The sequence below is a fragment of the Mobula hypostoma genome, chromosome 5 (assembly GCF_963921235.1).
Source record: "Mobula hypostoma chromosome 5, sMobHyp1.1, whole genome shotgun sequence".
NCBI lineage: Eukaryota > Metazoa > Chordata > Chondrichthyes > Myliobatiformes > Myliobatidae > Mobula > Mobula hypostoma.
This window is the reverse complement of record NC_086101.1, coordinates 16,346,584-16,490,762: the sequence shown is the minus strand read 5'-3', so window position 1 is coordinate 16,490,762 and position 144,179 is coordinate 16,346,584. Positions and strand designations below refer to the sequence as shown.

General features: G+C 45.4%; 4 protein-coding genes across 4 annotated transcripts; 1 reads left to right on the top strand and 3 right to left on the bottom strand.

The window, feature by feature from the left end:
- The first annotated feature begins 61,034 nt into the window (after positions 1–61,034).
- Positions 61,035–61,445, top strand: LOC134346128 (histone H3-like). Its single transcript, XM_063047432.1, has one exon. It carries the CDS (start codon positions 61,035–61,037, stop codon positions 61,443–61,445), a length of 411 nt encoding a protein of 136 aa, XP_062903502.1.
- A 5,692-nt stretch (positions 61,446–67,137) lies between these two features.
- On the bottom strand, positions 67,138–67,552 carry LOC134346464 (late histone H2B.L4-like). Its single transcript, XM_063047833.1, has one exon. The coding sequence runs from the start codon at positions 67,550–67,552 to the stop codon at positions 67,175–67,177; it is 378 nt and encodes a 125-aa protein (XP_062903903.1). The 3' UTR covers positions 67,138–67,174.
- A 5,062-nt stretch (positions 67,553–72,614) lies between these two features.
- On the bottom strand, positions 72,615–73,386 carry LOC134346127 (histone H3-like). The gene has a single exon (XM_063047431.1). The coding sequence runs from the start codon at positions 73,383–73,385 to the stop codon at positions 72,975–72,977; it is 411 nt and encodes a 136-aa protein (XP_062903501.1). The 5' UTR covers position 73,386; the 3' UTR covers positions 72,615–72,974.
- Positions 73,387–77,312: 3,926 nt separating this feature from the next.
- Positions 77,313–143,912, bottom strand: LOC134346463 (C-type mannose receptor 2-like). Its single transcript, XM_063047831.1, has 15 exons — positions 143,792–143,912; positions 138,749–138,909; positions 135,414–135,776; positions 135,019–135,183; positions 133,633–133,701; positions 131,532–131,600; positions 125,338–125,409; positions 121,195–121,254; positions 114,055–114,423; positions 99,455–99,811; positions 95,193–95,312; positions 90,663–91,016; positions 87,688–87,801; positions 84,064–84,423; positions 77,313–77,362 (listed from the first exon to the last, which is right to left on the bottom strand). The coding sequence occupies exons 2-15, from the start codon at positions 138,786–138,788 to the stop codon at positions 77,313–77,315; spliced, it is 2,562 nt and encodes an 853-aa protein (XP_062903901.1). The 5' UTR covers positions 138,789–138,909; positions 143,792–143,912.
- Between the last annotated feature and the right edge of the window lie 267 nt (positions 143,913–144,179).

The following is a 144,179-nucleotide window of genomic DNA, read 5'->3' as shown; positions in this document are numbered from 1 at the left end:
TGGATCGGAAGATGGCGACTGTCACGCAACTGTTCAAAAACGGATGCAGACAAAAGGCAGGTCTGTATAAGCCAGCTAGTTTAACATCTGTAGTTGGGAAAACACTTGAAGCTATCATTAAAGAAATAGTGAGCTGTTTGGAAAGAAATGGATCCATCAGGCAGACATAGCAAGGATTCAGCAAAGGCAGGTCCTGTTTGACAAACTTACTGGAGCTCTTTGAGGATAAAACAAGCGCAGTGGATAGAGGGGAACAGATGGACATTACTTACTTGGATTTCAAGACGGCGTTCGAAAAGGTGCTGCATAAAAGACTTACCCATAAGATAAAGATGCATAGATTTGGGGATGATGTACTAGCATAGATAGAGGATTGGTTAACTAATAGACAGCAGAAAGTTGGGATACATGGGTGTTACTCTGGTTGGCAATCAGTGGTGAGAACTGTGCAGCAGGGGTCGGTGCTGGGCCCGCAACTGTTCGTGATATACATTAACGATCTGGAAGAGGGGACCGAGTGTAGTGTATCTAAGTTTGCTGATGATACTAAATTGAGTGGAAAAGCAAAATGTACAGAAGATGCAGAGAGTGCGCAGAGAGATATAGATAGGTTAAGTGAGTGGGCAAGGGTCTGTCAGATGGAGTACAATGTTGGTAAATGCGAGGTTATCCACCTTGGAAGGAAAAATGGAAGATCAGATTATTATTTAAATAGTAAGAGATTGAAGCATGCTGCTGTGCAGAAGGACTTGGAGTGCTTGTGCATGAATCATGAATAGTTGCTTTGCAGGTACAGCAGGTTATCAAAAAAGCAAAAGGAATGTTGGCTTTCATTACTAGAGTGATTGAATTTAAGAGCAGGGAGGTTATGTTGCAACTGTACAGGGTATTGGTGAGGCCGCACCTGGCGTACTGCACGTAGTTCTGGTCTCCTTACTTGAGGAAGGATATACTGGCTTTGGAAGCAGTGCAGAAAACGTTCACCAAGTTGATTCCAGAGATGAGGCGGATAGACTATGAGGAGAGGTTGAGTCGGATGGGATGGTACTCACTGGAATTCAGAAAAATGAGAGGAGGTCTTATAGCAACATATAAAATTATGGAAGGTAGAGGTAGGAATGTTGTTTTCACTGGTAGGAGACATAGCCTCAAGATTCGGGAGGATAGATTTAGGATGGAGATGAGGAGGAGCTGCTTTTCCCAGGGAGTGGTGAATCTGTGGAATTCTCTGCCCACTGAAGCAGTGAAGGCTACCTCAGTAAATATATTTAAGACAGGGTTGGATAGATATTTGCACAGTAGGGGATTAAGGGTTATGGAGAAAAGGCAGGTAGGTGGAGATGAGTCCATGGCCAGATCAGCCATGATCTTATTGAATGGCAGAGCAGACTCGACAGGCCAGATGGCCGACTCCTGATCTTATTTCTTTTGTTCTTGTGTTCTTATGTTCTTGTACACCCAGTCTTTCTCCCCCCGAGAAGGGTGCTAAAAACTAGAGAGCCGGGGTTTAGGGTGAGAGGTGAGAGATTTAGAAGGGACCAGAGGGACAATTTCATCTCATATAGGTTGGAGCACACATGAACATGCTGTCTGAGGAAGAGTTTGAGGCAGGAACAATAACAATTGATCAGGCTTGATGGGCCAGATGGCCTACTCCTGCTCCTATTTCTTATGTTCTTATGTGCTTTGGTTTCCTCCCATAGTCCAAAGACATACAGGCTAGTAGGTTATTTGGTCATTGTAAATTGTCCTGTGATTAGGCTAGTCTTAAATATAGTTGGATTGCTGGGCTTGCTGACCTGGAGAGATTTGTTTCACACTGCATCTCTAAATGAAACCTCAATAAAAATAATTAAAAGACTATTGAACAATCCCCCCGTGTGATGAGATGGGTTCATGGTCTTACACCTGACTGCCTGCCTGAATCCCACTTTCTCAGTAACCGTAACAACATACTGATCATTTTCTGCTCATCTTTCCCTTGTCCTACCTCTGTGTGATGAAATACTCAGTATGGATGACAGGCAAAACCACGAATTTGACTGTACCTCAATATATTTGACAACAGCAAAGTAATTTTCAATAAGTACCATCTAGGTAAGAATCAACAGCTTGCCCTGTTTCAAGATTTTGGAGAGGAAATAGAAACAGACTTTTGCAGGGACGGAAGACGATGAGCTCAGAGATGTTGTGGGAAGATTCCAGAGGAAATGGCATCAATGAACCCAGATCATTTTGCATAATTAAACCAAAACGAGTGTGTGATCACAATGCAGATTCACCTTGACTGACAGCTATGACTGATCGGCAATTCCAGGACTCACCACCAATGTATCTAGTCCAGCAGAAGAGTTTGGGGGCAATTGTGAAATCAGAAAAATAAGAATTTGTGTTCGCATTTACGATTCCAAAACTTCAAAGTGGAGCTTGTTGTCATCTGCACAAGTCCACGTTTGTACCGGTGCGATGAAAAACTTACGTGTAGTAGTATCACAGACACATCACATCAGGTAATTGGTATTCACAAGAAAAACACAGCTTAAACATAAATTATATGTGATTTTTACAAGAAAAAAGAGCATGGTGACCTACCTCAATGACTAACGCCCAGGTGCACTTACATCCACAGTGATGAACTGTTTTGAGTGGTTGGTGATGAAACATATCAACTCCTGCCTAAGAGGCCAATTAGATTTGCTCCAATTTGACTGCTGGAGCAACAAGTCCACAGCAGATGCCATCTTAATGGCTCTTTACTCAATCCTGGAATATCTGGACAGTAAAGATCCAAACATCAGGATGCTCTTTATCAACCACAGTTCAGCATTCCACACCATCATCCCCTCAAAGCTAATCAATAAGCTTCAAGACCTTGGCCTCAATACCTCCTTGAACAATTAGATCCTCAATTTCTTCACTTGCAGACCCCAGTCAATTTGGATTGACAACAACATCTCCACAGTCTCCATCAAAACAGATTCAGTACATGGTCATGTACCAATGCCATATTCAAGTTTGTTGATTTCACCACTTTTGTGGGCCAAATCAAAGATGGTGATGAATGCACATGAAAATCTGGCTGAGTGATGTCATAACAACAATCTCTCACTCTAGCAAGACCAACGAGGACTTGGCAACACAGCCTGGAGTGGAAACCCCAGTGCCTCTGAACAGAAAATCCTACAAAAAGTAGCATTGTACATCCATAGGTAAATCCCACCTAACCATTGAGCACATCTACATGAAACGTAGTTGCAGGAAAGCAGCACCGATCATCAAATACCCACACCACCTGGGTCATGCTCTCTTCTCGCCGCTGCCATCAGAAAGAAGGCATAAGGACCTCAAGGTTTGCAGCACCAGTTACTACCCTTCAACCATCAGGCTTTTGAATAAAAGTGGATAATTACACTCATTTGTCCCATCATTAATTGTGTGCAGTTTTGGTCCCCTAATCTGTGGAAAGACATTCTTGCCATAGAGGGAGTACAAAGAAGGTTCACCAGATTGATTCCTGGGATGGCAGGACTTTCATATGAAGAAAGACTGGATCGACTAGGCTTATACGCGCTGGAATTTAGAAGATTGAGGTGGGATCTTATTGAAACATATAAAATTCTAAAGGGATTGGACAGGCTAGATGCAGGAAGATTGTTCCCGATGTTTGCGGAAGTCCAGAACGAGGGGTTTGAGGATAAAGGGGAAGCCTTTTAGGACCGAGATGAGGAAAAACTTCTTCACACAGAGAGTGGTGAATCTGTGGAATTCTCTGCCACAAGAAACAGTTGAGGCCAGTTCATTGGTTATATTTAAAAGGGAGTTAGATATGGCCGTTGTGACTAAAGGGATCAGGGGGTATGGAGAGGAGGGAGGTACAGGGTTCTGAGTTGGATGATCAGCCATGATCATACTGACTGGCGGGGCAGGCTCGAAGGGCCGAATGACCTACTCCTGCACCTATTTTCTACGTTTCTATGTTTCTATTAAGATGTTCACACAACCAATGATCTCATTTTTAAGGACTCTTTATCTCACTATCTCATGTTGTTTTTACATATTGCCTACTTGAGGCAGCATCTCCTGTAAATACTACCGATGATGGGGAGGAATGTGCCTGTGATAAATAATTTATGCTTCATTTACGTTTTCATGTAAATACTGCTGACCTGACGCGCCATCCCCTGGGTGAAGACGTTCCCCTCAAGCCATTTTCTCTTCTCACTTCAAACCTGTACCCGCCAACTTTTATTTCCCTTCCTTGAGATAAGGACTACTCGCGTTCACTCTCATGATTTTATGGTTGTATGGCCAAAGGAGGTTAAAGAGCCATGGTGAGATTGGGGGTGATGGGGGGTGTAGGGAAGTGGTGATGAACCCAGAGGGAATTTTGAAGATAGAATGGAAGTTTTAAAATTGACAGACTATCAATGCAGGGAAATGTATAGGTATGTTCATGCACTTCAGTAGGAATACAGGCATAGGCTATATTCTATTTGGGGAGACAATTAAAACATCAGAGTTGTGAAGGGACTTGGGAGTCCTCATGCAGGATTCTTAAAGGGTAAGTTATAGATAGATAGATAGATAGATATGCTTTATTAATCCCGAGGGAAATTTGGTTTCGTTACAACCGCACCAACCAAGAATAGAGCATAAATATAGCAATACAAAAAACCGCCAACAATCAAACAACAAAATGCAAACTATGCTAGATGGAAAATAAGTCCAGGACCAGTCTATTTGGCTCAGGGTGTCTGACCCTCCACGGGAGGAGCTGCACGTTCGATGGCCACAGGCAGGAACGGCCTCCCGTGCTGCCAAGTGTTGTATCACGGTGGAATGTGGCCGAAGTCCAACAGTAAAAAGTTCAATATCCAGTCTGCAAACACGTTCCTCGATCGTAATATGCCCCGGCTTGCACCATACGTTGTTAGCCAGAACAGTAAGCACCCAACTCCTTTACGCTTACTGCTCTCAGTGCGCTTCCAGTCAGCTGGAACGGTATTACCCACCGAACTCCTCTTCTCCAAAAGTCTCTGTTGTCTCGACCCGGTCCTCTTTCCTCAGCTTTGTGATCCCCCTCTGCATCCTCTGTGTGGTTTCCTCCGGATTTCAGCAGGGGTGTCCGCCGCTCTGCTCGCTAAGTTGCAGGTTAAGTCAGTGGTGAAGGAGGCAAATTAAATGTTGGCATTCATTTCAAAAGGACTAGAACATAGGAGCAAGGGTGTAATGCTGAGGCTTTATCAGGCATTGGTCAGATCACACTGGGAATATTGTGAGCAGTTCTGTGCCCTTTATCTACAATCATTGGGCTCCTGGACCAGCATGGAATGCTTCATTCACCTCAGCACTGAACTAACTCTACAGCCTGTGGACTCACTTTCAGGGACCGTGCAGCTCCTGTTCTCAATACTATTTGTTTACTGTTTTTAAAATTATTTACATGATTTGTTATCTTTTGTACATTGGATGTATGTCAGTCTTTGCTTTGTATGTTTTTCATGTATTCTATTGTATTTCTTTATTGTCCTGTGGGTATCAGCAAGAAAATGAATCTCAACTTTGTAGATGGTGTACATATTTTGATAATAAATTTACTTTGAACATTGAACCCAGGGGGACCAATATCCTTGCAGGCAGCTTTGCTGGAGCTGTTCGGGAGGGGTTAAACTGATTTGGAAGGAGGAGAGGAACCGGAGTGATATGGCTGAAGATGGGACTGTTAGTATACAAGCAGACAGCTGTGAAGAAGAGGCAGATGACTGCGCAAAATTGTTGTCAAAGGAGTGAATTGCAATGTAAAATGTGAACAAAACTGAAAAGGGTGAATACAGGACTGAAAGTGTTATAATTGAATGGGTGCATTAAATGGAATAAGGTAGGCAAATTTCTAGCACAGTCAGTGATTGGCAGGTATGATGTAGTGGGCATCACTGAATCATGGCTGAAAGAAGATATAACTGGGAGCTTAACATCCATGGATACACATTGTATCAAAAGGGCAGGCAGGTAGGTAGAGGCAGTGGAGGTGGCTCTGTTGGCAAAAATTTATATCAAATCATTATAAAGAGGTGACATGGGATTGGAAAGTGTTGAATCATTGTGGATAGAGCAAAGGAGCTACAAGTGTAAAATGACTCTGACGGGAGTTATACACAGAACACCCAAACAGCAGCAAATGCGGTCTACAGATTAAAGCGGGAGATACAAAATGTATGCCAACTGTTATGATAGTCATGGGGGATTTCAATATGCAAGTAGATTGGGAAAATCACTTTGGTGCTGAATCCCAACAGGGGGAATTTGTAAAATGCTTATGAGATGGTTTTTTAGAACACCTCATGGTAGAGCCCACTGGAGATCAGCCACTCTGTATTGGGTGTTGTGCAATGAACCGGAATTGATTAGAGAGATTAAGGTAAAAGAACCTTTAGGGGCTTGTGTTCATAACATGATTGAGTTCACCCTGAATTTTGAGAAAGAGAGCTAAAGTCAGATGTATCAGCTTTGCAGTGGAGCTAAAGGAATTACAGAGGAGTTAGCCAAAACTGATTGGAAAAGAACACTGGCAGGGATGATGGCAGAGCAGCAATGGCTGGAATATCTGGAAAGTGCAGGATAGATGTATCCCAAAGAAGAACAAGTATTTAAAAGGCAAGATAACATAACCATGGCTGACCAGAGAAGTCAAAGCCAACATAAAAGCCAAAATAATATAATAGAGTAAAAATTAGTAGGAAATTACAGGATTGGGAAGCTTTTGAAAACCAATAGAAGACAACTTAACCAGTCATAAAGAAGGAGAAGATGAACTTTGAAGGTAAGCTTGCCAATAATATTAAACAGAATACCTAAAGTTTCTTCAGATATATAAAGTATAAAAGAGAAGCAAGAAAAGATATCAGACTGCCGGAAAATAGTGCTGGAGAGGTTGTAATGGCGGTCAACAAAATGTCAGATGAACTTGTGACGGAGTGCAGGATTACCCCTATGAACAGTGCTTTGGAAAAGAGAGAGAGATAGTTACTTAACATCGATATCTTGTTTTCAAGAGAGAGAGAGAGGAAGACTAACTGTTGGACTATCACTTTAAGGCACGAGAAAGAACTGGCTAACCTTTGGATTTCTGCCGAGTTGGAGACAGGACCAAGCAGCTCGTAAGTTGCTATGGTGACTGGGGACATTATCTGATGGACAATCAATGTTATGATTTTTCGACAGCGTGTTGATACTTCTCAAGGACATTTGCCTGCTTGCATTTCTTACACAGAGAGAGGAAGGAGGAGTTATTTGAATGACAGCTGGTATCCGGTACGGTGAGATAAATAGGAGGTCAGATGATATAGAACTCAGACACATGTTTTGGACACTAAATGAGCTTTGTTGTGCCCGCAGAAAAAGTGGGTTTTTGGAGGATCGATCCGGCAGATCGATCAGTGGCTCTTGCAGTGAAAACGAAAGGGGTTGACTGGTGGGGAGTTGTCCATGTGTCCACCCTTGCCCAGGTGATAGCTCCACCATAGGAAACTGGTCCCTTTTGTTATGGTCACAGTCAGTGACTTATAAAGGATTTCGGATGACAATGAGAAGATCGAGGGCATCAACTCACCTGAAGACTCAAATCTCTCCCTCTCGTAGCCATAGTCATAGTCATTCTTTGTTGATCCTGGAGGAAACTGGTTTTTGTTACAGTTGCACCACAAATAATTAAATAGTAATAAAACCATAAATCATTAAATAGAAATATGTAAATATGTAAATTATGCCAGGAAATAAGTCTATGACCAGCCTATTGGCTCAGGGTGTCTGACCCTCCAAGGGTGGAGTCGTAAAGTTTGATGGCCACAGGCAGGAATGACTTCCTATGATGCTCAGTGTTGCATCTCGGAGGAATGAGTCTCTGGCTGAATGTACTCCTGTGCCCAACCAGTCCATTATGTAGTGGATGGGAGACATTGTCCAAGATGGCATGCAACTTGGACAGCATCCTCTTTTCAGACACCACCGTCAGAGAGTCCAGTTCCATCCCCACAACATCACTGGCCTTACGAATGAGTTTGTTGATTCTGTTGGTGTCTGCTACCCTCAGCCTGCTGCCCCAGCACACAACAGCAAACATGATAGCACTGGCCACCACAGACTCGTGAACATCCTCAGCATCGTCCAACAGATGTTTAAGGACCTCAGTCTCCTCAGGAAATAGAGACGGCTCTGTCCCTTCTTGTAGACAGCCTCTCTCTCTCTCCATCACTACTCAACTCAATACCACGAACTGAACTGAACTTTACTCATCATCATAAGACTGTATTTTTTTACCCCTAGACTTAAAGCTTGGTTTTTCATATATATGTTCCACACTTACTTTTATATAATTATTGCTAACCTGTTTGATCTATCAACATTTTATATTACTGTATTGTGTAGTTACCAATAAATATTATTAGTTAATAGCAATACTGGACTCCAAAGTGTTTTCTATTTCTGCTGGTTCTTTATTCTTATCCCGGGTCCCTCACAAAATTGGGGCCTCCGTCCATGATATGAGCAAATTGGTTGGAAGGTTTGTTTGAATTGATTGGGGAAACTCCCTTTTGATTTGGTTGTGTGGAAAAACAGTAGAAATGGATGTTAGGGACTTTCTGAAATCACCAGACCCGGTGACTTTAAAGTTAACTAAAAAGGATGATGTGCGGGACATTGCTAAAGAATTGAGAATTGAGGTAAAGAAGGGTATGACTAAGGTAAAATTCAAAGGAAAATAGTTGAATATTTTATTTTGATGAAGCAATTTACTGAGGATGTGTTGAAAATGCTCGTGGAAAGTAAACCTATTGAGAATGAGCTTCAGCTTCTGTTGGAAAAATTAAAGAGGGAGCATGAATCGAAATTAAAACAGCTCAAGAGAGAGGCTAGAGTGGCAGCAAAACAGAGAGAAGATGCAGAAAGACAGAGACAGCTCGAGAGGGAGAAATGGCAACGTGAAGATCACGTGGCAGGAAGACAGAGGCAGTTGAAAAGGGAGAAGTTGCAGCAAAGAGGTTCAGTGTCAGACCCTGATGATTTTTACAGCTCAGAAAGGCTTGTTTTGTGTGATGAATTTAAAAGGTGTGTTCCTGATGATGTAAGGGCATACTCAGATGCGGAGGAGGCCGCCACCCTGCGGGGGTCTTCTAAGGAAGCAGACAAAGAGGTTTTGATCCACAAGCTTGAGTTTACTCCAGAGGAGAGTTTGCCAGAGAACAGCTGGGAGGTTTGCGGTGACCTTGAATTTGAAACTGGGACAAGTGATGACAGCCCAGAGGAGGGAGCTGTCCCAATTGCCAGTGTTCAGGTTGTTGAAGTACCTGTGAATTCACAGAGTTCTGAACCTTGTGCTGAGGCTCAGTTAAAGTCTGAGGAGTCTGACTTAGTTGAAAAAGAAAGCAGTTTTTTGTGTCAGATGATCTTGCTTCAGTGAATAAGGGGTTAACCTTGGTACCAATGGAATATGAGGATTCTCAGTCACTTGTATTAGACAGTGTGTTAAAAGTTAGTGATGAGATGAAAATTCGTGAGGTCAGTGTTGATGAAAGTAATTGGAAAAGTGCTGTTCCTGGACTTTTGGATAAAGTACTGGAAAAGGTTGGATCAGTTGCACGATCTTTGACTCTGCTTGCAGAACAAAGGCCTGCTGAGAAAGGATGTGCTACTCTGTGGAATTTTGTTTGGACATTTGAACACCTGCAACGTAAGGTTGATATAGCTGTTCAACTGATGAGCAAAGCTGCTGTTGAGACCTATGATAGCAAGACCAGAGATTTAAATTATGATGGTGTGTCACAGACTTTTCTACCTTCCAGATTTCAGCAGGACTTAGAGGGTAGTACAGTTGATGAGAATAAGGTGTATGAGAAAGCTTTGTCCTTATTGAGGAAGGAATTTATAGAGCAGTGGTCCCCAACCACCGGGCCACAAAGCATGCGCTACCGGGCCGCGAGGAAACGATATGATTTGGCGATATGAGTCAGCTGCACCTTTCCTCATTCCCTGTCACGCCCACTGTTAAGCTTGAATGCACGCGAGGTCATTACCTGCACATCATCCATGTCAGCGCGGGAAGGAGACTAACTCCTCGAGCTTGCAAATGATGGCAGGCTAAAAAGTATGTTTGACATAACATCTCTGCTGGCATTCCAGATCAAAGTCAAGACTGATTATCCTGAGATAACCATGAAAGCACTGAAAATGTTGCTTCCATTTCCAACATATCTCTGCAACGAATGCAACGAAAACTAAATTGCGGAATAGACTGGACACAAGGAACCCCCTTCGAGTATCGCAGTCTCCCATCACCCCTCGATGGGACCGTCTTGTTGCAGGAAAACAAGCCCAGGGCTCCCACTGATTCAGCGATATTGGTGTGTTGCAATAATTTTATATGTTCATACAGGGAAAATATGTGCTGTGTGTTTAATATCCAAACATTACTTAAAATGTTATGATGCTATTGACTTATATAACCATATAACAATTACAGCACGGAAACAGGCAATCTCGGCCCTTCTAGTCCATGCCGAACGTTACACTCACCTAGTCCCACCGACCTGCACTCAGCCCATAACCCTCCATTCCGTTCCTGTCCATATACCTATCCAATTTTTCATTAAATGATAATATCGAACCTGCTTCTACCACTTCTACTGGAAGTTCGTTCAACACTTACTTCGAGGTTGTATGATGTTGAAAGACCCGAAACACCCGATGATTCCAGGAACATCACTGAAGATGTGTCCAGAAGCATCAATTGATGTATGTAATTGATATTACACAGCAAGCTCCCCTGTCCTCCCCGATAACTGACTTATTGCTATATTCATGCAAGAAAAATATGCGCTGTGTGTTTAATATTAAATTCGATAGATAAACCCTTTGAGAAACGAAATTGAGTGTATTAGCCACTTATCACCTATATTGTGGTCGTGATTAACACCCCCCTCCCCGAACAGAATCGCCAAAAACAATTTGCAGAAAAGAAATCGGCACGAAGACGGATGCGCACTGGTGCCTGTGCAAGGCTTCATGGTCATTGTAGTCTTTCTAGGGGTAACCCCAACGTTTTGACTGCTACTCTTGTCTGTTGGCAACCCTACCCCCCCCCCCTCCAGTCAGTCAGTCCGCAAGAATATTGTCAATATGAAACCGGTCCACAGTGCAAAAAAGGTTGGGGTCCCCTGTTATAGAGGAACTGAAGCGAGATTCTGAAATGGTGGTTTTAAAGGAGATAGCTCTCACAGGAGAGGAGGTTCAGAGAGAGTCAGTAGGATACTACCTTAAAGATGGGGTGTTGATGAGGAGGTGAAGACCAGCCACAGTGCCTACAAGTCACGTGGTGGTTCTGAAAGTTTACAGGGCTGAAATTTTAAAAATGGCTTACGGTATGCCTTTAGGTGGACCTCCTGGAGTGAGGAAGACAGTGAACAGGATTATGAAGGAAATTTACTGGCCTAGTTTAAGAAAGGATGTTGTGAATTTTTACAGGACTGACCATACCTGTCAAGTTGAGGGGAAATCTAATCAGGTTATTCAAGTCGCACCACTTAAACCGATAACTGCTTTTAGTGAACCTTTTCCTAGGGTCTTAGTGGATGGTGTAGGCCAAAGACTGCAGATGGTTAACAATTGTGTGTGCTGTGACTAGGTCCCCTGAAGCAATGTCTTTTGAAGATATCGAGGCCGAGATTGTAGTGAAAGCATTCAGTAAGTTTTTCACACTGGTAGGTCTGCCTAAAGAAATTCATTTTGACCAGGGCACTAACTTTACTTCGAGAACATTCCAGTGGATAGTTAGAGAATTGGAAGCTGGGCACATGGTGTCATCTGCATATCACACAGAGTCCAAGGGAGCCTTGGAACGGTTCAACTCAACTCTTAAGACCATGATTAAAGCATATTGTGTGAGAAATGGGAAAAATTGGGATGAGGGGGTTCCCCTCCTCTTATTTATTGTTGGAGATTCAATTCAGAAGGCATTGGAGGGTAGCTTGTTAGAACCTGTGTTCAGTTACAGGCCAAAAGGACCTTTGACCCTACTCAGAGAACTACGGTCTGACTTAGAAACATGTGTCAGTGTGCTTAATTATGTTTTAGAACTCTGGAAGAGATTTAATAAGCTTTGTGACCTTGCCAAGGGAAGTTTACAAAATGTTTGAATTAAAATAAAACATTTGTTCGCTAGAATGGCAGCTGGTAGAATTGTTATGGAACAAAATGGGGTCATGGAATCTGATAATGGAATGGGAAAACATGTTTACCACTGAATCAGGTCTCACCAAGATGTCAGAATTCCATTGTTTTGAAAAATATTACTGATAAGGTTCATCAGTTGGACCCCAGACCGCAAAAACAAGTGAAAGGACTAATTGGCATTTTGAAATGGTGCACAGGTGCAGTGCATCATGTCATTATAAATTTAACCCAGCTCATGAAACAGAACCTTTACAGAGTGAACTTGGAGAAAAACAAAGCGGTTGAAAAAGAAATTAGAAACAAGAAAGAACAAGGAAAGAGGATGGATGACTGTATTGATAGAGCAGGGAAGGCCAAATAGCTTATAAAAATTGACTTGTTAAAAGGATGTTGGGGTGTTCCTTTAACAGAGAGGGCTAAAGAGAAATCAGCATTTGGGACATTTCAAAGAATGATCAATTCTGTGATTAGAGGTTTAGAAAACACATGGGCTTATATCAATAATTTAGTGGTCTGGAATGACACCTGGGAAGAGCATATTACAGCAGTAGGAAAACTGTGTGACAGACTTTCCAAGACCAATCTTATTGTGAACCTCGCTAAAAGTGAGTTTGGTCATGTTACTGTTATTTATCTTGGCTATGTAGTAGGCCAGGGCCAACTGGCTCCTGTACAGGCCAAGGTTCAAGCTATTGCTGAAGTTCCTGTTCCAACAGGCAAGAAAGCTTTGAGAAGGTTTTTAGGAATGGTTGGGTATTATCGTAAGTTTTGTAAGAACGTTGCTGACATTGCTCTCCCCCTAAAAAAACTCCTGGGGAAGAGTGAAAGATTTGTATGGAATGACTTTGTCAGGAGGCATTTGAACATCTGGAAAGCATCCTGTGTTATCATCCTGTGCTCAAAGCACCTGACTTGTCAAAGCCATTTTCTACAACAACAGATGCTAGTGACGAAGCTGCTGGGGCAGTACTGTTACAGAAGGGAGTGAATGACATTGAACATCCAGTAGCTTATTTCTCAAAGAACTTTAATGTACACCAGAAAAATTATTCAACTGTTGAAAAGGAATTATTAGCACTTATTCTGATCTTACAACATTTTGAGGTCTATGTGCAGAGGCCTCAAAATCTTTCTGTTGCCCAAAGACCACTTGTAGTTTACACAGATCATAATCCGTTGGTGTTTCTAACTAAGGTAAAGGATAAGAATAGAAGGTTGTTAAATTTGTCTGATATTGCAAGAATGTGATTTAAAAATCAAACATGTGAAAGGTACTGACAATATTATAGCTGATTAGTTATCCAGAAATTAAATTGGAAATTGTACACATTTTTTGCTCTGTCATCTGATGATTTTACCTGTATTGTTTCAAACTCTATAATTTACATTTAGACAAAAGAAATTCGCCTTCGTTGAATTTTTTTCCTCTGAAGAAAGGGAATGTGACAGGGTCCTAGATTACCCCTATGAACTGTGCTTTTGAAAAGAGAGAGAGAAAGTTATTTAACATCGGTATCTTGTTTTGAAGAGAGAGAGAGAGGAAGACTAACTGTTGGACTGTCACTTTAAGGCATGAGAAAGAACTGGATAACTTTTGGATTTCTGCCGAGTTGGAGACAGCACCGAGCAGCTCGTAAGCTGCTATGGTGACTGGGGGCATTATTTGATGGACGATCAATGTTATGATTTTTAGACAGCATGTTGATACTTCTGCAGGATATTTGCCTGCTTGCATTTCTTACACAGAGAGAGGAAGGAGGAGTTATTTGAATGACAGCTGGTATCCAGTACGGTGAGATAAATAGGAGGTCAGATGATACAGACCTCAGACACATGTTTTGGACAATGAATGAGTGTTGTTATGCCCGCAGAAAAAGTGGGTTCTTGGAGGATCGATCAGGCAGATCGATCAGTGGCTCTTGCAGTGAAAAGGAAAGGGGTTGACCGGTGGGGAGTTGTCCATGTGTCCACCCTTGCCCGGGTGATAGCTCCACCACAGAAACCTGGTCCCCTTTGTTATGGTCACAGTCGGTGACTTTCAAAGGATTTTGGAGGACAACGAGAAGATCAACAGCGTCAGCTCACCTGAAGACTCAAACCTCTCCCTCTCTCTCTCTCTCCATCACTACTCAACTCAATACCATGAACTGAACTGAACCTTACTCATCATCATAAGACTGTATCTTTTTACCCCTAGACTTAAAGCTTGGTTTTTCATATATATGTTCCACACTTACTTTTATATAATTATTGCTAACCTGTTTGATTTATCTACATTTTATATTACTGTATTGTGTAGTTACCAATAAATATTATTAGTTAATAGCAATACTGGACTCCAAAGTGTTTTCTATTTCTGCTGGTTCTTTATTCCCATCACGGGGTACGTGACAAACTGAATAACTATCTTGCTCTCCCAATCCTCTCCAGCAGATCTTGCATCCGGAGAAGGAGAAAGAAAAGCAAACTTACCATGTGAACTTCCTGAAAGCCGGGGAGGAAAGAAGCAGCCCTCCTTCCATCACCTCACTACTGGCACGCCGTCTGATTGAGGAAGATGCCTCTGAAGGTGTAGTGGAGGCCAGGAAACAGCCTGCCAAGGTGGATCTCTCTCACCTGGACGGTAAGAAGCCAGTTGAATTGCAAGTCATATTTGACACCTTCCCTCAGTTGTTCACACAGAAACCAGGCCATACAGATGTGTTGCAGCATGCTATATAAGTCAAACCAGGTCAGAGTCCAGTACGGCAGGCATGCTACCGAGTATCAGGACATCTGGTGAAGGCGTTGAAGGAGGAGGTCCGCTTGATGTTGGAGCTGGGAGTCATCGAACCATCTGAAAGTGAGTGGAGTAGCCCTATAGTCATTGTGCCGAAGAAGGATGGAACTCTTCGCATTTGCATTGACTTTAGGAAACTGAATGCCATCTCATTTTTTGATGCCTACCTGATGCCCCGGATTGAGGACCTGCTGGAGAGGATTGGGAGAGACAACTACATCAACACCTTGGACCTCTGCAAGGGGTATTGGCAGGTCCCCCTGGAGAGCCAGTCCCGGCTCCTCACTGCATTCAGGACCCCTCTAGGCCTCTTTCAGCTCACGGTGATGCCCTTTGGCTTACATGGCGCCCCAGCCACATTCCAGAGGCTTATGGACAGAGTGCTGCAAGGTTGTGAGGACTGGAGCACCGCCTATTTGGATGATGTGGTCATTTTTAGCCTGACCTGGGAGGAACATCTGGAGCACCTTCGTCGAGTCCTCGGTGCAATCAATGCGGTAGGAGTTACACTCAACCTGTAGAAGTGTGAGTGGGCCAGGCAGGAAACCCAATACCTGGGGTATCAGTTGGGGAGAGGAGAAGTCCGGCCTCAGGTAGATAAAGTTGAGGCCATTCTGAACAGCCCCAGGCCCCGTACCAAGACCCAGGTAAGGTCTTTTCTTGGCCTAGTGGGCTGGTACCGACGGCTCATCCCTCACTTTTCAACCCTGGCAGCCCCATTGACCAACCTCACCTACAAGTTGGCCCGTAATCCTGTGGAAAAGAGTGAGGACTATGAAAGTGCTTTCCAGGACCTGAAGGAGAAATTGTGCTCTTTCCCTGTGCTGCAGAGTCCTGACTTTGAACGCTGCTTCCTAGTACAGGTGGATGCCTCAGGTGTAAGCATCGGGGCAGTACTGGCTCAGGGAGAGCCAGGTGAGGAACGTCCTGTGTTATATCTCAGCAGGAATCTTCTGCCCCGTGAAACCCAGTACTCCACAATCGAGAAGGAGTGTCTGGCAATCAAGTGGGCGTTGGACAACCTCAGTTACTACCTTCTCGGGAGGGAGTTTGACCTCCAGATGGACCACAGAGCCCTGACCTGGATCCAGACAATGAAGGACCGGAATGCCAGGGTGACTAGGCGGTACCTGGAACTTCAACCTTTCAGGTTCTGTGTGCGGCACAAAGCAGGCAAGGAGAACATCACAGCGGACTTCCTGTCAAGATTGCCAAACATTGCCGCTGCAGGAGAGGAGGGTGGTAATGTGACGAAGGCCCATCACTGATTACGGACGGCACGTGGCGCACTCAGTAAAACACTCATCCCCAGCTGTAATAGTGACTGGGTCTGAACCAGAGCTGCAGCATAGAGCTGTCTCATATAGAGGTAGCAGCAACCTGCACAGGTGTGCTGATGGTGGAGGATACCATCTTTAATTGGATAATTGAGCTAATTAGCTTTTGGTTGGTCTAGGGGGAGGGGCTTAGCAGTTATAAGCCTTAGGTTACCAAGGCTTTGGAGTTAGTTTTCTTTTGTGTTTAGTCCGAGGGTGGCTATGTATATATATTGCATTTATTCCAGTTTTTGTCTTGTTTTGAGGTAAATAAAAGCAGCTCAATCTAGTTTTGCGACTCAAGCCATCTTGTTGTTTTTCTTAAACAATTGACCCACAGTTTTTTCTGACAATCAGTCTTCACCGTGAAAGCCACCAGCAGTATGGTGGAAGTTCCAGACTATCAGGGGTCAGAAGTATCAGAAGTTCCCGTTACCAGAGAGATGGGTCCAGGGAAACTGAAAGATCTGAAAGTAGATAAGTCACCTGGACCAGATGGTACACAGCCCAGATTCTGAAAGAGGTGGCTAGAGATTGTGGAGGCAGTAGTAATGATTTTCAAGAATCAATCGAACCAGATTTGATGGAGACAGACATGAGAAGCATGGAGGAACATCTGGAGAAACTTCTGAAATGCCCGCTTCGCTGCAGCTGCTACTGTGCAATCGAGAATCTCCGGAGGGGAAGGCCCCAAATCCTCGGCTTTGCCTGTTGCCTGTTGCTGGGGTAGAAGTGTTCGACAGAGATGCTGCTCGGTGTCGGAGAGCTGGTCGGAGGCTCAAAGTTTTCGGACGGACTCAAGAGTCGGCTGTGGTCGGGTGCTTCCAGAGTGCTGCATCAGCAAGTGTGCGGCACTAGAAGCTCATGGCAGGGAGAGTTTTCTTCATTCTACCATCTGCGTGAGGTGATGGGACTTTCGAGAGACTTTGAGACTTTTTTTTACCGTGCATGGTCTGTTCTTTATCAAATTACGGTATTGCTTTGCCCTGTTGTAACTTTATGTTATAATTATGTGGTTTTTGTCAGTTTTTCAGGCTTGGTTTGTCTTGTGTTTCCGTGATATCATACTGGAGGAACATTGTATCATTTCTTAATGCATGCATTACTAAATGACAATAAAAGAGGACTGCGCGTCCTCATAATCTAAAAAAAAATCTAAAACCTGACATGGTTCTGGAGGGCTGGAAAATTGCAAATATCATTCCACTCTTCAAGAAAGGAGAGAGGCAGATGAAAGGAACTTGTAGGCCAGTTAGTATGACTTCAGTAGTAGGGAAGATGTTGGAGCCAAATGTTAAGGCTGTGTATTCAGGGCACTTGGAGGCACATGATCAAATAGGCCTTAGTCAGTTTGGTTTCCTCAAGGGAAAATTTTGCATGACAAATCTGCTGGAATTCTATGAAGAAATAACAAGCAGGATAGACAAAGGAGAATTGGTGGATGCTGTGTATTTAGATTTCCAGAAAACCTTTGACAAAGTACCACACATGAGGGTACTTAACATGTTAAGACACTAGCATAGTTACAGCATTGGCTGATTGGCAGAAGGCAAAGAGTGGAAATAAAGGGAGCATTTTCTTGTGACTGCTAGTGACTAGTGGTGTTCCACAGGGGCTGTGTTGGGATCACTTTGTTTTACATTATATGTCAATGATTTGGATGACAGAATTGATGGCTTTGCGGCCAAGATTGTGAACGATACGAAGATAGGTGGAGGGGCAGGTAATGATGAGGAAGCAGAGAGGCTACAGAAGGGCCTAGACAGATTTGGAGCATGGGAAAAGAAATGGCAGGTGGGATAAAATGTCAGGAGGTGTATGGTCATGCACTTCGTTAGAAGAAATAAAAGCATGAAATATTTTCTAAATGGAGAGAAAATTCAAAAGTATGAGGTACAAAAGAACTTGGAAATCGTTGTGCAGAATGCCCTAAAGGTTGATTTGCATGTTGAGGAAGGCAAATGCAATGCTAACTTTCATTTTGAGAGGAATAGAATATAAAAGCAAGGATGTAATATTTATGGATGACTATCGCCCAGTAGCACTCACATCTACACTGATGAAATGCTTTGAGAGGTTGGTCATGGCTAGAATCAACTCCTGCCTCAGCAAAGACCTGGACCCATTGCAGTTTGCCTATCGCCAATGGCAGATGCAATCTCAATGACTCTTCACCCAGCCTTAGACCACCTGGGCAATACAAACACTTATGTCAGGATGCTGTTCATCAACTATAGCCCAGCATTCCCACAATCAGTCCCACAATCCTGATTGAGAAGTTGCAGAACCTGGGCCTCTGTACCTCCCTCTCCAATTGGATCCTCCACTTCCAAATTGGAAGACCACAATCTTTGCGGATTGGTGATAATATCTCCTCCTTGCTGATGATCAACACTGGCGCACCTCAGGGGTGTGTGCTTAGCTCACTACTCTACTCTCTCTATACCCATGACTGTGCGGCAAGGCATAGTTTAAACACCATTTATAAATTTGCTGATGATACAACCATTGTTGGCAGAATCTCAGGTGGAGGCGAGAGGGTGTACAGGAGCAAGATATGCCAACTAGTGCAGTGGTCGCCAACCACTGGGCCACAGACCAGTAGCGGGCCGCAAAACATGTGCTACTGGGCCGCGAGGAAACGATACGAGTCAGCTGCACCTTTCCTCATTCCCTGTCACGCACTGTTGAACTTGAACAAAGGGTTGCCAACTGTCCTGTATTTTCCGGGACATCCCGTATATTGGGCTAAATTGCTTTGTCCTGTATTTCTCCCGCTAAGGTAGAGCGTTCCTATGAAACCTTTTGTGCCGAAATGGCGACAAGCAAAGAAGCAATTACCACTAATTTATATGGGAAAAATTTTTGAGCGCTCCCAGCCCCAAAAAAGTAACCTAATAGATCATACCAAATAACACATAAAACCGAAAATAAATACAGTAACACTAACATATAGTAAACACAGGAGTGATATGATAAATACACAGCCTATATAAAATAGAAATAATGTATGTACAGTGTAGTCGGGAAGATGAAAGCAAAAGCGATTTGTGGGGGGAAATATCGGCACGTACGCACATGCGCACATCATATGCGCACATCATGTATGCGCACGCAGGTGCCCGCACAAGGCTTCATGGTCATGGTAGTCTTTCCTGGGGTAAAGTGTCCCAGGATTTGCCTGCTACTTTTGTCCCTTATTTGGGATTGAGAAGGTTGGCAACCCTAACGGTAAAAGACATGTTGAGGTGAGTTTAACCCTCCTTGAACACCCCCCCCCCGGTCGGCTGGTCCGCAGGAATATTGTCAATATTAAACCAGTCCGCGGTGCAAAAAAGGTGAACTAGTGGAGTGGTGTCACAGCAACAACCATTCAATCTCAGAGGACGAAAGAGCTGATTGTGGACTTCAGGAAGGGTAAGACAAAGTAACACACACTAGTCCTAACAGAGGGATCAGAAGTGGAGAGAGTGAGCATTTTCAAGTTCCTGAGTGTCAAGATCTCTGATCACCTAACCTGGTCTCAACATATCGATGCAGTTATAAAGAGGACAAGACAGCACCTATATCTCATTAAGAGTTTGAAGAGATTTGGTATGTCAACAAATACACTCAAAAACTTCTATAGATGTACCATGGAGAGCACTTTGACAGGCTGCATCACCGTCTGGTATGGAAGGGCTACCTGGGACAGTCCGACCATCTTTCACTGTTTCTGCTTCCCAAGTATAGCCCAGTCATTAAACGTGTGAAACCCACAATGAAGACTATGAAGATCTGGCTGGAGGGTGCTGACTCTGCTCTTCAGCACCAATTCCAACACACAGACGTTTGCTGCCCATGACACCACAGACTCTCAGATTAACATTAATTTATATACCAGCTCTGTCCTTGAGCACATCAACAAGTGTGTAGATAGAGTGACATCACAAAAACAAATAAAAGTTTTCCCCAATCAGAAACCATGGATGAACAGAGAGGTTCGCCTCCTGTTCAAAGCCAGAGATTCAGCCTTCAGGTCTGGAGACCGGGAGGCTTACAGCTCAGCCAGGGCCAACCTGAGGAGGGGAATCTCTCAGGCCAAATACATATATAAACAGAGAATCGAGGAGCATTTCAACTCCTCGGATCCCCAGCACTTGTGGTATGGCAGATAGGTCATTACAGACTTGAAACCATCTATTACTGTGCCCCCTTCCAGCTCTGCTTCCCTCCCTGATGAGCTCAATTACTTCTACGCTCGCTTTGACCGAGAGAACAAGGAGGTCAGCCTCAAAGTGGATCTCCCACCTGGTGAACTGCCTCTCTCACTTTCCACCTCCAATGTTTGTGCCACCCTGAGCAGGGTGAATGTACGGAAGGCAGCTGGTCCGATGGAATACCTGACTGTGTGCTCAGAGTCTGTACAGGGCAGTTGGCTGGGGTCTTCACGGACATTTTAAATCTGTCCATGGCTCAGGCAGTTTTCCCCACAAGCTTCAAGATCGCCACCATCGTGCCAGTGCCGAAGGATTCCACTGCCACGGGCCTGGATGACTTCCGTCCAGTTGCACTCACCCCCATCACTGCAAAGTGCTTTGAGAGACTGGTTCTATCACATCTGAAATCCTGTCTGCTCTCTACCCTGGACCCCCATCAATTTGCCTATCGCACCAACAGGTCAACAGAGGATGCCATCTCCACGGCACTTCACTCTGCCCTGACCCACCTGGACAACCCCAACTCGTACGTCAGAATGCTGTTCATTGACTTTAGTTCGGCATTCAATACTGTGATCTCCTCCAAGCTGATTATCAAACTTCGCCAGCTTGGTATCAGCATATCGCTTTGCAAATGGACCTTGGACTTTCTGACTAACAGACCCCAATCATTTAAGTTAGACAACCTCTCCTCCTCCACTCTCACCCTGAACACCGGCGTGCCTCAAGGCTGTGTGCTGAGCCCTCTTCTGTACTCTCTTTTCACCTTTGACTGCGTTCCTGTACATGGCTCTAACTCCATAATCATGTTCGCAGACAACACCATGGTGGTTGGTCTGATCAGAGGGGATGACGAGACGGCCTACAGGGATGAGGTCCAGCACTTGGCCACATGGTGTGATGACAACAACCTGGCCCTTAACACTTAGAAGACCAAGGATATCATTGTGGACTTCAGGCATGCCAGGAGTCACACTCACGTCCCCATCTACATCAACAGAGCTGTAGTGGAGTGTGTATCAAGCTTCAAATTCCTTGGTGTCCACATTTCCGGGATCTCACCTGGTCCCTGAACACCTCCATCCTGATCAAAAAGGCACAACAGCACCTTTACTTCCTGCGGAGCATCAAGAAAGCTCACCTCTTTCCCAGGATACTGATGGACTTTTACCGCTGTACCATTGAGAGCATACTCACCAACTGCACCTCAGTGTGGTATGGCAATTGTCCCATATCGGACTACAAAGCACTCCAGTGTGTGGTGAAAACTGCCCAGCAGATTATTGGCACCCAATTGCCCACCATTGAGAACATCTACCATAAACGCTGCCTGGGCAGGACGAAAGGCATTATCAAGGATGCATCTCACCCTAACCATGGACTTTTTACTCTCCTCCCATCTAGTAGGTGCTACAGGAGCCTCCGCTCCCGCACCAGCAGGCACAGGAAGAGCTTCTTCCCTCAGGCTGTGACACTACTGAACCTCACATCACAGCGCTAAGCAGTATTGCACCCTTATTGTACTGTCTCAGTACTTTTATATTTATGTGCTGTAGCACTTAGTTTTTATTCGAATTTATTTTGTAGGTAACACTATTCTTTGCATTTCTGTTTAGATGCTAACTGCATTTCATTGGCTTTGTATCTGTACTCGGCACAATGACAATAAAGTTGAATCTAATCTAAATCTAATCTAATAAATTGCCTCACATGAGGCTGCTTAACAAGGTAAAATCCTGTGGTGTGAAAGGAAACATACTAGTGTGGATAGAGGAAAGGCTGACAGGCAGGAGGCAGTAAGTGGGAATAAAGGGGGCTTTTTCTGGTTGTCTGCCAGTGGTGTTTCTCAGGGGTCAGTATTGGGATGGCTACTTTTGACATTGTTTGTCAATGATTTAGATAGTGGAATTGATGGCTTTGTGGCAACATTTGCAGATAATACTAAGATAGGTGGAGGAGTAGGTAGTGCTGAGGAAGCAATGAGATTGCAGCAGGACTTAGACAAATTGGAAAAATGGGCAAAAAAGTGGCAGATGGGATACAGTGCTGGGTAATGTATGAAAATGCACTTTGGTAAAAGGAATAATAGAGCAGACTATTATCTAAATGAAGAGAAAATTCAGACATTAGAGGTGCAGAGGGACTTTGCAGCCCTCATGCAAAATTCCCAGAAAGTTAATTCCATGGTAAAGAAGGCAAATTCAACAATGGCATTTATTTCAAGGGGAATGAAATATAAAAACAAGGAGATAATGTTGAAGCTCTATAAGACACTATTCAGGCTGCACTTGGAATATTGTGAACAGTTTTGGGCCACTTATCTCAGAAATGATGCATTGTCATTGGAGAGAGTCCATAGGAAGTTCACGAGGATGAATCCGGGAGTGATGAGGTTAATATATGAGGAGTGTTTGGCAGCTTTGGGCCTGTATTCACTGGAATTTAGAAGATTGTGTGGGGATCTCATTGAAATCTACCAAATAGAACTTGTTAAGGTGGATGTGGAGAGGATGTTTCCTCTGGTAGAGGTATCCAGAACTGGAAGGCACAGTCTCAGAATTGAGGGGAACAGAAGTAAGGAGGATTTTTTTTTAGCCAAAGAGTAGTAAATCTGAGGAATGCTCTGTCACAGACTGCAGTTGAGGCCAATTTCACGGGTATATTTAAAGCAGAAGTTGATAGATTCCTGATTGGTTGGGACATGAAGCCAGAGGGCAGGTGTATGGGGTTGAGTGGGATCCGGGATCAGCCATGATGAAATGGTAGAACAGACTCGATGGACTGAATGGCCTAATTCTATGGTCTTATGAAACAGCATTCCTCTGGGGCCAAGGTGCATGAGCAGGAGCACACAACAACTACATACAGCGTGTGGCACAAATGCACATATGACTATGATTTCAGAAAGAAAACCATACAGTCACAAAGAGAAAACTAATATTGCCTAAGTCCCTGAGTGGCATGAGTGTAGAGTGTGCTGTTCCAGCTTGTTGTTCCACTCAGCGAACACCAGAAGGCAGCACCGAGCAAGCATTGAAAAGCAGCACCGATGGGAAGGGCCAGCCCCCAACCCAGCACAATTCCAACAGAGCTCAGCAGAGCCCCCTGCTCTCTCCCCTGGGCAGTCTGCAACCCGTGGCCAAGGCCTGGTCACGAGGCCTACAACGGAGACATTGCAGCTTCCTCACCATCGGTCTCCCCAATGAACAGAGCTGCAGCATTCCATGCCACCAACATCCAACAAGGTCCTGCAATCCCAATAAAAATACCCAAGAAAACTGCTGGATTGTGCACCATCTCAGCACAGGTCCCGGCGACAACACAACAACGATACACCATAAGTCCAGCTCCATGGTTATCTAGCAACTTGCTGATGAGATAGTCCTGCAGTATTTCATGTTCTCAGTATCCAGCAGTGACCTGCAATCACAGAAAAGACTTACTAGACGAACAAATTCAAGTTTTGTTGGACCCCAAGTGGACACAGCCATCCTACCGGAACAATGCTGAACATATCTTCTCCTTGTCTGCCAGAGTAACCTCATGTCTTCTTTTATCCCTCCTGAATTCCTTCTTAAGCGTTCTCTTACATTTCTTACATTCCTCAACTACCTAATTTGTTTCCCTACCTGCCTATATCTGCTAAGTACTTCCTTTTTTTCCTTAGCCAAGACCTCAACATCCTCAAAAATGAAGGTTCCCTAAACCTGTTACCCTTGCCTTTTACTCTGAAAGGAACATATAAATTCTGTACTCTCAAATTTTCACTGTGGAAGGCCTCACACCTATCAAGCACATCTTTGCCAGAAAACAGCACACCAGCCTGGCCATTCTCCTTGGACATCTCTCATTAACAAGGTGTTTTCACCCACAGAACTGCTGTTCGCTGGATGTTTTTTGTTTGTTAGACACTACCTTACTTAGTAACTACAGACCTATTCCTAAACTTCCATTCCGGTCAAAGGTTCTCAAAAAAGTTATTCTCCCTACTTGACTTGTCATTATTTGTAAACTCTATAGAGACTGCTGTGCATGAAAATCCTGGGAGATCAGCAGTTTCTGAGATACTCAAACCACCCCGTCTGGCACCAATAAGCATGTCACAGTCAAGGTCACTTAGATCACATTTCTTCACCATTCTGATGCTTGGTCTGAACAACAACTGAACCTCTTGATCACCTGCACATGCTTTTATGCGTTGAATTGCTACCACATGATTGGCAAATTAGATATTTGCATTAACGAGTAGGTGTACCTAATAAAGTGGCCACTGAGTGTAATTTCAGGGAGTTGGAGAGAAAGCGTGAGGGTGACGCCATTGAAACGATTTGTGATGGTCCCTAGTAAGTTCGCAGGAATGAAATCCTGTCATAACCTGACGAGGACCTGGTAACCAGGTGCATATACCGAGATACAAGGACCATTCTGTACACTAGTACACAAGGTGGTACAAAGGGAGAAAACCAGAATGAAGAATAGGTCATGTTGAGATCTATAAAACCATGCTTACGTCACACTTGGAATATTGTGTTCAGTTCTGGTCATCTCATTATAGAAAGGAAATGGAGGTTCTACAGAGGGTACAGATATTTACCAGGATGCTGCCTGGATTAGAGAAAATGTCTTTCAGAAGATAGGTTGAGCGAGCTCGGGCTTTTCTATTTGCAGCAAAGGAGGATGAGAGGTGACTTTGCAAGATGCCAAGAGCCATAAATTGATTGGACAGACACAGAAACTTTTAACCAAGGCAGAAATGGATAATACAAGGGGTCATAATAATTTGAAGGTGATTGGAGGCAAGTATAGTGGGGGGGGGGTGATGGCAGAGGTAATTTCCTTACACGGAGAATGTTGGTGGAGGCAGACACATGAGAGGCTTTTAAGAAACTCTTATAAATTCACATGGGTGATAGAAAAATGAGGGCTTTGCAGGAAGGGTTAGATTGATCTTCAGGTAGGTTAAAAGTTTGGAACAGCATTGTAGACCAAAGTGTCTGTACTGTACTGCATTGCTCTATGTACTAATAAGACCATAAGACATAAGAGCAAAATTAGACTACCTGGCCCATTGCGTCTGCTCCACTATGCAATTATGGCTGATCCTTTCCTTTTCCCTCCTCAACCCCAGTTCCCAGCCTTCTCCCTATAACCTTTGATGCCATGTCCAATCAAGAACCTATCAATCTCTGTCTTAAATACACCCAACGACCTGGCCTCCTCAGCTGCATGTGGCAACAGATTCCACAAATTCACCACCCTCTGGCTAAAGAAATTTCTCCACATCTCTGTTTTGAAAGGGCACCCCTCTATCCTGAGGCTGTGCCCTCTTGTCCTAGACTCCCCCACCATGGGAAACATCCTTTTCACGTCTACTCTGTCTAGGCCTTTCAACATTCGAAAGGTTTCAATGACATCCCCCCCTCATCCTTCTGAATTCCAGTGAGTACAAATGTTCCTCATATGATAACCCTTTCATTCCTGGAATCATCCTTGTGAACCTCCTCTGGACCCTTTCCAATGCCAGCACATCTTTTCTAAGATGAAGGGCCCAAAACTAAACGTGTTACAGTGGCAGAGAAAGTAAAGTGCAGGCAGACCAATAAAGTGCAAAGAAATTGAGTAAGAAATCAAAAGATCTCCTTCTAACATATAAGAGGCCAGTTCAAGAGTCTGATGGCAGTGAGGTAGAAGCTATCTTTGAGGCTGCTGGCATATATTTTAAGCTTTTGTATTATGCTGCCTACGACATGGGTACATGCTACTCATCTGATGCTCCCTCCCTGTCGGTGATGCTGCTGCAAGTAAGTTTCTCATTTCACCTGTGCACACACGTACTTGTGCAGGAGAATATTCTTGTGAATTCATGTACATTTTGATCCTTATGGGATGTGGTCAAGCTTCCCTGGGGTGTTATACACTGAATATAATGTGAGAGGCTCGATAACTTACAAGTGAAATGAACAACTTTATTCCTCACTTCTCGGTCTCTCGTGTGTGTTATTCATGGCCACTCAGATTCCCAGTAACACACGCTTGACTTTGACTTCAGGACAACGATAGCGGGGAGAAGAGAGAATGACCAGCATGGGAGGGGTCCTTGATGGAGTTGGCATCTTGGCTGAGGCAGCAGGAAGTGCAGTGGAAGCTGGTCTGATTATGCACTTGACTGTGGTCTTAACTCTCTGTAATGTCTTGCAGCCTTGGGCAAAGCAGAATCAAACTCAGACTCGGAATCGGGTTAGTTACCATTGTGAAATTTGCTGCTTTGCAGCAGGACAGGCAAGACAGAAAAATGACTGAGAGTTGCAAAAGTAAATAAGTAAACCATGCCAGAGAGGAATAGCTTTCACAGACCATCTGAAATCAGATGGTGGAGGGGAAGAAACTGTTCCTAAAACATTAATTGCTGGCCCTCAGGCTCCTGTGCCTCCTCCCTGATGGAAATATTGAGGATAGTGTGTCTCGGGTAGTGAGGGCTCTTAATGATAAATGGTGCCTTCCTGAGGCACTACCCCTTGATGACCTTGATAGTGAGGAGGGTTGTGCCCATGATGGAACTGGCTGAGTCGACATGCCTTTGCAAGCTCTTGTGGTCCTTCATACCGGACAGTGATGCAGCCAGTCAGAATGCTCTCCACAGGTTTCGGTGACACGCCAACTCTTCTCGAACTCCTACTGAAGTATGGCAACTGGACTGCTTTCCTTGTGATTGCATCAACATTTTGGACCCAGGAGAGGTCCTCTGAGATGTTAACATCCAGGAACTGGAAGCTGCTCACCCTTTCCCCTGCTGACCCCTCAGCGAAGGTGTGTGTTCCCTCGACTTCCCCTTCCTGAAATCCATGATCAATGCCTTTAATCTTGCTGACACTGAGTGCAGGGTTATACTTGCAACAGCACGTCACCATATTAAACCGTAGTGCATCCAGACCAAACACTCTCTATGACGTATCTGCAAAAATTGGTGTGGGTCATCGGGGTCATGCTGATTTTCCTTCGCCTTCTGAGGGAGTGAAAGCCTTGCTGAACCCTCTTGGCCTCCATCGTCCTGGTGGCAAAACCAGATCCGATTGCTGGCAACACTCAGACCCAGGAACCAGAATCTCTCTGCCTGTGGTCAGTTCTGAACTGAGATTTCTGGAATATTAGTTGCGATCTTTGTGATACTAGCCTGGCTATTTACCTACAATGGCACGAGTTAAACCAGCGCTCACCAGTGCTATCACAACGGCCATCTTCTCATTATCACAATGCCATGGTCTTCATGTGCCTCCCTTGTTTCCTATTTTATAGGACTCGTGATATAAACACAAGTTTTAAAATCTCCCTAAATAGTAGCTTTATTACCAAGCATTTGACTGCCTGCCCTAATGCGTTGTGATGAGCTGTAATGAGTTGTAAGGGACAGGCCATTTGGCCCGGCAGGGCTGTACTAAACACTCATTTACTCCAAGCCCATTTGTATTTCTTCCGTATTCCTGTCAACTTCACCTACCCCCACCACCACCAAAGGTGCTACCTACCCCTCACCTATGCACCAGAGATAATTTAGTTCTCAACCAACTGAGCAGCCTGCAGATCTCTGAAGGCAATCAGAGCGCCTGGGGGCAAAGTTGTACATTCAGATAGAAAACAGGCAGATTCCACGCACAGAGAGCACCAGAGGTGGGAACAGCAGCACCCTCTCTATCTGCCTCCTTGTTCGTTTCCTCTGAGACAAAATTGGAAATGGGTGACTCACTGAGAGTGTTGCTTCAATGATGCAGTAGGCTCTGAGAAATTTTTCTCTATGACCTGGCTGACCGAAATGGAAAGAGCTCATTGGCATCACACTGGTAAGGTGGCCTCTAATGAAGCCACAAGATAAAGTCCTGAAGCAAATCAGCAGGCAGAGTGTGGGCCTCAGTGAGCCCAGACCAGAAGTATCACAGGATGCCAGTAAATCGATGGAAGGGAAGTGACTCAGTTCTGTGGTGAGCGAGAGTGACTGGTCAGCAATTGGAAGGGGCCTCAATGATATTACCACCTGCCGCTTGCTTGACTTTCAGGCCAGTTGGGGGAGAAGTCTCCAGAGAGAGGTCCTTGAGATTTAGTGGAAATGTGTTCACAGTAAGTCACAGGAGAGAGTCAAAGTATTGTGCAGCACGCTTACAAGCCCTTCAGCCTATTGAGTCTGTGCTAGCTGTCAACAACTCGTGTATATTAATCCTACTCGTTTTCATTTTATTTTTCCACTTTCATTGGGAGATCAAATTAGCACTTGCATTGATCCAGTGAAAAAAGGTGTCTCTCATTCTGGTCATGCAGATCAATACGTTACACAGTGCACTGAGGAAGGGCAACATAAAATAGCAACAATGCAAAATAAAGTGGAAAAGAGAAAGTGCAGTGCAGGTAAACAATAAGATGCAAGGTCATAACGAGGTAAGTTGGGAGGGCAAGTCCTTCTTATCATATTAGGGGACCACTTAATATGCTTATTACAGAGAGTTGGAAATATCGTGTACTGTTCAGCTAGGGCTTCTAATATACAGTAACAAACTACAACAAATTCAGAGTGGATTGAATTATAAATGCTTTTATTACTTGCAAGAAAAGGTTTACCTCCATACACCAAATTGTTGGAAGGTAGCTTCAATCTTCCAGCTCAGAACAAACCATTTTAATACTTTTACAGAGATCGGTAATTCATCAACTTAATGTCTTTGAGGTTGTTCCATCCCATAGTATTGTTTCTTTATCTGGATGTGTGGCATTTGTTCTTCCATTGGCTTTTGAGGCTTCCCCAACCCTCCCCTGACAGCTGTGTCTTGTTTTTCACTGTTATCAAAACACTCCTTATCATAAACACACCCCATGCTATAGAACATATGCAGACTTTTTGTTAGCCTCCATCCAAACCAGCAAAAGAGCAAAGCACTCTGGAATCACACAGGTTCCATTTTGTTACATTGCAGCTTACAAAAGTTCATAACTTCATGAAGATTTCAGGGTTAGAGATATATCTCCACCGAAGCTGTCCTTGAGCCTGGTGGTACCTGCCTTTGTATATTCTGCTCAATGGGAGAGGGGAGAAGAGAGAACATCTGGAGTGGGTGACGTCCTTAGTTATACTGGCTGCTTTACTGAGGCAGTGAGGAGTGTAGGCAAATTCCATAGAGAGGAGGCTGGTTTTCGTGATGTGCTGAGCTGTGTCCACAACTCTCTGCAGTTTCTTGTAAAGAGAACTGTGCACGGTAAATAGCAGGACCCTTAACATAATTGATGCTCTAAGGGATCAAACGGTTCTAGATCTTGCTCCTGGAAAGTGGAGGGAGGCAGGAAGATGTGGAGCAGCTTTGTAAGACTCTGGTTAGGCTCAGTCTGGAATATTACATTCATTCCTGGTCATGCCTTTGCAGAAAATTATGGAGGCTTTGGAGAGGGTGCAGAAGAGTTTCACCAGGATTAACGGGTATGAGCGATAAGGAGAGGCTAGACAAACTTGGGTTATTTTCTCTGAAGCATCACAGGCTGAGGAGAGACCTGACGGAGGTCGATAAGATTATGAGAGGCAAAGATCCTATAGACAGCCAATACCTTTTTCCCAGAAATGAAGTGTCTAACTTGGAGATGGCGTTCACTAGTGGTGAGAGGGGTAAGCTCAAAGATTCGAGGGTCAAGTTTTCTTTATACACAGAGAGGCCTGGAATGGGCTGCCATTGGTGGTGGTGGAGACAAATACAATAGAGGCATTTAAGAGGCTTTTAGATAAGCACACTGATGTGCAGAGAATGGAAGAAAGTGAACATTGTGTAAGCAGAAGACATTAATTTAGTTAGGCATTCAAGTAGTTTGACACAAAGTTGTGGGCTGAGGGGTCAGCTGCTGTGCTGTACTGGTGTGCGTTCTACGTCTTACTCTAATCACCTTCCCCCAGATTCTACCCTTTACTGACAAACTGATGATCAATACCCACAACACGCTGGAGGAACTCAGCAGGTCAGGCAGCATCCGTGGAAACGATCTGTCAACGTTTCGGGCCGGAAGGGTTGAAAGATTGACTGATCGTTTCCACGGATGCTGCCTGACCTGCTGAGTTCCTCCACCCTGCTGTGGGTGTTGCTTTGACCCCAGCATATTTTGTGAAACTGATGATCACCTTCCCCCAGGTTCCACTCTTTACTGACAAACTGATTATCGCCTACCTCTAGATTCTACTCATTACTGACAAACTGATGATCACTTTCCCCCAGGTTCTGCTCATTACTGTCAAAGGGTAATTTACAGTGAGTAATTAATCCACCATCACGCTCACACAAACACACAGTGCCGGAGGTCGGGATCGAACTCAGTTCTCAGGAGGTATGAGGCAGAGGCTCTAACAACCTCCCTAATTCAGGCTTGGCAACTGATCTGCTCACAGGGTATCTGTGTGGTCAGTGGGAGCCTCCAGGTCAGACAGTTCACTTGGTCGGAACGACAGCACCCCTAACAGTTCAGTGCTCCCTCAGTGACACGCTGGGAAGGTCAGCTGAGGTCGTAGTGGTCAGGTCTCGAGCTCAACCGCGGGGCACCAAGCTGAGCAGCTGCTGCGACAGAGAAGAGGCTGCCGATGCTCCAGGTTGGAACCCTGCAGCAGGATTTTTATCCAAAACATCAACAATTCCTTTTCCCCCACAAATGCTGCTGAACCCACTGAATTCCTCCAGCAGATTGTTTGTTGCTTCAGGTTTCACCATCTGCAGTGCCTTGTCCCTGTAATGGTGCACTGAGTTACTGTCAGAGGACAGCTATCAGCTCTCCTGTGCGCTAACATCTCAGATGGCGTGGCTGGAGCCCAGCACATTGAAGCAACCATGACCAAGTCACGCCAGTACTTCTCCTTTCTTAGGAACGTGAGGAAAGTTGCGATATCATCAAATTCTCTACAGATGGTATCCAAAATTATGAGGGGTACAAATGCAAGCAGGCTTTTTTCACTGAGGTTGGGTGGGACTGCAACCAGAGGTCATGGGTTAAGGGTGAAAGGTGGAAAGCTTAAGGGGAACATGAGGAGCAACGTCTTCACTCAGAGGGTCGTGAGAGTTTGGAGTGAGCTGCCAGTGCAAGTGGTGCGTGCGAGCTTGATTTCAACGTTTAAAGAGAAGTTTGGATGGCTCTGTGAAGGGCTATGGTCCTGGTGTAGGTTGATGGGAGTAGGTAGTTTAAAAGTTCCAGCATGGACTAGATGGGCTGTAGGGTCTATTTCTATGCTGTGTTTTTCTATGACTCTATGAGATGCACAGTTAGAAACATAGCGCAGTCAGTTTACAGTGCCAGTGATTACGGATCAGGGTTTGATCCCTGTTGCTATAAAGAGTTTGTACATCCTTCCCATAACTGCATGGGTTTCCTTCCACTTTCCACAGATGTCTGGTTAGGATTAGTGAGTTGTGAGCACCCTGTGCTGGTGCTGGAAGTGAGGCAACACTTTCGGGCCGACCCCTGCCCCCCCACCCAGCACAATCCTCCCTAAACTGAATGACGTATTTCACAGGAAGACCTTGCAACGAATGAAGCTAATCTTATCTTAATCTGAGTTTATGTTAGCTAAGAAACTAATCCCATTGATATCTGCAAATTAGGCTGTTGAAACTGCAAGATGCAGATTTGTAAACAGATTATTCTCTATTAGATAAGTGTACCAAAAGACCATAAGACAAAGGAGCAGAAGTCGGCCATTCGGCCCATCGAGTCTGCTCCACCATTTTATCATGAGCTGATCCATTCTCCTATTTAGTCCCACTCCTCTGCCTTCTCACCATAACCTTTGATGCCCTGGCTACTCAGATACCTATCAATCTCTGCCTTAAATACACCCAATGACTTGGCCTCCACTGCCGGTCGTGGCAACAAATTCCATAGATTCACCACCCTCTGACTAAAAAAATTCCTTCACATCTCTGTTCTGAATAGGCGCCCTTCAATCCTTAAGTCATGCCCTCTCGTACTAGACTCCCCCATCATGGGAAACAACTTTGCCACATCCACTCTGTCCATGCCTTTTAACATTCGAAATGTTTCTATGAGGTCTCCCCTCATTCTTCTAAACTCCAAGGAATACAGTCCAAGAGCGGACAAACGTTCCTCATATGTTAACCCTCTCATTCCTGGAATCATTCTAGTGAATCTTCTCTGTACCCTCTCCAACGTCAGCACATCCTTTCTTAAATAAGGAGCCCAAAACTGCCCACGGTACTCCAAGTGAGGTCTCACCAGCACCTTATAGAGCCTCAACATCACATCCCTGCTCCTATACTCTATTCCTCTAGAAATGAATGCCAACATTGCATTCACCTTCTTCACTACCGACCCAACCTGGAGGTTAACTTTAAGCGTATCCTGCACGAAGACTCCCAAGTTCTGTTGCATCTCAGAACTTTGAATTCTTTCCCCATTTAAATAATAGTCTGCCGGTTTATTTTTTCTGCCAAAGTGCATAACCAGACACTTTCCAACATTGTACTTCATTTGCCACTTCTCTGCCCATTCTTCCAATCTATCCAAGTCTCTCTGCAGACTCTCCGTTTCCTCAGCAGTACCGGCCCCTCCACCTATCTTTGTATCATCAGCAAACTTAGCCACAAAGCCATCTATTCCATAATCCAAATTGTTGATGTAAAAAGAAGCGGCCCCAACACGGACCCTCGTGAAACACCACTGGTAACCGGCAGCCAACCAGAATAGGATCCCTTTATTCCCACTCTCTGTTTCCTGCCAATCAGCCAACGCTCTATCCACGTATGTAACTTTCCCGTAATTCCATGGGCTCTTATCTTGTTAAGTAGCCTCATGTGTGGCAGCTTGTCAAAGGCCTTCTGAAAATCCAAATATACAACATCCACTGCATCTCCCATGTCTAGCCTACTTGTAATTTCCTCAAAAAACTGTAATAAGTTTGTACAGTGCAGAGCAACGTGACACAAACTTCTGCAGACTGATCACCATGTACGAACCGCTCTACAATAGATGCCATAGCATCTCTCATACACCTGGCCCCAACACATCTGGAAAATAAAGACACTTATGTCAAAATGTTGTTTCTGAATTTCATTTTGACATTCAACATTATTGTCCAACCGACCTCGGTGAACAAACTCCTACTCCTCGGTCTAAATACACCACTGTGCTACTGTGGGTTGGACTTCCTAACTAACAGACTTCAGATAGTCAGGACGCACAACAGCTCTTCCCTCCCCATCATCCTCAACACAGATGCCCCGCAGGGCTGTTTGCTGAGCCCGTTGCTGTACACTCTGCTCACACACGACAGCAGGGCCAAACACCCGAGTAGTCACAGAGTCAAGCTTCCTGATCACACGGCTGTCTCATCACCAGCAGCAATGGTGAGACTGCACACACAACATCGAGGAATCTCACCAGCGCCTCTTCTTTCTGAGGAAGCTGAAGAGAGCTGGACTATGCACGTTAATGCACACAGCCTTCTAGGGAGGTGCAGTATAAAGCATCCTAACATGTTGCACTAGTGCCCAGGACAGAAACTGCACTGAAACCAACAGGAAGGCTCGACAATGGGTCGTCAGCTGCCCAACACATCGCTGGCACCAGTCTACCCCCCATAAAGGATGTACATACAGAAAGGTGCCTGATAAAAGGCCTGCAATATCATGAAGGATCCCACATGCCCTGCTGACAGACCATATATCTCACTCCCATCAGGGAACAAGCTATGTAGCATCTACGCCAGGAGCACCAGACTCAAAAACAGTAAGGCTGATCAATACCTCCACTCACTAATTCACCTTTCCACACCTCCCACCACCACTACTTTATCACTTCTTGTCAGAGTCACCTTATGTACAGACATTCCTGTGCCTAGTGTCATTTTATAGACATATAATCAGTCGATGTAAATAAGCTATCTTATGTATTTATATTTATTGTGTTTTTATTATTGAGTACTTTACCTTATTATGTTATTTTTTTGGCTGCATCAGATCTGGAGTAACAATTATTTTGTTCTCCTTTACGCTTGTGTGCTGGAAATTACATTAAGTAATCTTGAATTGAATAGTTATACACAGGTTGTTTCCACAATGCATATCGATGTTATCAAACAAAATGTGGGGTGCAGGCAAGTAAACTTCGAGAATTCAGATAGAGAGGACCAAGTAAAATGACGTTGAACATCAGATGCTGGAACAGACCTCTCATACGCAGAACGATGAGCTCTTGATCTGCCAATCTATCTCAACAGAAGCTTTCCCCAGTATTTCCCTGCCTGCCTGCACTGCATTTTCTCTGCAACCGCAACTCCAGATTCTCCATAATCAGCTTTAACTTCAAGTTAATTGTCGTTCGACTGTACAGACGTGCAGGCAACCAAACGAAACAATGTTCCTCTGGACCATGGAGCGTCCTCAAAGCATATATCACACACGGCACATAAAACAAAATATTACCACAAATAAGTTAATATAAAATTCAATATGTATGCAGCAAACAGCTGGCTGTCCCAGTGACGAGACCTCAGTGGTGGCAGGGTATTCATTAGTCACACAGCCTGAGGGAAGAAGCTGTTACCCAGTCTGGCAGTTCAAGCCCTGATCCATTTTCTTTTCGCCTTCTTGATATAATGATGTGTGGCAGGATCTGTCTGGATGGCAGCAAACCAAACCTTCCACTATAACTTGGTACACGGTACATGGTAGAGCACCACGGTGCCATGGTGGTGAGTGCAATGGCTTTACAATGCGCCACCTGTGAGATCGGGCTTGGTTCCACCACCGTCTGCACGTTCTCCCTGAGACCGCGTGAGATTTCTCCGGGTGCTCCAGTTTCCTCCCACGTTCCAAAAGCGTGCAGTCAGAGTTAGTGAGTTGTGGGCACGCTGGGTGGGCGCCAGAAGCATGGCCGCTCAGCGCAGTCCTCGCTGATGATGCGATTTGACGGCAGCGATGCATTTCACTGTATGCTTCGATGTCATGAGGTATATGTGACAAAGGTCAACCTCGATGCTTTGCAATTCGCCTACCGGAGCAACAGGTCAACGGCAGATGCCATCTCTCTGGCCCTACATTCCTCCTTAGAACACCTGGAGAATAAAGACGCATATGTAAGGCTCCTTTTCATTGACTACAGCTCTGCCTTTAATACCATCATTCCAAATAAACTGATTCCTGAGCTCCAGAACCTGGGCCTTAGCACTCAGATCTGCAGCTGGATCTTCAACTTCCTCACAGACAGGACCCAGGCTGTAGCTCTGCTCTACAATCACTCTGAGCACCGGTGCCCCACAGGGCTGTGTACTCAGCCCCCTGCTGTACTCACTGTACACCCATGATTGTGTTGCCAAGTTTCCATCGAACTCAATATATAAGTTTGCTGATGACACAACAAATTGTAGGCTGTATCTCGGGTAATGATGAGTTTGAGTACAGAGAGGAAATTAAGAACCTGGTGGCATGGTGCGAAGACAATAACCTATCCCTCAATGTCAGCAAGACGAAGGAATTGGTTATTGACTTCAGAAGGAGTAGTGGACCGCACGACCCCATTTACATCAGTGGTGCACAAGTGGAACAGGACAAAAGCTTTAAGTTCCTCGGGGTCAATATCACAAATGACCTGACTTGGTCCAACCAAGCAGAGTCCACTGCCAAGAAGTCCCACCAGCGCCTTTACTTCCTGAGAAAACTAAAGAAATTTGGCCTGTCCCCTAAAACCCTCACTAATTTCTATAGATGCACCGTAGAAAGCATTCTTCTAGGGTGCATCACAACCTGGTATGGAAGTTGTCCTGTCCAAGACCGGAAGAAGCTGCAGAAGATCGTGAACACGGCGCAGCACATCACACAAACCAATCTTCCGTCCTTGGACTGACTTTACACCGCTGTCGGAGCAGTGCTGCCAGGATAATCAAGGACACGACCCACCCAGCCAACACACTTTTCGTCCCTCTTCTCTCTGGGAGAAGGCTCAGGAGCTTGAAGACACGTACGGCCAAATTTGGGAACAGCTTCTTTCCAACTGTGGTAAGACTGCCGAACGGATCCTAACCCGGATCTGGGCCGTACCCTCCAAATATCCGGACCTGCCTATCGGTTTTTGTGCACTACCTCACCTTCCCTTTTGTATTTTCTATTTACGAGTTATAATTAAAATTTTTAATATTTACCATTGATTTGTACTCCAGGGAGCGCGAAGTGCAGAATCAAATATCACTGTGATGATTGTACGCTCTAGTATCAATTGTTTGGCGACAATAAAGTAGAGTAAAGTAAAGTAAATCAAGTTCACCTTTAATCTTGATGTGGAACTATAATAAGCCTATGCCCAGAGGCAGGCGGTTAGGCTCTTTGCTGTTGAAGATGGACATTAACCAGCATACGTGTGATGTGAATGTTCCTCACCACTTATCAGACTCTCCTGTGTGCAGATATGGGCTGCTTTAACTGCTCGGGAGCTGTGCCTGGCCAAACATCAGCGATCGCCTGACCTCTGACGGCAGAGAGGAACTTGATAAACTTGCTATAAATGATTTAACACAGAACAGCGCAGTGCCACAACAGGCTCTTTGACCTGCAATGTCTGTGCTGACCATGATACTGAATAAACTATATCTCTTCTGCATGCACATGACCCATATCTCGTTCTCTGTATATTCCTGCGTCGATCCATCATCTTCTTAAACACCCCTATCTTGTTTGCTTGGAGCACCATCTCTGGCAGTCCCTTCACTTTCAGTGTGAATAAACATGCCCTGAGCAACTCCTTTAAACTTTCCTCCTCTCAAATTAAATGTGTGCCCTCAAGTACTTGACATTTCTGCCCTGGGGAAATAATTCTGGTTACTTACCTATTTTTTTTGTAATTTTATGAACTTCTCACTTCTGATGTTCCAGAGAAAAGAACCTGTTTGTCCAACCTCTCTTTACGGTTCATTATTACCTCTCCTTGCAGCTTATGTAGTTTATATTCGCACATCAGAGGCGCAGAGGGAATTGGGAGTCCTGCTGCAGGATTCCTTGAAGGTTGACGTGCAGCTTGTGTCAGCAGCAGGGAAGGCAAATGCAATGTTCGTATTAATTCCAAGAGAATCGGAATACAAGAACAAAGATGTAATGTTGAGATTTTATAAGGCATTGGTCAGACCATGTTCGGAATATTGTGAACGGTTTTCTACTCCTTATCTCAGAAAGGAGGGCTCTGGGCCTGTAGTCATAGTCATACTTTATTGATCCCGGGGGAAATTGGTTTTCATTACAGTTGCACCATAAATAATTAAATAGTAATAAAACCATTAATAGTTAAATAGTAATATGTAAATTATTTATGCAGGAAATAAATCTAGGACCAGCCTATTGGCTCAGGGTGTCTGACCCTCCAAGGGAGGAGTTGTAAAGTTTGATGGCCACAAGCAGGAATGACTTCCTATGACGCTTAGTGCTGTATCTCGGTGGAATGAGTCTCTGGCTGAATGTACTCCTGTGCCCAACCAGTCAGTCCTGACGAAGGGTCTCGGCCTCTTCCTAGAGATGCTGCCTGGCCTGCTGCGTTCACCAGCAACTTTGATGTGTGTTGCAGTATATTATGTAGCGTATGGGAGACATTGTCCAAGATGGCATGCAACTTGGACAGCATCCTCTTTTCAGACACCACCGTCAGAGAGTCCAGTTCCATCCCCATAACATCACTGGTCTTACGAATGAGTTCGTTGATTCTGTTGGTGTCTGCTACCCTCAGCCTGCTGCCCCAGCACACAACAGCAAACATGATAGCACTGCCCACACAGACTCATAGAACATCCTCAGCATCGTCTGGCAGATGTTAAAGGACCTCAGTCTCCTCAGGAAATAGTGACGGCTCTGACCGTTCTTGTAGACAGCCTCAGTGTTCTTTGACCAGTCCAGTTTATTGTCAATTCGTATCACCAGGTATATTTTAATCCTCCACCATGTCCATACTGACCCCCTGGATGGAAACAGGGGTCACCGGTACCTTAGCTCTCTTCGGGTCTACCACCAGCTCCTTAGTCTTTTTCACATTAAGCTGCAGATAATTCTGCTCACACCAAGTGACAAAGTTTCCTACCGTAGCCCTGTACTCAGCCTCATCTCCCTTGCTGATGCATCCAACTATGGCAGAGTCATCAGAAAATTTCTGAAGATGACAAGACTCTGTGCAGTAGTTGAAGTCCGAGGTATAAATGGTGAAGAGAAAGGGAGACAAGACAGTCCCCTGTGGAGCCCCAGTGCTGCTGATCACTCTGTCGGACACACAGTGTTGCAAGCACACGTACTGTGGTCTGCCAGTCAGGTAATCAAGAATCCATGATACCAGGGAAGCATCCACCTGCATCGCTGTCAGCTTCTCCCCCAGCAGAGCAGGGTGGATGGTGTTGAACGCACTGGAGAAGTCAAAAAACATGACCCTCAGAGTGCTCGCTAGCTTGTCCAGGTGGGCGTAGATACGGTTCAGCAGGTAGACGATGGCATCCTCAACTCCTAGTCGGGGCTGGTAGGCGAACTGGAGTGGATCTAAGTGTGGCCTGACCATAGGCTGGAGCAGCTCCAGAACAAGTCTCTCCAGGGTCTTCATGATGTAGGAGGTCAATGCCACCAGTCTGTAGTCATTGAGGCCGCTGGGGCGCGGCGTCTTCAGCACAGGGACGAGGCAGGACGTCTTCCACAGCACAGGAACCCTCCAGAGCCTAAGGCTCAGGTTGAAGAGATGGCGAAGTACTCCACATAGCTGAGGGACACAGGAGTTTAGAAGAATGGGGGGAGGGGTGTGGATCTCATTGAAAGCTACCCAACATTGAAAGGACTAGATAGAGAGGATGCTTCCAACAGTAGGAGAGTCTAGAACCAGAGGGCACAGCCTCAGATGAGAAAGATGTCCCTTAAGAACAGAGATGAGGAGGAACTGCTTTAGCCAGGAGGTGGTGTATCTGTGGAATTCTTCTCCACGGACAGCTCTGGAGGTCGAGTCATTAGGTATATTTCAAGCAGAGGTTGGTAGGTTCTTGACGCAAGGGCATCAATGGTTATGGGGAGAAAGCAGGAGAATGGGGTTCAGAGGGAAAATAAATCAGCCGTGATCAAATGTCAGAGCAAACTCAATGGACTGAATGGCTTAATTTTGCTCCTGGGTCTTATGGTCTTAAGATCTTATCTTCTCAGTAACCTCTAATGCACCTTCTCCATAGCCTCCACATCCTTCCTGTAATGGGGACCTGAACCACACACAACACTTCAATGGCGGCCTAACCAAAGTTTTGCACAGCCGCAACATGGTTTCATGCAGCTCATCCACTTCAGGGCTTGACGTGTTGTGCATTCAGAGGTACTCCTCTCCACATTGCTGTAATAACGTGTGGTTATTTGAATTATTGTCACCCGCCTGTCAGCCTGAACCAGTGTGGCCATTCTCCTCTGATCTCTCATTAACAAGGCACTTTCACCCACAGAAATGATGCTCGTCTTCTTCTGCTTAAGCTGTCACTGCTACTGGGGCAGAGGCCACCAACAGCAGCCCACCCGAGTCCTCTGTCCTGGGCTAGTCTTTCAAGGTGCAGCCCATCCAAGATCTATCCCCTCCCAGGAGTGAGGTCTTTGGAGCCCCCATTGGCCTTTTATGTTGTTCTGAGTTTTTATGGGATGGGGTTGCTTGCCCCATGCCCAAACCTCCTCCATTCACAACCAAGCTTGCGACCATCCATGGCGAAGTTCAAAACTGTGACACACTCGATGTTTTTTTGTTTCTTGCACCATTCTCTGTAAACCCTAGAGGCTATTAAGTGTGAAAGTCCCAGGAGATCGGCAAATTATCAGATACTTAAACCACAACTTTTCTGCACCAACAATCATTCCACGGTCAAAGACACTTAGATTAAGTTTCTTCCCAATTCCAATGCTTGGTCTGAGCAACAACTGAACCTCTTGACTATGCCTGCATGCTTTTATGCACTGAGTTGCTGCCACATGATTAGCTGATTGGCTATCTGTATTAACGAGCAGGCGCGCAGGGGTACCTAATAAAGTGGCTACTGAGTGCGTGATTAGAATTGATAGCTAAACCATGCTTTTCTGCCTGTTTGCAAAATGGCAAACATCTTGTCAGGAGTATTATTTTCACCCAAAGTGAAAGGACTTCCGCCAAGTACTCCACATAGGACACAGAGCACAGTCATGAATCAGCAGGTTGCGTGCAGGTGCTTTGCAGACTTTGCTGACGACTCAGCCAAAGATGCACACAGCCCAAATGCTCACATCTCCCCAGTGTGAGGAGATGTCCGTGTGGGAGTTCTATCGACTGGCACGTTCCAGGCTATAGGGTACAGGCTGAGGAACGCACTGAAGTTTGGTGGAAAGACTCTGAGGGGAAGGACCACCGTGAAGAGCTTGTCTTGCATTCATGCTGCGGGGCCACCTGCTGCAGCCCCCTGGGGAGAAGATGCTGAAGGCGGCGTGGCTTGGCAGGCATCTGGGATGGGCTGGGGACTAGCCCTACCTGTCGGTACTGCCCTCTAGTGTTCACTCACTGAAGAGAAGCTGGATGTGTTCATCTCCATCTGACCCAGTGTGAGATGAGGAACTGCTATGCACTTGCTCTTGTAAGAACGTGGCTCCAGGACAAACAGCCTATGCACCATCAATCTACAGACTATGACACTCAGAGACCTGGGCTAGATTATCTTTTGTAACTTTCATTTTACTGTTATCATAATTATATGTGCTTTGTGCTGTGTGTGACTGTTAGTACTGTGCTTTGCACCTTGGTCCTGGAAGAGCAGTTTCGTTTGGCTGTATTCATGTGTGTGGTTGAATGAAAATTAAACTTGAACTTGGATTGGCAAAGGAGGAAATAGGAGAGACACTGATGCAGTGAAAGGAATGAATTGTATAATGAATACAGAGAAATGTGTGTACTGATTCTATCTACTGAATGTACTAGGTATATAGGTTGGAAGCAGAAAAAACAGTCAGTATTAATATATAAGTTTTTTTATATAAGTTAATTATATAATTTTTTCAATGTGAGATGAATGCTGAATGGTGAACGAATGCAATCGTGGTTATAGTTGAGAAAAGTATCTTCTGCTTACCAAGTATGCACACAGATTTTTGTAAAGATAGGAAGTTGCATTATCGCTAATCTGTGCTTCGTCAAAAACAGAAATGTTTTACCAGCTGCACAATACTAAACTCTACTTGCACAGTAATTTTCATAAGTGGTGTTTTTCTTCTTGTGAATGTCAAAGACAGAGTAAAGTTTATTATCAAAATATGTATCTGTTGAGGTTTATTTCCTTGCAGGCATTTACAAGAAAATAAAGAAACACAAGAGAATTTACGTAAAACTCTACGTGAGCAAATACTGACAAACAACCAATGTGCAAAAGAAGACAAATTGTGCAAATAATGAAAAAAAAACTGAGAACAGTTGTAAGGAGTCTTTTAAAGTGAGTTTGAAAGTTGGGGACTCAGTTCAGAGTTGTGGTGAGTGAAGTTATCCACACCGGTTCAGGAGCCTGATGCTTGTAGTGTAATAACTGTTCCTGAACATAGTAGTGTGTGTCAAGCATCTTTTTTGCTAAGTCCCATAACAAACAACAAATAACTCAGAGTGAATCAATCATAAGCATGTTTATCTTACTTGCATCAAAGGGAGACCACCACCACACAAGCACCAGTGATAGCCTCCAAGTAACAGACAGTACAGTCACTCCTTTCTACATAAGTACAGCTACCCACCTCAGTTCAAGAAAAGGGTGCATTCTTTTGCTTAATCAGTGTACTTGGCATTCTTCCAGTCTGCAGTTTGACAAGGACTCAGGTTCCATCAGTGTCATGTTGCTCAAACACTCTGGTACAATACAGGTTCCATTTTGTTACAGACAAAAATGCCATTTTGCTACCACAAGTACATTCCCATATAGGGGCACCATGGTAGCATAGCAGTTACCACAATATTATTACAGCTCGGGACGTCGGAGTTCAGAGTTCAATTGTGGCACTGTCTGTAAGGAGCTTGTACGTTCTCCCCAAGACTTGCATGGGTTTCCTCTGGTTGCTCCAGTTTCCTCCCACAGTCCAAAGACATATCAGTTAGTAGGTTAGTTGGACATTTTACATTATCCTGTGATAAGTTTGGTGTTAAATAGGTGGGTTGCTGGGTGTACTTGGCCATAAACTCAACTTGGACTTTTTTACTTTGAACCACCCAGCGGCTGAAACAACTGGGCAGAGATGAGGTCTGCGGGCCTTGAGAATCCGAGCTCCAAGTCACTGTTGACTCAATTCATGAATGGGATTGAAGGTATGGACCTTTGGATTGACATTGAGCAACACTCCTGGATGCAATGAGCTCAGACAATAGCTTTCGTATAACGCACATTCGGTAGATAGGTCCCTGTGGTGCTGCTGCAAGCAAGTTTCTCACTGTATGTGCACCTCACCATTCCTGAGCACATGGCAATAAACCCGACTTGACTTAAAGGTGCATGGTGAGGAATTGGAAACATGGTCCACTTCCTGTACCTTGGAAACCAGCTCCTCAGTGAGAGCAGTCCTGAGGATCACTTTCATGCAGGGGCCAGCTGATCCATAATGCTTATTACCAAACACAATGCCAAACTTAATGAAATCTCTTCTGCCTGCAGAATGGCCTATGTTCACTCATTTCCTGCAGGTTCCTGTGTCTCTCAACATCTTCTTAAATACCCATATGGTGTCTGTTTCTATCACCATATCTTGGCAGTCTATTCCGGGGCACACACCACTCTTATTATACAAAATTAAACTTGCCCTGCACATCTCCTTTAAGCTTTTCCCCTATCACCTGAAAAACATGCCCTCTAGTTCTTGATATTCCTACCCTGTACCTAATAACGTCGCCATTGAGTGTACAACCATGGTCTCCTGCTACAAGATTCAACACGTTGTGCATTCAGAGATGCTGTTCTGCACACCACTGTTGTAACGGGTGGCCAGCACTGTCACCCTCCTGCCAGCTTGAGACAGTCAGGCCATTCTCCTCTGACCTCTCTCGTTAACAAACCACCTTTGCTCACAAAACTCCTGCTCACTTGATGCTTTCTGTTTTTCACACTGTCCTCTGTAAACTCTGGAGACTGGCGTGATTGAAAATCCTGGGAGAACAGTAAAACTCAACCCACCCTATCTGGCACCAACAATCATTCCAAGGTCAAAATCATTTAGATGACATTTCTTCCCCATTCTGATGTTTGGTCTGGACAACAAATGAACCTCACGCCTCTATGCATTGAGCTGCTGCCACATGATTGACTGAGTAGATACTTACATTAACAAGCAGGTGTACCTAATAAAGTGACCACTGAGAGTGTACACGTGATTATTCAGTGAGCTCTGCTGTGGTTTCACTGTCCTCGGTAATTTTCTGGCAATTGTTTGATTTCAGTAGTGGGTACCATGCTAATTAAATTTGGCTATTTAATTGGTTTTAACTTATCTGTTGGGATTTCAATGGAATTCACTGTCATCAGACCACCTACGGTGTCTCCCATTCTCCGCTCTCTCTCCTCATGCTTCTTTTCTTTCCATTATTTGCTTTTGTAATGCTTAATAAAACGATCGTAGGCAATGGGTTTTAGGTATCATTCTTGCTTTCCAAAGAAACGTCAGATCGGACAGCCATCGGGATTCAACACAGCCGAGATCCTTCATCAGGACTGGAAACTTCTGCCCTATTCCTCTCCAGTCCTGGCATAGGATCTCAGTCCGAAAAATCGACTGTTTATTCCTCTTCATAGACACTGGCTGACTTACAGAGTTCTTCCAGCACTTTGTGTGTGTGTGACTGATCTTTATTCCGCCACTTGCCTTGACACGCTTAACTCTGCGCAACTCCCTAATCCCAGAAAAGAGGACTGGCAGCAAGAGTGGCCTCCATTCAATTAAAGCGTGCCCAGAAACCACTCTCAGAGTAGAGGAAGACCATTCTGCATCAGGCCCATGTGAAGTTCGGGCTAAATAGTGTGGTTAAAGCCAAGAAGCATAGAGACAGAGAGAACAGCACAGAAACAGGCCCTTTTAAACCATCAATCTGCCTCGTTCTTTTGCCTTGCACCCAGACCACAGCCCTCCATACTTCTCCCATCCATGTACCTATACAAATTGATTAAATGTTGAAATAAAACCCATATCTGCCACAATCTCACCACCCCCGAAGGAAAAGGATCTCCCTCACGTTCCCCTAAACATTTCTCTTTCCACCCTTAACGTATGATCTCTAGTTCTAGTCCCACACAACTTCAGTGGAAAAAAGCCTGCTTGCATTTAACCCATCTATACCCTTCATAATCTTGTGCATCTCTATCAAGTCTCCTCTTAATTGCTTACTCTGCAGAGGAAATGAAAATTTTTGCTCAAGCTGATAAAGTCCCATAAGACCTGTATGTGACTGTGACACTTGATTCAATTTTCACAACATCTATGTTGTTGTGCAATTCACATGAGGAAACTGACGCATGCATTTGAATTCCTTGAAATAGCAGATGGAAAATCGGAAAAGAAAAGCAAAGTGAAACATACTTTATTAGATACAAAATACTCTGCAGATGCTGGGGTCAAAGCAACACTCACAACACGCTGGAGGAACTCAGCAGGTCGGGCAGCATCGTGGAAACAATCAGTCAATGTTTCTGGCCGGAGCCCTTCGTCCTGACTTTTTATCTATTTATTTGTCTGTCTGTCTACCTATCTATCTAATACACACAAAATACTGGAGAAGGGTCTCGATGAAGGGTCTCAGCCCGAAATGTTGACTGTTTACAGATGCTGCCTGGCCTGCTGAGTTCCTCCAGCATTTTGTGCGTTTGCCAGAACCCTTCAGAACCTGACGAAGGGTTCCGGCCCGAAAGGTTGACTGATCATTTCCACGGATGCTGCCCGACCTGCCGAATTCCTCCAGCACTTTATTAGATACACCTGTACACCTAATCATTAATCAAATATCTAATCAGCCAATCACGTGGCAGCAACACACAACCCACAACCTGTGAACTCACTTTTAAGGACTCTTCATCTCATGTTCTCGATATCTATTGCTTATTTGTTATGGTTTCTTCCTCTTGTATTTGTTGTCATCTGCACTCTGTTTGAACGTCCTAGTTGTGCAGTCTTTCTTTGATTCTGTTATGGTTATTATTATTCTATAGATTTATTGCCCAACAGAAAATTAATCTCAGGGTTGTATATGCTGATACATATGTACTTTGATAATAAAAAAGTTACTTCAATTGGCAAAGTCTCAACTGATTTCTGCTTTCCCGGGGTCGTTTCCGCCATCTAGTGGCAAAGGCGGAACTGCAACTGCCCCGTTTCCTATTCAATCATTGTTGGAATCAAACTTAAAACAGAAAATGCTGGAAATATCTCCTATAATACATATTTGCTGAACTTTGTCTGGAGATAGGGTTGGTCCTCTTAAGATAGAGTCATATAACAAGGAAACAGGCACTTTAGCCCACCAGGTCTGGGCTAACCATTTAAACTATTCCCATTTAATTTCCCACTATGTTTCCATTAGATTAGATTGATTTGAGAGTAGGTTAAAATGTTGACACAACATCATGTGCCAAATGACCTATACTGTGCTGTTCTGTTTTCCATTTTATGTTTTTTCCATGTCTCACCTAAACTCTGGAGGTAAAGCTATAGTAGGTAAATTACCCCAGCTGTCTGCACATCTTTGGAACATGGGGGTGGGGGGGAAACGGGGGCACTTAAGGGAACACATGAAGTTACTGGGAAACATACCAACTGCACACTCTCTGGATTGCACCCAGGGCTCTGGAGGTGTGAAGCAGTGTGACGGGGTCCTAAATTACCCCTATGAACTGTGCTTTTGAAAAGAGCGAGAGAGAGACGAAGACTAACTTTTGGACTGTCACTTTAAGGCACGGGGAGGAACTTCTGGATTTCTGCTGAGTTGGAGAGAGAGAGAGAGCACCGAGCAGCTTGTAAGTCAATATGGTGACCGAGGGTGGCATTATTTGATGGACAATCTATGTTATAGTTTCTCGGAGCATGTTTATATTTTCTCCAAGGACATTTGCCGATTAGTCCGCTCTTACACAGACAAAGAAGGGAGGAGTTACCTGAATGACAGTTGGTACTCAGTACGGTGAGATAAATTGAAGGTCAGATGATAGACATCAGGCACATGTTTTTGAACACTGAATGAGCTTTGTTTTGCCCACAGAAAAAGTGGGTTTTTAGAGGACCGATCAATAGGCCTTGCAACAAGAAGAGGGATTGACTGGTGGGGAGTTGTCCATGTGTCCAACCCTTTGCCTGGGTTGATGATTCCACCACAGAAAAATGGTCCCCTTTATTGAAGTCACAGTCGGTAACTTTTAAAGGATTTCGGAGGACAACGAGAAGATCGACGGTGTCAGTTAACCTGAAGACTCAAATCTCCCTCTCTCTCTCTGTCTCTCCATCACTACTCAGCTCAATACCATGAACTGAACTGAACTTTACTCATCATCGTAAGACTATTTATTTACCCCTAGACTTGAAGAAGCTTGGTTTTCATATATATTCCACACTTCCTTGTATATAATCATTGCTAACCTGTTTGATTTATTTGCATTTAAATTACTGTATTGCGTATTTACTAATAAATATTATTAGTTAACAGCAATACCGGACTCCAAAGTGTTTTCCATTTCTGCTGGTTCTTTAACCCGTCCCGGGTCCCTATCAAAATTGGGGCCTGCGTCTGTGATATGAACAAATTGGTCAGGAGATCTGTTTGAATTGATTGGGGAAAATCCCTTTTGATTTGGTTGTGTGGAAATACAGCTGAAATGGATGTCAGGGACTTCCTGAAATCGCCAGACCCGGTGACTTTGAAGATTGCTAAAAAGTATGATGTGCGGGACATTGCTAAAGAATTGAGAATTGAGGTAAGGGAGGGTATGACTAAGGTAGAAATGCAAAGAAAAATAGTTGAATATTATATTTCAATGAAACAATTTACTGAGGAAGTGTTGAAAATGTTCATGGAAGGTAAACCTACTGAGGCTGAGCTGCAGCTTCAGTTGGAAAAATTAAAGATAGAGCATGAATTGCAACTGAAACAGCTCGAGACTAAAGAGGCAGCAAAATGGAGAGGAGAGGCAGCAAAATGGAGAGAAGAAGCAGAAAGACAGAGACAGTTTAAAAGGGAGATGTGGCAACTGAGAGGTTGAGTGTCGGACCCTGATGACTTTTACAGCTTGGAAGGGCTTGTTTTGTGTGATGAATTTAAAAGTTGTGACCCCCTATGATGTAAGGGCATACCTGGATACAGAGGATGCCGCCATCCTGCAGGAGTCTGCTAAGAAAGCAGACGAAGAGGATTTAACCCATGAGCTTGAGTTTACTCCAGATGAGAGTTGGCCAGGGAATAGCTGGGAGGTTCAGGGTGACCTTGAATTTGAAACTGGGACAAGTGATGACAGCCCAGAAGAGGCAGCTGTCCCGATTGCTTGTGTTCAGGTTGTTGAAATACCTGTGAATTCTGAACCTTGTGTTGAAGCTCAGTTAAAGACTGAGGTGTCTGACTTGGTTGGAAAGGAATGCAGTTTTTTTTGAGTCAGATGATCTTGGTTCAGTGAATAAGGGGTTAACCTTGGTACCAGTGGAATGTGGGGATTCTCAGTCACTTGTATTAGACAATGAGCTAAAAGTTAGTGATGAGGTGAAAATTGCTGAGGTAAGTGTTAATAGAAGTAATAGGAAAAATGCTCTTCCTGGACTTTTGGATAAAGTACTTGAAAAGGTTGGATTGGCTGCGCGACCTTTGACCCTGCTTGCAGGACCAAGGCCTGCTGAGGAAGGATGTGCCACTCTGTTGGATTTTGTTTGGACATTTGGAGGTACACACCTGCAAGGTTATGATGTTGTGGAGAAGAAGGAGAATTGTTATGGTTTTGGTGTGGAAGTTGTCATGGAGACAAGTCGAAGTGAAGGTCGTAATCAAATGAATGGATTGTTTGGCCTCTTCCACAATGTATACATGGTTTTTATAAGCCTGGTGACGGTGCTAAGTCTAGTAAACAATGGAGGAATGTTGACACCTCTCCAAGATAAGGTTGATATAGCCATTCAATTAATGAGCAAAGCTGCTGCTGAGAATTCACACAGAAAGAGTGATGTTTATCCCACATGCACAGATACCCAAAGCATGTTTAGGAAGCCTGTTGAGGCCCATGATAGCAAAATCAGAGGTTTGAAATATGAGGATGTGTCACAGACTTTTCTACCTTCTAGATTTCCACAGGACTTAGAGAGTAGTAAAGCTGATGAGAGTAATGTGTATGAGGAAGTTTTGTCCTTATCGAGGAAGGAATTTATAGAGGAACAGAAGCGAGATTCTGAAATGGTGGTTTTAAAGGAGACAGCTTTCACAGGAGAGGAGGTTCAGAGAGAGTCAGTGGGATATTATCTTAAAGGTGGGGTGTTGATGAGGAGGTGGAGATCGGCCACTGTGCCTGCAAGTGAGGACTGGATTATTGAACATCGGGTAGTGATTCCAAAAGTTTACAGGGCTGAAATTTTAAACATGGCTTACAGTATACCTTTCGGTGGACCTCATGGAGTGAGAAAGACAGTGAACAGGATTATGAAGGAATTTTACTGGCCTAGTTTAAGAAAGGATGTTGTGAATTTTTGCAGGACTTGCCATACCTGCCAGGTTGAGGGGAAATCTAATCAGGTTATTCAAGTCACACTACTTAAACCAATACCTGCTTTTGGTAAACCTTTTTCTAAGGTCATAGTGGATTGTGTAGGCCCATTGCCAAAGACTGCAGCTGGTTATCAGTATGTGTTAACAATTATGTGTGCTGTGTCTAGGTTCCCTGAAGCCGTGTCTTTTGAAAACATCAAGGCCAAGACAGTGGCAAAAGCAATCAGTAAGTTTTTCACACTGGTAGGTCTGCCAAAAGAAATTCAATCTGACCAAGGTCATAACTTTACTTCAAGCACATTCCAGGGGATAGTTAGAGAATTGGAAGCTAAGCACATGGTATCACCTGCATATCACACAGAGTCCAAGGGAGCCTTGGAATGGTTCAACTCCACTCTTAAGACCATGATTAAAACATATTGTGTGAAAAATGGGAAAAACTGAGATGAGGGGATTCCCCTCCTCTTATTTATTGTTGGAGATTCGATTCAAAAGGCATTGGGGTGTAGTCTATTGGAACCTGTATTCAGTTACAGGCCAGAAGGTCCTTTGACCCTACTCAGAGAACTATGGTCTGATTTGGAAACATGTGTCAGTCTGCTTAATAATGTTTTTAAATTCTGGAAAGGATTTAATAAGATTTGTGACCTTGCAAAGGAAAGTTTACACAATGGTCGAATTAAACTAAAACACCTGTTCGCTAGAATCACACCTGGGAGAATTGTTATGGAACAAAATGGAGTCATAAAGGCTGTGGAATCTGATAATGGGATGAAAAAAAATGATTACCCACTAAATCTAGTATCAACAAGATGTCAGAATTCCATTGTTTTGAAAAATATTACTGATAAGGTCCATCTGTTGGACCGTACACCGCAAAAACAAGTGAAAGAATTAATTGGCAAGCATGGAGATGGAGATTTTATTTTCTGACATTCTGAAGTGGTGCACAGGTGCAGTCATTATAAATTCAGCCCAGCCCATGAAACGGTATCTTTATAGAATGAACTTTGAGAAAAGTAAAATGGTGGAAGAAGAAATTAGAAACAAGAAAGAACAAGGAAAGAGAATGGATGACTGTATTGATCAACTGGGGAAGGCTAAATAACTTATAAAGATTGGCTTGTTAAAAGGATACTGGGGTGTTCCTTTAACAGAGAGGGCTAAGGAGATATCAGCATTTGGGACACCATCTAGACTGTATGAGTATAATGTTTTACCTTTCGGGATGAAAAATGCTCCAGAGACATTTCAAAGAATGATCAATTTGGTGATTAGAGGTTTAGAAAACACATGGGCTTATATCAATGATTTAGTGGTCTGGAATGACACATGGGAAGAGCATATTGCAGCGGTAGGAAAACTGTGTGACAGACTTTCCAAGGCCAGTCTTGCTGTGAACCTCGCTAAAAGTGAGTTTGGTCATGTTACTGTTATTTATCTTGGCTATGTGGTAGGCCAGGGCCAACTGGCTCCTGTACAGGCCAAGGTTTAAGCTATTGCCGAGCTTCCTGTACCGACTGGCAAGAAATCTTTGAGAAGGACTTTAGGAATGGTTGGGTATTATTGTAAGTTTTGTAAGAATTTTGCTAACATTGCTCTCCCCCTAACAAAACTCCTAGGGAAGAGTGAAAGATTTGTATGGAATGACCTTTGCCAGGAGGCATTTGAACGTCTGAAAACCATCCTATGTTATCATTCTGTGCTCAAAGCACCTGATTTTTCGAAGCCATTTTCAATAGCAACAGACGCTAGTGACGAAGCTGCTGGGGCAGTACTTTTACAGGAGGGTGATGATGACATTGAACATCCAGTAGCTTATTTCTCAAAGAAATTTAATGTGTGCCAGAAAAATTATTCAACTGTTGAAGAGGAATTGTTAGCACTTATTCTGACTTTACAACATTTTGAAGTCTATATTGTCCTGCCCAGAGACCACTTGTGGTTTACACGGATCATAATCCGTTGGTGTTTCTAACTAAGATGAAGGATAAGAATAGAAGGTTGTTAAATTGGTCTGATATTGCAAGAATGTGACTTAAAAATCAAATACGTGAAAGATACTGACAATATTAGAGCTGATTGTTTATCCTGATGTTAAGTTGGAAATTGTATAAGTTTTGCTCTGTCATCTGATGATCATAAATGTATTGTTTCAAACTCTGTAATTTGCATTTAGACTAAAAAAAAATTTCACCTTCATCAAAATTTTTTTCTGTGAAGGAAGGGGGTGTGACGGGGGTCCTAAATTACCCCTATGAATTGTGCTTTTGAAAAGAGAGAGAGAGAAGTATTTAACACCGATATCTTGATTTTGAAAAGTAAGAGAGAGAGAGAGAGACAAAGACTAACTTTTGGACTGTCACTTTAAGGCACGAGGAGGAACTTTTGGATTTCTGCTGAGTTGGAGAGAGTGAGAGAGTACCGAGCAGCTCGTAAGTTGATATGGTGACTGAGGGTGGTGTTATTTGATGGACAATCGATGTTATAATTTCTCTGGAGTGTGTTTATACTTTCTCTAAGGACATTTGCCTACTAGTACACTCTTACACAGACAAAGAAGGGAGGAGTTACCTGACTGACAGTTGGTACTCAGTACGGTGAGATAAATAGGAGGTCAGATGATAGACATCAGGCACATGTTTTTGAACACTGAATGAGCTTTGTTGTGCCAACAGAAAAAGTGGGTTTTTGGAGGATCGATCAGGCGGATCAATCAGTGGCTCTTGCAGTGAGAAAATGGATTGATCAGTGGGGAGTTGTCCATGTGTCCAACCCTTTGCCCGGGTTGATGATTCCACCACAGAAAAATGGTCTCCTTTGTTGAAGGCACAGTTGGTGACTTATAAAGGATTTCGGAGGACAATGAGAAGATCGACGGCGTCAGTTAACCTGAAGACTCAAATCTCCCTCTCTCACTCACTCTATCTCCATCACTACTCAACTCAATGCCACGAACTGAACTGAACTTCACTCATCATCCTAAGAGTATTTACTCCTAGACTTGAAGAAGCCTGGTTTTCATATATATTCCACACCTACTTATATATAATCATTGCTAACCTGTCTGATTAATTTGCATTTAAATTACTGTATTGCGTAGTTACTAATAAATATTATTAGTTAATAGCAATACCTGACCCCAAAGTGTTTACCATTTCTGCTGCTTCTTTAACCCGTCACGGGTTACGTGACAGTAGTCACTCAAGCCAGTGTGCTGCACAGAATCATACTGGAGGCGGAAGTGATGCCTCAGAACCTCCATTTACACACCAGCTGCAGGGCCGCAGGGTGGGGTGCGTTGGTTCGTGTGACACTATTACAGGACCAGTCACCCAGGTTCAATTCCGCCGCTGTACGTTCTCCCCGTGTCTGAGTGGGTTTCGTCCGGAAGCTCCAGTTTCTCCCGCGTTCCAAGGACATACGGGCCCGTAGGTTAATTGCTGGCAGGGGTGTGACTAAGTGACACGGGTTCGGTGGGCCGGGAGGGCCAATTGCTGAGCTGTATCTCCAGATTAAAAAGATAAATGAACCTCTGAAGCTCGGCAGCCAGTTAAGGTTTCGTCAGTGGGTTGAAGTGCAGTCACTGTTAACGGCAGCAACTCTAATAGCGTAGCGAAGGCCAGGGAGGACCACCAAATACCAGCTTTATTGGTGATATCTCAGGAAGGAGTGTTCATCTGGTTACTGGGCCCTGCATTCCCCAACAGATATGTGAGGGATTAAAACCTGTGTCTCCGCATCAATAATTCCTAAAGACCGTAAGGCAAAGGAGTAGAAATAGGCCACTTGGCCCGTCAGGTTTATTTGGCCATTCAATCATGGCTGATTTATTTTCCCTCTTAGCCCTATTCTCCTCCCTATTCCCGATATCCTTCAATGCCAGTAACGGCCCCCACCATCCAGGCCATGCTCTCTTCAGAGCTCAAAGTACATTTAGTATCAAAGTACGTACACATTATACAACCTTGAGATTTGTCTCCTTACAGGCAGCCACCAAACAAAGAAACCCGGGGAAACCCATTCAAAAAAAAACATAGCTAATGTACAGAGAGAAAAAAAAATGAGCAAATAGCATTCAGAACAAAAGCAAGGCCACAGATACGAGGCCCAGAGCAGCTGGAACAGGTGCAGCCTCAGCTTCAGTTCAGCGCAGTGCTGAGTAAACATCACTGCTGCCGTCAGGAAGGAGGTGCAGGAGCCTCAGGACTCACACCTCCAAGCTCAGGAACGGTTATTACCCCTCAGCCATCAGGCTCTTCAACCAGAGGGGATAACTTCACTTGCCCCATCACTGCTTAATGTCACCAAAACCAAGGGGATGATCGTCGATTTCAGACTGTCTCAGCCTGAGCACACACCCCTCAGCATCAGCGGCTGCACAGTGGAGAGAGTGGAAAACATCAAGTTCCTTGGGGTGCAGATCTCGGACAATCTCACCTGGTCCAGGAATACCACTGGGATTGTGAAACGGGCCCAGCAGAGATTGCACTTTCTGAGGAAGCTTAAACAAGCATCACTCCCCACTAACATCTTAACTACATTCTACAGAGGCATGGTTGAGAGTGTGCTGACCTTTTGCATCACAACCTGGTACTCCAGCTGCAGTGCTGTCGACAAAAAAGCCTTGCAGAGGGTGGTTAGGGGAGCAGAGAAGGTCATTGGGGTCTCCCTACCTTCTGTCCAAGACCTCTTTCAGAGTCGATGCCTCCAGAAGACACGGTACACCATTAAAGACCCCTCACACCGTCTTCATGAACCGTTTGTTCTTCTGCCATCAGGCAAACGTTACAGGAGCATCAAAACTAAAACCACAAGGCTACTAAACAGCTTCCTCCCACAGGCAGTCAGACTGCTAAATAGCTGCTCTACCTGACTCTGCTTTGGACACTTATAACTTGATTTTAACTGACACGCGACTGTTGTGTTTTACTATTTATTGTTATGTTTATTATTTAGTGTTGCGTTTGTTATGTTATGATTGCAATGCTCCTGGGAAACGTTGTCTCATTCTGCCCTGCAGAGCTGATGTGCGGTTAGAATGACAATGAAGTTTTTTGAATCTTTGAATCTTTGAATCTTTGAACTGATTCCACAACTTGTGGACGCATTTCTAAGACCTCTACAACTCGTGCTCTCGATATTTATGGCTTATTAATATTATTTCTCTTTTTGCACGGTTTGTTGGCTTCTGCACTTTTGTTGTCTGTCTTTGTCGTGTGTTATTTCATTAATTATATTATGTTTCTATGTATTTACTGCGATTGTCCACAAGAATCTCTGGTAGATATGGTAACATATATGGTATCCTGTGATTTTAAAAAATGTACTTTGAACTTTATATACTGGATTCATTACAGGCACATCCTTAAGCCTTAAGCCTGCTATTCGACTCCACAATCCTTGAATTCACTAATAGAACTACTGCATCTGTGTACAATCCAACAGCATCCACAATTCAACCGGTAAAACTGACTGGGTGCAAAGCGTGGGAGATGTTTTTTGCATTCTCAATGATTGAATAGCCATCAGGACTGTTGCAGTCCCATACTTTGCCACTGGATGGCAGTTTAGTGACCTGGGGAAGACAGAGACCCGCTTGAACTTGGGGAATTGCCAGCGACTGTTGCAAAACTCGCATCATTTTGATTTGCCAAGTGTCTTTGCGGCTTCGTTCCACAACAGTGGTTCAAAACCAAATGTGTGCCCTTTGGCTTTGTGGCTTTTCATCAAGTTCAATGGGGAATAAAAGCAGAAATTATGGACAGTTTCTCTCACTCCAGTAGTAGTAAAAGCCAGCTTTTTTCCAGCTTCATATTATTGCCAAAACCAAGCAGTTTCTCTCTTTTAAAGATCTGAGAAAGTCATCCACACCCTTACATCCTCCCGCTTGGACTACTCCAACTCCCTGTATACTGGGATTAGTCAGTCGTCCCTGTCTCATCTGCAACTGGTCCAGATGGCGCAGCCAGGCTCCTGACAGGTGCCCGGAAGAGGGACCATGTTACTCCTATCCTGGCCTCCCTCCACTGGCTGCCAGTATGGTTCAAAATTCATTTTAAGATTCTCCTGTTTGTTTATAAAGCCCAAAATGGGCTGCCCCCGTCCCCTTATATCACAGACCTTCTAACTCCTTATTCTACTTCCAGGCCCCTCAGGTCGGCTGACTTGGGGCCTCTGGCTGTCCCGCAATCTAAACTTAAGGGCAGGGGTGACCGAGCTTTTGCTATTGTAGCCCCTAGACTGTGGAACAGCATTCCCCTCCCTGTTAGATCTGCCTCCTCCATCGACTCTTTTAAATCCAGGCTCAAAACTTACTTTTATTCATTAGCGTTTGAATCTGTCATGGTCCAGTCCGTGAAGTCCACATTCTGGTTCATGGTCTGGTCCATTGTTCCTTATTCCAGGTTTTCGAGTTTTCCCTTGTCTCTATGTGTGCCTTAATTGAGGCACATGATTCCCATTTTGGGCTGGCTACAAAAACAGCTCCTGGGTTCAGCTTCAGTGGCTGGACTGTTCCCTCCCCTTTCCCTTCCTTCTGAGGCCTCTGCCTGAAGCCTTGCCCTGAAGACGTGCTTGCAACCTTGCCTGCATCCTCACCTGTATTGTTGTCAAGTCCTACTGCTGGAGCAAGACTGGAGCCTTGCTGTGTCTAGATAAGGAACTGTCTTTTTCAGTTGGGAACTGTCTCTGTGTCCACACCTTCGCTAGGTAGGTCTGGCTGTTTGCCACTACCTTGAGTTAGGAACTGTCTCTCTGTCCATGCCTTTGCTAGGTAGGTCCAGCTGTTTGTCGTTAATGTGTTGGGAACCGTCTCTGTGTTCATGCCTTCGCTAGGTAGGTCCAGCCATTTGTTGCTACCTTGAGTGGAGATCTCTCTCTCAGCGTTCTGTGTATGAGTCCTGGCCCTACGTCCTGCTCCCTAGGAGGGGTCCTGACTCTGTGTAGAGCTTTGGCCCCAAGTCCTGTTCCCAAGGAGGGGTCCCAGCTCTGTGTTCCATGTTCCTGTTCTCCTTCAACCCAGGCTCTGCGTCCCTGTTCTCCCTCAACCAAGTCTAGGCTCCGTGTTCTCGTCCTGTCCATGTGCCTTGCCCAGCCCGGTGCTGGGGTTCCTGTCGTCATGTCCAGTCCTGTTGCCATTCCTTGTCCTGTAGTCATGTCTTGCCCTCACCTAGATCCGGGGTCCGAGCCCGAGACAAGACCCAGGTTCCGGGTCTCTGTCTCGAAGTCCTTGTCCAGGTTCCAAGTTCCTAGTACCTTGTCCAGGTCCCGCTTTCCTAGTCTAGTCCTAGCCCAGGCCCAGTATCCTAGCCTCGTCCAGGGCCTGTGTCTTGTCCAGTGTCGTTTATTCCCCACTTCCTTGCTTGCATGACTCACCTAATCCTGTTCCTAGTACTTTAGAGTCTGTGTCTTGCATTTGGGTCTGCTCCCAGCGCCCCCTTTATGACAGAATCCTCCTGACGTGGCTGATTTTTGGCTTGTTCCTAAGCCCTTGTGTTGTTTCTTTTGTGCCCATAAGCTGTTTGCCTTGTTGGTTATGTCTGTGTTTCCTGTATTTGTGATTTTAGCTATTTGCTCTGATCTGTACAGCACTTTGGTCAACGTGGGCTGTTTTTAAATGTGCTATATAAATACATTTGACTTGACTTGACCACCTCCATGACATACTGAATAGAGGAGCACATTTAGGAACAGTCACTGGATTCTTTCTCTCTGTGACTATAAGACTGTACAACTCCTCCTACTTAAGAATATAAGTACGTGGTTTCATTGCACATCTGTATTTTGCACTATTACTTTTTAATGCACATTTTGTATTTTTTTCATACCTCAATGCTTACGTAGCTCAACATTCAGGGATATTCAATATTCAGGAGGGATAGGCATGAAAGAAAAGGAGGTGGGGTGGTGTTGCTGGTTAGAGAGGAGATTAACGCAATAGAAAGGAAGGACATAAGCCGGGAGGATGTGGAATCGATATGGGTAGAGCTGCATAACACTAAGGGGCAGAAGACGCTGGTGGGAGTTGTGTACAGGCCACCTAACAGTAGTAGTGAGGTTGGGGATGGCATTAAACAGGAAATTAGAAATGTGTGCAATAAAGGAACAGCAGTTATAATGGGTGGGTGACTTCAATCTACATATAGATTGGGTGAACCAAATTGGTAAGGGTGCTGATGAAGAGGATTTCTTGGAATGTATGGGGGATAGTTTTCTGAACTAACATGTCTAGGAACCAACTAGAGAGCAGGCCATTCTGGACTGGGTATTGAGCAATGAGGAAGGGTTAGTTAGCAATCTTGTCGTGCGAGGCCCCTTGGGTAAGAGTGACCATAATATGGTGGAATTTTTCATTAAGATGGAGAGTGATATAGTTAATTCAGAAACAAGGTTCTGAACTTAAAGAAGGTTAACTTTGAAGGTAAGAGACGTGAATTAGCTAAGATAGACTGGCAAGTGATACTTAAAAGGTTGACGGTGGATATGTAATGGCAAACATTTAAAGATCTCATGGATGAACTACAACAATTGTTCATCCCAGTTTGACAAAAGAATAAACCAGGGAAGGCAGTGCACCCGTGGCTGATGAGGGAAATTAGGGATAGTATCAATTCCAAAGAAGAAACATACAAATTAGCCAGAAAAAGCAGCTCACCTGAGGACTGGGAGAAATTCAGAGTCCAGCAGAGGAGGACAAAGCGCTTAATTAGGAAAGGCAAAAAAGATTATGAGAGAAAGCTGGCAGGGAACATAAAAACTGACTGTGAAAGCTTTTATAGATATGTGAAAAGAAAAAGATTGGTTAAGACAAATGTAGGTCCCTTACAGTCAGAAACAGGTGAATTGATTATGGGGAACAAGGACATGGCAGACCAATTGAATAACTACTTTGGTTCTGTCTTCACTAAGGAGGACATAAATAATCTTCCGGAAATAGTAGGGGACAGAGGGTCCAGTGAGATGGAGGAACTGAGGGAAATACATGTTAGTAGGGAAGTGGTGTTAGGTAAATTGAAGGGATTGAAGGCAGATGAATCCCCAGGACCAGATGGTCTGCATCCCAGAGTGCTTAAGGAAGTAGCCCAAGAAATAGTGGATGCATTAGTGACAATTTTTCAAAAATCTTTAGATTCTGGATTAGTTCCTGAGGATTGGAGGGTGGCTAATGTAACCCCATTTTTCAAAAAAGAAGGGAGAGACAAACCAGAGAATTATAGACCGGTCAGCCTAACATCGGTGGTGGGGAAACTGCTGGAGTCAGTTATCAAAGATGTGATAACAGCACATTTGGAAAGCGGTGAAATCATCGGACAAAGTCAGCATGAATTTGTGAAAGGAAAATCATGTCTGACGAATCTCATAGAATTTTTTGAGGATGTAACTAGTAGAGTGGATAGGGGACAACCCGTGGATGTGGTATATTTGGATTTTCAAAAGGCTTTTGACAGGGTCCCACACAGGAGATTAGTGTGTTAACTTAAAGCACACGGTATTGGGGCTATGGTATTGATGTGGATAGAGAATTGGTTGGCAGACAGGAAGCAAAGAGTGGGAATAAACGGGACCTTTTCAGAATGGCAGGCAGTGACTAGTGGGGTACCGCAAGGCTGTGCTGGGACCCCAGTTATTTACAATATATATTAATGACTCAGATGAGGGAATTAAATGCAGCATCTCCAAGTTTGCGGATGACACGAAGCTGGGCTGCAGTGTTAGCTGTGAGGAGGATGCTAAGAGGATGCAGGGTGACTTGGATAGGCTAGGTGAGTGGGCAAATTCATGGCAGATGCAATTTAATGTGGATACATGTGAGGTTATCCACTTTGGTGGCAAGAACAGGAAAACAGATTATTATCTGAATGGTGGCCGATTAGGAAAAGGGGAGGTGCAACGAGACCTGGGTGTCATTGTACACCAGTCATTGAAAGTGGGCATGCAGGTACAGCAGGCGGTGAAAAAGGCGAATTGTATGCTGGCATTCATAGCAAGAGGATTCGAGTACAGGAGCAGGGAGGTACCACTGCAGTTGTACAAGGCCTTGGTGAGACCACACCTGGAGTATTGTGTGCAGTTTTGTTCCCCTAATCTGAGGAAAGACATTCTTGCCATAGAGGGAGTACAAAGAAGGTTCACCAGATTGATTCCTGGGATGGCAGGTCTTTCATATGAAGAAAGACTGGATCGACTAGGCTTATACCCTCTGGAAATTAGAAGATTGAGGGGGGATCTGATTGAAACGTATAAAATTCTAAGGGGATTGGACAGGCTAGATGCAGGAAGATTGTTCCCGATGTTGGAGAAGTCCAGAACGAGGGGTCACAGTTTGAGGATAGAGGGGAAGCCTTTTAGGACCGAGATGAGGAAAAACTTCTTCACACAGAGATTGGTGAATCTGTGGAATTCTCTGCCACAGGAAACAGTTGAGGCCAGTTCATTGGCTATATTTAAGAGGGAGTTCGATATGGCCCTTGTGGCTAAAGGGATCAGGGGGTATGGAGAGAAGGCAGTTACAGGGTTCTGAGTTGGATGATCAGCCATGATCATACTGAATGGCGGTGCAGGCTCGATGGGCCGAATGGCCTACTCCTGCACCTATTTTCTATGTTTCTATTTTGCATTTTAAAGTATATATTTCTGACTGAGCAATTTTGCAACAATAATTACCTTTAGAGTAAATAAAGTGTTATCTTAAGTTGCTCAAAATAGCCATTGTTTCATCGTGTCATAGAGTTACACTGCCTCTTCAGTCCAACTCGTCCATGCCGTTTTTGGCCCTTGTGCCTCTGAAGTTTTTCTAATCCATGTACATGTCGAAATGTCTTAACTTTATGATTGTACCTGTTTATTTCATTCCTGGCAGCTGCTCACCCCTGTATGGAAAATATGAAAAAAGGGTCATTTTTTAAAATCTCCCCCCCCCCCCGTCAGTTAAAGTATGGCCTCTAGTTATAGACTGTCCTAGCCGAAGGGGGGAGGGGAGAGGTGGTAAAATTGGAGAGATTAGCCATGACTCTTTCAATTTATTTATATTCCCCATGATTATATGTACCGCTAAGACCACCCCTCAGCCCTCTACAGTACAGGGGAAAATGTCCCAGTCAATCCAGCCTCAAATCTTCCAGTCCCAGCAACATCCACGTGAATCCTTTCAGCCAGCTCTCCAGCCGAGCGACATCCTTTCTGCAGCTGTGTAGGCAGAATCGCACACCATAATCCAACTGTGCTCTCACCGGCGACTTGGAAAGCCATCCTGGTCGGGATGGGTGGATAATTAAAGTCGTCGGGGTGGGTGGATGAGGAAATTGAAACAGAGCACAAGATTCCGGATTGAGAAATGCTCCAATGGCAGTGCGGCACAAAGAACCAGGCAGCAAATGGCGCTGAGGCGGGCGATCTTCAATGGGAAGGAGACCAGCTATTTAATTTATCATGCGCTGATGTTAATATGCCGGTGATATTATGTTCAAGTGGTTTCTACCGCTGCCTAATGCGGGACGCCCAGGCAGCAAAGTAAAGGGAGAGAACTGAGCGCGAGTTTGTGGGAAATGGAAAGCATTCCCGTCCGAAGCTGCTCGATCATGCGATGGGAGTGCGGCGAAAGAGCCAATCCGCTCCGTCCGATCCGCGGATCGCCATTCACACCAGCACCGATTGGTTGTTTTGCTGGCCCGTGCGCGCGGCGGGGAAGGCGACCAATCGGCGGCGGCACGTGCATCCAATGGGGTGTGGCGCCCCTGCTCCGCGGGGTATAAAAGGCGCGGCGGCCGGCCGTCGGCTCATTTGACTCGGTGAGAAGCGGCGAGGAGGATGGCGAGGACCAAGCAGACAGCGCGGAAATCCACGGGCGGCAAGGCTCCCCGCAAGCAGCTGGCGACCAAGGCGGCCCGCAAGAGCGCTCCGGCCACGGGGGGCGTCAAGAAGCCGCACCGGTATCGTCCGGGCACGGTGGCGCTGAGGGAGATCCGGCGCTACCAGAAGTCGACTGAGCTGCTGATTCGCAAGCTGCCCTTCCAGCGCCTGGTTCGCGAGATCGCCCAGGACTTTAAGACCGACCTCCGCTTCCAGAGCTCGGCCGTGATGGCGCTGCAGGAGGCGGGCGAGGCTTACGTGGTGGGGCTCTTTGAGGACACTAACATGTGCGCCATTCACGCCAAGCGGGTTACCGTTATGCCGAAGGACGTGTACCTGGCGCGGCGCATCCGTGGCGAGCGTGCCTGAGCCTGGAGCTTGAAGCCCCGGCATCTACACAACGGCTCTTTTCAGAGCCATCAACCAACACAAAATAGCTGCAGCCATCCAGCCCAGATCCCAGTCAATCACTTCAAGTCTAATGTGTTCTCACAAAGTGAAAAATAGGGAAACAACCTGCACTGGTTGCTTAATTATAGACAATATTGTGCTCAATCTTTATGCGGCAAAAATGCCCCAAAAACAAAACGTGTTCTTGGTTACTTTTGCTCTGTATGACAACTGTAGTCAGTACAGCACAGAAACAGGCCCCTGGACAGATAGTCTGCGCTGAACCATTTAAATGCCTAGTCCAACCCACCTGCATGGGAACCCTCTGAGTGAAGTTCCTCTTAAACACTTCACCCTTAACCCATGACCTTATAATTCTAACCACCCTCCGTGCAAAAAGCATGTTTGCTCTGTCTATACCCCTCACAATTTTGGCTGCTTCTATGAAATCTCTTCTCTTCCATCACCAACCCCCCCCCCCCCCAATCTTCTACATTCCAAGGAGTGGCTTGCCCACAGAAGGCTAAGAGTGGTTGCAGACGGGTCATATTCTGTGTGGAGGTCGTTCACCAGTGGTGTGCCTCAGGGATCTGTTCTGGGACCTCTTTTCTTCGTGATTTTTATAAATGACCTGGATGAGGAAGTGGAGGGATGGGTTAGTAAGTTTGCTGATGACACAAATGTTAGAGGTGTTGTGGATAATGTGGAGTGCTGTCAGAGGTTACAGCGGGACATTGATAGGATGAAAACTGGGCTGAGAAGTGGCAGATGGAGTTCATTTTGGTAGGTCAGATATAATGGCAGAATATAGTATTAATGGCAAGACTCTTGGCAGTGTGGAGGATCAGAAGGATCTTGGGGTCCGAGTCCATAGGATGCTCAAAGCAGCCGCGCAGGTTGACTCTGTGGTTAAGAAGGCGTACGGTGTATTGGCCTTCATCAATCATGGAATTGAATTTAGGAGCCGAGAGGAAATGTTGCAGCTATATTGTACCCTGGTCAGACCCCACTTGGAGTACTGTGCTCAGTTCTGGTCGCCTCACTACAGAAAGGATGTGGAAACCATAGAAAGGGTGCAGAGGAGATTTACAAGGATGTTGCCTGGATTTGGGGAACATGCCTTATGAAAACAGGTTGAGGGAACTTGGCTTTTTCTCCTTGGAGCGACGGAGGATGAGAGGTGACCTGATAGAGGTGTATAAGATGATGAGAGGCATTGATTGTGTGGATAGTCAGAGGCTTTTTCCCAGGGCTGAAATGGTTGCCACAAGAGGACACAGGTTTAAGGTGCTGGGGAGTAAGTACAGAGGAGATGTCAGGGGTAAGTTTTTTACTCAGAGAGTGGTGAGTGCGTGGAATGGGCTGCCGGCAACGGTGGCGGAGGCGGAAACGATAGGATCTTTTAAGAGACTTTTGGAAAGGTACATGGAGCTTAGAAAAATAGGGGCTATGGGTAAGGCTAGTAATTTCTAAGGTAGGGACATGTTCAGCACAATTTTGTGGGCCGAAGGGCCTGTGTTGTGCTGTACGTTTTCTATGTATCTATGAATAACGTCCTAACCTATTCATTCTTTCTTATAACTTGTATCCAGAGTTCATCCAATTACAGCTCCGCCTCCTTAACACGGAGAGTTAGGAGCTGGATGCACTTCTCATAGGTGTAGTTGTCAGGCACTGGAGGTCCTGTAGGTACAGGGGCTGAAACTACACAACAGTCCAGATCTTCCGCAATACTCTATATAATGCGGTAACAACTCAAACCAGCTGCTTGCTCATCTTATTTCTAGCTGCTATTTATCTTATTGAAGAGTATTACAGTTGGTATTATCTTATTGAAGAGCATTACAGCAAGTTTAAAGGAGATTAGGAAGGTAAGAGTTTTTTTTCTCCCATAGATTAGGTGCCTGGGAAGTGCTGCCAAGGGAAGAGATGGAAGGAGATACAACATCTAATCACCTGAACAGGTGGGGGTTGGATGAATGGAGAACACATACAGCAGACGGGATTAGTTACCATGGCCAGTGTGATCTGATGGGTCTCTCTGTGTGTTCTAGACTAAAACTACCAGTTGCCTTCCTGCAACACACATCAAAGTTGCTGGTGAACGCAGCAGGCCAAGCAGCAAGATGCTGCTTGGCCTGCTGCATTCACCAGCAACTTTGATGTGTGTTGCTTGAATTTCCAGCATCTGCAGAATTCCTGTTGTTTTAGTTGCCTTCCTGATTGCCTCTTCCATCTGCATGTTACCTAGAGCAACACACAGAATACTGGAAGAACTCAGCAGATCAGGCAGCATCTAAGGATTTCCTAACCACAAAACAATCTGTAAATCTACCTTGTGCATCATGGATGGGTGATTGGTATTTTGCAATGTCTACCGCATTCTCACCTACTCCTTCTTAACATCTCCTGGAAGCCTCTACTTCTGCCGGGAACCCCACTGACGTTTTATACCATCTGCAGACCTGGGAAAACGATGGCACGGGAGTGGGGTGGGCGGGACTGAAATGTAGTGCTTGGGGTGCCGGAGTCTGGGGGTTCAATTCCTGCCACTGCCTGTAAGAAGCTGCTACGTTCTCTCCGTGACCACCCTGGGTTTGCTCCAGGTTTCCTCACACATCCCAAAGGTGTACACGTTGTGGGGTCAGTAGGTTGCAGGTTCACTATTCTGGCACCGGAAACAGGGTGCGACTTGCGGGCTGCCCCCAGCACATCCTCGGACCGTGTTGGTCATTGACACAAGTGATACATTTCACTGTATGTTTCCACGTTCCAACGTACATGTGATAAATAAAGCTAATCTTTAAAAGAAAATAAAAAGGATCTTTTCTTTATGACATATTTAAATGAATTGACTTTATTTCTTACATCCTTCACATACATGAGGAGTAAAAACCTTTACGTTATGTCTCCGTTTAAATGTGCAATGTGCAATTTATAGTAATTTATAATAAATATTATGTACAACAGGACAGTCAATATAACATAGAAATACAGTTGTATCAACATGAATTAATCAGTCTGATAGCCTGGTGGAAGAAGCTGTCCCGGAGCCTGTTGGTCCTGGCTTTTATGCTGTGGTTCCATTTCCCGGATGGTAGCAGCTGGAATAGATTGTGGTTGGGGTGACTTGGTTCCCAATGATCCTACGGGCCCTTTTTACACACCTGCCTTTGTAAATGTCCTGAATAGTGGGAAGTTCACATCTACAGTTGCGCTGGGCTGTCCGCACCGCTCTCTGCAGAGTCCTGCGATTAAGGGAGGGGCAGTTCCCATACCAGGCAGTGATGCAGCCAGTCAGGATGCTCTCAATTGTGCCCCTGTAGAAAGTTCTTAGGATCTGGGTACTCATACCAAACTTCTTGAACTATCTGAGGTGAGAAAGGCGCTGTTGTCCCTTTTTCACCACATAGCCTGTATGTACAGACCCAGTGACGTCCTCGGTGATGTTTATGCCAAGGAATTTAAAGCTGTTCACCCTCAAACCCACATCCATTGATGTCAATAGGGGTTAGCCCGTCTCCATTCCTCCTGTAGTCCACAACCAGCTCCTTTGTTTTTGTGACAGTACGGGAGAGGAGAGGTTGTTTTCTTGACCCCACTGTGTCAGGGTGATGACTTCTCTGTTGACTGCCTCACTATTATTTGATATTGGGCTAATCAATGTAGTATTATCTGTAAATTTAATAAGCAGATTACAGCTGTGGGTGATGACACGGTCATGGGTATACAGAGAGTAATGGAGGGGGCTTAGAACACGGCCCTGGATGGCTCCTGCATTGAGGGTCAGAGGGGCAGAGGTGAGGGAGTCCACTCGTACCAACTGCCGGCGATCTGACAGGAAGTCCAGGATCCAGCTACACAAGGCAGGGTGAAGGCCGAGGTCTCTGAGCTTCTTGGCTTCCCTCAGCCAATTTATTGATATGTTTATGTCCCAGATGCTGATCCCGATACAGTACATTACAATACAGTGCAGGGCCTGCAGCCCATGATATTGTGACGGTCTTTTAACTGAATCTAAAACCAATCTAATCTTCCATGCTGCACAGCCTCCATTTTCTATCATCGTCATGTCCCCAGGGTACCTGCCTCGGCCAACACCGCTGGCACCACGTACGTATCTCCAGTATATCGCAGACCAATCAACCTAACAAAGATCCATTGAAAGCCACGCTGTTTTCTGTCCGTTAACCTGTTCCTAATCCGTGCTGGCATATTACTCCACAGCTGACAGCCTTAAGAACACCACATCCACCAGTCCATCCTTATCCTGACTTAAACAGATCACTTGAGGTTTCAATCTGTTTCCTTTCACAAGTTCATTGTCATTCAGCCAAACCACCAAACGGGATTCCATTCCTCCGGACCAAGGTGCACAATGCAGTACATGCAACTCGCACGCAACACACAACTTCATTTCGCAATCACTTCAAGAGGACTGGAACAAAAAAGCAAGGATGTGACGTTGAGACCTTATAAACCACTGGTGAGGCCTCGCTTGTGAGCATTGAGAGGAGGTTTGGGCCCCTTATCTTCAAAAGGGCCTGCTGAAACTGGAGCGGGTCCAAAGGAAGCTCACAAAAGTGATTACAGGGTTAAATGGCTTGTCATATGAGGAGTGTTTGATGGCTTTGGGTCTGAATTCACTGGAATTCAAAGAATGAGGGGTGACCTCATTGAAACATATTGGATATTGAGAGGTCTAGATAGAGTGGACGTGAAGAGGTTATTTCCTATAGTGGGGGAAGTCTAGGACCTAAGGGCACAGGCTCAGTATTGAGGGATGTCCATTTAGAACAGAGATGAGGAAAAAAATTCTTTATCTAAGTGTATCTGGAAGAATTTGCCATGGACAGCTGTGCAGACCAAATCTTTGGGTATATTTAAAGCGGAGGTTGATCATCTCTTTATTAATCAAGGATTATGGGGAGAAGGCAGGAGAATGGGGTTGAGGGGAATAATAAATCAGCCATGATGGAATGGTAGAGTAGACTCGATGGGCTGAATCGCCTTTCAGCTCCCGTATCTTATGAAGAGGTTTCCACTCAGGTCCGCTTAAGCCATTGACCTTACACCTTTAACCTATGACCTCTAGTTTTAGTCTCACTCAACCTCAGCCTGCTTGCATTTACCCCATCTACAGTATACTTCATAATTTGTGTACTTTTATCAAATCTCCCCTCGTTCTCCGATGGACCAGGGAATTTAAGTCCTAACCTGTTCGACCTTTCTCTGTAACTCAAGCCCCAGCAGTATCCTTCTAAAATTTATCTTTATTATTTCAATCTTGACATGTTTTTCTGGAGGTAGGTGACCAGCACTGCACGCAATATCCAATATGGTCTCACCAACGTCTTATATAACTTCAGCATAACACCCCAGCTTCTGTATTAAATACTGATTTATGAAAGTCAATGTGCCAAAAGCTCTGTACAACCCTCTCTTCTACCTCACACCTCAGTGCCCTATCGTTCACTGAAATGGGGACCATGAACACCACCGCATGTTTTTTGCACGATAATCACTGCATTTCTCCTGCGAAATAATCAACTTCATGATATTTTAGTGTTTTCTATGTAAAATAAATCCGATTCAAAACTGCAAACCCCACCCCGTAGGTGCGCTCCGAGCTGAGAAGGTGGGCTTGGCCCTGAAAAGAGCCGTTGTTGGTTGGAGCCCCGGCAGGAGCTGGGGTGGACATCGGGATCTCACTTCGAGCTAGTGTACTTGGTGACCGCCTTGGTACCCTCGGACACGGCGTGCTTGGCCAGCTCGCCGGGCACCAGCAGCCGCACGGCCGTCTGGATCTCCCGCGACGACATGGTGTGGCGCCGGGTGTACCGCGCCAGGAGCGACGCCTCGCAGGCTATCCGGTCGAAGACGTCGTTGACGAACGAATTCATGATGCTCATTGCCTTGGAGGAGATGCCCGTGTCCGGGTGCACCTGCTTTAGCACCCGGTATACGTAAACACTATAGCTCTCCTTGCGCACTCGGCGCCGCCGCTTCTCTCCCTCCCGGCGCGACCTGCACAGCACCTTCTTCACACCTTTCTTAGCAATCACCTTACTCGCGATCTCCGGCATCTTCGCAAAGGCCGCTTCGAGCCGCGGTGCTCGTCCCGCCGTCTTATATACATCTCTTTATGCTAATGAGGGACCTGCCGGCTCTCACTTTCCATTGGCTAGCGGCCACGTGACGAGCGGCGCTCTGTCCCTCTGGTTCGACTCCCACTGAGAGAGAGAGAGAGAGAGAACGAACGCCAACGGGTGGTCACGTGATATTCGGACCTTTAGCCTATTAGCGGCGAATTATCAGCGCGGACTTCCGGGTGGAGACACACCCCCCATCATCAGCCTATGAGAAACGGGTAGGGTTAACGCCGGTTTCCGATTGGACCCTCGTGGACGACAGTCTAACAATCAGAATAGGTTTATAATCACCAGCCTGTGTCGTCAAATTTATTAATTTAGCTGCAGCGGTTCAATGCAGTACATAATATAGAAGAAAAACAATAAAATAATACGAATAAACAAGTAAACCCATTACAGTATACCTATATTGAATAATTAAAAATCGTGCAATAAACAGAAATGATATACTGTATATTGAAAAACGAGTTAGTGTTCAAGGGTTCAATGTCCATTTAGAAATCGGATGGCAGAGGGGAAGAAGCTGTTCCTGAATCACTGAGTGTGTGCCTGTACCTCCTGCCTGGCTTCTGTACCTCCTACCTGATGGTAACAGTGAGAAAAGGGCATGCCCTGGGTGCTGGAGGTCCTTAATAATGGATGCTGGAGGTCCTTAATGATGGATGCTGCCTTTCTGAGTCACCGCTCCCTAAAGATGTTCTGCGTACTTTGTAGGCTAGTACCCAAGGTGGAGCCGACTAAATTGACGACCCTCTGCAGCTTCTTTCGTTCCTGTGCAGTAGCCCCCGCCCCACCCCCATACCAGACAGTGATGCAGCCCGTCAAAATGCTCTCCACGGTACATCTGTAGAAGCTTTTGAGTGTTTTGGGAGGAGAACTTTCCCCTGGCTTGGCCCTGGATGACGTATTTTCTCGTGGTCAATATAGGCGTTGGAAGTATGCACAGAGCTGTGGTATTCCTTTTCTTGACTCCACACCTGAAACACTGTTTAAGCAGGTCTGTTGAGGAAGGGAGGAAAGATTTGCTGACATTGAGCTGAAGAAGCACACCACTAGCGGCTGAATTTCATTCGAAGTTTGAGGAGATTTGGTTCGTCACCAAAGACCCTAGCAAATTTCTACTGATGCACCATGGAGATCGTTCTGCACCGCCAATGCACGGGATTGGAGTTAACATGCACAGAATCAGAAAAGGCTGCAGAGGGCTGGAAACTCAGCCATCTCCATCACAGGCACGATCCTCTCCAGAGTCAAGGATATCTCCAGAAAGTGATGCCCCAGGAAGGCAGCATCCATCATTAAGGGCCCTCGCCACCCAGAACCTGCTTCTCATCACTACCGTCAGGGGGAAGGTACAGGAGTGTCAAGACGCACACTCAACATCTGAGGAACCTCTTCTTCCCCTCTACCATCAGATTTCTGTATGGTCCTTTCTTCTAAACTCCAACTCGTGCAGGCCCGGTCAAGGGTTTCAGCCGGAAACATAGACTGTACTCTTTCGGATAGGTGCTGCCTGGCCTGGCCTGCTGAGGTCCTCCAGCATTTTGTGTGTGTTAGTACAGTCCCAGAGCCGTCACTTTGAACACTACTTCAAGTTTTCTGCTCTCATTTGGCACTGCGTATTTCAGATATATAAATAACTTACTGGCACTTGTGCTATTTGTACTGCTCTGCTTTGCTGCCACAAAACAACAAATTTCACAACATATCACAGTTGAAGCTCAAGGTAAGTTTATTATTAAGGTACATGTATGTCACCATATATAACCCTGAGATTCAGTAAATCCAAGAAACAGAATAGCATCTATGAAAGACCACACCCAACAGGACAGACAAACAACCAATGTGTAAAAGACAACCAACTGTGCAAACACAAAGGAAAAAAGGCAAAAATAAATAAATAAATAAGGAAGCAAGCAATAAGTATTGAGATGAAGAATCCTCGAAAGCGAAACCATTGGTTGTGGGAACAGTTTAGTGATGGGGCAAGTGTAGATGTGCTCAATGGTAGGGAGGGCTTTACCTGAGATGGACTGGGCCATATCCACTACTTTTTGTAGGATCTTCTGTTCAAGGACATTGGTGTTTCTATAACAGGCCATGGTGCAGCCAGTTAATATAAATCACCATCAAACACCTATAGAAGTTCTGAAACTGATTCTGATTGAGTTGAAACCTGTCCTCGTGCAGGGGTTTGATCTGAAACATCAACCATTCCTTTTTTCCTCACAGATGCTGCCTTACCCTTCGAGTTCTTCCAGCAGATTGTTTCTTGCTCCAGATTCCAGCATCTGTAGTCACCAGTGTCTCTCTCTTATTGGGGGATAGCATGAAGTGGTTCAGATCTTTTTGGTTCTTTCTGTATTAAAATGTGAATTTTGTAATGTTTAATTTGCAGAGTTAAACCAGGGCTGGGCATGCACAGTCAATGACAGGTTTTTGCAAAGAGTCGTAGAACAGAGACACCAAGTTGTACAAGTACATAATTCCCTGAAAGTGGCAACACAGGTAGACAAGGCGGTGAAGAAGGCATTTCGTGTGCTTACCTTCGTCGCTTGGGGCACTGAGTGTAAGAATTGGGCTGTCATGTCAGAAATCAGAGGTGCAAAGGGCCCTGGGAGTCCTCATGCAAGACACCCCAAAGGCAAACTTGCAGGTTGAGTCAATGGTAAGGAAGGAAAATGCAATGTGAGCATTTATTTCAAGAGGATTAGAATATTTCCATCTGGCATAGTTTGCATATTGTTGTTTGATTGTTTGTGGTTTTTGTATTGCTACATTTATGCTCTATTCTTGGTTGGTGCGGCTGTAACGAAACCCAATTTCCCTCGGGATCAGTAAAGTATATCTATCTATCTAAAAGCAAGGATGTAATGATGAGGGTTTATAAGGCACTGGTCAAACTGCACTTTCTGTATTGTGAGCCCTATATTTCGAAAAGATGTGCTGGCATTGAAGATGGTCCAGGCGAGGTTTATGAGACCATCCCAAGAATGAGAGGGTTAACATAAGAGGAGCATTTGATGGCTCTGGGTCTGTAGTCGCTGGCGTTTAGAAGCATGAGGGTGGAATTTCACTGAAACCTATTGATTATTGAAAACCCTAGGTAGAGTGGATGTGAAGAGGTTATTTTCTACAGAGTCTAGGACCAGAGGGGACCTCCTCAGAACAGAGGGACATCCCTTTACAACGGAGATGAGGGGGAAATTCTTTTGCCAGAGGGTGGTGAATCTGTGGAATTCATTGCCATGGGCAATGTAAAGACCAAGTTATTTGGTATATTTAAAGATGATGTTGATAAGTCCTTGATAAATTAAGGCATTAATAGTTACAGGGAGAAGGCAGAAGAAAACGGTTAAGGGGGATAACATATCAGAAATGGCAGACCAAATAGTCCAATTCTGCTCCTAAGGTCTAAAATGAAACAGGCTGGGTAACAAGCCCTAAAGAAACCATCATCCTGCAAACTTTAAACCAATCTCACAGAGTCCCAGAGTTATACACCGTGTGTGGATGAATTGACGTGAAAGTGGGGTTCGATGGTTAATGCCCAGCTGCCATTTTAAAACTATGAGATACAAGAGACAAGTGAGCCAAGATTGCTCTACCATTAAATCATAGAAATCATAGCTGATTGTTCCCCCCATTCTCCACCCAATCCTTATCAATCAACAACCTATCCCTCTGCCTCTAACCACCCAGTGGCTTGCCCATCTCAGCTATCCGTGACAATGATTCCTCAGATTCACCAACATTGGGCTAAAGATATCGCTCCCCATCTCTGTTCTAAAGGAGGGGGGGGGCTAGACTCCCCAGTACTGGAAATTTGCAAATGTCACTCCTCTCTTTAAGAAAGGAGGAAGGCAGCAGAAAGAAAATTGTAGACCAGTTAGCCTGACCTCAGTGGTTGGGAAGTTGTTGGAATCAATTGTTAATGATTGTTAAGGAGTACTTGGTGACCCAGGGAAAGATAAGACAAAGTCAGCATCGTTTCTTTAAGGGAAAATCTTGCCTGGTGAACCATTGGAATTCTTTGAGAGTACAAGTAGGATAAAGGGGACTCAGATGTAGTATATTTGAACTTTCAGAAGGCCTTTGACAAAGGTACCACACACGAGGCTGCTTACCAAGTTAAGAGCCATGGTATTAATGGAAGGTTATTGGCATAGTTAGAACATTGAATTGGTAGGAGGCAGCGAGTGAAAATAAAAAGATCCTTGTCTGGTTGGCTGTTCCACAGGGGTCAGTTCTCTTTATGCTGTGTATAAGTGATTTAGATAATGGAATAGATAGCTTTGTTGCCAAGTTTGCAGGTGATACGAAGATCAGTGGAGGGGCAGCTAATGTTGGGGAAACAGGTAGAATGCAAAAGGACAGATTAGGAGAATGGGCAAGAAAGCAGCAAATGACCGCTGTTTCCATCCAGGGGGTCAGTGTGGACATGGTGGAGGATTACAAATACCTGGGAATACGAACGGACAATAAACTGGACTGGTCAAAGAACACTGAGGCTGTCTACAAGAAGGGTCAGAACCGTCTCTATTTCCTGAGGAGACTGAGGTCCTTTAACATCTGCCGGACGATGCTGAGGATATTCTACGAGTCTGTGGTGGCCAGTGTGATCATGTTTGCTGTTGTGTGCTGGGGCAGCAGGCTGAGGGTTAGCAGACACCAACAGAATCAACAAACTCATTCGTAAGGCCAGTGATGTTGTGGGGATGGAACTGGACTCTCTGATGGTGGTGTCTGAAAAGAGGATGCTGTCTAAGTTGCATGCCATCTTGGTCAATGTCTCCCATCCACTACATAATGTACTGGGTGGGCACAGGAGTACATTCAGCCAGAGACTCATTCCACCGAGATGCAACACCGAGCGTCATCGGAAGTCATTCCTGCCTATGGCCATCAAACTTTACAACTCCTCCCTGAGCCGATAGGCTGGTCCTGGGTTTATTTCATAATTTACTGGCATAATTTACATATTACTATTTAACGTTTTATTACTATTTAATTATTTATGGTGCAACTGTAACGAAAACCAATTTCCCCCGAGATCAATAAAGTATGACTGAGTATGAAATACAATACTGTATTTGTGAATGCGTCTTCATTCACTTCGGTAATGGAAATAAATGTGCACTTTTCCAAACGGGGGGGAATACAAGGGAATTGGGAGTCCTTGTACTGAACGCTCTAAAGCTTAATTTAGACGAGTCCCACTCATCATTTAGCCACTCTCCACCGTTACATCTGATATAAACACGGGATTAAACTTCAAGCAAGGCTGCAGCTCCGTTGTACAGTTCGGTGGCTCTAAAAAGAGCCGTTACGGGGTAGCCGGCGCCTGCCTCTAGGCTCAGGCGCGCTCGCCGCGGATGCGTCGCGCCAGGTGGATGTCTTTCGGCATGATGGTGACCCGCTTGGCGTGGATAGCACACAAGTTGGTGTCCTCGAACAGCCCCACTAGGTAGGCCTCGCTTGCCTCCTGCAGCGCCATCACGGCTGAGCTCTGGAAGCGCAGGTCCGTCTTGAAATCTTGAGCGATCTCACGGACCAGGCGCTGGAAGGGCAACTTGCGGATCAGCAGCTCGGTCGACTTCTGGTAGCGCCGGATCTCCCGCAGCGCCACCGTACCGGGCCGGTACCGGTGCGGCTTCTTCACGCCGCCGGTGGTCGGAGCGCTCTTGCGGGCGGCTTTAGTCGCCAGCTGCTTGCGGGGAGCTTTCCCTCCCGTCGATTTGCGTGCTGTCTGCTTAGTCCTCGCCATCTTACTCACCGCTCGTCGCTGAGCAACATGAGCTAACGGCCACAGCCGCTCCTTTTATAGCCCACGGGGCCCCCGCCCATTGGTCCGTGCCAGACCCACATCCTATTGGCTGCACGGCCGGTCCAGACCTCACGACGCCGCCGATAAATTGCTTTCATTGCCTTGATTAATTCACATCTGATTGGCCCTTTTGCCGCGCTCCCATTGGATGGTTTTCTAATGCTCCCATCCCCCCCTCCTGCATTTCCCGCCAAGACCCGATTGCGTTCCTTGTACAGTATTTCCTTTAAATTTCTCCTTGGGTCTTTTGTCAGGTACCTGACTCATTGTACGACTAGCATCTTAACATATGATCATCAGAAACTAGCATGGATGGATCGGGCCGAAGGGCCTGCTTTGAGGCCCAATTCATCCATGCTAGTCCCATTTACCTGTGTTTGGCCTGTCTCCCTCTAAACTAGGGATTCCTATCCTGGGATCCACAGACTCTTTGCTTAATAGCATTGGCCCAGAGCATAATAAAGGTTGGGAACCCCCGCTGGAAACCTTTCCTATCCATGTTTTGGTCCTAATATCATTTAAACAGTGTATTTATACCTTTCCTCACCACTCGTCCTATTTACCCACTACCCTCTGTGTGGACAAAGAGTTTCTCCTGAGATCCTCATTAAATCTCTCCGCTCTCATCTTCAATCCACACGCAGTGGCCACTTTATTAGCTACCCGACATCTTAATAAAGTGGCATGTTTGTGGTCATTTGGTGCGGTAGCCCATCCACTTGATGGTTCAATGTGTTCCACATTAAGAGATGCTCTTCTGTACACCACTGCTGTAATGCATGGTTATCTGAGTTCTGTCAGCTTGAACCAGTCTGGCCATTCTCCTCTGACCTCTCATTAACAAGGCGTTTTCACCCACAAAACTGAAGATCAACTGATGTTTTTTTTTGTTTTTCATACCATTCTCTGTGAACTCTACAGACTCTCGTGCATGAAAATCAGCAGTTTCTGAGATACTCAAACCACCCTGTCTGGCATCAACAATCATTCCACTGTAAAAGTCACTTAGATCACATTTCTTGATGTCTGGACTGAGCAACAACTGAACCTCTTGACCATGTCTGCACGCTTTTATGCATTGAGTTCCAGCCACACGATTAGCCTATTAGATATTTGCAATAATGAGCAGGTGTACTGGTGTACCTAATGAGGTGGCCTCTGGTTTTAGATTCTCGAACCCTGGGGGAAAAACAGTGAGGGGGGATCTTATTGAACCATATAAAATTCTAAAGGGATTGGACAGGCTAGATGCAGGAAGATTTTTCCCGATGTTGGGGAAGTCCAGAATGAGGGGTCACAGTTTAAGGATAAAGGGGAAGCCTTTTAGGACCGAGATGAGGAAAAACTTCTTCACACAGAGAGTGATGAATCTGTGGAATTCTCGGCCACAGGGAACAGCTGAGACCAGTCCATTGGCTATATCTAAGAGGGAGTTAGATATGGCCCTTGTGGCTAAAGGGATCGGGGGTATGGAGAGAAGGCAGTTACAGGGTTCTGAGTTGGATGATCAGCCATGATCATACTGAATGGCAGTGCAGGCTCGAAGGGCAGAATGGCCTACTCCTGCACCTATTTTCTATGTTTCTAAGAAAGAAAATGCATTGTCACGCACTCTTTGTGATGGCCATTACTTCCCACGACAGATCCTTTGAAATGATCTCTCCTGTCTATACTCCCTTGTCTATACTCCCTTGTAATTTCATAAGCCTACCAGATCACTCCTAAGCCCCTCTTTTTTTCTCAAGAGGGAAAAATCCAGGCCTGTCCATATATCTCAATCCATCAAGATCAAGCATCTTCCATGTGAGTCTCTTCTGTGCTCTTTCCCGATAAGGAAGTAATCCTGGGACTCTCAGGATGCAGAGGGTGGTCAGGAGTGGCTGAACACCTGCCAAAGCAGGGGGTGGAATCAGATACATTACTTTCTTTGGAGGTTGATTAGGCAGACTACAGGAGGAGGACACCGGGGGTCGATGAGCAAGTCCTCATTACGGGATTGGGGGGAGGGGTGGGTGGAGAGGGTCAGTAGCTCTAAATTCCATGGCGTTATCATTTCAAAGTATCTGTGCTGGGAAGTAACGGCCATCACAAAGAGGGCGTGACAACGCATTTACTTTCTTAGAAGTTTTGTATAGATTGGGGATGTTACCAAAAACTTTGACAAACTTCTCTAGATGCATGGCAGGGAGTGTCCTGACTGGTTTCACCATGGCCTGGTATGGAAACACCAATGGCCAGGAAGAGGTGGACACAGCCCGGTCCATCATGGGCAAAGCCCTCCCCGCACTGGGCACAGTTACAGGGAGCGTTGGCACAGTAAGGCATCAAGGACCCCACCATCCGGGACATGTCCCCTTCTCACCACCAGTACCAGGTCGGAGGCCCCACACCACCAGGTTCAGGAACAGCTAGTACCCCTCAGCCATCAGGGTCCTGAACTGGAGTGCCATCAATCGCCACTACTCTGAGCTGATCCTACGACCCACAGACTCACTTTCAAGGACTGTTTGTAACTCATGTTCTCAGTATCATTTTTATTTTCAATTTGACACAGCTGTCTTGCATCTTCTTCGCGTACCCTTCCTCTGCCGTGACAGCCCCCAGCCCGGCTGCGAAAGGAGGAGTGTTGGGCACGGGTCTAGCAACCCCATCCCGTAAAACCCCAGCACCAGCAGAAGCTGCAAAGACCTCACCCCCAGGAGGGGAAGGGTACACCACAAAGACACGTTACAGCCGGAAGTCTGGCTCAGGACAGAGTACTCTGGCGAGTTACTGGCTGCGGTCTCACCCAGTACGTCTGTCTCGTTTTACACATTGGCTCTTTGTCAGGCTTTGTGTACATACAGCTTCTTGCAAAATTCTGTTCTACTTCTTTTTTTTTCCCTCGTAAATTAAGCTCAAGGTAGTACATGGTAACATATAGGTACTATACTTTGAACTGTGACTGGGTCTGATGGATGGGGCAGGGAAAACAAGTCACTGAAGGATTTCAATTCCAAGTCACAAATCTGTACTCTGCACAGACGTAGTCCAGCAGGCCGAGCAGCACCTGTGGGGGGTGGCGGGGGGAAGGACTTGTCAACGTTTCCGCATCAGAACTGCGAGTGGGGAGGAAAGGCAGAGGCGGGCGGTGTAATGTGAGAGGGGGAGTGGAAAGAAAGGATTCCAGGGTGTCTGGTGGGCTGAGGAGGGATGTGAGACGATGGGTAGGTAGTGGCAGAGGGGGGCGTGGAGCGGGGTGGGCGGGGGGTGTGGGGTTGAGAGAGACTACTAGGTGATAGAGACAGAAAAAGAGAGGGGAAAAAAGGAGGGAAACAGTCCAGATGATGGGTCCCGATCTGAAACGTTGACTGTCTATTTCTCCCCCACCCTCAACAACTGCTGCCTGACCCGTTGAGTTCCTCCAGTATCCATCCCCTCCTTCCATGGTGCACCCTCCTCTCCTATCAGATTCCTTCTTCTCAGCCCTTTACCTTTCACCTCCCAGCTTCTCAGTTCATCCCTTCAGACCCACCTTCCTACCTTCCCTCTCACCTGGTCTCACCTGTCACCTGCCAGCTTGTACTCCTTCACCTCCCCCCCCCCGCCCCCCGATTCTTGCAACTGCAGTCTCTTGTGTTCCCTTCAGCAACGACTCCACAACCCAATCTGCCCAGCTGGCATCCGGAAGGAAAGTGGCTGGACACCATGCCCCACTCTAAACACTTCATCGGACCATATTTACAAGACAAGGGACAAAAAGGTGGCCATGGTGAGGTGGGGGAACTGAGGACTGTGATCACATTGAAACACTTTGCTGCAGTTTCACCAGGCAACATCAATTTCAGGGCTCGCAAGGGCACAGCTCAGAGCTGAAACATTTACCACTTAGCACTGGCTGTATTCAGTTTTACACCAAACGATCTCTCGGACAGCAGCTGCAAGGGGTGAGGTGGTTTACCGTACTTTGCAAACAAGTGTTCACCAAGAGCAGCTCTGGCTGGAAAGTCAGTAGCAGTGAAACAAGAGGAGACGCACTGACAGATGTTAAATAAAGTGTATTAAACAGAAAGGGTACAATTGTTGCAAATCTGAATTTGGAAACATTGGTACAGGAATGAAAGGAAAATGGAAGTCTATGTGGGAGGGCAGGGTTAGATTGATCTTGGAGTAGGTTAATGGTCAGTACAACATTGTGGGCTGAATGGCCTGTACTGTGCTATAATGTTCTATTTCTGTGTTCATTGCCGTGGATGGTGATACAATGGGGACACTTACAAGAGTTTTAGATGGGCAAGTGGAGGGTTATAGGCTGTGTGGGAGGGAAGGGTTAGATTGATCTGGAAGTGGTTTAAACGGTCAGCACAATACTGCAGGCCAAAGGGCCTGTGCTGTTCTGCGTTCCATAAGCTTTCCTTTCGTCCACTTCCGTTCACAGCGCACATTTTATGGGCAGGCTGTGGTTTATTCCAGCAGCGAGTAACAATTCAGAGAGCTGGGGAGTGTAGAAATGGTAAAACTGGCCCCAAAGCAGAGAACAACAGGAATTCTGCAGATGCTGGAAATTCAAGCAACACACATCAAAGTTGCTGGTGAACGCAGCAGGCCAGGCAGCATCTATAGGAAGAGGCGCAGTCGACGTTTCAGGCCGAGACCCTTCGTCAGTCCTGACGAAGGGTCTCGGCCTGAAACGTCGACTGTGCCTCTTCCTATAGATGCTGCCTGGCCTGCTGCGTTCACCAGCAACTTTGATGTGTGTTGCCCAAAGCAGAGACATCTCTTTCTCCCTTATCAGGGAGAGAGAGCCTGTGGTATGTCAAATACCGAGTGGGTGAGCAAGTAGTCTTTGGAGTACAGCACTGCAAGTCTCTGTCTTTGCTGTTGATTTTGCTGCACTCTTGAGTGCTCAGTGATGGGCGCCGATGTTTTTCTTTGCCGTTGGGAGGAGAGGGTATCGTTGCTCGCTGCTGATTACACGCAGGAGGGAGGGGAGCTGGGGAGGACTTTGGGGTTCTAACACTTAACTGTTGTTCATTATTTGGGGTATTCCTCTGTTTTCGTGGATGTTTGCGAAGTAAAAGCATTTCAGGATGTATATTATATGTATGTCTCTGACATTGAATTGTACCTTTGAACCTTTGAAATTCTGGCAATTAAAAGAGTGCAGAGAAGCATTTGGGAGGAGGCAATGACACGTCGCTAAGGATTATATCAAAGCGGAGATACCATTGATTAAAAGCAACAAAGACTGGGATGTTTTATAAAGGTAAGGTTGTTAAAACAGAGAAGCAGTGTTTCCGATCTTCAGGATGTTGGGTGGGTGAGGGAGTGAGATGGTTAAGAACAAGGGTAGTCTTTTCAAGTAATTCTGATGTGTTCCAAGTGATTTCTTTTTTCCTTCTTGAAGTCCAGTTACCCTAAAAAAAGCAAAAGAAATACAGATTTCACAAAACCTTGCAAAGTTTAAAATATGCAATGCTTTCTCAGCTTTTTATTTTAACTAAAGGCCATTCGGCCTATAGACTCTATACTGGCTCACAGAGCAATACCGAGAGAGACCTTCCAATAGTCGAGGTTGGCCATGAATGTTTGGTCCTAGATGTGCACACGATACGCGAGCCGGGACAGGACGATATGGAGAGCAAGCTGATGCCCGTGCAGCAGGCTCCCCCTCTCCAAGCAGCTGATGAACCCAAAGGAACGGCCGAGACCGACACAGTTTAGTACCAGCAGCGTCGCAGGAGTTGCCAGTCAAAGTTGAACTCAACATAGGACTGCCTGAGGGACTCCAACTCTGGATTTTCCCCTCGGGGTTAACTCCTGAAGCCTTCCCCATGAGTGGGTAGAACCGAAAGGCACAGAAGGTTTGAGATCAGAGTTTTCCTTTTCCTAGATGAACTGCCAACTATGGCTGACAAGCCTCACCTGACCAAATTGACTAATTTTAAGGTGCCAGTAAACTGCCTTTGCCCCTTCTCCTGTCAGTAGAGACAGCACCACCAGGATTAGCAGCTAAGCCTCATGTGAGGGTCAGGAGCTGGACTTGGCTGTCGGAGGTGCCCACCACCGGGAGCATTGAATGGGTAATGGGACCTTGTCCCCATTACCACCCCCAGCGATAACAACCTTAAGGAACCAGAGCAACACCATCAGACCTGATATCCCTTAACCCTTTCTCATGAACTGCCCCCGACCACCTTCTAGATAGATCCTGCATGTGGAGGGGTCTGGCCCATACACAGGCAGAAGGGCCTCCACTTTAATTTAGCACCGTGGTCAGCACAGACCTCGTGAGCCGAAGGGCCATTTCCTATGCTGTTCTACGTGAAACCGCAGAACCCGGGGGGATTCCACACTGTCACAGGGAGAACTTGCAAACAGCAAACAGACAGCGGCAGATAGAAAGACGTCCCTTGAGAACAGGGATGAGGAGGGGTTTCTTTAGCCAGAGGGTGGTGAATCTGTGGAATTCACTGCCACAGGCGGTCGTGGAGTCCAAGTCTTTGGGAATATTTGAAGTGGAGGTTGATAGGTTCTTGATTAGTAAGGGCATCGAAGGTTACAGGGAGAAGACAGGAGACTGGGGTTGAGAGGGATAATAAATCAGCCATGATGGAATGGTGGATCAGACTAGATGGGCAGAATGGCCTGGTTCTGCTTCCAAGTGTTATGGTCTTAACGTTGCGATTGAGCCCAGATGTGAGTCAGAGGCTCTACCAGCTACTCCACCAAGCTGCATCTCCCCTCCTTCACATCAGACCAGGGAAGGCCTGAGGATTCCCCTCCTTGCAAAACATCGCTTAAGCTTTTATGACAAACAGCAGTTTGATGGTCACTGTTAAAGTTTTGATTCCAGGTTTATTCAGTGACTGAAGTTAAATCCAAGGATTTGAGCGCACAGTTCTTGAGCAAGTCTCTGAATACACGTAACTTGACCAGCACACTACCCTAACCGTGATACAGAGCCACAACCCGAAACGACACCCGTCCCTCTTCCTCCACAGGTGCTGCTCGACCTGCTGAGTTTCCCCAGCAGTTTGGTTTTTTTGCTCCAGATTCCAGCATCTGCATTCTCTTCAGACCTTTCATTTGTTTTAATTGTGTTGTTTATTATACGATTTATAGAACATAGAGCACAGGAGCAGGCCAATCAGCCCGTAATGTTGTGCCGAAGCAGCTATGGATCAAATCAAAACCATACAAACACTAATCCCTCCAATCTACACCATGTCCATATCCCTCCATCTTCCTGACATCCATGTTCCTATCTACACGTCTCTTAAAATCCTCCGATGTCGTTGCCTCCACTGTCATTCCAGGCACCCAGCACATCCCTCACAGCCCCTTTGAACTTACCCCTCTCACCTTCAATGCATCCCTCTGGTATTAAACACTTCAACCCTGGGAGAAGGATACTCTCTGTCCACTCTACCTGTGCCCCTCATAATCTTGTGAACCTCTATTAGATCCCCCCTCAGCCCACGACACTCCAGAGAAAACAGCCCAGGTTTATGCAGCCTCTGGTGATAGCACATGCCCTCTGAACCAGTCAGGATCCTGGTCAACCTCCTCCACACCTTCTCCAAAGCCTCAACATCCTTCCTATAATGGGGCGACTAGAACTGTACCCAGTACCCCAGGTGTGGCCTAACCAGAGTTTTATGAAATTTCACTGCTGTTATTATGTTACTTATGTCTGCATAACTTTTTAAAGATGTCAGGTGATAGTTGAGGCCATAAGACATATGAGCTGAATTAAGCCACCTGGCCCATCGAGTCTGCTCCGCCATTCAGTCATGGCTGGTCGTCCTATTCAATCCCAGTTCCCGGCCTTCTCCCCGTAACCTTTCAAGAACCTATCAATCTCTGCCTTAAATACACCCAATGACTTGGCCTCCACAGCTGCTCATGGCAACAAATTTCACAAATTCACCACCCTTTGGCTATAGAAATTTCTCCGCATCTCTGTTTTGAAAGGGTGCCCCTCTATCGTGAGGATGTGCCCTCTTGTCCTAGACTCTCCCACCATGGGAAACATCCTTTCCGCATTTACTCTGTCCAGGCCTTTCAACATTCGAAAGGTTTTTCAATGAGATCCTTCTTCATCCTTCTGAATTCCAGCGAGTACAAACCCTGAGCCATCAAATATTCTCATATGATAACACTTTCATTCCTGGAATTATCCTTGTGAACCTCCTCTGGACCCTCTCCAATGCCAGCACATCTTTTCTAAGATGAGGAGCCCAAAACCGTTCACAAGGTGAGGCCTCACCAGTGCCTTATTAAGCCTCAGCATCACATCCTCGCTGTTGTATTCTAGACCTCTTGAAACGAATGCTAACATTGCATTTGCCTTCCTCACCACCGACTCAACCTGCAAGTTAACCTTCAGGGTGTTCTGCACAAGGACTCCCAAGTCCCTTTGCATCTCAGATTTTTGGATTTTCTCCCCGTTCAGAAAATAGTCTGCACATTTATTTCTATTACCAAAGTGCATGACCATGCATTTCCCAACATGGTATTTCATCTACCATTTTCTTGCCCATTCTCCTAATCTGTCTAAGTCCTTCTGCAGCCTTCCTGTTTCCTCAACATTACCTGCCCCTCCATCAATCTTCGTAGCATCTGCAAACTTTGGCGACAAAGCCATCTATTCCATTATCTAAATTATTGATATACAGCATAAAAAGAAGTGGTCCCAACACCGACCCCTGCAGAACACCACTAGTCACCGGCAGCAACCAGACAAGGATCCTTTTATTCCCACTCACTGCCTCCTACCAATCAGCCAATGCTCTAACCATGTTAGTAACTTTCCTGTAATACCATGGGCTCTTAATGTGGTAAGTAGCCTTATGTGTGGCACCTTGTCAAAGTTGAGACCAGGTGAGGGGGAAGGTGGGTGGGAGGGAGGGGACAGGTGGAAGAGATTAAGGCCTGAAAAGAAAAAACCTAATTGGAGACCACATTGGATCATGGGAAAAAGGGAAGGAAGAGGGGAACCTGGAGGAGATGATGGGCAGGTGAGAGAAGAGGAGTAACCACAGGCAGTGGTGAATCTGTGGAATTCTCTGCCACAGGAAACAGTTGAGGCCAGTTCATTGGCTATATTTAAGAGGGAGTTAGATATGGCCCTTGTGGCTAAAGGGATCAGGGGGTATGGAGGGAAGGCTGGTACAGGGTTCTGTTGGATGGTCAGCCATGATCATACTGACTGGCAGTGCAGGCTCGAAGGGCCGAATGGCCTACTCCTGCACCTATTTTCTATGTTTCTATGTTTCTAATAAGGAATGGAAACACAGAAAAGGAGGGAGGAGTCAGAAATATCCAGAAGTTAGAGAAACCAATGATTATGTCATCAGGTTGAAGGCTACACAGTTGGAATATGAAGTGTTGCTCCTCCAACCTGAGTGTGGCCTCATCATGGCAGTAGAGGAGGTCATGGACCGACCTGTCAGAATGGGAACAGGACGTCCAACTGAAGTGGGTGGCCACCGCTAGACCGTGCCTTTTGCAGTGGACAGAACGAAGGGATTCGGCGAAGCAGACCCACAGACGACATCAGATCTCACTAATGCAGAGGAGGCCACACCACGAGTACTGGATACTGTAAATGACCCTGACAGACTTGCAGGTGAAGCCTCTTTGTTCCAGCCCAGGACCCAAGGTCACCAGGCACACCAAGACAAGATAGGGTGCGAATGAAAGACTGTTGGGCACACACTCACTGTTGGACAGTTACTTTACTGAATCGAGGTATTATTGGCCATAGCATGCAGGTTTTATTAGTTACTGATTCGTGAAATAGGTTTTGTGATTGGTACTGATATCTAATAAGGGAAACAGTCGCACACTTCATTAAATATACTTAATATCACATACTTTCATAAGTCGAGGGATAGAGTTTAAGAGTCGCGATGTAATGATGCAGCTCTATAAAACTCCGGTTAGGCCACACTTGGAGTACTGTGTCCAGTTCTGGTCGCCTCACTATAGGAAAGATGTGGAAGCATTGGAAAGGGTACAGAGGAGATTTACCAGGATGCTGCCTGGTTTAGAGAGTATGCATTATGATCAGAGATTAAGGGAGCTAGGGCTTTATTCTTTGGAGAGAAGGAGGATGAGAGGAGACATGATAGAGGTGTACAAGATAATAAGAGGAATAGATGGAGTGGATAGCCAGCGCCTCTTCCCCAGGGCACCACTGCTCAATACAAGAGGACATGGCTTTAAGGTAAGGGGTGGGAAGTTCAAGGGGGATATTAGAGGAAGGTTTTTTACTCAGAGAGTGGTTGGTGCGTGGAATGCACTGCCTGAGTCAGTGGTGGAGGCAGATACACTAGTGAAGTTTAAGAGACTACTGGACAGGTATATGGAGGAATTTAAGTTGGGGGCTTATATGGGAGGCAGGGTTTGAGGGTCGGCACAACATTGTGGGCTGAAGGGCCTGTACTGTGCTGTACTATTCTATGTTCTGTGTTCTATATACAGATAGATTTTTGCATAGCAGGGAATTTGTGTCAAAAAGGCAGGTCAGAGGAGCTGAGTCCATGGTTGTGGGAAATGAAATTAGGAAATAAGTCCTGGTTGTTTGAATCCAGTTTATCAGTGGAAATACAAGGCAGGCAGCAGTCCTTACCTGTGTAGCAGACGAAAGGAAACTTGAAATCGCACGGCACGTCCTTCCACCGGCCGTTGAGCATGATGACGCAGACGGACATGGTGGAGAAGTCCATCGGGTAGAAGTGGTCCCAGTTGGAGAAGTTGAACTCGTCTCCGTTGGCCCACATCCAGCTGTACTCGGACTGGTGCCTGTTGAACAGGCCGATCCAGGCCGGAACGTCAGTCCGGAGAACCTGTGCCACCAGCACATTCTCCTCCAGCGACTGTATGCTGGCCAGCTCCGAGTATTCCGCCCGGCAGTGGTTTTGTGCTTCAATCCACATCTTCTCACGCTTCACTAAGACATACTCCTTGGTAAGGGCCATCGGGATAGGGTCTGGAGGATGGGCAGGACAACAAGGCTATCTGATTCAGAGGCACAAAACACTGGAACCTAAAGCAACATATCATCTTATGGGGGAACTTAATGGGTCTGTGGGCAGAGGGGTGGTGACAGGGAACAATTGTTGAGGTTTCTGATCTGTGGTCTTGGCCTGAAATATCAGCAATTCCTTCACCCCACCTATCCTTGCACAGATGTTGGGCTGGCAGGGTGCACGTGCTGGGAAGGAACAGAGCTAAAAGCCAGCAACGTAGTAAGCAGATACTGTTACCTCAGTAAGACCCAACAGATCTAGTAACTATCTCATGGGAAGTACAGCCAGCCAACTTTAAGGAAATCCCCTGCATATTTCAAGTAAGGTATAGATGTCCAAACATAAGTGATTCTGCAGATGCTGGATAACCTTAATAATAACTTTATTTATAGAGCACTTATTGTACAGATGTATAGTTCAAAGTACTTTACATTGGATAAAAGTGCAAATATTTAAATAAAATTTAAAAACCCAGAAATAAAAATGAACATGAAAATAAAGACAAAAAAGATGTTTGTTAAAAGCAAGATTAATAAATAGGTTTTGAGCTGGTGTTTAGAAGTGTCAATAAGTCTGCATCCCTTATAGTTTTAGATATTGAATTCCACAGTTTAGGAGCATAGTTTGAAAAAAGATGACCTGCCAATTATCTTTGAGGAAGAGGATTTGAACTTAAGGGACTGGTGGAAGGAGACCTGAGAACTCAAGCAGAATTATAAAATGGAAGTGATTGGGTGATGTTCCCTGATCACAGACCATTAAGAGCTTTAAAAACAAGTAAGAGAACTTTAAAACCAATTCTGACAGGAAGCCAATGTAGTGTAGCTAGTATGGGAGTTACATGTTCTCTCATCCTGGTTTCAATTAAAAGTATAGCAGCAGCATTCTAAATGAGTTAAGCTTTATTAACAGTTTGCTTTGGAAGGCCAGTAGAAAGTGCATTGCAGTAATCTAGTCTGCTCGATATAAAGGCATGAATTTGATTTACAGCATCATTGCGTGCAGAAACAAACGTACCTTCGCAATATTTAAGTGTAGAACTGTTGCTCTGGTCAGTTTCTTTATGTGGGACCTAAAATTCAAGTCTGGATCAGGGATAACACCCAGGCTAGTTCTGATTTTACAAGGGGAGCCAAGCTCCCAGGTTTATCAACAGGTTTATCTCTTTTGGCTTTGGGACCAACCAGAAGTATTTCAGTTTCATCTTCATTTAGTTTGAGGAGATTATTGCTCATCCGTTTGTTTATTGCAGTCATAGCAGACGTCAGAGAAGATCGAGTGTTATCATCAACAGGCTCAACCGAGATATACCATTGTGTGTCACCTGAATAAACTGAAACAACAGATACAAAATGCTGGAAGAACTCAGTTGGTCAGGGACCATCTATGGGAGGGTATGAAGAGCCTCTTTCCAAACCTTCATCAGGACTGGAAAGGAAGGGGGAAGAAGAAGACAGAATAAGAAGGTACGGGAGAGGGAGGAGTACAAGCTGGCAGGTGATAGGTGAGGGAGAAGGAGGGAGGATGGACAAAAGGTGGTGATAGGTGGAAGAGGTAAGGGGATGAAGAAAAAAGAATCCAGTGGTCCATGGAAAAAAGGGAAGAATAGGAGCACAACAGGGAGGTCATGGGCAGGAAAGGAGAAGAGAAGGGATTGAGAGGGGAACTAGACTGGGAAATGAGGAGAAATTACCGGAGGTTGGAGAAATCGATATTCATGCCATCAGTTTGGAGGCTACCTAGACGGAGTATTAGGTGTTTCTCTTCATTGTGACAATAGAGGAGGCCATGCACCGACATGTCAGAATAGGAATGGAAAGCCAAATTGAAATATTTCATTCCACCCTTCACTTGGTCTCACCTATCACCTGCCAGCTTGTACCCTTTCCTCTCCTCCACCATCTTATTCTGACTCTGCACCCGTCCTTTCTAGTCCTGATGAAGGGTCTCGGCCTGAAATGTCGACTATTTATTCCCCTCCATGGACGCTGCCTGACTTGCTGAGTTCCTCCAGCATTTTGTGCGTGTTGCTGAGATATACAAAGATTTGCACCAATAACCATCGACCTGCTCTCCCTACCAGCACCCCCTGTAAGTCTGTGTTGCTCCCTCTAATACATACTCCAAGGTGAGTGAATTACTATGAGCTTGAGATATTCAAGGAGGACTGAGGTCGGGGTTGACTTGGATGTGATATGCAAGCCAAGGCAGCAAGCTGTTGTCCATGTTGTTCCCCTCTCCACACAGCTGGTGAATCCAAAGGAATGGCACAGGCTGGCACCAGCAGCATCGCAGGAGTTGCCAGTCAGCATTGACGGCAATGCTGGACGGCCTTCGGGACTCCAGCTCCGGATTTTCCCTCGTGGTTTTCTCCCAAAGCCTTCCACATGATTGGGTATAGCCATAAGGCAGCAGAGGTTTGAGATCAAAGTCACGTAGGTCACACTTGCTTCCCGTTCTGAACAATAACGGAACCTCGTGACCGTGCCTGCGTGCTTTTCTGCACCGAGTTGCAGTCACGTGATTGGCTGATTAGACATTTGCATTAATGAGCAGGTGCACAGGTGTTCCTAATAAAGTGGACACCGACTGCATACAAGAATAAACTGTGCAATGTCGTTTCATTCTTTGCATTCATAGCCGCACACACCAATAACACTGCTGGCTCTCATGTGGCCCCCTGCAGTGGTACATTACTACAATATACTGATCAACTGAACCTCCACAAGCCTTTAAGTATAAAGATAAGGATTCGCAGGTGGGGATTAAGCAGAGGCTCCTGGTAAAGTAACGGTGAGAGACATGTTGACGCTTTTTCTTTATTTTGAGATACAGCACAGAACAGGTCATTTTGGGCCACTGAGCCACACTGCCCCCGAAACCCACTAACTTGACCCTGAGCCTAATCACAGGACAATTTACACTGGCCAATTAAACTACTAACCGGTACATCTTTGGACTGTGGGATGAAACCGGAGCACCCGGAGGAAACCCACGTGCCCAGGGGAAGGAGGTACAAACCTTCTTATAGAGCACACCAGGACTGAATTCCAACGCTCCGAGTTGCGATGGTGCCACGCCATCCACGAAGTTACCGTATTACGCGCCACCCCCCACCCCCCCCATCCCCGAAGTGTTGTTGGGGCAGCCGCAGAATGAGACGTATAGCGCAGAAACAGGCCCTTCGAACCAACCGGCCAAACGGAGAGCACATTTGCGCCTACCTGCAAAGGGACTCCTTGCTGAGAGAATGGAGATTTGGCTCTGCTCATCAACCGAAGACAGCAAATCGAAATCGACGGGAGCGAAGACCTGCTGCTTGGCCCCTTGAAGCAAATCTGATGAAGTAATAAGAGGTTTCGCTGTCAATGGCGAGGATTTTGCGAGTGGTCAGGATATTCTTTGCTAAGTCAAAGTTACCTCCTTGTACTTATTTCACCTGTATCACATTTCACCTACAATCGGCATATAGGAAGGAGACTGAAAATCTGGCTAAGTGGTGTCACAAAGACAACCTGTCACTCAAAGTTACCAAGAACAAGGAGATGATTATTGACTTCAGGAGGAGGAAATCAGAAGTCCGTGAGCCTGTCCTCATTCGGGAATCAGAGGTGGAGAGGGTCAGTTATTTTAAATTCCTCAATGTTATCATTTCAGAGGATCTGTCCTGGGTCCAGCATGTAAGTGCTATTATTAAAAAAAAGCACAGCAGTGCCCAGGAACAGTTATTACAGCTCAAACATCAGGCTCGTGAACTAGAACGGATAACTTCACTCAACTTCAGTTGCCACATCACTGAACTGCTCCCACTGAACTTCATCTCACACCCTTGATATTTATTGCTTATTTTTTAAATTATTATTATTTTTTCCTCTTTCTTTTAGTATTTGCACAGTTTGTTCTTTTATTTTTGCACATTGGTTGTTGTCCGCTCCGTTGGGTGTGGCCTTTCATTGATTCTATGGTGTTTCTTGTAATTACTGTGTTTGCCTGCAAGAAAAAAACGAACTTTAGAGTTGTATAGTGTGGGCACGTGGCCAAGTGGTTAAGGCATTGGACTAGCGACCTGAAGGTCGAGCCCCAGCCGAGGGATCGTGTTGTGTCCTTGAGCAACGCACCTAATCACACATTGCTCTGCGACGACACTGGTGCCAAGCTGTATGGGTCCTAATGCCCATCCCTTGGACAACATCGGTGGCGTGGAGAGGGGAGTCTTGCAGCATGGGCAACTGCTGGTCTTCCATACAACCTTGCCCAGGCCTGCGCCCTGGAGAGTGAAGACTTTCCAGGCGCACATCCATGGTCTCGCAAGACTAACAGATGCCTTTAGAGTTGTATATGGTGACATATCCTGTATGTGCTTTGATAATAAATTTACTTTGAACTTTGAACCTCTTCAGAATCAGAATGAGAATCAAGTTTAGTATCGCGGATGTATGTCGTGAAATTTGGTGTCTTCTGGCAGCAGCACCATGTAACACATAAAATTCTTATAAATGACAGCAAGAAATATATACATATACATGATTAACTAAATAGAGAGCTAGTGTTCATGCATGGGTTCATTGTCTGTTCAGAAACCTTATGGAGGAGGAGAAGCTGTTCCTAAAACATTGAGTGTGGGTCCTGAGACTCCTGTACCTCCTCCTTGATGGTAACAATGAGAGGAGGGCTTGTCCTGGATGGCGAGGGCCCTTAATGACAAACGTCACCTTTTGTCCGTGGCCTATTCTGCTGCCACGATGCCACACTCAGGTTGGAGGAGCAACACCTCGTAGTTGGTTGGGGTGTTAGAGATCTAATATAAGTTTATAAATTGCTGACAGGCATAGACAGAGCAGACAGTCGGTATCTTTCCTCCCAGGGTCAAAATATCCAATACCATAGGACATGCATTTGCAATAAGAATGGGAGAGTTCAAAGGAGTTCAAACGTGGAACAAGTTTATTTTTTTACACAGAGAGTGGCGATGAGAGACCTTCTCAGTGTGATGCTACTGATGGGGATTAGGAAGAGGCTTTCAGTAAAGAATGCTGTGTGCCCTTCACACTGTGGAGGTCCTCTAACCTACTGTTGGTCAGAATTAAGCAGAGACTCCTGGTAAAGTGATGATGGGAGACATTCCCATGATGAAGGTATCCCAATCTACTGATGGTGGGGATTAAGCAGAACCCTAAAGCAATGGAGAGAGCCCTTCCTATGTGTAAGGGCCCTCCGCAGCCACATGGAGAGTTACACAGTTAAATAGCACAGAAGAAGGCCCTTTGATCCAACCAGCCCATGCCGACCAAAAATTCCACCCAAGGCCAGAAGACACTGAAGCAGAATTAGGCCATTTGGCCCATCAAGTCTGCAGCAGCATTTGTTCATGGATGATCTATCTTCCCACTCAACCCCATCTGCCATAAGATCATTCCGTCACTTAACTGAAAACCTTTGCTTAATCCCCACAACCATTGAATACGAGACCCTCATCGTGCGAAGGTCTCTCGCCATCATGTTACTGGGAATCTCTGCTTAATCCCCATTATCAGTAGGTTGGAGGACCTTCATAGTGAGAAAGGCTCCCAACATCTTTACTGAGAGCCTCTGCATAATCTCCTGCCCTCTCCCCATTATCTTTGGCGCTCTTACTAACTCAACCTTTGCTTTAAATGTACCCAGTGACTTGGCTTCCACAGCCATTTGTGGCAATAATTTCCACAGATTTACCATCCTCTGGCTAAAGAAATTCCTTCTCAGCTCTGTTCTAAAGGGACCTCTTTGTATTCTGCCACTATGCCCTCTGGTCCTAAACTAATCCCATTTGCCTGTGTTGGTCTCTCTCTTACGGAACCTTACCAATCAATGTTTCTATCTAAGTGTTTTTTTAAATATTGTTAATGTCCCTGCCTTAATCATTTCCTCTGGCAGTTTATTCCATATTCTGATCACCCTCCAGGTGAGAAGGTTACCCCTCAAGTTCCTATTAAACCTCTGCCCTCTCACCTTAAACCTGAAGTTCTTGATCCCCCAATGCCAAGGAAAAGACTGTACCCATTCACCCTATCTTCTGCTCTTGGCGAAGATAATAATCACCCACGGGTGATGGTTCAAGACCATTTCCACCCCAGGCAGGGGTAAGATGGAGAAATGTTGACCCTCTGCCTCCTTATTGCAACCCCCTAGCACCTTCCCCCCCGCAATCCCTGCACGTTACCTGTGTAGCAAACGAAGGGTAATAAATATCGGCAGGGGGCGTCGATCCACTGGCCTTCCTCGACATAAACACAGACCGGAGAGAGGAGGCTGTAGCGGTGGGGCTGGCCTGGCTTCCAGTGGACGTAGGTGACCGGGCTGCCATCAGCCCACTCCCAGCTGTCGGCCATCTGCCACTCATTGTACAGACCGCACCAGCCTTGCCTGAGCTCGCCGAACAGGGCACGGGTGGCGTTGCTCTCCTGCTCGCTCTGAATGCTCAGCAGATCGGTATAGTGCAGGCGGCAATAGTCCCGGGCGTCGGGCCAGGTCCTCTCCCCATTGACCTTGTGATACAGCCTCTTGGGTGCACTGTCTTGGAAATGCAAATATAGAACCTTTGGTTGTCAGCCCATGTCCTGGACGCACCATAGTCTGGAACGTTAGACTGGATGCGTGGGGGCATAGGAAGTTCCAGTATGTGGCGGACTCTGCCCAATTCATCCCTCCCCACCATTGGTAGTATTGTCAGGAACCGCAGTCTCAAGAAGATAACCTCCATCATTAATGATGCCATCTTCTCACAGCTCTCATTCGGCAGGAGATACAGAAGCCCAAAGTCCCGCACCACCCGGTTCAAGAACAGCTACCTCCCTTCAACCGTTTGTTTCTTGAACAAGCCAGCACAACCCCAGTCACTACCCTGATATAGCAACACCATGACCACTTTCAGAGCCACACAGACTAAATGCCAGAGGAGCCCAGCATGCCAGGCAGCATCTATGAAAATGAATAAATTGTCAACGTTTCCATAGAACCATAGAAACTACAGCACAGAAACAGGCCCTTTGGCCCTTCTTGGCTGTGCCGAACCATTTTCTGCCTAGTCCCACTGACCTGCACACGGACCATATCCCTCCATACACCTCCCATCCATGTATCTGTCCAATTTATTCTTAAATGTTAAAAAAGAACCCGCATTTACCACCTCATCTGGCAGCTCATTCCATACTCCCACCAGTCTCTGTGTGAAGAAGCCCCCGCTAATGTTCCCTTTAAACTTTTCCCCCCTCACCCTTAACCCATGTCCTCTGGTTTTTTTCTCCCCTTGCCTCAGCGGAAAAAGCCTGCTTGCATTCACTCTATCTATACCCATCATAATTTTATATACCTCTATCAAATCTCCCCTCATTCTTCTACGCTCCAGGGAATAAAGTCCTAACCTATTCAACCTTTCTCTGTAACTGAGTTTCTCAAGTCCCGGCAACATCCTTGTAAACCTTCTCTGCACTCTTTCAACCTTATTTATATCCTTCCTGTAATTTGGTGACCAAAACTGAACACAATACTCCAGATTCAGCCTCACCAATGCCTTATACAACCCCATCATAACATTCCAGCTCTTATACTCAATAGTTCGATTAATAAAGGCCAATGTACCAAAAGCTCTCTTTACGACCCTATCTACCTGTGACGACACTTTTAGGGAATTTTGTATCTGTATTCCCAGATCCCTCTGTTCCACTGCACTCCTCAGTGCCTTACCATTAACCCTGTATGTTCTACGTTGCTTTGTCCTTCCAACGTGCAATACCTCACACTTGTCAGTATTAAACTCCATCTGCCATTTTTCAGCCCATTTTTCCAGTTGGTCCAAGTCCCTCTGCAGGCTCTGAAAACCTTCCTCACTGTCTACTACACCTCCAATCTTTGTATCATCAGCAAACTTGCTGATCCAATTTACCACATTATCATCCAGATCATTGATATAGATGACAAATAACAATGGACCCAGCACTAATCCCTGTGGCACACCACTAGTCACAGGCCTCCACTCAGAGAAGCAATTCTCTACCACCACTCTCTGGCTTCTTCCATCGAGCCAATGTCTAATCCAATTTACCACCTCTCCATGTATACCTAGCGACTGAATTTTCCTAACTAACCTCCCATGCGGGACCTTGTCAAAGGCCTTACTGAAGTCCATGTAGACAATATCCACTGCCTTCCCTTCATCCACTTTCCTGGTAACCTCCTCGAAAAACTCCAACAGATTGGTCAAACATGACCTACCACGCACAAAGCCATGTTGACTCTCCCTAATAAGCCCCTGTCTATCCAAATGCTTGTAGATTCTGTCTCTTAGTACTCCCTCCAATAACTTACCTACTACTGACGCTAAACTCACCGGCCTATAATTCCCCGGATTACTTTCGATCCTTTTTTAAACAACGGAACAACATGAGCCACTCTCCAATCCTCCGGCACTTCACCTGTAGACAGCGACATTTTAAATATTTCTGCCAGGGCCCCCGCAATTTCAACACTAGTCTCCTTCAAGGTCCGAGGGAACACTCTGTCAGGTCCCGGGGATTTATCCACTTTAATTTTCCTCAAGACAGTAAGCACCTCCTCCTTTTCAATCTGTACAGTTTCCATGGTCTCACTACTTGATTCCCTCAATTCCATAGATTTCATGCCAGCTTCCTTAGTAAATACAGACGCTAAAAACCTATTTAAGATCTCCCCCATTTCCTTTGGTTCCGCACAAAGCCGACCACTCTGATCTTCAAGAGGACCAATTTTATCCCTTACAATCCTTTTACTCTTAATATACTTGTAAAAGCTCTTTGGATTATCCTTCACTTTGACTGCCAAGGCAACCTCATGCCTTCTTTTAGCCCTCCTGATTTCTTTCTTAAGTATTTTCTTGCACTTCTCAAGCACCTGATTTACCCCCTGTTTCCTATATATTTCATACAACTCCCTCTTCTTCTTTATCAGAGTTGCAAGATCCCTTGAGAACCAAGGTTCCTTATTCGGGCCAAGACCCTTCATCAAGACCACTTTGATCACTTTGCGCTACAATTGACTTTGCTTTTGCCCTGATGGTGCTCTTTCTTGTCAAAATTTTGTATGGTTTACATTTAGTTTAATTTTTTTTATTCTTGCTAATGCTGTTTATCTGATGCTGCGTGCCTGAGACACTCCTGCAAGTATGTTTTTTTTTATTGCACCTGTATACACATGTACTTGTGCATCTGACAATAAACTTGGCTTTGACATTGACTTTGATCTCATACCATCCAGTGGGTGCAAGGGTCAAGGTCATTCAACAAGCATGATGGCGGGGGCTGAGCATGGGCTCCCAGTAAAGAGTGCTGAGAGTCCTTCTCACGGTGAAGGGCTCCCAACCTACTGACAGTGGCAATTGAGGAGAGGTTCCCAGTAAAATTATCGTGAGAAACCTTCCACTCTCCAGTGTTGTTGGAGACAGCCACCTGAAAAATAAAAATTCCCTGTTCCGAAGGAACTGGAAGTGAAAACAGAGAATAATAATTCCCCTTTCCAGGGGGGAAAAGAGTAATGCAAGGGGGCAGAATTTTAAGGTGATTGGAGGGAAGTATAGAGGGGATGTCATACATAGAGAGTGGAACATCCTGCCAGGGGTGTGTTAGAGGCAGATGCATTAGGGGAATTTGAGACAATCTTAGATGAGCACACGAATGATAGGAAAATGGAGTGTATTGTGGGAGGAGAGAGTTTAGAATAGGATAAACCGTCGGCACAAGATTGTGAGCCAAAGGGCCCTTACTGTGCTGTAATGTTCTACGGTCTATGGAGAGAATTCAAGTAGAACAATGGCGTAAAGTGGGGAATGATCCTGGGATTGTACCGGGACTGTGGGGAATGATCCTGGGATTATACCGGGACTGCGGAGAATGAACCTGGGATTGTACCGGGACCGTGGGGAATGATCCTGGGATTATACCGGGACAGTGTGGCCACACCTCACAGAGCAATACAGCATGGGTACAGGCCCTCATGCCGACCACGGTGCCCACCCTGCTAGTCCCAATGTCCCACATTCAGTCTACATCTCTCTAAGCCCCGTCCCCCTGTGTACAATCATAGTGCCGCTTAAACGATACTATTGTACCTGCCCCGACACTTCTCTGGCAGCTCTTTCCATATGCTCACCACACGCTGTCTGAAAAAGTTTCCCCTCTGCTCCCTCTTAAGCCTCTCCTCTCTCGTCTTAAATCTAAACCCCTTAGCATTGGATGACTCTACCCTGAGGAAAAACTATTACTGTCCTCCATATTTTTAAGGTTCCTTAAGGTTGTCATAGCTGGGGTTGTTAGTGGGGACAAGCTCCTACTACCTATTAAATGCTCCCAATGGTGTGTGTATCAAATACCCTCTGGCAACCAAGTCCACCTCCTACCTTTCACCGGTGGCTTAGCCACTAAGCCCAGCAGAACCATTTCTGCTGATGGGAGAAGGGGTACTGGCGTAGACTTCAGGTAGACTTCAGTCATGTTAGCCGTGGTTGGCAGCTCATCTAGGAGAGGGAAAACTCTGCTCTGAAACCTCCACTGCCTTACAGCTGTACTCCCATGGGGAAGGCTTGTGAACCCCAGGAGAAAAATCTGGAGCTGAACTCCCGAAGGCAGCCCGACATTCAGTTCAATGCTGACTGGTCACTTTGTTTTTGTCCAGGTGACAGACTGGAAACACTAAATTGGTGGAGTATTTAACTTGTTCCTACCTACATTAAGGTCGCTGAGAAGATCCGAATAATCCTTTGATCCGTAAAGTATTTCACTTCTTACTGCTGGTCCTCCATTCCTAGCCGGGAGTCCTGGGGGCTTGGAACTGGACTTCAGATCTGTTGAGTGACAAACGATAGCGGAGCCTCAGTCAGCGTTTCCTCGTTTACATAACAGAAGCACAGGTAACATCCAAAGGCAGAGCAATTCATGGGAACTTGGCTTTGAATCACGATAAATACAATCCACTAGTCTCACCCAATCCATGCCAGTGTTTACTTCCCACACAAGGCACCGCAAGTCTCATCCCATCTCAGTTTACCAGCATCGCTTTCTACCACATTAGACCATAAGACGTAGGAGTAGAGTTTGGCCATTCAGCCCATTAAGTTTGCTCAGTCATTTAACCATGGCTGATTTATTTTCCCTCCCAACCCCATTCTCCTGCCTTCTCCCATGACATTTGACACCCTTATTAATTAAGAACCTATCAACATCCACTTTAAATAAACCTAATAACTTGGCCTCTACAGCCATCTGTGGCCACAGAGGCATCACTTTCAGGCTAAAGAAATTCCCCTTCATCTCTGTTTTTTACTTTATTAATTATAAAGTGCAGAATGGACCCTTCCCGCCCTCCAAGCCAGGCTGAGCAGCAAACCCTGGCTTAATCCTAGCCCAATGACAGGGCAATTCACCATGACCTACCAGCCGGGAGGAAGCTGGAGCACCCAGAGGAAACCCATGTTTGGTCACCAGGAGAACGTACAAATTCCTTACAGGCAGTGGCGGAAGCTGAACCCGTGTCACCTGTACTGTAAATCGTTAGGCCAACCACTGCGCTGCCACACCACTCATTCGAAAGGGACATCCTTCTCTTCTGAGGCTTTGCCCTTTGGTCCTAGACTCTCTTGCTGTAGGAAACATCATTCTGCATGTCCACTCTGTCTCCAACTCTCCGTCTCCCCATCGATGCTTCATTAGTCCTCATGAAGGGTCTCAGCCCAAAACATTGACTGTTCATTCCTCTCCATGGATGCTGCCTGACTTGCTGAGTTCCTCCAGCATTTTGTGTGTGTTGCTTCAATCGCCCGCTGCATCGTTATCCTGAACACCCTCCCCAGAGTATTAAAGCTCTGGGGATCCTGAGGAGAAGGACGATGGGAGAGAGTAACTCCAAACGAGAATCCTATGGGAGTAGAGTCACAGAGTCACCGGGTCATCTGTGTTCAGTTTCATTTGCCCTGCTGTGGGAAAGTTGGTATTAAACTTGAAAGATTTCAGTAAAGACTTACAAGGATGTTGGTAGGAATTGAGGGACTGAATTATAGGGAGAGGTTGGACAGGCTGGGAATTTTCCTTTAGAGAGTGGAACACTGAGAGGTGATCTTATGGAGGTATATGAGTATATTGGAGTATTGTGTCATCTTATTGTAGTCCGGTGGTCGACCAGACACTCCACACGAGTCCGTCTCTGTCTTCTCGCCGAACGCCCTCCTCGGGGTCCGACCCCGTTAGTGGACATCACAGCACCTGGTCCATCCTCTGTCTCACTCTCCCGCACTTCTGCCCCCAAAACCCTGCGCATACAGTATCTTCAAATACACCAAAACCATAACAACTATCCCAATTGGTTCATAACATCCTCTTATCAGTAACGTGATTCAACAAACTGCTAGCGGGAAGGACGTTCTCAGCGTTTAACATAACAAAGAAGCATTCCTAAGTATAACATAACAAAGAAGCCATTTTAATTAGCCTCCGCAGTAACATAAAAGATGAAACCCCCTTACACTATTATAGTAAGTACGTGGAAGTTTTAGGGAGGGTGCAGAGGAGATTTACCAGGGTGCTGCTTCAATTACAGAGCATGTCTTATGAGGAAAGGTTGAGAGAGCCAGGGCTTTTCTCTTTAGAGCGAAGGAGGATGAGAGGGATCTCCCTGCGGAAGGTGGAGAGAGAAAGATGTGCTTAGTGGTGGGGTGACATCTCAAATGTCCTCTTTCTTTAAGGATCGTGGTTTCCCTTCTGCTGTCATCAATGATGCCCTCACCCGCATCTCCTCCATTTCCCCCACTTCGGCTCTCACCCCATCCTCCCACCGCCACAACAGGGACAGAGTTCCCCTTGTCCTCACCTACCACCCCACCAGCCTCCGGATTCAGCACATTATCCTCCGCAACTTCTGCCACCTTCAACAGGACCCTACCACTAAGCACATCTTTCCCTCTCCACCCCTCTCCGCCTTCCGCAACTCCCTGGTCCACACACCCCTCCCCACGGGTCTCCCACCTGGCACTTATCCCTGTAAGCGCAAGTGCTACACCTGTCCCTACACCTCCTCTCCTGCCACCATTCAGGGCCCCAAACAGTCCTTCCAAGTGAGGCAACACTTCACTTGTGAGTCTGTTGGGGTCACCTATTGCATCCGGTGCTCCCGGTGTGGCCTCCTCTGCATCGGTGAAACCCGACGCAGATTGGGGGACCGCTTCATCGAGCACCTCCACTCCGTCCACCACAACAGACAGGAACTCCCAGTAGCCACCCACCTCAACTCTGCTTCCCACTCCCATTCAGATATGTCCATACATGGCCTCCTCTACTGCCATGATGAGGCTAAACTCAGGTTGGAGGAGCAACACCTCATATACCGTCCAGGTAGTCTCCAGCCCCTTGGTATGAACATAGAATTCTCCAACTTCCGGTAATTCCCTCCCCTTCCCTTCCCCTATCCCTATGTCACTCTGTCCCCTCCCCCAGCTGCCTACTACCTCCCTCTTGGTTCCACCTCCTACTACCCATTGTGTTTTCCCCTATTCTTTCTTCACCTTTCCTGCCTATCACCTCCCTGCTTCCCACCCTCCGCCCACCTTCTTTACAGGGGCTCTGCCCCTTCCCCGTACAGTCCTGATGAAGGGTTCCGGCCCGAAACGTCGACCGATCTTTTCCCGGATGCTGCCCGACCTGCTGAGTTCCTCCAGCTTGTTGTGAGTGTTGCTAGGTATACATGGAGAGGTAGTAAATTGGATTAGACATTGGCTCAATGGAAGAAGCCAAAGAGTGGTAGTGGAAGATTGCTTCTCTGAGTGGAGGCCTGTGACTAGTGGTGTGCCACAGGGATCAGTGCTGGGTCCATTGTTGTTTGTCATCTATATCAATGATCTGGATGATAATATGGTAAATCGGATCAGCAAATTTGCTGATGATACAAAGATTGGAGGTGTAGTGGACAGTGAGGAAGGTTTTCAAAGCTTGCAGAGGGATTTGGACCAGCTGGAAAAAATGGGCTGAGAAATGGCAGATGGAGTTTAATACAGACAAGTGTGAGGTATTGCATTTTGGAAGGACAGACCAAGGTAGAACATACAAGGTAAATGGTAGGGCACTGAGGAGTGCAGTAGAACAGAGGGATCTGGGAATACAGAGACAAAATTCCCTAAAAGTGGTGTCACAGGTAGATAGGATTGTAAAGAGAACTTTCAGTACATTGGCCTTTATAAATCAAAGTATTGAGTATAAGAGTTGGAATGTAATGGTGAGGTTGTATAAGGCATTGGTGGGGCCGAATTTGGAGTATTCTGTGCAGTTTTGGTCACCAAATTACAGGAAGGATACTGATAATGTTGAAGGAGTGCAGAGAAGGTTTACAAGGATGTTGCTGGGACTTGAGAAACTCAGTTACAGAGAAAGCTTGAATAGGTTAGGACTTTATTCCCTGGAGCGCAGAAGAATGAGGGGAGATTTGATAGAGGTATATAAAATTATGATGGGTTTAGATAGAGTGAATGCAAGCAGGTTATTTCCACTGAGGCAAGGGGAGAAAAAAACCAGAGGACATGGGTTAAGGTTGAAAGGGGAATAGTTTAAAGGGAACATTAGTGGGGGCTTTTTCACACAGAGAGTGGTGGGAGTATAGAATGAGCTGCCAGACGAGGTGGTAAATGCGGGTTCTTTTTTAACATTTAAGAAAAACTTGGACAGGTACATGGATGAGAGGTGTATGGAGGGATATGGTCCATGGGCAGGTCAGTGGGACTAGGCAGAAAAATGGTTCGGCACAGCCAAGATGGGCCAAAAGGCCTGTTTCTGTGCTGTAATGCTCTATGGTTCTATGGTTCTAATGGGGTTGAGAGGGAAAAATTAACCAAGCATATTCAAATGGCAGAACAGGTCAAATGTCCCAATTCTGACTCTCACAAGAGGTTCAACAAGGGGGAAACAGGGATGAGGGGCCAGGTGGGTCACTGCTGCTTCTCGTTACCTTGGTAGCAGATGAAGTTGAATGGGAAGTCACAGTCGGCCTCGTGCCACTCTCCGTCAAAGATGGTCACACACATGGGCAGGCTGTTGTTGAAGCTGTAGGGGTGCCAGAGGCCCCACTTGGAGTATCTGAAGGGGTCTCCGTTGGTCCACATCCAGCCGGACATCCCGTCGGTGTACAGGCCGATCCAGCAGGGCCTGTGCATGAGCCTGGAGACCAGGCCGGCCTCCTCCGCACTCCGCATGCTCACCAGGTTGGTGTAGTGGTTGCGGCAGTAACTCCAGGCTTTGTTCCAGGTTTTCTCCTCCTCGATCAGGAAGTATTCCCTGTCCGCACTCAAGATTGTCTGGTTCTGAGCTTAAAAGAAGATTTCCAAATGGTAATTTTAGTATCTTGCGAGTACGAACACAGCAAAGTGCAGCAGATACACATTGGCAATGGCTAAAACAAGGACATAATTTCAAGGTGATTGGAGGCAAGTGTAAGGGGGAAATGTCAGAAACACAAGAGGTTCTGCAGATGCTGCAAATCCTGAGCAGCACACACACACAGAGTGTGCTGGGGGAGCTCAGTGGAGCAGGCAGTTCTCTACAGAGTTTGTGCACGCTCCTCGAATTTCCAGCATTGGCACATTTTCTCTCCTCTATGGAGAGGAGTCTACAGACTCTATGGAGTCTAGATTCTGGGCCAAGACCCTTCATCAGGATTGGAGAAGAAGGGAGAAGAAGCCAGAATGTGGGCATGTCTGAGGTAGGTTTTACTTTTTGCACAGAGAGCGAAAGATGCGTGGGAATCCAAGGTGGATGGTACATGAAGAAATAGTAAGGGGCATTTAAGGGACTTTTAGAAAGAAAAAATGGAGGGCTGTATGGGAGGGACGGTTCAGATTGATCTTGGAGCAGTTAAAGGGTCAGCACAACGTCGCGGGCTGAAGGGCCCGTACTGTGCTGTTCCATGTTCCATTTTAACAGGAACAGGCCCCTCGGAAACAGACTGCCAGGGAAACTGATAGAAGCAGACACAATAGTGGTGTTTAAGAGGCAATTAGACAGACACATGAATATGGAGGGATATACACCATGTGCAGGCGGACAGGTTTAGTTTAATCTTGGATCTTGCAAAGGCTTGTACCAACATAGCATGCTCACAACTCACTTACACTGACCCACCTTTGGAAGGTGGGAGGAAACCAGGGTACCTGGAGGAAATCCACCCAACTGCAGAGAAAATTTACAAACTCCTTGCAGACAGTGGCAGGAATTGGAGCCTGCTCGGTGAAAACCGATTGTTGTAAATCGAAGCAGTAACTGCTGTGCTACTGACAGGTGTACAAGGACATAAGGAGAGGCTGAATGTTTCTGCTCCTCACGGAGCAGGTATGGGCCTGATGGGGTGATCGGCCCTCTTTTGCTTTGCAATGAGCAAGTAAATCCCTTTCGGCACCTGGCTCTCCTCTCATTGTTCCAAATTGCTGACTTTCCCCCTGATACCTGATGTTCAGGAGAATGACAAGGGGTATTATACAAACATAAATAATGAAAGGGATGGATAAGATCAAGGCAGGGAAGTTGTTTCCACTGGTAGGTGAGACTAGAACTGGGAACATAACCTCAAGATCTGAGGGAAGAGATTTAAGACAGAGATGAGAACCAACTGCTTTTTCCAGAGAGTAGCAAACCTGTGGAATTTTCTGCCCGTGGGAAGGAGTAGTTGACTGTGTTGAAGACAAAGTTGAATCGATTTTTGCACAGCAGGTGAATTAAAACTTACGGGGCAAGTGCAGGTAGGTGGAGCTGAGTCCAGAGCCAGATCAGCCATGATCTTATGGAATGGCAAGTAAGCTCCAAGGCCCAGCTGGCCGGCTCCTGCTCCAACTTCTTCAGAATCAGACTCACTTACTTATCAAGTGTGCATCGAGACGTGCAGTGAGACGTGCGGCTTGCGCTAACGGCCAACACAACCTAAAAAGGCTGTGCTGGGGGCAGCCTGCAATTGTCACCACACGTCCCAGCACCGACACACGCACACAACCACGCACACTTCCAATCCCAGGACAGGCCAACTCCGAAAGCATACGCATATCTGGCTCAGGGACTCCCTGACTTGGGTGACCATCCCTGGCCTGCATCTAAACCTTGGACACGTTCTTAATTCTGGGGATCTCCCAGTAGCTGTCTAATGTCAAAGAGAGAACTGAAGCAAAAGGAAACTGGCAGAAACATCATGCAGATACAAATTCCTCATACTTGGCCTGAAATTCCTCCTGGATATGGTTTCCTGCAGAGTTAAATCCTTGTGTTCGCCAATAGCTGGGGTGATGTTCTCTCTGGGAAGAACAGGATGAAGGTGCTGTGTGTCTGTGGGATACAAGAGTACAGGATAAAGTGAGTAATTCACCATCCATTCTCAGGAGGTGGTACACATCAAGTCAAAGGAGAATCCAAATCCAAGAGTCGTGATTATTTAGGTACTCCCATCTCAAAGTTCAAAGTACATTTATTATCAAAATGTGTATATGTTACCCTACACGATCATATACCGGTGGGGGGGTGTGAGAGAGAGGGAGGGAAGGGAGGAAGGGGGAGGAATGGGGTGGAGAAGAGGGGAAGAGGGTGAGGAGGGGGCGAGGTGTGAGAAGAGGGGGGAGTGGGAGGTGGAGATGGAGGGTTTCGAGGGGGAGGAAGGGGTTGGGGTACAGGGGTAGAAGGGGAGAGGGAAGGGTAGAGGGGGAGGGGAGAGGGAAGGGTAGAGGGGGAGAGAAGAGGGAGAGAAGAGGAGGGAGGAAGGGGGAGGTAGATGGGGAAGAGCGGTAGAGGGTAGGTGGGAGGGGGGAAATGAGGGGGAAGGGAAAGAGGAGAGAGAAGAGGGGAAGAAGATGGTGAGGAAGAGAGGGGCGGAAGAGGAAGGGGTAGACGGTGGGGTATGGGGAGGAGTAGAAGGGAGAGGGGGAGGAACAGGTGGAGTCAGAGGGGAGAGGGGGAGGAACAGGTGGAGTCAGAGGGGAGAGGGGCAGTAAGAGGGTGAGAGGAGAGATGGGAGTGGGGGAGAATGAGGGGGAGGTGGAAGAAGATGGGAAGGGAGAGAGGGAGAGAGGGGAAAGTGGGTGAGAGAGGGAGGTGGAGCGGGAAGGGTGGGAGGGTGGTGGGAGTAGGAGGGGGAGGGGAGAAGAGGGTGAGGAGGGAGGAAGGAGGAGAGGGGCGAGGGGGTTAGGGAAGAGGAGAGATGCAGAGAGGGGTAGAAGGGGAGGGGGTGAAGAGAATGGGGATAGGGGAGATGGGGACAGAAGGAGGAGATGGAGGGAGGGAGGAGGGGTTGAGAGTAAACAAACCAATGTTGCTAAAGTTGAGCAAGGACAGGTAGCAGAACATGTGTAAACATGCTTTGACTGGCCCTTTTCTACACATCACACACTTTGCACCATTGAAGTGAGTAAGAACTCCCCTTTTTGCCATTATCCAATTTAAATGTAATTAACTGGAGCTAATGAACATACCAGCACATAATTGGGATGTGGGAGTGGGATTGGGGCAGTCAAACATCTATCTATCAGTCTGTCTACCTATTTATCTGTCAGTCTGCCTATCTATCCAGATATCTACGTGTATCTATCTATCTGTCTGCCTATGTATGTATGTAAGTATCTATCTATTTATCTATCAATTTGTCTGCCTATCTATCTCTCTGTCTGTCTGTCTATCTACCTCCAGGGTTCTGTGTGTACACACCAGACTCCAGGGCATATCCTCGTATTCACGTATTGACTGATCCATCTGCAAACAAATGCAGTTCACAGTATCTCAGGGCACCTGACAATAATCGGCCATTAATTCCAAATTGAAGACTCAAATTTCTTTACTGTTATTTCCAGTACACACGTGTTAAGGAGAATGAAATTGTTTAAAATGTGTTGAGCGGCCTTTGACAGCAGGGCTAGCTAACCCATTGCAAAACAAGTGGGAGATCCCGAGAGCATATATGACCCCGAGAGCAGAAATAGGCCACTCAGCCCCTCGAACTTCTTCTATCACTCAATAAGAGGGTCTTATTGTAAGCTTGACTCCACGTACCAGGTAACCATCCATCTTCCTCGCTTTTTGAAAATGTATCTACAAGCCCCTTAAGAGGGGTATAGGTAGAGTGAATACATTCTGGTTTTGGAAGAGACTAGAATTAAAATTCAGCTTAGTATGAAAGGTGTTGCTCAGGAATCAGAATCCACCATCTACAACAGGCCCTCCTCTCATCACTACCATCAGTAACATGAAGATACACGCAACAGTTTCTTCCCCTCCACCATCAAATTCCACAAACCCATGAACACTACCTCACCACTTTGTTCTCTCTTTGCACTCTTTATTTACTAAATACTCCTTGTTGTAACTTTAACAATTGTTTTCATCCTGCACTGCACTGCTACCGCAAAACGACAAATTTCACGAAGTATGACAGTGATGATAAATCTGAATCTGAAGGGTGAAATATTTCAGGGGAGTACAAGTGGGAACTTTTTCACTCAGAGAGTGGTGCAAATGTGGATCAAACTGCCAGCTGAAATGGTAGATGCAGGTTCAATTGTGACATTTAAGAGAAGTTTCGATGGGTACATGGATGGGAGGGGTCAGAGAGCTATCGTCTGGGTCCAGGTAGATGGGATTCGGCAGAAGGTGAGGTTGGCATAGATTAGATGGGCTGAATGGCCTGTTTCTGTATTGTAATATTCTATGACTCTGCTTCTGCTACCCATTGAGTTCCACAGATTCATGGCTCTAAAGATCAAGGTCACTGAGGTGGACAGAAAGGCAGATTTGAGGTTACACTCAGAGGTTACTGAGGTTACAGTACTGAGTGATGGAAATGCATTGATGGGCCTGTTCCTGTTCCCCATTCATCAACTCATACCAATAGTGATGAAGACACCACTTTATAAAAGCCCACTGATGTCCCTCATGAAAACCAGCCTCCCATTCATGGACTCCTTCTAGATGCCCTGCTGCTTCAGGACCACATCCAGTATAATCAAAGACCGAACCTATCCTGGTCATTCTGTTGTCTTCCCCCAGACAGTACAGAAGCTCAAAAACACAGACCAAAATGCTCAAGGACAGCTCTACCCTGCTGTTATCAGACTTTTCTACTATAAAGCAGGACTCTTGATCTCTCAGTCTACCACTTCGTGGGCCTTGCACTGCTCTTCTTCTGTGACTGTACCCTGTATTCTGCATTCTGTTTTCCCCTTCATACTAGTTCAATGTAATTATGTTTTGTAATGATCTGTATGGATGACATTCAAAACAGTTTTTCACGGTATCTCAGTACATGTGATAATAATAAACCAAATATGAATTAATGGCCTTCAGAGATGGAAAGTTTTGTCTTTTAAGCTCAGAGCACATGGAAATGAGACACCAGATGCTCAGTTCCACTCATAACCTTCTTATGTAGAGCCCCAACAAACCCGTAAGTTTAAGGAGACAAGACAGTTGAGGAAGGACATTAAATTGGTCTGCCACATCCAGTGAATTAATAGTGTTCTTTTCCTGTGTTGCTCCAGCCCTTATAAGTATTGATTGTGGATTCCTCTCCCTAACTCTCCCCACTTCCTTGTTCTTGAGACTGAACTCTCTCCACCAGCCTGAATGAGTGCAGATCCAGGCAAATTTGCAAAGCTGAGCAACAAAGCTGCCCTGTAGATTGGCACCTTGGCACCCCCATCCAGCACCCTGGACAGTTCCAGCCTCCACAACCAGCATGCAGTGTGCACCGCTGATAAAATACAGTGATTTGCCCAAACTGCTTGTGCAAGTCCCTCATCCTTCCTGATAACTACGGTTTCTCTTTCCACCCCAAGCCGCACACCATCTTGGAAGCCATCCTGAAACCTCTACCTAATGACCTTTGTCTTCAGAAGGATTGCAATGGATCAAGAAGCTGGATAACCACCCCTTACTCAAGGGCAATTATGGCCATACAATAGATACTAGTGGTTCCAGAGATGCCTGCTAACTGCAGGAGCCCATGCAATTATCCAGTATCCAAATGAATGCACCCCTTACCTTTTGTTAAACCTGACAAATTTGTGATCGCTGCTGCCAAAATGCCCCCAACAAACCACATTCTAATCCACCTCATTCCCCTGAAACCAGAACCAGCAAAAGATATCTCCTATCCAAGAGAGAATCTGCAGATGATGGAAATCCAAGAAAACACACAAAATGCTGAAGGAGCTCAGCAGGCCAGGCAGCGTCTATGGAAAAGAGTCAACAGCCAACATTTTGGGCTAAGACCCCTCAGCTGAGAAAAAGAGATACAAAGTCAAAGTTAGAAGGTGGGGGGAGGGGAGGAAGAAACACAAGGTGATAAGGTTGAAACTGGAAGGGGGAAGGAGTGAAGTAAAGTAAAGAAAGTCCTTCTTGCTGACGGTTCATGCAGATTAGAACGTGCATTACGGTAGAAACAAGGGAAAACAACAACAATGCGACTCAGAGAAACTGCAGTGCAGCTAAACAATAAGGTACAGGATTATAACGAGGTAAATAGCCCAAGTTATTGTTCCAGGGAGCAACCTGTCTTGTAACAGAGAGGTAGAAGGTGTTCTTGAGCCTGGTGGTACATGCTTTCGGACGTTTGTATCTTATGCCCAATAGGAAAGGGGAAAAGAAAAAATGCCCAGCGTGAGTGGGATCCTTGATTATGCTGGCTGCTTCCCTGAGCCAGCAAGAAGCGTAGACAGAGTCCATGGTGAGGGAGCAGTTGTCTGTGATGTGCTGAGCTGTGTCTACAAGTCTCTGCAGTTTCTTGTGCTCAGGGTCCGTAATAAGCCATGATGCATCCAGATAGAATGGTGGATGCTTCCTTTTGTGCCTCAGTAAGAATGGAACACTGGCTGGGAACACACTCATGCACATTTAAGCATTCTTTTCTTTGCTCTCTCCTCCACCACCGCATTTCCATCTCCATCCCCAACAACCATTTTTACACTCTTATTTCTCCCAAAGTTCAAACTTCAAAGTAAACGTATTATCAAATTACATATATGTCACATATACTACATTGAAATTCATTTTCTTGTAGGCATTCACAATAGAACAAATTAATTCAATATTATCAATGAACAACTACACAGAAAAATAGTCTGACAAACAACCAATGTGCAAAAGAAGACCAACTGTGCAAATACATAAAATAAAATAAATAAATAAATATTGAGAACATGTTTCATAGAATCCTTGAAAGCGGGATAACCGGACCCATTTATCGTTGTTCAAACCTCTGCATTTGGAGTCACCAAATTCTGATGTGTCTCGGGCCTACCCCACCTAGATGAACTCATTTTTGCATAGATATTCCAGCAAAGGTCCTCGGCTTCATTCACATGTTAATGTCTCAGTTCTCTCTTCATTTCCAATAGGCAATAAAATTTGCCATCATAACCTGTTCAGGGCCATATGGGTCTCCAGATCCACGCACCCAATCCAAGTGAGTGAGCGAACCATTCATTTCAGGATGGTGCATCATTGCCTTCTCTGGTGCAATAAATACTGGCCTGAGATAAAGGAAGCTTTATTTGTCATATGTACATCGAAGTATCAAAGCCTATAGTGAAAACCTCATTTGTGTTAAATTAAATCATTAAAGATTAAGGTGGGGGGGAGGGATAGCCTGCGAGTGTCGCCAACATAGATTACCCATGACTCACTAATCCTAATGGTACATCTTCGGAATGTGGGAAGAAACGAGAGCACCTGGAGGCAACGTACGCAGTCACAAGGAGAACGCGAACTTCTTACAGTGGGAAATGAACCCAGAATGCTGGTGATGTACTGACACTGTGCTAGTCGTTAGTTGAGGCCTGGCCAAGACTTAGGATAATTCTGGATAATTAGAGTCAGAACACAGAAAAATACGACACAGGAACATGTCCTTCGGCCCAAAACATTTTTCTAAACTAATTAAACTAGTAATTGTGTGCCAAACCAAGCCAATGCATTCTGCCTAATACAATGTCCATATTCCTCCATTCTCTGCACATATATGGTCCCATCTAAGAACCTCGTAAAGGTCTCTATCATATTTACTTCCACCATCATCCCTGGCAGTGGGTTCCAGGCATCCACAAGTCTCTGTGTAAGACACTTGTCCCACACATCTCCTCTGAATTTACCCCTTCACACCCTCAATTATCAACATTTTGGCCCTGGGACTAAGATACTGGCTGTCTACCCTATCTATACCTCCCATAATCTTATAAACTTCCATCATGTGGCCCCCGATATTAAAACTCCTGATGAATACGCAGAAAATGCAGAACCTCAGCAGGTCAGGCAGCATCAGTGGAGAGGAATTAACCGTCAAGGTTTCAGTCCGAGACCCTTCATCCACACTGGAGAAGACAAAACCCAAGTAAGAGGGTTGGGAGGGGAAGAAGTACAAACTGGGAGATGATAGGTGAAACCAGGTGAGGGGGAAGGTGCCTGGCTGGGGTGTGGGGGGACAATGTGACAGGTTGGGAACCAATTGGAAGATGAAAAGGGCACAAGATGAAGGTGGAGACAAGTTTCCAGGAAGGTCACATGGCCGTGGTCCGGGTGACCAACTAACCTGCTAACCCGTCAGTCTGTGGAATGTGAGAGGAGACCAGAGCACCTGAAGGAAACCAACACAGACACAGGGAGAGCGTACAAACTCCCTACAGACAACGGCGGGAACTGAACCCAGGGCGCTGGTTCACTAACCGCTACGTCACCCTGCCATCTCATTCCTACTGGGAAACCTTAATTCTACCTTGGAGTAAATTTCTCTCAACCTGCACTGTGTCATTCTTTCATTATATTGCCACATAATCACACATTTTAATTCCACGCCCTATTCTCATTCTGACATGTCTATCCACGGCCTCCTCTACTGTCAAGATGAAGTTGCACTCAGGTTGGAGGAACAACACCTTATATTCCGTCTGGGTAGCCTCCAACCCTATGGCATGAACATTAGCTTCTCTAACTTCCACTAATGCCCCACCTCCCCCTCGTACCCCATCTGTTATTTATTTATATACACACATTCTTTTTCTCTCTCTCTCCTTTTACTCCCTCTGTCCCTCTCACTATACCCCTTGCCCATCCTCTGGGTTTCCCCCCCTCCCCCTTTTCCTTCTCCCTGGGCCTCCTGTCCCATGATCCTCTCGTATCCCTTTTGCCTATCACCTGTCCAGCTCTTGGCTCTATCCCTCCCCCTCCTGTCTTCTCCTATCATTTTGTATCTCCCTCTCCCCCTCCCACTTTCAAATCCCTTACTCACTCTTCCTTCAGTTAGTCCTGACGAAGGGTCTCGGCCCGAAACGTTGACTGTACCTCTTCCTAGAGATGCTGCCTGGCCTGCTGCGTTCACCAGCAACTTTTACGTGTGTTGGTGTATAATTTAATTACCTTTATATAATGTATGTTTGTTAAGTTTGTAATATACTATGCTGCTGCTGCAGAAAGCTCATTTTCATGGAATCTTTTCTGATGGCCCAGGGCAATGAATTTGAACTTGAGTCCAAGGACCAGGTCAGCAGAGATCTTAAAGAACAGTAAGCAGGCTCCAGGGAATAAATAGCCACCCCCTGCTCCTACTTGCAGGTTGCCAAGCATAAACCTCACTGATTAGATTTGATGCAAACACTGTGTGTTTTGATGTACAGTACATGTGATAAAAAAGGTTCATCTTTATTTTCTTTATTTCTTTTAATCTATTTGTAATGTTCTTCCACTCGGTGGCCACTTTATTAGGTACATCCTGGGTGCTCCAGTTTCCTTCCACATCCTGTACCTAATAAAGTGGCCACTGAATATATGCCTGTGGTCCCCTACTGCTGTAGCCCATTGACTTCAAGGCATGAGATGTTGTGTGTTTGCAGATGCTCTCTCAACACCACTGTTATAACATGTGGTTATTTGAGTAACTGTTGAGTTCCTGTCTGCTCGAACCAGTCGATCCATTCCCCTCTGACCTTCCACAATAATAGGACATTATCGCCAACAGAATTGTGCTCACTTATTTTTTTTTGTTTGTTTTCACAGCATCCTCTATAAACTCTAGAAACTGTTTGTGCATGAAAATCCCAGAAGACCAGCAGTTTCTGAGATACTCAAACCAGCCAGTATGGCACCAACAATCATTACAAGGTCAAAGTCACGTAGATCACATTTCTTCCCCATTATAACTTTGGTCTGAACATCTTGCCATGTCTGCATGCTTTTTATACATTGAGTAGTTGCCATTGATTGGCTGATTAGATATTTGCATTAACAAGCAGGTGTAGAGGTGTACCTGGTAAAGAGGCCACTGTGTCTCCATGATCGAAGTACCTGTGTAACAAATGAAGGACAAGAGGATATCACGTTGTTGATGCATACTCAGCTGGAGAAGGTGGTGATGAGCTGCTGTGGACACCAAGACACCCAGTTGGTGTCGCTGAACACGTCTCCCATTGTCCACCTCCCCTCGCCAGAGCCTGACCGCCGTTGTAAAGCTTGACCCACAGCCACATGCCTTGGACAGTGAAGCAGTTGCTGCCTCCCACTTCTCTTGGCTCAGGACGTTGGTGAGGTGCATGTACCTGCTTTGGCAGTGTGCCTCTAACTAGCTCTTCGGATCTTTGATCAGGACGCACCCTCTCCCTGTGAGCTTTGGGACTTGAATTACGTCACTCTTTTACCATAGAGTCATAGGGCCATAGGACACTACAGCACAGAAACAGGCCCTTCGGCCCATCTATTCCATGCTGAACGATTATCACTTTCAATGATTTTTCATTTCATGATCTCAATGGTTATTGTTTTTTCTCTTTTTGTATTAGCATGCTGGTTGATTGTCTGTCCTGGCGAATGTGGTCTTTCATTAATTCTACTGTGTTTCTTGGACTTACTGTGTATGCCCAAAAGAAAACGAATCTCAGGGTTGTACAGTATATAATTATTCTGGTATAGTCTCTGGATTTGATCCAAATTGTAACAGTTTAAACACACAGTACTCCCTCTCCTCCCTTCTCACAATGAATGGAATTTCTTCATCTCATGTTCTCAATATTTACTGCCTATTTATTTATCATTTATTTCTGTTTGTATTTGCACAAATTTTACACAACTGTGTTTGTCTTCTATGCACTGGTTGAATGCTCAAGTTGGTGAGGTCTTTCATTGATTCTGTTATAGATATTATTCTATAGATTTACTGAGAATGCCCACAAGAAAATTAATCTCAGGGTTGCATATGTTGACATATATGTACTTTGATAATAATTTTACTTTGAACTTTGCAATGCTACATTAAGGTCTTGCTGAAAATTGTGTCATTTTAAAAAAAATATTCCATATGGAAAATATTCAGAACCTGGGGTAGAAGGCAAGGCTGAAGCAGAGATTGATCAGGATTGTCTTTACCTGTTCTTGAAAGGTTGGCAGGTTGTGCAAGTGATGCTTCTGAATCAGGAGCAATTAATTGCCGTAATGGGTCTGTTAAAAGAGGAAATATACATTTTGCCTCTGGTCATTCAGACAATTGGTTGGCGTATCACTAATCCTTTGGCCAAGTAACTACAGCCTACTCTTCTCACTTTCTGCTCTTTTCCGCATGAGGTAATCAAGACTCAACTTAAATATGCTTCTGTCATTTCTTTTAATTTACTGAGATACAGCGCGGAACAGGTCTTTCTGGACCTACGAGCTACGATCTTCATCAACTCACCTGTTTAACACTAGCCTAATCACAGGACAATTTACAATGACCAATTAACTTACAAACTGGTAGGTCTTTGGACTGTGGGAGGAAACTGGAGCAACAGCGGAAACCCACACGCCACGGTCCCCCTAAAATGTTTCTCAAACTGCACCACATTTGACAAATGTAGTTTCTCAAAATTCCTCCCTTTGATTTTTTTTTAGATCACCTCACATTTATGGCCACTAGTTTGAACAAATTGTGAAAATTTAGTGCAATTTTCTGCTAAGTAGAACATAGAACGGTACAGCTCAGGAACAGGTCCCTTGGCCCACATGTTGTGTTGAACCAATTAAGCTAACGACATTAATCCCTTCTGCCTGCACATGGTTCATATCCCTCCATCCTCTGTAATGTCATGAGCCTATCTATGCACCTCAATCACTTTTATCATATCTGCCTTTACCTCCACCACAAATGGTCATACGTTCCTGGCCACTGGCACTCACAGCAAAACGAGCCACGTCTCATGCATCTCTTTTGAACTTATCCCCTCTCACCATAAATGCATGCTCCCTGGTATTAGATAGCTTGATCCCGGGGACAAAGATACTAGCTGTCTACTCTATCTATGTCCTTCATAATTTGATGAAGACAATAGGCATAGAAGCAGAATTAGGCCACTCAGCCCATCGAGTCTTCTCCACCATTCCATCATTGCTGATTTATTACCCCTGTCAACCCCATTCTCCTGCCTTTTCCTCGTAACCTATGACAGCCTTACTAATCAAGAACCAATCAACCTCTGCTTTAAAGTCAAGAACCTATCAGCCTCCAGGTTAAAATCAAGAACCTATTAACCTGCATTTTAAAGTTCTTCTATCAGGTCACCCCTCAGCCTGGTCACTCCAGAGAAAAGAGCACAAATTTGTCCAGCATCTCTTCATAGCGCACACCCTCCATTCCTGGCAGCATCCTGGTAAATACTTTCTGCATTCTCTCTAAAGCTTCCACATCCTTCCTGTAATGGAGCAATCAGATGTGGAAAAATATTAACATCCCTCTGACCTGCCTTTTATAAAACTGATTTACTGGTCCCTAGGAGATCTTCCTGCTCAGAGAGTTCCTCTCTGTTAAAAGTTTCTATGATGCTAGTTTAAAAAGTCAGGATGGAAAGAGACAAGAATCCCTGTGGCTGTTATCTACGCTAAGGTTCCCCAGCTTTAGAGTGGCACAGTCGTGCAGACAGTAGACCTGCTGCCTCACAGCATCAGTGACCCAGGTTCGACACCTCTGGTGCTGTTTGTGTGGAGTTTGTAAGCTCTGCTCCGACGGTGTGCATTTCCCTAAGCTGCCCCGGTTTCCACCCACGTCCCAAAGAGTTGTAGGTTGGCAGGCTGAAGAACACAGTGAATTGCCCCGAATGTTGTTGGGAGAATTGGGGGTGTTACTGTGAGGTAATGTTGAGTGAGGTGGGTTACAGGGAAATTAATGAGAGAATAGCATTACTTTGAGGAACAGCATAGATTAGAAGGCATGAATGGAATCCCGTGTGAAAGCAAGACATTTGATAAATGGCAAAAGACCCAATGTCTTCTTCAGCTCTCACCTCCCCTCCTCGTTCGCTATTTCTACTCTTCCCACCTCCATCTGCCTATCATCCCTCCTCACCTGGATCCACCTATCACCTGCTCCATCCTTTTCTGTTCACCTCTTTACAACAGCAACCTCCCCTCCACCCTAACAGTCCAACTCAAAAGCAGAATACAAGGATAATGGCAAAATTCTCTGTAGTGTGAAGGAACGGGGGGGTCTTGGGATCCAACTCCATAGATCCAGCAAAGTTGCCGTACAGGTGATAGTGTATTTGGTGTGATGGCCTTCATTGTTTGGGAGAGAGTTCAAGGGCTGTGAGTTCCATAAAGCTCTGGTTAGATCACACTTGAAATATCATGTTCAGTTCTGGTCACCTTCCACCCAGGAAGGATGTGACAGCTTTAGAGAGGGTGCAGAGGTGGTTGCTGCCTGGATTAGAGAGCATGAGGAAAGGTTGTGCAAGTGAGGGCTATCCTCTTTGGAGTGATGGAGGATGAGGAGACTTGATAGAGGTGTACAAGATGATAAGAGGCACATACGGAATGGGGAGACAGGGCCTTTTTCCCGGGATGGCAATGGCAAATATGAGAGGACATCATTGTAAAACGAGTGAAGGAAAGTTTGGGAGGATGTCAAAGGTCATTTTTTACATGAGTGGTAGGTGTGTGGAAGGCACTGCTGAGGATGGTGATGGAAGCCGATACATTAAAGACATTTAGCAGACTCTTAGATAGTGAGATGGATGAAAGAAAAATGGAGGGCTATGTGGGAGGGAAGGATTATTTATTTATTTAGAGATAAAGCACGGCACAGGCCTTTCGGCCCTTTGAGCCTCGCTGCCTAGCAACCCACTGATTTAACCCGAGCCTAATCATGGGGTAATTTACAATGTTCAATTAACCTAACTGGTGGCAACCAACTGATTTAACCCTGGCCTAATCGGGGGATAATTTACAATGACCTAGTAACTGACTAACTGTTATGCCTTTGGACTGTGGGAGGAAACCACAGCACCTGGAGCAAACCCACATGCAAACAGGAAGGACCGTACAGACTTGCTTACAGAGAACACTGGAACTGGCCTCTGAACTCCGACACCCCGAGTAGGTTAAAAGGTGACCACGACATTGTGGGACGAAGAGCCTGTACTGCTCTTTGTTCTACTTTTATGGTCTACACGGACGGTCCTGACCCGAAACATTGACCGTTCATTTCCCTCCGTAGATGCTGCCTGACCTACTGAATTGTTCCAGCTTCCTGTTGCTGGGCATAACTCTTCCTGAAGTTGAGCCAACCAGCGATAATACCTTTGTAACACATGAAAGACAGTGTGATATCGCAGTCTGTGTCCATCCACTGACCAACGTCAATGTACGCACAGATGGGAAACGTGGCGTTGAAGTCCTCTGTGTACCACGGAGCCCAGTTATTATAACTGAAGCTCTCTCCAGTTGTCCATTTCCACCCGTTGGGGGGCTGGCCATCATTATAAAGTCCGATCCACAGGCGCTCCCCGGGGGCAGCGAAGCGGATGATAACCTCCTCCTCCTCTCGGCTCGGGATGCTGGCGAGATCGGTGAACATCCTCTGGCAGTGCTCTCTGGCCTGAGCCCAGCTCTTCGTTTCGGAAACCAAGTGGTAGCTTCTTCCCGAGAGCTTCGAAATCAGGTGCAGGCCTTGGAAGGCAAGGTTGAAAGTAGAGTACAATAAATAGGTAAATTGGTTTACTTGTCACACATACCAAAGAAATTCCATCCTATGATATATGGAAAATTTTCAGCAAAAAGTCTTATAGTCAAGAGTCTAGAGAGGATTGAGGCCACCAGTGTTTTGTGTGTATGCTCAGGATTTCCAGCATCTGTAAAATCTCGTGCTTATTCCTCCCCATAGACGCCACCTGGCTTGCTGAGTTCCTCCAGCATTTTGTCTGTGTGGTTTAATGATTGATTGGTATTGGAATTGGTTTATTTTTGTCACATATACCAAGATACAGTGAAAAGCTTGTTTTGCATACTGTTCATACAGACCAGATCATTACACAGAGCACTGAGGCAGAACAAGGTAAAACAATAAGAGAATGCAGAATAAAGTCTAAAAGCTACAGAGAAAGTTCAGTGCAGGTAAATGATAAGGTGCAAGATCATAACAAGGTAGATTGTGAGGTCCATCTAATCGTACAAGAGGTCCGTTCACCAGTGGGCTGGAAGCTGAGGTAGTCCTTGATCCTAGTGGTATGTGCTTTCTGCACTTGTAACTTCAGCCTGATGGGAAAGGAGTGGGAGTGGGGAGTGGAGAGAGATTGTCTGGGGTAAGTAGGGTCTTTGATTATGCTGGCTGCTTTAGAGGCAGGGAGAAGAATAGATAGATCTGAAGGTTGTATTTTAATCCGAAACCTGTATTTTTTCGAATTACACATTTACTAACTATCTTCAACAGCAAAAGGAGGCAGTTGGCATATTTTGTCTGAATTGGTCGTAAGTAAGCTTCCAATATCTCCCTGCCTTCCAGAGCTGAGTCCAGGACCCTGCAGGTCACTGCTCTTCTAAATATGGCAAGGATTTGCGATATGAAGATAGGTGGAGGCCAGGTAGTTTTGAGACCGCAGAGAGGCTACAGAGGGTCTCAGACAGATTAGGAGAATGGACAATGAAATGGCAGATGGAATACAGTGTCAGAAAGTATACTGGTATTCACTTTTGTTGGAGAAATAAAAGGGTATGCTATTTTCTTAAATGGAGAGAAAAATCAAAAATCTGAGGTGCAAAGAGACTTGGGAGTTCTTGTGCAGGACTCCTAAAGGTTAATTTGCAGGGTGATCGGTGGTGAGGAAGCCAAATGCAATGTTAGCATTCATTTTGAGAGGACTAGAATATAAAAGCAAGGTTGTGATATTAAGGCTTTATGAAGCACTGGTAAGGCCTCACTTGGAGTATTGTGAGCAGTTTTGGGCTCCTCATCTTAGAAGGGATATGCTGACATTGGAGAGGGTTCAAAGGTGGTTCATGAATATTATTCTGGTATTGAAAAGCTTTTCATATGAGGAGCATTTGATGGCTCTGGGTCTCTGCTCTCTGGAATACAGAAGAATGAGAGGTGACTTCATTGAAACCTATCGAATGTTGAAGGGCCTCAATAGAGTGAATGTGCAGAGGACGTTTCATATGGTGGGGAAGTCTAAGACTAGAGGGCACAGTCTCAGAATAGAGGGATGACCCTTTAGAATGGAGTTGAGAAGGATTTCCTTTAGCCAGAGAGTGGTGAATCTGTGGAATTTGTTGCCCGAGGCAGCTGTGAAGGCCAAGTCATTCCGTATATTTAAGGCAGAGGTTGATAGATTCTTGATTAGTCAGGGCATGAAGGGATGCAAGGAGAAGGGAGGACATTGGGGCAGAGAGGGAAAATGGATCAGCCATGATGAAATAGTGGAGCAGACACGATGGGCCAAATGGCCTCATTCTTCTTCTATATCTTATGGCCTTACGGTTTGTGGCAGGGATTTTCAGAACTGCCCTCTGTTCTGGGTGACATGTGCAGACTTTGTCTAGATTTCCCACTGCAAACATAATCAAAGATCCCCAATATTCTCTCTTCCCCATCTACCCATCCAGCAGAAGATGTAAAAGCCTGAAAGTTCGTACCACCAGACTCGTGGACTGCTTCTCTCCCATGATCATCAGACTATGAATGGGCTTCTTGTACAATGCAATGGTTCTTTGACCTTCTAGCCTTGTCGTGGCCTTGCACCTTATTGTCTACGCGCACTGCACTTTCTCTGTAACTGTAACACTTTATTCAGAATTCTGTAGTTGCTTATTCCCCTGTACTACCTCAATGTAAGCGGTCTGCATGGATGGCATGTAAAACAAAGCCTTTCTCTATGCCTCAGTTCAAGTTCAAACTTCAAAGATTCAAGATTCAAAGGCTCATTTAATATCAGAGAATGCATACAGCCTGAAATTTGTACTCTTCACAGACATCCAGGATGACAGAAACACTGGTGGCCTTACCTCTCCCCTTTATTATCGAAGTACGATACTAATGTGACAGTAATAAACCAATTTTCAATTTCACTTTCCTCATCTCAACTCTAATCCATTTACCAATTACTTTTTGTATAAATTAAAAGAAATGAAGAAATTATTTTTAATTTACACCCAATAAACACTTTATTAGGTACCTCCAATCATCCCACAGTCAAAGTTACCTAGATCACAGTTCTTCCATGTTTCGAACAACAACTGAACCTCTTGGCCGTGTTGGCATGCTTTTATGCATTGAGTTGCTGCCTCATGATCGGTTGAATAGATATTTGCATTAATGAGCAGGTTCGCAAGTGTACCTAATAAAGTGGACACTACTTTCCTTGTGAACATTGTGTCTCTAATGCTATGCATTTGTGATGCTACTGAAAGTTAAGTTTTCAATGTACTTCTGCATCTATGTACCTCTGCATATGACAACAAATGCAACTTTAACTACAAAACAGGGTTTATTACTGGTGAACATTCTTTGCGGATTTATGAATAGATGAGCCCCCTTCACAGGAAGACATAATTTGTTTTCCTCAAAGGACTTCAAGCTTACAGCACAGATACACACAGCCATTTTAATTATAGGACAGTAACAGGCCATTTGGCCCAACTGGTTTGTGCTCGATATCCCACAGACAAACTCAAATTAAGATGTTGTTCTTCTTTGGGGCAAGAAGACAAGGGGGCAGCCATCTCAAACTGTGGTACACAGAAATTGTCTCTTCTTGCAAACGGTGGTGAACCTCTGGAAATCTCTACCCCGGGGGAGTAGTGGAGGCTGGGTCATTCAAATTGTCACTTTTTGTCGAAGTAGGGGAATTGAGGTTGATGAGGAATTAGCACAGAGCTGAAGCCTGGGGTAGGTCGGCATTATATGGCATGTTGGAGCAGGTTTGTGGGGCCGAATGGCCTGCATTTTTTTTTAAAAGCTCTGCACCTTTCTATTCTTTGTTGGCAATCTTTTGGTAACCTTTACAAATCAAGAACTTACCCAACTCTGCAATAAATTCCACATATTCAGCATCCTCTGGCTGAAGAAATTCCTCCCACTCTAATATACTTATGGTCTGTATAAGATCATAAGACATATGACTCAAAGTAGGCCATTCGGTCCATCGAGTCTATTCCGCCATTCCATCATGGCTGATTTATTTTCTCTCTCAATCCCATTCCCTGCATTCTCCCTGTAACCATAAGCACCCTTACTAATCATTCTTCATTTTGAAAATACCTAATAATTTGGCCTCCACAGCCGTCTCTGGTAATGATTTCCACAGCTTCGCCACCCTCTAACCGAAGAAATTCCTCCTCATCTCCATTCTAATGCTTGTCCCTCTATTCTGCTCCTTTCTTACTGCTGCTGTTAGCCAACATGCAAAATTCCCTCTAACTTGTAATGACCAGTGTGCACAAAAATCTTGTGCTGTGCAGTTTTTTTGCACAGTGACAACATGTGTGTGCTGAATTTTATATAGAGAGGTATTCATTTTAACAGCTAGCAAAACACTGTCAATGAGAACTTTGATCTCCTCTGGATTTGATCACTTTCACTCTCATTCATCTGCACTCTCACAAAGCATACGTAGCAGACCTGTAGTGGGCAATGAAGGATTTTCTCGCTAGCTTTTGCATACCGTCCATATGCAATTTGATTGCTAAATGACGCTTCAAAAGGTCAGGTTTCCAAATATCACCCTACTTCCTCCCACTTGCAAATTCTCCAGCAAATTTTGCATCGAAAAATAGATGCAGGTAACACCATTTTCTGTATTGTACGTAAATATTTCTCGTAGCTGCACATTTCTGACCTCATAAGCTTTCAGTGTGCAGTTTGAACAGTTTCATTCAGCCATTTCACTCTGGAATTCAACATAGTGAACCAATAATTTTCTTCAATAAAAAGCCGGTTCTAAAATATGCTGACAAATCATCACGAAGTCCACATTGTCAACACCATCCACATCAGCAACTGGAAAAGGAAATATGACTGTGTACGATCACGAAATATACTGAACATATCGACGAGGTAGAGGGTGACAACATTTTGTGCGCAGTTTTAATTCCTTTGTGCACCAGTAGCAAGAGACGTGTGCATGCACACGAGCACGCCTTGGAGGGAACACTGGGCAAAAGGTACAGAAGCCTGAAGTCCCAAACCACTCTGGAATTCATTTCTCAAGGCCCAAAGGGTATATTGCTGACCTTAATCATAGGTTGCTCATTCTGCTAGGGTTATGGGAGGTCTTAAAGCCATAAGACCATAAGATATAGGAGCAGAATTAGGCCATTTGGCCATTGATTCTGCTCCACCATTTCATCATGGCTGATCCAATTTTCCTCTCAGCCCCAGTCTCCTGCCTTCTTCCCATATCCCTTCATTTCCTGACCAATCAAGAATCTATCAGCCTCTGCCTTAAATATGCCCAATGACCTGGCATCCATAGCTGCCTGTGGCACCAAATTCCTCAGATTCACCACTGGCTAGTGAAAGAAATTCCTCCTCATCTCCATTCTAAAAGGATTCCCCGCTATTCTGAGGCTATGTCCTCTCGTCTTAGGCTCTCCCAGCATACGAAACATCCCCTCCACATCCACTCTATCAAGGCCTTTCACCATCGATGAGGTCACCCCTCATTCTTCTGAATTCCAGGGAATACAGGCCCAGAGCCATCAAACACTCTTCATATTCAATTCTGGAATCATTTTCATGAACCTCCTTTAAACCCTCTCCAGTTTTAGCTCATCCTTTCTAAGATAAGGAGACCAAAACTGCTCCCAAGTGAGCGCTCACTAGTGCTTCACATTACATCCTTCCTTTTATATTCTAGTCCTCTTGAAATGAACATCGCATTTGCCTTCCTCACCACAGACTCAGCCTGCAAATTAACCTTTAGGGAAATCCTGCACAAGGACTCCCAAGTCCCTTTGTGTCTCAATTTTTTTGTATTTTCTCTCCATTTAGAAAATAGTCAACCTTTTCATTTCATCTACCAAGTGTATGACCATAGATGTCCTGACACTGTATTCCATCTGCCCATTCTCCTTAGCCAAGTCCTTCTATCCTCTCTACTTCCTCAAAACTACCTGCCCTTCCACCTGTCTCCATAATGTCTGCAAACTTTGCAGCAAACCATAAGTTCCATCATCCAAATCATTGATATATAACGTAAAAAGAATCGATTCCAACACAGACCCCTGTGGAACACCACTAGTCATCAGCAGCCAGCTAGAAAAGGCCCCCTTTATTCCCACTCTTTGCCTCCTGTTAAGCAGCCTCAAGAGTGGCATCTTATCAAAGGCCTTCAGAAAATCCAAGTACACAACATCAACCAATGCTGCTTGTTAATTCTTCAAAGAATTCCAGATTTGTCAGACAAGATCTTCCCTTAGGGAAACCATGCAGACTATGGCCTATTTTATCATGTGCCTCCAAGTACCCTGAGACCTCATCTTTAATAATCAACTCCAACATCTTCCCAACTACTGAGGTCAGACTAACAGGCCTATAGTTTCCTTCCTTCTGCCTCTCTCACTTCTTGAAGAGCAGAGTGATATTGCAATTTTCCAGTCTTCTAGCACTATTCCAGAATCCAGTGATCCTTGAAAGATCATCACTAGTGCCTCCAAGATCTCATCAGCCACCTTTTTCAGAACCCTGGGGTGTACACCATCTGGTCCAAGTGACTTATCCACTTTCAGACCTTTCACTTTCCCAAGAAACTTCTCTCTAGCTGTAGTAACTTCTCTCATCTCTCTTTTGCATTTTATGTATCTGAAGAAATTTTTGGTATCCTCTTTAATATTATTCGCTAGCTTACTCTTGTACCTTCTTAACCTTCTCTTTATTACCTTCTTTACCTTCTTAATGACTTTTTAGTTGCCTTCTGTTGGTTTTTAAAAGCTTCCCAATCCTAACTTCCCACTAATGTTTGCTCCATAATATGCTTTCTCTTTGGCTTTCATGTTGGCTTTGACTTCTTTGTTAGCCACAGTTGTGTCTTCTTTCCTTTAGAATACTTCTTCCTCTTTGGGATGTATTTATCCTGTGCCTTCCGAATTACTTCCAAAAATTCCAGCCATTGCTGTGCTGCCGTCATCCCTGACAGCGTTCTTTTTTTTTCCAATCAATTTTGGCCAGCTCCTCTCTCATACCTCTGTCATTCCCTTTACTCTATTGTAGTACTGATACAACTGACTTTAGCCTCTCTTTCTCAAATTTCAGGGTGAATTTGATCATATTGTGATGACTTGTCCCTAAGGGTTCTTTTACCTTAAAGAATTTCAGTCAAGTTTTCTCAGAGTGGGAAGATGTTTGAAGATTTCTGCTTTTGATTCTGAGAGCCTAGAAAATAATTATTCCTGGAGACTAAGGTATTCCTGAGTAACGTTGTTTCAAGTCCAGGCTGTTGTACCCACCTGTTTCTGAGGAATTTGTGGCCCAATCAGCTGAGGCATCCCCTTCTCCAGAGGCAGGAGCTGTTAAAAAAAAAGGTCAAAGGGTCAGAGAAAGTCCAGCAATAGAAAGAAGCCCTACAGTAATTCCAATGCACAGGGTCACAATAGGCTGCAGGCAGTCCTGGACACAGCTCGGTCCATCATGGGCACAGCCTTCCCCACCATTGACAAGAGGTGCTGCCTGAAGAAGACAGCATTTTTCATCAAGGATTCCCCACCACCTGGGCCATGCCCTTTTCTCACAGCTACCATCAGGTAGGAGGTACAGAAGCCTGAAGTCCCACACCATCAGGTTCAGGAATGTGATGGACATTCAACTTACGGGGCCAAAAGACTTATTACTGACTGTAAACACAAGGAATTCTGTGGACGCTAGAAATCCAGAGTCACACACACAAAATGCTGGAGGAACTCAGCAGGTCAGGCAGCATCTATGGAAAGGAATAAAGAGTTGATATTTCAGGCTAAGACCAGACCTGGTGAAGAGTTTCAATCTAAAATGTCATCTCTTTATTCCCTGACCTGCTGAGTTCTCCCAATATTTTGTTTTTTTTGTGTGTGTTATTACTGACCTCTGCTTTTTAGCACAGCAGCAAAAACTGTCCAAAGTTCAAGAAGTTTGTCGTCATTAAGTTAAACTTGTAAGCAGAACACTTGACTCACCTTCTTGAATTACTCAAGGGAAATGATGGGATTATCATAGGCCTAGTTGAACTATGAGGCAATCAAGTGAAATAAGAAGATCCACATTGGCTTAATTATACATTCCATCCACCTGGCCTGGTGAACGTAGTTGAGAAGCATCATGTGCCAATGACATAGAAACATAGAAACATAGAAAATAGGTGCAGGAGTAGGCCATTCGGCCCTTCGAGCCTGCACCGCCATTTATTATGATCATGGCTGATCATCCAACTCAGAACCCAGCCTTCCCTCCATACCCCCTGACCCCTGTAGCCACAAGGGCCATATCTAACTCCCTCTTAAACATAGCCAATGAACTGGCCTCAACAGTTTGCTGTGGCAGAGAATTCCACAGATTCACCACTCGCTGTGTGAAGAAGTTTTTCCTAATCTCGGTCCTAAAAGGCTTCCCCTCTATCCTCAAACTGTGACCCCTTGTTCTGGACCTCCCCAACATCGGGAACAATCATCCCGCATCTAGCCTGTCCAATCCCTTTAGGATCTTATACGTTTCAATCAGATCCCCCCTCAATCTTCTAAATTCCAACGAGTACAAGCCCAGTTCATCCAGTCTTTCTTCATATGAAAGACCTGCCATCCCAGGAATCAATCTGGTGAACCTTCTTTGTATTCCCTCTATGGCAAAGATGTCTTTCCTCAGATTAGGGGACCAAAACTGCACACAATACTCCAGGTGTGGTCTCACCAAGGCCTTGTACAACTGCAGTAGTACCTCCCTGCTCCTGTACTCGAATCCTCTCGCTATAAATGCCAGCATACCATTCGCCTTTTTCACCGCCTGCTGTACCTGCATGCCCACTTTCAATGACTGGTGTATAATGATGCCAACTTGTAGAAAACCAAGGCAGACAGGTTTGGTGGGAATGATACAAAATCCATTCCTCAGCCTTGGTTTTTGTGATGGAACCCATTGGTATGTCTTTCCATTTTGCAAAAATAGCACTTGTGTTTTCAAATCTGTTGTAAATTGTCAATCTCTGACAAGAATTTCTCCTCAGAATTAAATATACTTCACTTAAAAATCAACTGCACTTAATCTGCTTCACGAGCATACCGATCCAACTACAACGAAGGCATACCAGCAGCTATATTTCATTTGGAGTTTGAGGAGATTTGGTATGTCACCACTCACAAATTTCTACAGCTGTACTATGGAGGATATTTTAACTGGCTGCATTACTATCTGGTATGGAGTGGGGTGGGGGGGGGGTTACTGCACAGGACTGAGATAGTCCATTGAGTCTGCTCTGCCATTGGATCACAGCTGTAAAATTTTCCCTCTCAATCCCATTTTTCTGCCTTCTCCCTATAACTTCCAACACCTTGATTAATTAAGTACTGATGAACCTCCACTGTAAATATACCCAATGCCTTGGCCTCCATAGCTATCCGTGATTTCCACAGATTCACCACTATCTTCATCTTTGTTCTTAGGGGATGTCATTCTACTCTGAGGCTTTGGTTTCTGGTCCTAGGCTCCCCCATTATTGGAAACATTTATCCACACATCCGCTCTAGGCCTTTCAATATCCCCCAGGTTTCAATGAGATCCCACCCGCTCATTCTTCCAAACAGCTGTGAGTACAGGCCTAGAGTCATCAAACACTCCTCATACATTAACCTTTTCATTCCCAGGATCATTCTCCTGAACCTCCTCTGGACTCTCTCCAGCGACAGCACATCCTTTCTTAGGGCCCAAAACTGTTCACAATACTCTCAGTGCAGTCTAATCAATGCCTTATAAAGCCCCAGCATTACATCCTTGCTTTCAAGTTCCAGTCTTCTCAAAATGTATGCTAACATTGCATTTGCCTTCCGTACTACCGACTCAAACTGCAAGTTACCCTTTCGGAAATCCTGCTCAAGGACTTCCAAATCACTTTGCACCTCCAATTTCTGAATTCACCCCCAATTTAGAAAATAGCCTACACCTTAATTCCTTCTACCAAAGTGCATGACCATACACTTCCCCACACTGTACTCCATCTGCCACCTGCTTGCCCAATCTCCTAATCTGTCCATGTCCTGCAAACTCCCTGCTTCCTCAACACTGCCTGCCCTTCCACCTAGCTTTGTATCGTCCACAAACCTGGCCACGAAGCCTTCAATTCCGTCATCCAGATCTTTGGCATGTAATGTGAAAACTAGCAGACCCAACCCCAACCCCTGCAGAACACCTCTAGTCACTGGCAGCCAGCCAGGAAAGGAGTCATATTGCACAGGCACTGCGGCAGGACTTGAACCAGAGGGTTAACATAAACATGAAAAGTAGCAGAAAGTTAATGTGAAATGTAATTGGTGCTGACCATCAACAACCCTTCACGCTAACCCTACATTAATCATATTTTTTTATTCTCCCCATGTCCCCACATTCCCATCAACTCTCCCCAGATTCTACCATTCACCACACACTTGGGTGATTTACCCACATATCCACACATCTTTGAAGACTGTTCAGTCCCTAGAATAGTCTGACTTTTAAAAAAAAACTCCTCTCATTATTTCAAACTCCAGTGAGTATGGACCAAACATATTCAACCTTTCATTTTAAGACAACCCTCTTTTCACCACCTACTGAATCTTCCCCAAAATGGCCACAGTTCCCACAGACCTCCCCCCACCCACCCACCCACTGCCCAAACTATCACATTAGGGGCATCTTACTGTGACATATTAACCCACCAAGCTCTATGCCTTTGGGATGCAGGTGGAAACGAGAACAGGGGGAATCCCACTTTGTCACACGGAGAGGGTGCAGTCACCACACGCACAGTGCCCATGGGATCAAAGCCAGGTCTCTGGCACCACGAGGAAGTGGCTCTACCTACTATGCCACTGTGCCAATTCGACAGACAAATATGACAGTTACAGGCCATTTGGCCCATCTGTTCCATACTGGATGTGATGGTTTCAATGAGCTCACTACACTACACTTTATTGAACTTTACCTGCATAAAATTCTGATCTAAACAGAAAATGTTGAAACAGTCAGTAATTTGGATAGTATCTGTAGAAAGAAAACCAACCTAGAAAGAAAACCTCCTTCCCTTTCTCCCATGGTCCACAGATTCCTTCTTCTTCAGCCCTTTACCTATCACCTCCCAGCTTCTCATATCATCCCCTCCAACCCCACACACCCATCTTTCCCCTCACTTATCACCTGCCAACTTGTGCTTCTCCCTCTCTCCCAACCTATTATTCTGACTTCTGTCCCCGTCCTTTCCAGTCCTGATGAATGGCCTTGATCAGAAACATCAAATGTTCATTTCCCTCCATAGTTGCCGCCAGAACTGCCGAGCTCCAATTGTGTTTTGTGTGTGATGCCCGAGACTTCCAGCATCTCCTGTGCTAAGCATTAATGTTCCAGGTTGTTTTGCAAAGGGCAGGTCATATATTTACCTGCACCTGATGCTTTGGTGGGTTGCACAGCCCAGCTATTGGACTTGGTAGTAGTGGACACTTCCAGCTGCCCTGTTGGAAGAGAAAAAGTGTTTCACGTTTTGATTTTTGTTGGTTGAATGTTCTAGAACGTACGGGCTATCTGGTGTTCCCAATCACCTGAAACCAACCAATATTACTTCATTTCCTGCTCTCTAGTCAGCTCCCTGCTCTCTTTGCCCCTCTACACCTGCTGCATATTAAATGCTGAATGCCAGTCCTGGCTTCCAATACAGATATGGGATACGGGAGGGAACTGGAACGGCTGAAGGAAACCCACATGGGAGCAGAGAGGAGCATGCCAGCTCCACACAGACAGCACCGGAGATCGGGATTGATCCCGGCTGTCTAGAGGCAGCGGCTCGACCTACCATACCACCATGGCACGGGTATTCTCTTCTTCTCTGCCGAAGATCAAAGTTAAAATAAATTTCACCAGATACCACCTTGAGATTCATTTTCTTGCAGGCGTTCACAGGAAAACAAAGAAATGTATTTACTCATTTAGAGATGCAGCGAGGAACAGGCCTTCCTGGCTCACCGAGCCGTGCTGCCTAGCAACCCACCTACTTCACCCAGGTCAAGTCGCAGGACAATTTACAATGACCAATTAACCTACTAATTGGTATGCCTTTGGTCTGTGGGAGGATACCCACGCACAGATGGGAAGGAACATAGAAGCCTTCGTACTGTTGGAATTGAACTCCAAACACTCCAACACCCAGAGCAGTATTAGCATCCCGCTAACAGCTACGCAATGATGGCGCCCCAATAGAGTCAATGAAAACCTACACAAAGACCGACAAACAACCAATGTGCAAAAGAAGACGAATTGCAAGACTTGGTGGTGGTGGTGGCATCCGTTAGTCTCACGAGACCATGGATCTGCGCCTGGAAAGTCTAGCTTCGGTCTGTGTTAGAGCAGCGTCTGTTGTGGCTGTAGAGGCCCACACGGGAGTGACAGTCTCGGCTACATCGACTACACTTGAAGGCGCTGTCCTCCAGTGTTGTCTTGGTGCTGTTTTTCTGACAAGTGCGCTTTTCTTCAGCAGCAAGCCTCAGCTTCCCTTCTCCTCTTTTTAGACCACTGCGACAATTTTAGACAATTGCAAGACTATAAGTAACTAAACAGACAGATAGATAGATTAAACTTACTAGTAGCCAGATCCCTGGCAGGATCCTTGCTCACCAGAAGTAGAAAGAGGTGACGATGTTATCAAGCACTGATATCTGGGGCAAAGATGGTGGAAGTTGGAAGTCACATCTCATCATTTAGACTCATGTAGGTCGATTGGTGAAGAAGGCAACATTCATAGATAGGGGATAGAATATAAAAGTAGGGGGTAGTGTTGCAACTTTACAAAGCACTGGTTAGACCACACTTGGAGCATTGTGCACAGTTCTGCTCACCACACTACAGGAAGGACGTGGTTGCACTGGAGAGAGTGCAGAGGAGACTGATCAGAATGTTACCTGGATTGGAGAATTCACTTGTGGGGAGAGAATGGACAGACTGGGCTTGCTTTCCCTGGAGCGGAGGAGGCTGCGGGGACACCTGATAGATTATGAGATTATGATTATAATGTTCTGAGAGGCATCGCTATGGTGGGATTCTTTCTTATGGCAGGTGAAAGAGCAGAGTTTGAGGTGAGAGTTAGGAAATTTAAAGGGGATCTGAGGGATGTTTTTTTTTAATACACAGAGAGGGGGTGTTATCTAGAACACGCTGCCAGAGGAGGTAATACAATCACTATGCCTAAGAGGCATTTAGACAGATAAAAGGCAAGGTATACAGTCGATGGAAAAGGTTCCAATGTAGACAAATCAGATTAGTGCAGATGGGCAAAAAAGACATTCAGCAAGGACTTCCTGTCACTGTCTGGAAGGAGTTTATATGTTCTCCCTGTGATTGTGTGGGTTTCCCCTGGGTGTTCTAGTTTCCTCGTTACTAAGATTAGTAGATTAGGGTTAGTAGAGTAATTGGTCACAATTGGTATAATTGGGTGGTGTGTCATTCCATGATTCTAAGATGTTCCTCTCCACCATACTGGGTGCCTCTACCTGGGTCAGGTGTGTGGCGGGCGGGGGGGGGAGCGAGGAAGTATAAAGTGGGGAAAGGGTTTTACTTCTTGTGAACTCAAGGAGCTTGAAGTGTGACGAGAGCGTGAAATAAAAGAAAAAATGATCCCAATGTGTACAAGGAGAACTCTGGTAACAGAGGGGTTAAGATGCTGGACTAGCATCGGAAGGCAGAGACGAGAGTTCAAATCCCAGCACAACCACTTGGGAATTGAAATTCAAACAATTAAGTAAAACAAATTAAATGCAAACCCAGGTTGACAGTATTAAAAAGATTTTTTGGTTGCACCAGCACTTTACAGTCTGGCTGTGCAATTCATTCATTGTGGTTCATCGGAAATAACTCAGTGGAATGTGCTTTGAAGATAGAACTGCTGATACAAACCACACAGGTTTACTCGCTCATCCACAGGCAGAGCACAGATGCAGCATCTCTTCCCCCACCCCCCACCCTTACAGTAAAGGGGATGGGACAATGAAACAGCCTAGATAATGATTTTAAGATCAGTTGATCAATTCTGTGAAGACAAAGCAGTTAAGATTGCAGGATACACCACCCAGGCCGTGCTCCTATCTCGCTGCAAAATGTACAGGAGCCCAAGGTTTCATACCACAAGATCTGGGAAGTTATTACCCTACAACCATCAGGCTCCTGAACCACTGTGGATACCTTCACTCACCACAACTCGAATTCTGGGTTTAAGTATTTAGAATTCTGAGTTGTGAGCATGCTATGTTGGTGCTGGAAGCACGATGATACTTGTGGGCTGCCCCAGCACAATCCTCACTGATTTGATTTGATGCAAACGACACATTTTACTGTATGTTTTGATGTGCATGTGACAAATAAAGCTAATCTTTAACCTCCATTAATCCTATTTCTGGCACATTTTCCAAGACTTCTATGCCTTGATGATTCAATGCTGTATTTTAGTCTCCAATGATGTGGAACATATTGGACAGGAAAACAGCCTTTCGGCTCTCTGGTAGAGCCCAGTGTTGAAGAACGGCTCCCACCCTCAACACAGACCATCTGTTCACTCCTTGACACAGAGTGAGGGAGTAATCAGCCCACTTCTTTACTTCCTCCCGACACATTCACCGTTTGTCCAGTTGCACTGTGGCTGAGACAGCCTGCTCAGAATCACTTATCCGTCTGCAGGCAGAGCACAGATTTACACCTGATCCAGTTCTCCCTCTTCCACACTGTTAAATGTTGCTGACAGCGTTAACTGACTCACGTTTGAGTGATGGCTGTGGGAACTCTGCTGGAAGAGAGGATGATTTAACAGGCCATAGGGTTGTGTCCATCTGACCTTCACATGGAATGAGAGGCGCAATTGTAAAAGAGCACAGATTTAGAGCCACAGATTTAGAGACACTGCGGACACTGGAATCTGTAGCAACACACCAAGTGCCGGAGGAATGCAACGGGTCAGGTAGCATCTATTCAGGGAAGTGGGCAGTCAACTTTTTGGGTCGAGATCGTTCATCTGCATCAGTTTAGGAGTCATAGAGTCATACAGCACCAAAGCAGGACCACACCAAAACGAGTTCCCTTTTCCTCATGTTTGGCCCGTCTAAACCTTTCCTATTTATGAACTTGTCCATATGACTTTTAGATGTTCCACTGGCATATTGTTCCATGCACACACCCTTGGTGTAAAAAAGTGACCTCTAGGTTTCCTATTAAATCTCTCCCCTCTCACCCTAAACCTGTGCCCACTAGTTCATAATTCCCCAACCCTGGGGAAAAAAGCCAGTGCATATTGACCCTATTCATGCTGCTCATGAATCTATACGTTTCTATAAGATTACTCCTTAGTGTTCTATGCTCCAAGGAGTAAAGTCTTAGTCTGCCCAGCCTATCTTGATAACCCTGCCTCTCAAACCCTGGCAACATCCTCATGAAGTTTTTTCTACACTCTTTCCAGCTTAATGGAAGCTTTCCTACAGCAGGGTGAACAAAATTGAACACAATACTCCAGGAGCAGCCTCACGAACATCTTCTACAACTGCAACTACAACATCCCAGCTTCTACTCTCAGCACCTTGACTAATGACGATCGGCATGCCAAATGTCTTCTTCACCACCCAGTCTACCTGTGACACCAATTTCAGGGAACCAGGTACTTGTACTCCAAGGTCCCTCTGTTCTATAACATTCACCAGCGCCTTGCTCTTCACCGTGAAAGCCAAACCTTGATTTGACTTTCCAAAATGCAAACTCGCACTTACCCGAATTAAACTCCATTTGCCATTCCTTGGCCCACTTACCCAGCGGATCAAGATCTGCCTGTAATTTTTGACAGCCATCATCACTATCCACTATACCATCGATTTTAGTGCCATCTGCAAACTTACTAACCACGCCTTGTACATCCTTATCCAAATCATTGACAAAGACGATGAGCAACAATGGGTTCCACTCTGACCCCTGAGGCACACCACTAGTTACAGGGCTTCAGTCCATGAAACGATCTTCCAACATCACACCCTGCTTTCAACCATCAAACCATTCATGTGCCCAATGAGCCAGTTCTCCCTGGATTCCTTCCGATCTGACCTATCAGGACAGCCTACCATGTAGAACCCTGTCAACAGCCTTGCTGAAATTCACAAGTCCTGATGAAGGGTCTCGGCCCAATACATTGACTGTTTACTCTTTTCCATAGACTCTGCCTGATGTGCTGAGTTCCTCCAGCATTTTGTGTGTGTTGCCTTGGATTTCGAGCATCTCCAGATTTTCTTGTGTTTCTATATAGACCATATCTACCCCACTGCCCTTGTTGACCTTCCTGTTCATATCATCAAAAAAATATCAATCAAGTTTTGTAAGCCATGACCTCCCAAGCACAATGCCACGTTAGAGCAGAGGTTAGTGGGATGCTATTACAGCTCGGGACATCAGAGTTCAGAGTTCAATTCCACCATCCTCCATAAGAAAGTTTGTACATTTCTTCTTGTGTGTGAGTGGGTTTCCTCCGGGTGCTCTGGTTTTCACCCACAGTGCAAATACATATCGGTTGGTAAGTTAATTGGTCATTGTAAATTATCCAGTGATTAGGGTAGGTTAAATAGCAGGGTTGCTGGGTGGATAATCATGGTCAACCCAGAAGGGCCTGTTCTGCACTGTATCACTATATGAATCAGGCGTGCTGACTACCCCAAATCAACCTCTGCCTTCCCTAAAGCACGCACCTTGTCCCTAGGCTATCAATTCCAAACAATAAAGCATTAACCATAGAAACCATAGAAACTACAGCGCAGAAACAGGCCCTTTGGCCCTTCTTGGCTGTGCCAAACCATTTTCTGCCTAGTCCCACTGACCTGCACACGGACCATATCCCTCCATACACCTCCCATCCATGTATCTGTCCAATTTATTCTTAAATGTTAAAAAAGAACCCACATTTACCACCTCGTCTGGCAGCTCATTCCATACTCCCACCACTCTCTGTGTGAAGAAGCCCCCCCTAATGTTCCCTTTAAACTTTTCCCCCCTCACCCTTAACCCATGTCCTCTGGTTTTTTTCTCCCCTTGCCTCAGCGGAAAAAGCCTGCTTGCATTCACTCTATCTATACCCATCATAATTTTATATACCTCTATCAAATCTCCCCTCATTCTTCTACGCTCCAGGGAATAAAGTCCTAACCTATTCAACCTTTCTCTGTAACTGAGTTTCTCAAGTCCCGGCAACATCCTTGTAAACCTTCTCTGCACTCTTTCAACCTTATTAATATCCTTCCTGTAATTTGGTGACCAAAACTGAACACAATACTCCAGATTTGGCTTCACCAATGCCTTATACAACCTCATCATAACATTCCAGCTCTTATACTCATTACTTTGATTAATAAAGGCCAATGTACCAAAAGCTCTCTTTACGACCCTATCTACCTGTGACACCACTTTTAGGGAATTTTGTATCTGTATTCCCAGATCCCTCTGTTCCACTGCACTCCTCAGTGCCTTACCATTAACCCTGTATGTTCTACATTGGTTTGTTAAGACAGCAAAGGAGGCTGCTCTTGATGCTAGGGGAAAGGGTGTTGAGAGCAGCTGCTGGGTTTACCTGCATTCAATGCTTGGGTGGGCTGGGTGCTCCCTGTGGGAGGAACCTCCATGGTTGCTTGAGGGAGATCTGCTAAAGGGATAAAAATATGATAGTTTAGTGGTTAGCGTGATACTGTAACAGCTCCAGAGACTGGGGTTCAATTCCCTTCGCTGTCTGTAAGGAGTTTATATGTTCTCTCTGTGATTGCTTGAGTTTCCTCTGCGTGCCCCAATTTTCTCCCACATTCCAAAGGTACACGCGCTAGAGTTAGTTGTGGACATGGCATGTTGGTGCCGGAAGCATGGCGACACTCACGGGCTGCGCCCAGCGCATTTTCAGACTGCGTTGGTCATTGATACCAGCGATGCGTTTCATGGTGTGTTTCAGTGTTTCCCTGTACATGTGACAAAGCTTAATGTTTAACAGAAACCCAAGAGGTTCTGCAGATGCTGGAAACCTTGAGCAACGCACACAGAGCGCCGGAGGAGCTCAGCAGGACAGCAGCTTGTATGGAGGGGAATAAAGAGTCGATATTTCAGGTTACAATATGTCAACTGTGTAGTTCCCTCCTAAGATGTTTAACAGTCTGCCATGTTGTCATAGAGGTCTAGACAGACAAAGCATGGAAACAGGCCCTTCAGCCCAATGAGTTTCTGCTGACCCATTTACACTAAACCTGGATTAATCCCATTTATTACTCATCCCACATTCCCATAAACCCTCCCAGTTTCTGCCTCTCACTCACACAATTTATAGTGTCCCAATACCTTGCAAACTCCACACAGACAGCACCCAAGGTCAGGAGTGAACCCCTTTCCCTGGAACGATGAGGTAGCAGCTCCACTAGTTACACTACTGTACTTCATTAAACTCCCAGAAGCTCTTTGACCTCGTTACTCCTTTCCTCTCTCATTCTTACTTCATTGCTGACTGATAGCAATTTATGAGGCCCTTCGGCCCACTGTGTCCATGTTGACTGAAGGTGAACCAGTTTACTCACTTCCAAATACCAGCTTCCATTTGAGAGCTCCATACACTGTAGCACAGCCAATAATCACCCAGGTACTTTATACAAGTGAGGAGGTTTTCAAGACTCTCGTTATACTCTACGTAAACTCATTTCCCCTCAACCCTTTCTCTGTTAATTGTGTGCCCCCTGGTCCCCTGGTTGGTCGCATTTGATTTCCCAGTCTTGGAAAGAATTTCCTGACTATCCTGACTAGGTCTCTCTGTTTAGAACTTTCAATTTAATCCCCAGGTCTTCAGTCATCCAAGCTTTGGTTTTCAATTTTCTTCCATTCCCCTTCCTTTCCTGCTCATGTGGCATGAGACCCGGGTTCGATCCTGTCCTCCAGCGCTGTCTGTATGTTCCTCGTGACTGTATGGTCGTCCCCCGGTGCTCCAGTTTCCTCCCACGTTCCCATATCAGGAAGGATGTGGAGGCTTTGCAAAGGGTACAGAAGAATCTTACAAGAATGCTGCTAGGATTACAGGGTTTGCGCTGTAGGTTGGACAAACTTGGGTTGATTTCCCATAGGCTGAGAGAAGTTTATAAGTTACTGGTGGCATAGAAATGGTAAACAGAATCTTTTTGCCCGCAGTATAAAATGTCAAGTATTAGAAGTCATACGTTCAAGATGAAAGGAACAAAATTTAACAGAGATGTGTGGGTCATTTTGTTTTTTAATACAGAGAGTGGGGGGTGCCTGAAATGGGCTGTCAGAGGTGGTGGTGGAAGCAGATACGACAGTGGCATTGGAAACTCTGTTAGGTAGACACATGAGTAGGCAGGGAATGGAGGGATCGCGTGCATGCAGAAGGGATTTTGTTTAATTCAGCATTGTGCTCGGCACAGACGCTGTGGGCTGAAGGGCCCGTTCTTGCGCTGTACTATTCTGTCCCAATGAGGTGTGGACCTGTGGGTTAATGGCTGCAGTAAATAGCCCCCACTGAGTGAGTGAGCGGGTGATAAAATGTGGGGGGAGTGACGAGAATATGGGGAGAAGAAAACTGGATTAGTGTAAATGGGTGTCGGTTGGTCAAAATGGACTTATTGGGCCGATAATGTATGTCACAGTAACTGTCTACACCAGCCTTGACACAGTGATGTAATTCTCACCCGCTTCCCGCACAGGCGGATAAATCGGCTCGACCTCTGGTTCTGACTTTGTAAGTGTCTCGGGGAGATCTGCTGAAAGATAAAAGTGTCTTAGCAGGCTGCTTTTATATATTTTCTTCTCTGCTTGTTCTTAGTACATGACATTTACAGAACAGGAAAAGGCCATTCAACTCAAATGGTTGCTGCTGGAGCCTCTGCCTCACAACATCCTCCCCTTTGCCTAATGTTGCGTCGATCATGCGTCGATCATGCAGGCAGCGTCCGTGCCTCCGCCTCTATGCCTGCTTCTTCTTTGACACTGAATCCTCAGGCTACTGATGACCCCTTCGACTCATGTTGTGAGAGTCACCCTTCAGCCCATACCGACAAAGATGCCCATCTGAGCTTCTCCTGTTTATTATCCCTCTTAACCCCATTCTTCTACATCCTCCCCATAATCTTGCCTACCTGCATTTCCAAAATACAGGACTACCCCTTATCTGTACTAAACTGTATTTGGCGTTCCTCAGCCCATTTAGCCAGCTGACAAAGATCTCCAGCAATACTTGATATCATTCTTCAGTGTCTATGAAACCACTAGTATGTTAGTGTCCTCTGAAATTTTACGAATCATGCCTTGTGCATTCCTATCCATATCGTTGATACAGACAGAAAATAGGAACATGAGCCCTGCCATTGCCTCACACACCATCACTGACCTTACTAACTCTGGCGATCTCCCATCCACTGCCACCAACCTCATAGTTCCCATACCTCGCACGACCCATTTCTACCTCCTACCCAAGATCCACAAACCTGCCTGTCCAGGTGGACCCATTGTTTATGTTTGTTCCTACCCCACTGAACTTATTTCTGAATACCTCGACCTAGACACATGTATAATTACTGAAATTTGGTATTTTACCTCTATATTTATTTGTCAGATATTGCATTGTACTGCTGCTGTAAAGTTAACAAATTTCATGACACATGCTGGAGATATTAAACCTGGTTCTGATTATCTCTTTATCAGCCATTTCTGCACTGGGAATAAGGCACTGGCTGTTCACTGTCTTTACACTTCTTAGCACTTTATACACCTTTATTAAGTCACCTCTCCAAATCATTTCTCTAAAGCAGAGATATCTAAAACTAGAGCTCATAGGTAAGGTAAGGGGCCCAGAGGGGACCTGAGGAAGAATTATTTTTATCCACAGCAGGATCTGGAACACACTACCTGAGAGGGAGTTGAAGGCTGAGACCCTCACTGCAGTTAATGGTATGTAGCTGAGCTCTTGAATCATCAAGATAAGTGAGATTAGAGGAGACGGTATTGGATGGTCAGCATGGGAGCGGTGGGCTGAAGGGCCTGTGCTTTTTTTTGGTCTACATGACTCTATAACTAACCTCTGATCCTCAGATCCACAGATGGTTGGATGATGGTGTCAGAAGATAACAGCTGCGGTGGAAGTTGGCTTTTTTGGTGCAAAACGTCACGGAGAACAGTTTGGGTCTCTGCTCTTGCTGATATGTTGACGGCTAGCTCAGGGGCAGCAGTTGTCCGAGGCAGTTCTGTGGAGAGAGGGAAAGATTATCACAGGTTGCTGCACATCACTCAGTCTCACATTACCCAGTTAATCACAACCCCCTTGCTAACAATAGAAACACAAGAGATTCGTGGAATGATTGTTGGTACAAGACAAGGTGGTCTGAGTATCTCAGAAACTGCTGATCTCCTGGGACTTCCATGCACGACAGTCTCTAGTTACAAAAGTACAGGAGTTGCAAAACATAACGGATACCTTTGTGACAAATGAAGGGCAGCGGGATATCGCACTCCGTGTCAAACCATTGATTCCCGCTCGTGTAAACGCAGCTGAGGGAGCTGGTGCTGAATTCTTGCGGTTTCCAGGGTTCCCAGTTGGAATAATTAAATATCTCCCCGGTAGTCCACTTCCATTCAGTGGAGGTCTGGTTGTCCTTGTGAAGTCCGACCCACTCCCCTTGTTGTGCGTAATGAGAAACTTCCTCCCACTCCTCCGGATTCCGGACGCTGGCCAGATCCGTGAAGACACTTCTGCAGTAATCCCAAGCCTCAGTCCAGTTTTTTGGCTCCTGTATCCGGTGATATTCTCGCCCTGCAGATTCACTCATCTGGGACAGACCTTGAGACATTGTTTAAAAAAAGAAAACCAGTTCAATCTACAGCCTACAATAGGAGCTCAGTAGTTTCTTGTGCTAAGAAACTGCATGGAGAAAGAGGAGGAGATCATGAACTATAGACTTATGGAGTTGTACACCACGAGAACAGGCCCTTCTGCCCAACTCATCCATGCCGTCCAAGGTGTCTGCCAGGTTTAGTCCATTTGCCAATCTTTGCCCCATGTCCCCCTAACCCCTTCCTACCCATCTAAATATCTTTTAAATGCTGTCACTGTATCCACTTCTACCACTTCCTCTGGCAGTTGATTCCATATACAAACCAACTTCTGCACGAAAATCATGTCTCTCACATCCCCTTTAAATATCTTACCCTCTAACACAGACAAAATGCTGGGGGAGCTCAACAGATCAGGCAGTATCTGTGAAGAGGAATAAACAATCAATATTTCGAGGTGAGAACTTATATTAGGACTAGAATGTGTACCGTATGAGAAAGGATTTAGTGCTTTCCCTATATGCATGATGAATAAACTCCTCTGGGGCTTCCAGTCAGGTAATATCAATTTTAATCGATGTTTCAATGACAAACTCTGCCATATTCATCAGGCTTGATGCCTGGGCAGGTCTAGTGTGGTGGTATTTATACCCCTGTTGTCCATTCCTCCTGATTGGTTAGCCCATATCCAATCAGGTTTCCACTGTCCCACCTTGTTTATAATACAATTCCAGTTCTTACTTAGAGTGTGACCTTCGCCTTTGTTAAAATTCTTTTCCTCTAGTTCCATTTCAACAGCTTCCGTCAGCAGGCAGTCCCAAAACCCACTGGGTGCAGCACAGTTTTGTGCTGTCAAAGTCAATCCTATGGCCATTGTGAATGCAATGTTCTGTTACCCCCAGTTTTTCCAGGTAACCCAAACAGGTACACCTTCTGTGCTCCTTGATGCAGATTCCACTGTGCACCCTGTCAGTCCGAAATACACCGCTCCGCGTTCACAGGGAATCCTGTAATCGTGCAAAAACTATTTCAGACCCAAAGAGTCTCCACGAGGAAATAGGCTGATTACACATGGCATTCCTACAGAATGGCTACAAGGTAAAGGAAATCAATCCGGCCCTTAAAAGGGCCAACGAAAAAGCCAGGAAACCTAACGAGGAGGAGGAACCCATCACAATGCCTGTCTTCCCGATATATCTGTGGTTTCTAAAAGGATTGCCAGGATCCTGAAGAAATATCAGATTAATACCAGCCACAAACCCATAAGGAAGCTTAAATCACAACTTATTTGGGTCAAAGATGACCTGAGCTGAGGACGGCTGGTGTTTACAGGATTCCCCGTGAATGCAGAGCAGCGTATATTGACCAGATGGGATGCACGGTGGAAATTCGCATCAAGCAGCACAGGAGGTGTATCTGTTTGGGTTACCCAGAGAAATCAGCGGTAGTAGAACATTGCATTCGCAATGGCCATAGGATTAACTTCGACGGCACAAAACTACTGTGAAGCAGTAATGGGTTTTGGGACTGCCCGGTGAAGGAAGCCATTGAAATAAAACTAGAGGAAAAGAATTTTATCAAGGTCTCACTCTAAGAACTGGAATTGGATTGTAATCAAGGTGGGGGAGTGGAAACCTGATTGGATGAGGACTAACCAATCAGGAGGACGGACGGTAGGGTTATTACTACCCTATGTAATGCCATCCTTCCTATATTTAACTACACACAACACTTCAAGTGCTGTCTCACCAATGTCTGGTACGGTTATAACACAATACTCCACTCTTACATTCAGTGCCCTGACCGACGAAGGCAAGCACACCAAATACCTTCTTCACCGTTCTGTCTACCTGTCTTACCACTTTCAGGGAATTACTGAACGTACTTATACACCTAGGTGTCTCTGTTCTAGCACACGCCACAGGAACCTGTCATCGACTGTGCAACTCCAGCCCTGGTTTAATTCCCCAAACTAGACATTACAAAGTTCAGGCGTTAATGTCAGAAAGAGCTAAACCACTTGCCCCTGTTCCTTAATAAAAGGGAGACACAAGAGATTAGAGATGGTGGACTGTGGAGCAACAATCTTCTCGAGCAGGGGTCCACAGACCCCTCAGTTAATGGTAGTGGTCCATGGCATAAAAAAAAGGTTGGGAACCTTGTTCTAGACGAACTCAGAGGGAAAAAGGAATTGTCGATGTTTCAGATCAAAACCCTGGCTCTGGGCAGGTTTCAACTCAATCAAAATCAGGTTTAATATCACTGAGATACTGTATATCATGACACTTGTTGTTTTGCAGCTGCAGTACAGTGCAATACATCAAATATACTAGAAATTAAAATCAGAAATTAGATCTATGTATGTAATAAAATAATTAAATAAATAATGCTAAAAGATTGAGGTAGGGTCATTTCAAGGGTTTTATGGACCATTCAGAAATCTAATGGCAGAGAGCAAAAAGTTGTTCCTAAAATATTGAGTGTGTGTCTTCAGGCTCCTGTACCTCCTCTCTGATGGTAGTAATGAGAAGAGGGCATGTCCTGGGTGATGCAGGTCCTTAATGACCGATGCCACCTTTATGAGCGTCGGACTTTTGAAGATATCCTCGAGGCTAGTACTCATGATGGAGCTGGCTGTGTTTGCAACCTTCTGCAGCTTCTTTCAATCCTGTGCAGTGACCCCCTCCATACCAGATGATATTGCAACCAATCTGAATTATCTACATGGTATATTTGTGGAAATTTGCCTGAGTCAGGTGACATACCATGTCTCCTCAAATTCCTAATGAAATATAGCCAAAGTGTGCCTTCTTCTTCAACTCAAAATGCTGACAATTCCTTCCCCCCCCCACCATCCCCACCCGCAAATCTACTTGACCCGCTGAGCTGCTCCAGCAGATTGTTGGTGGTGATAGAGAGTGAACAGTGTTTCAGGTGTGGAGGTGGTACAGGAAAGAATCACTGATACAGCGAGCTTACCTTGAGCCAAGAAAAGAAGGAATAGCACAGCTCTGTGCATACTTCCAATGTCTATGGTGATCCAGGTGCTTGAAAAACCTCAACGGCAACCAAGAAAACACATCAACCATCTACGATCCAGAGAGAAGCAGCGGGAAGGTCCTCCTCCTTGCTGAAGGGCACTAATACAGAAATCACAGAGACAAGAGTTAGTAGGTTAACGGTTGGCTGAAAAGTTGCCCCTGCTATGTAGATGGGTGGTGGAATCTTGGGGAAGTTGATACCAATGCGGGGAGAATAAAATTGGACTAGTGTAAATGGGCAAGGTGAAGTTGACGGGCTGAAGGGCCTGTTTCCCTGCTGTATTATGATTGATGGGGTGGGTAAACCAATGCCCACATCTCAAAGAAGTTTTTTTTCATGATATGGGGACAGAGTTATCTGCTTCTGGTACCTTCGAGCTTCAAGAGAGTTTTCGCCACGTTGGCCTTCATAAATCCAAGTGCTGAGCGCAGGAGTTGGGATGTTACACTGAAGTTGTATAGCAGTTGGTGGGGCCTGATTTAGAGTATTGTGTGCAGTTCCAGTCACCTACAGAATACACCCTTGGAGAAAATTTACAAGGGTGTTGCTGGGACTTGAGGAACTGCGTTATAGGGAAATTGAATAGGTTAGGACTCTTTCCCTGGAGCGTAGGAGAAGGAGGGGAGATTTGATGGATGTATACAAAATTATGAGGGTCATAGACAGGATAAATTCAAGCAGGGTTTTACCACTGAGGTTGGGTGAGACTACAACTAGAAGTCATAGATTAAGATCATAAGACATAGGAGCAGAAGTAGGCCATTTGGCCTATTGAGTCTGCTCTGCCATTTAATCATGGCTGATCCTTTTTTCCTCCCTTCAGCCCCACTCTCTGCCTTCTCCCTGTAACCTTTGACGTGTCCAATCAAGAACCTATCAAGTTCTGTCTTAAATACACCCATCTATCTGGCTTCCACAGCTGCCTGTGGCAAAAGTTCCACAGATTTATCACCCTTTGGCTAAAGAAATTTCTCCGCATCTCTGTGTTAAATGAGTGCCCCTCTATCCTGAGGCTGTGCCCTCTTGCCTAGACTCCCACCATGGGAAATATCCTTTCCACATCTACTCTGTCTAGGCCTTTAAGCATTCAAAAGGTTTCAATAAGATCCCCTCCTCATCCTTCTAAATTCCAGCAAATACAGACCCAGAGCCATCAAACGTTCCTTGTATGATAACCCTTTCATAGAAACATAGAAACATAGAAAATAGGTGCAGGAGTAGGCCATTCAGCCCTTCGAGCCTGCACTGCCATTTATTATGATCATGGCTGGTCATCCAACTCAGAACGAACCCTGTACCTGCTTTCTCTCCATACCCCCGATACCTTTAGCCACAAGGGCCACATCTAACTCCCTCTTAAATATAGCCAATGAACTGGCCTCAACTGTTTCCTGTGGCAGAGAATTCCACAGATTCACCACTCTCTGTGTGAAGAAGTTTTTCCTAATCTCAGTCCTAAAAGGCTTCCCCCTTATCCTCAAACTGTGGCCCTGAAATCATTCCTGAAATTCCTGAAATCATCCTTGTGAACCTCACAAGGGTGAAAAGGTGAAATATTTGTGGGGAACATGAGACGGCGGATTGGAAGACAGCAAATGTCACGCCACTTTTGGAAAAAGGATGTAGGCAAAAGATGGGCAACTATAGGCCAGTTAGCTTAACATCTGTAGTTGGGAAAATGTTTGAAGCTGTCATTAAGAAACATAGAAATATAGAAAACCTACAGCACAATACAGGCCCTTCGGCCCACAAAGTTGTACCGAACATGTTCCTACCTTAGAAATTACTAGGGTTACCCATAGCCCTCTATTTTTCTAAGCTCCATGTACCTATCCACCAGTCTCTTAAAAGACCCTATCGTATCTGCCTGCACCACTGTTGCCAGCAGCCCATTCCACGCACTCACCACTCTCTGAGTAAAAAACTTACCCCTGACATCTCCTCTTTACCTACTCCCAAGAACCTTAAACCCACGCCCTCTTGTGGCACCCATTTCAGCCCTGGGGAAAAGCCTCTGACTATCCACACAATCAATGCCTCTCATCATCTTTTACACCTCCATCAGGTCACATCTCCTCCTCCATCACTCCAAGGAGAAAAGGGTGAGTTCACTCAACCTGTTTTCATAAGGCATGCTCCCCAATCCAGGCAACATCCCTGTAAATCTCCTCTGCACCCTTTCTATGGTTTCCACATCCTTCCTGTAGTGAGGCGACCAGAACTGAGCACAGTACTCCACGTAAGGAAGAAATAGCGAAACATTTAGAAAGGAGTGGTTCCATTAGACAGGCGCAGCATAGATTCAGAAGGGGCAGGTCCTGTTTGACAAACTTACTCGAGTTCTTTGAGGACATAATGAGTGCAGTGGATAGAGGGGAATAGGTGGATATTGTATACCTGGATTTCCAGAAGGGATTCGATAAGGTGCCGCATAAGAGATTTATAAATAAGATACCGATGCATGGAGTCAGAGGAAGTGTATTGGCATGGATGGTGGACTGGTTAACAAATTCAAGGCAGAGAGATGGTATAAATGGGTGTTTCTCCGGTTGGCAGTCAGTGGTGAGTGGGGTGCTGCAGGGGTTGGTGCTGGGCCCGCAGCTGTTCACCATTTACATTGATGATTTGGAAGAGGGGACTGAGTGTAGCGTAGCAAAATTTGCTGATGTCACTAAACTGAGTGGAAAAGAAAATTGTACAGAGGATGTGGAGAGTGTGCAGAGGGATATAGATAGGTTAACTGAGTGGGCCAAGGTCTTGCAGATGGAATACAACGTTGGTAAATGCGAGATCATCCACTTTGGAAGGAATAATAGAAGAGCAGATTATTATTTAAATGGTGAAAGATAGCAGCATGCTGTTGTGCAGAGGGACTTGGGAATGCTTGTTCATGATTCACAAAAAGTTGGCTTGCAGGTACAACAGGTTATTAAGAAGGCCAACAGAATGTTGGCCTTCATTGCTAGAGTGATTGAATTTAAGAGCAGGGAGGTCATGTTGCAACTGTACAGGGTACTGGTGAGGCCGCACCTGGAGTACTGTGTGCAGTTCTGGTCTCCATCCTTGAGGAAGGATATACTGGCTTTGGAGGCAGTGCAGAGGAAGTTCACCAGGTTGGATCCAGGGATGAAAGGGTTAACCTATGAGGAGAGATTGAGTCGCCTAGGACTGTACTCTCTGGAGTTCAGAAGAATGAGAGGGGATCTTATAGAAACATACAGAATTTTGAAAGGGATAGATACGATAGAAGTAGGAAAGTTGTTTCCATTGGTGGGTGAGACTAGAACTAGGGGATATTGCCTCAAGATTCAGGGGAGAAGATTTAGGACGGAGATGAGGAGAAACTGTTTTTCCCAGAGAGAGGTGAATCTGTGGAATTCTCTGCCCAGGAAAGCAGTTGACGCTTCTTCACTAAATATATTTAAGATACAGTTAGATAGATTTTTACATAATGGGGGAATTAAGGGTTATGGGGAAAAGGCAGGTAGATGGAGCTGAGTTTACAGACAGATCAGCCATGATCTTACTGAATGGTGGGGCAGGCTCGATGGGCCGAATGGCCTGCTCCTGCTCCTATTTCTTATGTTCTTATGACTCACACCATGAAGTTCTGGCAACATCCTCACTAAACTTCTCAACTATCTTTCCAGTTTAATAATGTTTTTCCTATAACCAAAACTGTGCACGGTTCCCCAAGTGCAGGCTCACGAACTTCTTATACAACTACAACATGTCCCGTGTGATCATGAGACCGTCGAAGGAAAGGAACCTTGTTTGGAGCTTGTCAGCCATGGCAAATCAATCCATGGAACGTAGAACAATACTGCACAGGAATAGGTTCTTCAACCCACAATGCTGCGCCAAGTTATAAAACTAATTAAATGCCTAAATAAATGAAACCCCTCTGCCTAGACAATGTCTGCATCACTCCATTCTCCGCACATCCATGTGCCCATCTAAGAATCTTTGGAGTGCCTCTGTTGCATTTGCCTCTAACACCACCCACTGGCAGCACATTTCAGGCATCCCTCATTCTCCATGTAAAAAACCTGCCCCACGCATCTCCCTTGAACTTTCCCCTCTCATCCTAAAATCGAGCCCTCCAATATTAGACATTCAACTCTGGGAGAAAGTTACTGCCCGTCTAGTCTATCTGTGCCCCTCATAATTCTTACAAACATCTATCAGGTGTCCCCTCATCCTCTGCCACTCCAGAGAAAACAGCCCAAGTTTGTCCAACCTCTTCTTGTACTACATGCCCTCTAATCCATCCTGGAAAACCTTTTCTGCACCCTCTCCAAAGTCTCAACGTCCTTCCTATAATGGGGCGACCAGAACTGTACACAATACCCCAGAGGCAGCCTAACCAGAGTTTTATAAAACTTATGCTCTAACTTTCTGACTATTGAACTCAATGCCCTGACTAATAAAGTCAAACTACCCTATCGACTTGTGCAGCCACTTTCAAGGAGCTAATGTCTTGGACCCCTTCTGCTGTATTAACCACTGTTAATCAAAGTTTCAAGTACATAAAAGAAACTATATACGACCTTGAGATTCATTTTCTTGCAGGCAAGGTAGTATATAGTATATTAACTGTGTACTGTTCCACATGCAATTTAATTTGAGAATATCACCGTGAACCAATTTAGACCTTCAATGACCTTCCTGATTTGCTTAAACTCTCATCACTTTCTGACTTCCAATACACGGTCAATACAATTGACTTATGTCCACTGTAATGTTTGACACATCTCCTTTCAAAGACGGGACTTCAGTCACAAAAGAACACTGGCTAACAGATATGACTGTTTATGACCACAAGAGATTCCTCAGATGCCAGAAATCCTTCATCAGCCCTGAAGAAAGGTCTCAGCCCTAAACATCGATTGTTTATTCCTCTCCATAGATGCCGCCTGACCTGCAGAGTTCTTCTAGCGATTTGTTCGTGCTGCTCGTTAAGGGTCGTTTAACACTGACCTGGATTGAGAACAATCGATTCCTCCTCGCCTTGACTGCCCTCTTTCACTCTGGTAGGAGCACGCTGCCTGGTAATGCCAGGACAACGCACATCTAGGGTGGGAATTTAGCCGGAAGCAATGGCAGTGCACACGTCCTCTCGTGGCCTTCGGACTCCTCCCAGCCCGTCCGAGAAAAACGCCCTGATCTCTGGCTCTGTGAATCCACCCTCTAGAGGTCAACCCCCACCCCCAGCTCCTTTCTCTAAGCAGAGGGGAGGAGCAACAGGCCGGTCAAGAGTAAGGAAGGATGGGACGTTTTGAAAGGGGATGTGTGGGTGACGCCCCAGCACACCATGGTGCTCAGTGCTCTGTCAGTCCTTGAACAGAACGGACTGTACTCTGCAGCT

What these genes read in the sequence shown, in the direction of transcription:
- LOC134346128 (XM_063047432.1), top strand. Translation starts at nt 61,035, where the DNA reads ATGGCGAGGACCAAGCAGACAGCGCGGAAATCCACGGGCGGCAAGGCT.
- LOC134346464 (XM_063047833.1), bottom strand. Translation starts at nt 67,552, where the DNA reads ATGCCGGAGATCGCGAGTAAGGTGATTGCTAAGAAAGGTGTGAAGAAG.
- LOC134346127 (XM_063047431.1), bottom strand. Translation starts at nt 73,385, where the DNA reads ATGGCGAGGACTAAGCAGACAGCACGCAAATCGACGGGAGGGAAAGCT.
- LOC134346463 (XM_063047831.1), bottom strand. Translation starts at nt 138,788, where the DNA reads ATGCACAGAGCTGTGCTATTCCTTCTTTTCTTGGCTCAAG. An exon ending in GCCCTTCATTTGTCACAAAG is followed by an intron (nt 135,184 to 135,413) that starts GTATCCGTTATG and finishes CTCTCTCCACAG; the next exon opens with AACTGCCTCGGACAACTGCT. An exon ending in ACCCTTCGTTTGCTACACAG is followed by an intron (nt 87,802 to 90,662) that starts GTAACGTGCAGG and finishes TTACTTCATCAG; the next exon opens with ATTTGCTTCAAGGGGCCAAG.